General features: G+C 44.3%; 3 protein-coding genes and 2 long non-coding RNA genes across 6 annotated transcripts in view; 3 read left to right on the forward strand and 2 right to left on the reverse strand.

Moving 5' to 3' along the window:
- Positions 1 to 1,957: 1,957 nt before the first annotated feature.
- Positions 1,958 to 9,191, reverse strand: LOC106565097 (uncharacterized). Its single transcript, XM_014131803.3, has 2 exons — positions 6,263 to 9,191; positions 1,958 to 3,119 (listed from the first exon to the last, which is right to left on the reverse strand). The coding sequence occupies exons 1-2, from the start codon at positions 8,222 to 8,224 to the stop codon at positions 2,886 to 2,888; spliced, it is 2,196 nt and encodes a 731-aa protein (XP_013987278.3). The 5' UTR covers positions 8,225 to 9,191; the 3' UTR covers positions 1,958 to 2,885.
- LOC106565098 (uncharacterized) lies at positions 7,597 to 15,045 on the forward strand. The gene is made up of 2 exons (XR_001319609.3): positions 7,597 to 7,788; positions 14,798 to 15,045. It is a non-coding gene; the product is annotated as an uncharacterized LOC106565098 (long non-coding RNA).
- LOC106565096 (phosphatidylinositol 4-phosphate 3-kinase C2 domain-containing subunit beta-like) lies at positions 11,172 to 84,995 on the reverse strand. 2 transcript variants are annotated; one of them, XM_014131802.3, is made up of 32 exons: positions 84,694 to 84,994; positions 64,146 to 65,088; positions 63,754 to 63,854; positions 63,170 to 63,330; positions 62,200 to 62,320; positions 59,639 to 59,750; positions 59,426 to 59,505; positions 58,822 to 58,885; positions 58,420 to 58,566; positions 58,173 to 58,206; positions 52,000 to 52,195; positions 46,488 to 46,610; positions 44,945 to 45,115; positions 44,758 to 44,866; positions 40,959 to 41,101; positions 37,245 to 37,433; positions 31,698 to 31,791; positions 31,462 to 31,556; positions 25,663 to 25,951; positions 23,225 to 23,317; positions 22,979 to 23,108; positions 22,686 to 22,822; positions 22,370 to 22,539; positions 21,776 to 21,932; positions 21,586 to 21,695; positions 20,503 to 20,704; positions 17,381 to 17,505; positions 16,926 to 17,043; positions 16,299 to 16,386; positions 15,411 to 15,517; positions 15,084 to 15,212; positions 11,172 to 14,985 (listed from the first exon to the last, which is right to left on the reverse strand). In XM_014131802.3, the coding sequence occupies exons 2-32, from the start codon at positions 64,992 to 64,994 to the stop codon at positions 14,794 to 14,796; spliced, it is 4,836 nt and encodes a 1,611-aa protein (XP_013987277.1). In that variant the 5' UTR covers positions 64,995 to 65,088; positions 84,694 to 84,994; the 3' UTR covers positions 11,172 to 14,793. The 2 variants fall into 2 exon arrangements, 1 of the variants encoding a protein (XP_013987277.1); XR_006758021.2 differs by lacking the exons at positions 11,172 to 14,985; positions 15,084 to 15,212 and having other exon boundaries at positions 15,412 to 15,517; positions 16,852 to 17,043; positions 84,694 to 84,995.
- Positions 32,174 to 36,914, forward strand: LOC106565099 (uncharacterized). Its single transcript, XR_001319610.3, has 2 exons — positions 32,174 to 32,481; positions 34,806 to 36,914. It is a non-coding gene; the product is annotated as an uncharacterized LOC106565099 (long non-coding RNA).
- Positions 84,996 to 106,596: 21,601 nt separating the features above from the next.
- The window catches only part of nfasca (neurofascin homolog (chicken) a), a 150,978-nt gene continuing 113,395 nt past the window's right edge, over positions 106,597 to 144,179 (forward strand). The window contains exon 1 of the mRNA XM_014131783.3: positions 106,597 to 107,156. The gene's annotated coding sequence lies outside the window, so the exon portion shown is untranslated. The remainder of the gene's footprint in view (positions 107,157 to 144,179) is intronic.

A 144,179-nucleotide genomic window follows, 5' to 3' on the forward strand; every position in this document is an offset into this window, starting at 1 on the left:
AAACTAATGCAATCTGCAATCAACATAATTTGGGCGTATCCTACTCCACATTTTCAGTTTCTACCAATAATAAATGAACATATATATACTTAGTGTATGCTACTTGGTTTGCAAAAAAAGGCTAGTGCAATGAATTTCAATTTATTCATTTACAAATCGGTCATGTTATTACACTGCAAATCACAATTTCTGGTCGTCTTTAGCTGAAAACCATTGCACAGTGACCGTTCTCTCCATTCCATAGACTGGTCGTTTGTCTCTATGGATCGACTGGTGCTATCCTACTGTAATAACAAGCAAGAGTGACCTCTAGTGGTTGAGAATGATGACTTGAGAATATGGCTCCCCCTGTGGGCATAAAAGTAACTACAACAATACCACTGACAATATCGTATCCCACTAAAACGATTGCTATCCATAACATGTAAAGGATCTGCGTAAGGATTTGTTTATCTCCATATATTCAGCCACTAATCTCATACCTCATTTTAAGTGACTCTACAAGGATTGGGTCCAAATCAGCCCTAAAAATATGCTAATCTTTTTATAATCCTTTCCAGGCAGAGTATGCCTGTGATGTTTTGGGGAGACTGTCTCTCAGGCAGCTCTCTGCATGTGTACATGTTCTCACCTTTTATTGCACCTCACATTGCTGACTGGCTCCAGTTGCTAGGGATTGCACTACCACTGACTATATTAAATACTGGGGCCTAGTACTGGTCCGGTGCATGCAACGTTATAGGACATTCAGAAAGAAATGTGCTGCGTAAAACTACAAATCACCTTGCTTAAATAACTACTCGTTATTAGCGGTAGATCAGTCACAACTTACCCACAACGCACCATGGATTTGACACTCTTCGAACACGGCCATCGTGTTTGATGGTGCAGTACCATTTCATCGTCGTCATCTGGCCATCTGGTGTCTCCAGGAAGAATAACGGGTCTACCAGAGCTGCCGGTCCTCCAGTGTCAAACCAAATAAGACCAGCAAATTCTTCTTTAAAATGAGGAGGCGTGGTGCAAGAAAAGAGACAGAAACATTGTTCATAATTGAAGATTTATTCTCACTGAATATTAATTCAAATGTATAAGGACTAGCGTAGAACTACTAACTCATCCTAAAATGTTTTACAAAAATAAATCGATTTCATGTTAACTGTATTGACTAAAAGAACACCAAGTTAAATTAGTTATATTCTTTAGTTCCAAGCATCTTTTATATATATTTTAATTTTCTCCATGATACTGAGAATCCCTTCAGAACAACGTGCATTTCACATCCCTGCTTTCTTTCCAACCTGGTCACACCAGAGATGAACCCTTCAGCCACATAGGAGAAATTAACCCCTCAAAAATGAGTAACACAACACTGGGTCTGTACAGGCATTACGGGATAATAAATAGTGGGGATAGGTCGTCTATAAATGGAGATGTCGTAGAGCGCTTGCTTTCCTCGTCTCCTTTCCTAGATGACCACTGATGGATGCAAGCTCTGGAGAAGGGAAACACGTTATTGAAGGAAACCCATTGGTGCAAACTGTAAATAGATTGAAGCAACATTGTTTTGTTAGAGGAAACCACAGAGCGATGACTTAAGGGAGGTAGACGAGGAGGCCACCAAAGATGCAAGGATCATGCAAATAATTTCACTTCACCCTTAACCCATAAGCATTCACTTCGGCCTTTACTGATCGTTGGCTTGCAGCCAGAGAAAAATGATGTTTTTTTTTATTTTTTATCTTGCCACAAGCAGAGCAATGCTATTGTCCATCCTATGATGGTTAGTGTATTCATACTGTGGGCTGTTATGAGGAAATCTACAGGTGTAAATACAGGAAGAGCCTGTTGAGGGCAGAGGTGGGTTATCTTTGCAGTTAGCTAATAATACATAGGATAGAACTGAAGTCAACGGCTAATGAACGAAACCAGGAAGAACCCACAACACAACACAGGCTTGGTTTCAACACTTTACCATCAATACAGTATAGAGGCTTGCTTTACACGTCAACATACTGTAGGTTTACACCCTCAGCTTATGATCAAATAGAACACTTTCAACACTCGGGTACTCTGCTTGTTACGGCTTACAGGAAGCCTTGAATTATTTAATTTTTTCTTCCGTTATTTCAAACCAGGTTTGTTTTCCAAAAGCTCTTAACAAATACGATTCAGCTCCGGGGAGCTGTGTGACATTTGGCTATGGGTGCTCAGGGGGAATCATACTGAACATGTTAAATACTGAACACGACAGTAGGCAGGGCCTGGGATCAGGTTAACATGAAACAGAACACTACCAGGCAGAGACCCAGAGAGCAGGCGTCAGAGAGAGAAGTACGGCGCAACACCAAAAAGGTTCCGTTAACTCAACGGGATAAAAGAAAAACTAAAAGAAACAGTCTTGGCTGAAGTGTAGAGTTCTGCGCTTCAGTCAGGTTACTGAGCACACAGCCCAGCAGAAGACCTGCTCTGTGGTCGACTGAGTTTCTCCCACTGGAACCAGTAAGCCCTTATACCTTCACATTACCAGCACACCTCCTAGTTAGCAGTCATCATGAATCACATCATAAATTAGGTCATCACTCCACTGAGGTTAAAGAAAAACAGCAAATGATCGGGAAGAGGGCAGTGAAGAGAGAGCAAGTCTTTTATCACATCTTCCCCAACACTCCAGACTGACAGTAAAGGGGGGGGGGGGGGGGGGGGGTGTATGGGGGTTCTCAACCGCTCTGACGTAATCTTTTCTACACACCCAGGTTGAAGATGAGGTTTGGGGGGGGGGGGGGTCAACAGGAAAGGGGATGAAGCATGACTTAGAAGTTCTGATGCATTCTGTTGAAGATGGGACTGGCGCTACAGGGGTCACAGAGAGACAAAACAGATGATCAGAAGTGTTGTAGGACATTAGGGGTGAGGGGAGAGGATTGGTTGTGGTGCTGTAGTCTCTGGTAGACGGCGACGCGGAAGGTAGTGCTGAGGACGTAGCCGATGCCGTCCTCCACATCCTGAACGCGCCGGAGGAAACGAGCGCGGTCTCTGGCTAGCTCCTCCCACGGCCCGGACCGGTCCTCGTCGTCCTCGCTGGCGTAGAACTCCTCCACCGTGTCACAGAAACACACCTGGAGTACGACAGAACATAAAAATCAGCTTAACATACAACTACAACCTGCAGGATACAGAGACATGTGACAACAGAGATCTCAACTTTCAACACGTCACTGAAACTACATTTTTATGCTTAAAATAAAATACGTCGCTTAACACCCGGGGGGATATTTTATTAAAAAGCATCACCAGGTTATATTCCTAAATATTCTGAAAGAACTGCAGGACAACGCATCCAAAACCCAGGACTACAATTATGTCCAAAAGCACTTCCAATAGAAACTGTAAGGCCTAAACCCAAACATTCACACACAAGGACAATCACACTTGCTCCAGCTCTCTGCACATATTTTACTCTCTTTTGTTGTTGTTCAAACTCGCTATACATCTAGCCTGCTACAACAGCAACCATCCGGGCAGAAGCAGAAATTGGAGAGGCGAAGTGAGGGAGAGGCGAAGAGGGGTAAGAAGCCGAATTAGTATCACCATGAAATGGCTGTTTGATGGATGGCCTGTAGCGCATCACAGACACACTAAATCGCCTGCATAAGCAGCAACCCACTGAGTACTGCAGACTGGGGCTGCTAACATCCACTATTCAGAGCTGAGGTTATTAACTAAAGATGAAAGACACTGAAATCTGCTTGGCAGGGGCTGGAGGGTTGCAAAAACGTTGCAGGAGCGAGAAGGTTATGAGCTGACGCTCCACGCCAGAGAAAGGGAGAACAAAATAAAAAAAACAAGGCCGTAAGAGAAATCTCTTTCCCTCCCTCTTGTCTTGCCCAGTTATCACTGTTGCTAAGTAACGTGGCAGTTCTATGCTCATAATAGGGGGATAATGTCAGCACGGGCATGGAGAACGAAGCCCGAGCATTTCAAAGAAATAAGTGGGATTGTGCAGTGATGATTAAGTCTACTCCCATGGTGATCATCTTCCATTCCACTGCCTTGGAAAGGCACGTTTCACAGCTCTCACTGCCATCGGTCTAACAGCTGTCAATTTGCTGTCCTACGGTCTGCTTAAGCCCTATGACTGACTAGTAGCATTAGACTACATTTGATTAGAAATGTCTATAACGAAAAATGTTTTATTTTTATAGCAGTTATAGAGCTCCAGAGGTTCTCTAAACGCACACTGTGTCTCTCGGACGCGTCTCCCTGGAGACGTAAACACGGATGCTCTTTTCCCAGTCTGTATGCTGACTGATTAGACACCAACGTTCTAGATCCTTCACACACACAGAATGACACGGAATTTCCCCCGACAGTGATAGCCACATTGGATATGGCGCTTGAACGATGCGCTATGTCGCTATCAGAGGAAATTTGGATTTGTTTTTATGAATGGAGGGCACAAGCTTTTAGGGCACTAAACTTGACTACTGCACCGACTCAGATGACTGGTTAAAAGAAATGGATAATAAGATGATAGTTGGAGCTGTATTGTTAGATTTCAAAGCAGCCTTTGATATTATATTGTTTTTGAAGAAAGGTTACTTGCTATGGCTTTACGTCACCTGCCATCACATTGTTGGAGAGTTATTTATCCAATAGAACACAGAGTGTTCTTCAATGGAAGCGTCTAACGTCCGATATGTCCAGTGCAGTGTTCCTCATGGCCGTTGCTCGTCTCTATTTTTACAAACGATTTGCCGCTGGTCTTACACGAAGCCAGAACGACTATTTATGTGGCCGATTCCACACTCTACATGTCAGCACCCAAAGCCAGTGAGCTCACTGAAATTCTAAATAAGGAGTTACAGTCAGTATCAGAATGGGTGATTAATAATAAACTGGTCTTAAATACATCTAAAACCAAAAGCATTGTATTTGGTTCAAAACATTCTCTAAGAGCGAAACCGCAACTGGAGCTGTACATAAAGGTTGTGACCATTGAGCAAGTTGAGGAAGCTGAACTCCTAGGTATAACAGTGGATGGTCAATTATCATGGGCAAGTCATATTGCTAAAGCTGATGAGAAGCTATGTCGGTAAAAAAAAAAAAAGTTGTTCTGCATTTCTTACACAAATGTCAACTGTACTAGTTGTTCAGTGTTCAGGCTCCGGTCTTGTCCCATCTTGAGTACTGTCTGGTAATATGGCCAAGTGCAGCCAAGACAGACCTGGCAAAGCTGCAGCTGGCTGAAAACAGAGCAGCACGCCCTGTCCTTAACCGCACATACAGAATTAACAACAACATGCATGCCAGTCTTCCCTGGTTGAGGGTTGATGAGATGAACTGCCTCTCTTCTAGTTACGATAAATATTACTGTGACAGAAATGCAAGATTGTCTGCATAATCAAATAGCATTCAGCTCAGACAACAAGAAATACCCCACAAGACATACCACCTCGGGTCTCTTTAGGTCCAAAACAAATTCAGGGCAACGCAGTTTTATACAGAGCCATGATCGCATGGAACTCCCATCTCCAATTGCGCAAGCAAACAGCAAAATTACTTTTGAAAAACAGATTTTTTTTAAACTAATGGAATGGCAGGGACTGCGAGTGGACATGCACTCACAGACACACTTTATTCTTGAGTGGTATTGTTTGTATAATTTTTTGGTTGCATTGTTTGTATATCATATTTTACATTTGTGTGACATTCCTTTTCTGTCGGTGTATCAGTGTTTTGTTACTCATCATGTTCTGTGTTTTTTTGTGGACCCCAGGAAGAGTAGCTGCTGCTTCTGCGAAAGCCAATGGGGATCCAAATAAACCACGTGACCCCGACTTGACCCAGAAAAACTCAGGGCACATCACCTCACTCACATGGTCAGGAAAAACTCCTGGACCCATCTATGAACGATAAAATGGGGAGTGGCAGAGTGTAACATACTGTTATAATACAGCAAGTACACTACAGGAGATAAAATACTTCCTCTTCACCTACTGATTAACAAATACAGCCGTTTCTGACTGCTGAGCGGGAAGATTCATTGTGTAATGAGTCAGCGGATTTGCACATTATACAACAGTCACAAGAATGCAAGTGACCAAGGTCCACAGATGACAATTTGACTGACAAGAATAGGCCTACCTACAATTCTTTGAAAAACATATAAAAGGAAGAGATGTATAACAGTGTTTGTAACATTATTTAGGCCTATTACGAACTCTCCGCTGGAGAGCGCAGTGTCTGCAGTCATACTGACCCTTTTTACTGTGACACAGCCCACGGTGGTGGCCTCTGGGATGGAGAGGGTCTCTGAGAAGCCACTGTCTAGCCTCTCCTCTGCTGCCTCCTTCCTGTACTGGGGAGACGAGTGGCTCTGTCCCTGTTCATGACGGGGGGACCATGGGGTTGTCTTGCTGCTCCTCTTGCAGCGCGCCCCCGTCCCTGATTTTGCCCGTGTCGGCTCTCTAGTCCTGAGCGGGACCTGGAAGTTGAAAGGGCTGTAGGGGTCTGAGGAGGAGCTGAAGGAGTTCCACAGCCTCAGGCTCTCAGCCTCATCCACCTCACTGCTGCTGGACTCATCCCCAGAGCCAAACTCCTCCGCGGGAGAGGAGAAGGGAGAGGGGGGTTGCTCTGGAGGTGAGGCTTGAAGGGAGCAGGCTGCTGTGGCTGTAGAGGTGGACAGGACCGTTCGAGGGCTGGTGAGGAGGGGGGCGGTAAAGTTTTGGGGGTTATAGGGATCCCTGCTTTGGCACAGTGAGTTCCACAGTCTCTCCGTTTCTGAGTCTGGCCGCTCGGAATCAGACGCATCATCGTCATCTTCATCCAGCGCCTCGGAATCTGAGAATTGTGACGAGCCGTCGCCGTCGAAACCATCGTCATCCTCACTGAGCGAGTCGTCCGATTGGCTGTCATCACTGCAGGGGCTGCCCATGATGTAGGCGATAGCTTTGTTACTGCACCGAGGTGTGGAGGGGGGCGCGGCGGACGCCGTTTCCTCTTCCTCAGAGTCTGTGACGTCCGAGTACTCAACCTCCTCCTCCCCTTCCATCCCTCCTGTGGCGGCCGTCTCACCCACCTCTCTCTCTGGCTCCCTATTACCAGAGCTCCCCTGCGTTGGTGTGTCTGTCTCTTTTCTCTCTGTGATCCCCTGTAGCTCTTCACAGGGAAGCCTCAACATGTACAGTCTGGAGGTAGAGTGTTCTTCTTCCAGACTGGAATAGCCATTATCCTGGTCAGGGGTGAGGACTGACAACTCACTGCAGGCAGTGACAGCTGCAACACTGACAATATGACTACTGATACAGACTGTTTCCCGGTGATCTAAGGGGAGAACATCAAGGCTAGGGAGAGATTCTGTCCGGGTGGCCATTTGAAGGCTTCCATTGTCCGTTGGCTCCTCTTTGTGGCAGAAGGGTCCAGTCCTTTCGCCATCATTGCACTGTACAAACAGTTCTGTTGGCATGGTAACAGCGGCCTTTGTGTCACACTCTGGTTGACGACAATGGACGTTGAGGCTGTGATTGTTTCCCACAGTCCTCTCTTTGCTCGACGACAAATTTGACAGCAACCCTTGAGCACTGTCATCGGTTCCCCAAAGCCCGCCCCACCATTTACTAGCGGTACTACTCTTTGTCCTGGCTGTCACCGCGTCTGATGAAAAACTATCCCTGCCAAGGACGTGCCCTTGCTCGGCGTGTTTCAATTGCTGAGACGACGCTGCGTTCAACAAAACTTTACTGAGAAAACCGGTTGCGAGGTATCCTACCGGAGTTTGCCTTAAATGTAAGTCCATTTCAGCAGCATTTCGAATCCCTAACTCGCTAAGAGAATCTGCTGTCAACCAATTCATACTACTATAACCTGACGCTGGTAGCCCATGCTGGTATTGCAGGTACGGTAGGTGGTGTGCATGGTGCGGAGTTCCGGGCAATATGTCATCCAATTGTCCTAAAAACGCACTTTCTGGCTCTACAAAGTTCTGCTTGAAATCCCAACTGACCCACCCTGACACATTGTCGGCCAGGGCAGGATTCCGAGGGCGCCTTGGTAAATAATTTTGCAGAAATGACAGGGCAGGCCTCGAAACCACGGAGAACATGCCCATCAACGAGCTGTTCTGGTTTGGTTGCCGGAGAGAGGCCACTACATGCCCGGCGGCAGTGGATGGAGGTGTCTGCACCCCAGAGAAGTATTCCCCGCGATTCATGTTCATAAACATTCGTAATACTGGCTTGTGGCAAACAAATTGTCGCTATACAAGATAACTCAATTAGAAGTTTTAACAAAGAACACAAATTGACTGCTTGCTGTTGTGCAGTTTGTCTACGCGTTTTGGTTAACTAACGTTACTGTAGCTAGCTAACTAAGTTAGGTACACGTCCAGGACAATGTTAACACGTTGTTATGAAACAACTAGCTTGAGAGTGCATTACGACCAAACTTAGGTCTGGCAATCAAGGATAGCAAGAACTTGCAACTTGGTAGCTAGTTTTCACAGCTGTTAATAGGCTAGGTAACCAACGACGCTATCTTGATTTGAGATTCTGTTCGTTTCGTTGGCAATTGTTGTTAGCGACAAATTGGATAATGTAGCTAGTAACTTGGTGTGCATTTCAGATCAGTGAACATTCCATTACGGTCCCTTATCCATTACCGAAGGCTAGCAGTAGCATACCGGTTAGCTCTCCTTGGGTTCCTGAATAGCATCGTCCATGTTGTCCGCGACTCTCATATTCTTTCGAGCAGTAAGATTCGTAAAAACAGCGGTCGTGACGGTAGAAACGGAGCAGAGACTTGACGAGTCATAACATAGGGATACATCCAGGTGAAACGATGATATAAAAGCCATTTTGGTCTTGCCTGGAGAAAAAGCTGGTTGAATTCCAGCACGTAACTAGAACTTAAACTAAGTTAGCTACTAACACTAACCAATGGAGGTTTTGCGCCACAATCAGTGATCTGAAAAAGAGACTTCAACGAACGGACTATATATTCACTCGCTACAATGAACCTAATCGAATGCCACCGTAAGACAAATAATAGTCTTAGATATCAACTAAATATATTATTTCGTTGTAAGAATTCAGAGCTATATTTTTCCTCTTTTCTCAATCGTTGTTTCATTTCCTTGTACGGCTTACTCATTTGCCCGCTTTTCACAAGAGGATTTCGTCAGAAACTTTAGGGGGCGTCGTGAAAAAGCCTTTGTAGAACTGTTTAGGGACCGTCGCAGAGTTACCGGCGTCAGTAAACCACATAGGCGATGTTGCTGGTTATATAATGTTGCTGGTATAATGTTGCTGGTTATATAATGTCCTGGTTATATAATGAAGTGAATCCAAGTCCCGATTCCTGCAGTGTATAAAAAAAGGCCCAGTGTGACAGGTGTTGAATTGGTGATACTTCACACAGAATAAAAAAATATTGGGTTTCAAGATAAACTGAATAGTTAGAAATATTGCATCTTAAAAAGAGGAGTTTATGTCATACTTTTGGCATAGGGTATAGTATTTCTGAAATCAACCCATCAATCAGGACTTGGAATCATATATAGACCCCTATAGGCCTACTAGTGTGTTTAGCATCAAGTTAACATTCCACTCTGTTGCCCTCCAGTTACAGAAGGCCTATGGATGGCTACTATACTGACAGCACACAACAGCAATAGCCTATATTTCACGTTTCTGGAGCATGTGATTAATAAGTAATGCAGCAAACCCACGGTGGTCCTGATTGCTGTGAAAAATTGGTGTTTGGTCCCATTTGAAGCCATTAGCGTTCTACTGGTTTATTCTGTGAGAGGTGTCTGCTGCTCTGCTGAACTTTTGATGCAGCAGTGTGTCCTGTAGGAGGCCACCCACCCATGCATGTATGTATGAAGTATGCATTATGTCCCATTTTCTCTGAGTGCTGCCTGTACGGTCTTCTAAGGCATCAAATATTCATGACAAGAACATTTTCAATTCCCCATTTTTAAAAGGAGGGTTGCACATCAGGAGGAAATTCTCAACTCATGTAAGTGCTCTCTTTGTGATCCATCAAAGTTTATTTCTAAAAGCATCTTGTTTCAATCTCTCTCTGTCAGACATGAACGAGTATATATTTTACAGCAAAATTAGTGTCCACTCATCTGAAAGTTGCCAGAGGTAGCATTAAAAATATTGTCCAGACCAAAATCAATATAATACATTGTATTTATATGGCAAGACCACTGCTCGTGCCTAGATTGATATTTAAATAGGAGCGGCAGGTAGCCTAGTGGTTAGAGTGTTGGGCCAGTAAACGAAAGGGTGCTGGATCGAATCCCTGAGCTGACAAGGTAAACATTTGTCATTCTGCCCCTGAACAAGGCAGTTAACCCACTGTAGGCCGTCATTGTAAATAAGAATTTGTTCTTAACTCACTTGCCTAGTTAAATAAACGTATGTGGGTGCCCTGATTTATTTTATCAGTGCCTAGCACAGTGTAACTTGAATCTTTCCCATACAGTATGTCGGGTATGGGGCATTGACTCCTAGCTGTTAAATGTCATACACTCTCATCATACTGTATTTAAGTTTCTGTGTGGTCATCACCATGTGGGCTCTCAGCTTTAGCCAACAGATCTTGTCTGAGCAACACCCCTGCAATGGTGAACCTTGTTTCCCCACATTTACCCAGGGTGATTCACACTTATAATAATCTGATTGCTACACAGATGACTGCCTGGGTGTGGTGGGACACAGAGGTATGCAGACTGACTGGAGTGTAGCCTATCTTCCCTCCCTCCCTCATAGTGAAAAGGATTATAAGGGCATGGCATTGAGCTATACGATTAACAAATAAACCACATGAATCTTTCAGAGAAAGAGAGAAGGGGAGGGTGTATTATGATACAGAAAGGGAATTGATTGATTCAATCTTACCTCTAATAATGGGGTATATCATGGTCGCTCCCCATACCTAAGCCCCAATGCTGTATCTGCAGAAAATGATTTTATCTTCAACAGAAGTTGAGGTTTAATTATGCCATTAATTATCATTAATCCGATCCCCCATAGTTTTGTGACTAGTTGCGTTTTCATGGTAATTAGGCAACTGCTGCAGTCAGTGGATGTTTCATCTTACACAGTGCTTTCATCAGATGAAACACACACAACAGAACAGTGCTCACACAAACACACACGCCTTTTAGATTCAAGTTTATTTTGTTATTATTTAGTGCAAACAATATTACAAAACATGGTCAAAAAATAAGAAAATGCAATACAATTTTAAAATCTAAAGAATAAGAAGTGGGGTAAAACTATATCCTGAATAAAAGAAAGAAATCACATTAATGATATTCTCAGTATTTACAGTACACAAGATCCAGTTCATTTTGAACTTACATTCTGTCCCGTTTTCCCAGCATTCCATAGAGGTCAGAGTTCAGTCCCTTGGCGCTGACCTGGAAGGACTCAGGTCAAACTCTTGCCCAGTCCCAAATTGACCCCTAGCCCCTACCCCTTGGCACTTCACGTAGATCTGAAAGAACTAGAGAGGTACCTTCTGGTAGAATTTTCACTATATTGCTCAGACCTATACATTCTTTTCAGATTTACACTTGGTACTTAGCAGGTAGGTGCTTGGTTTGGGAGTCCCAATTCCTTCCAATTAACCCCTGTCCTGGTCTCCTTCCATTCGTAATCACTGGTCTGTTAGGCAAGAGCAACATTTCTATCATAAAACCTTTAACCAGAGCCCTATACTGCATAGAGATCCATATTTGACTCTACTCTTAGCTAGAGTGTCAAGACCCAGGAAAAAGAGACATAGAGAAGGAAGCCATATGGTATCCCTCCTTCTCCCCAAAGTGGTACAACTGACACAAGGAAAAAATAAAATCACTTTAATATCGGTCATCAGCCTTTTAGCACAAAACAAATACCAACACTCAATATGGAGAAAGTAATCTTTCAATAATTAAAAAATGTCACACTAAGAGCCTATAGCCACATTACAGCCATTCAGGCTGTAGTGAAACACCCCCAGGGAATATTCTTCCTGTTCTAGAAATCAAACAAAATATGTAAATATCCACCAGACACATTCAAAGGGCAGTCAAATATAAAGTGTTGTGTTTTTAGAATGAGAGCAGTGGTTAAACTGGTTGGTTCGGGTTAAGCATACTGGTGCCATGTGATTACTGCACTTCAGCCTCAGATAGGCTAACCTTTAGTCGAAGAGCTCCTCTTGTCATTTCTAATACACACCTGTTCAAACTGCTACCCTTTTTCTAAAACAGTAATGTAGCTACTCTTTCTGAATCCTGAATGAAGAAACATTTTCAGAGATTTTGTAAAAAAAAGATCAATGCTTTTAAAACAGGGCTGGTGAATTGTATGTTATGTCAAAGCCTATGCAACCAAACCAAAACAAATAGTATCTAAATATTTCCTTGCAATGGATGCTGGTATGTTTAATGATCCAAACAAATACGTGTTACATTTCAGCACCTTAGAAAGCCAGCCTTAACCTGTATTCGTCTGTAATTGTATTGTGATCTGAAAACATCGGACACCAAGATGTCCTTATCTTACCGATAGCTGCTCTGTTATAGAAACTTCCTTCACCGATTAACCATATATCACCAGGAATTGTTTTTTCCTGACCAGGAATAAACCTTGTCCTAGTTATTTATATTTTTTACAGGTCAACCCTTCTTGCTCAATTCATGAGTTAACCTTGACATTCCCCTCTCAATAGCAACAACTCTGCCCACAAGCAGATTTTTCCACTGAAAATGGCCATTTTGCATTGCGAAAGGTCACAGTGTCTGCCTGCCAGTGAAACAAGGACAGTGTGTCCAGCTCTTACACAAGAAAATGAGAGTGAGAGATCAATGCCAAAAATGGCAAACTATCAAATCACTGAGTATCTTCCAAGGAAAGACACAAATGAGTTGAGCAATGTACACGTAGTCAAATCTTTGATTTGCTTCATCAGCACTTCTGTCGTTGTTCCGTTTTTTTCCCCTCTTATAGCTACAGTACTGTATAAGACATGAGCAGGATCCTTTTGTGGTTTGAAAAAGCCACGAAAGTCAAATGTAAGTTCAAAATGCATGAGAAATAAAACCAAGTGAAACATTTCCACTGCATACAGTCGAATGGCGTGAGAGTTTAGTGTCTGAAAGAGCATTTCTTTGCTCAGGCAGTTTATCTGTGACGCCAGCAAATCGTTTGATTTTCCCCACGTAGACATACACGTATGTGTTGCGTAGAAGCACTCATGCAACAACAACAACAAAATATTCTAAAGGCATTGATATGAGAAACATTTTTGAACAAACGTTTGAGATTTGAGGATTCTCCCATTAAGACAACTTTGTTATGTCAACGCACAGTACTACATTTAAAATTCAATTAGCGGCCTGTGTCAATTATCGTCAAATGGCAAAATTAAGCTTAGGTAAGGCTTGGATTACAACAGCTAGTCAACAGTGGGAGACACAAACACACACACACTCAAACCAGCGCACACTCCAACAAGTTCTACAGTAGAGTAGCTACTGAATCAGGCTGAGTGGACTAAAGTCACGTGAGTCTTTAATGTGTTAGGGTGGACCCAAACCATAGGCAGGTCCGGTTGGTACTGTACATCTCTACCCCACAACGATACAAAAGCATCTACGCCCTCTCTCTCTCTCTCAAATCAGAAAGACTGGATCCAACATAATTCACATATCACGATCTGCATAAATCTGGGGTACACACAGAAATCAAAATCATATATATACACACACCACACAACCAAACATAGCTCGAAATGGAGCTGCACTAACAGAAGGGTAATGCTTGAAAAATAAATAACTTAAGGTTCTCTTTTAAAAGACACGACTTTGGAGGGGACTACACCCGTTTCAGTCTTTTCGTCTCTCCATTGGCCCTAGATAGAGGGGAAAGATGCGGTCCATGTTTTCACAGAGTAACAATGCCCTCTGCTTCCTCCCACTGGTCCTCTGTGCTGCCTGGTCTTCGGAGGCCATGTTGTTACCAGAGAAAAGTCTTCTGGAAGTCAGAGTCACCGAGAAGAACAGAGTGGTTATCTTCACTTATTGTCACATGCTCCAGTTATCCCTTCTTATGGTGATCAGAGAGTCTTAAAGTAGGTCCATACAGTCCAGTACAGTCCCATGGATACAGTGTCCAGTGACGATTGACCGTCAATTAGATATATTTTTTCATTTAACCTTCATTTAACTAGGCAAGTCAGTTAAGATCAAATTCTTATTTACAATGACGGCCTACCCCGGCCAACGCTGGGCCAACTGCGCGCCGCCCTATGGGTCTCTCAATCATGGCCGGATGTGATACAAGCCTGGATTCAAACCAGGCACCGTAGTGACGCCTCTTGCACTGAGCTGCAGTGCCTTAGACCGCTGCGCCACTCGGGAGCAAATGAGTCAATGAGTCTACAGACACACACAAACACACCTCAAACCTACATAGGACACACCCATCCCACCTGGGATACCGGTCCACACACAGGATACGGGTCCACACACAGGATACGGGTCCACACACAGGATACGGGTCCACATACAGGATACGGGTCCACACACAGGATACGGGTCCACACACAGGATACGGATCCACGCACAGGATACGGGTCCACACACACCCCCACTGGGGGAATAAACCAGCCCGAGAAACTGGACAACTCTGACCATAACAACTGAACAAACTCACGTACACCTGTGTGCACGCACAACCTGATCAGTCGTTCCTCTCTCCCTCTCACCCTCCACCTCCGTCTCTCATTCTCTCAGCGTGTGGAGTCGGTGCTGGGAGTGCCCAGCTGGTGCCAGTCTGCCCAGCACTGCCCGGCTGTCAGGGTCTTCAGGGGGATGAAGGCCTCGCCCAGCAGGGTGTTTTCCCAGAACGCACCCTCCCCCAGCACCCGCAGGTGGATCACCCTCTGCTGCAGGTCCCCGCGAGGGATACGGTCATACACCAGCTACGGGGAAAGAGAAGGGACAAATAAAATGTTCTCTTCTTGACTTCATTGTAAGATGAATGAATTGTTTTATTTTGTACTTAGGAACCTTTCCTCACCATCTCGTTGTAGGTGGGGTTGCAGGTGCGTCGCGCAGCCTTGGTCTTCCTCTTTCCGGTTTTCTGGGGGTCTGGGAGGAGGTACAGCTTGACGTAGGGGTCAGGGTCTGTCCCATCCTGCAAGGGTTGCTGGGCAAGACGGGGGGGTGGTCAGTATATCCACAATAACAGTATACAACTTAAACAGCATTACATTCTCAATCAGTATACTGAGTGTACACACACACACACACACACACACACACACACACACACACACACACACACACACACACACACACACACACACACACACACACACACACACACACACACACTCACACTCACCAGGCCTCGTATGTGCATGACCATGATGAAGAGCTTGTCACTCTTATAGGAGATGGAGAGCTTGACCTCTCCTACCACTTTGCCTGAGACTGGACCCCAACAGATCTCTGGAGGTGGGGGAGAGAGACAGAGACTCAGACAGAGACTCAGACAGAGTATGTGCTTAGAGCTGAAAGAGTATAATGTAGGATCTGAATAAGTCTATAGCCTACAATGTGTGTGTTTATAGTGGCAGGAAGTGTGTGTCCACGTATTGTGTGTGACGGGCCAGGGAGGAGGGAGGGATGGAGCTACAGAGATAGGTGATTCTATTCCTCTGTAAGTGCTGTAGGTTCATTAGAAAGCCAATCAGGCAGAGTGACAGCTAGAGTTCCATTAACCTCTAACCCCTAACCCATGACCCTTAGGTCAACATCAATGTAACCAAACACAGCAACCATAACATCGCACTATACAACTGTGCAATTAGCAATAAGTATGAACTGAAAACTGCTCCCATAGCAAGAAATGCTGCATGGTCTAAGAGACTTGCGTTAGTGTTTGTGTACACCTCTGTGTTTGACATGCTGTGTGATTGCCGACACGTTGTTCAAACAGCGCATGATAAGACCCTAGTCTATGATTGGTTAAAGTTATCACATAGGCTATTATTCCCGTCACTAAGGGAACAGAGCCCCGGGGTCAGCTGATGCTGGCAGTACACTGGACTCAGCTCTGCTTTGTGTGGGCGTTTGTTTTTAGTAAGCGATGAACTTTAACCCTGTGCCTACATGCTGTGCAAATGATCTCATTAAAATAACAGTTCAAATCAATAGCTATCGATCCTGTCAGTGAGTCATCTGATGAATCACACACTGTGTGTGTGTGTGTGCGTGTGTGTCTGTTTACCTGCAGGTTTGCTCTGCAGTGTGTTCACCACTGTTCCAGGTTTCTCGTCTCTTTGCAGAGGATGGAAGAAAGTGTAGATGAGGTCACACTGAGAGATAGAGAGAGAGAGAGAGGTGGGGGGTAGAGAGAAGGATGAGGAAGTGTATATTCAGTTAATGACAGAAAAACAACAATATGCCAAACTCCACGAGGCCTAATTCATTTACAGGTAGCACATTAACATTTTGAAAACGGTAAAAATGAAATGCTAATATTTCGGGGATAGCAATTCTAGCTTGTGTTTTAGTTTGTCAAACTGTTCTATGACGGATACAGTGGACGAAAGTTTGCCAGCACACAGAGGCTGGACAGTTCTGATATGGGCCTGGAGTACCCGCCCTGAGACAGCATGTGTGTCTAAGTCTGTAAAGCTGATATGACGCTGCTTCTAAAAAAGGGAAGGGCTGAATTCTAAGAAACCCCGCAGTCAAACTGAAACCACAGACACACAGACAAAAAAATAATACAGTCATTTTAAGAATCGCAGTAGTTTCATACAGTCATTTACACTCACCACTGTACATGGGATGTCACAGGGTTAGGATGACATTCTAGTGAACACACCAAAGGTCAGAGGTGACTGGTTACCTGGGCGACCTCTGGCGCAGCATGCACCAGATGCCAGACGTATCCGTTCAGCTCATCTTTCCTCCTGTCAGCCATCGCCTCTCCTCGAGACCGCCCAATCAAAAAGCGGCTGGGGAAACTGGGAGGGGCAGCAAAGGACTTTGCCATGGTTTCACTTTACAGTTGCTACATTTAGTTACCGTAGGTAGTTGGTATGGGTACAGATAGAATACCACTGACATCATTTCCTTTCAGTTATTTAGACTCCATTAAGCTCAATTAATCCAGAGCTAAAATGTCGGAATTTGGTCAGATGCGCAGTCTGTCCACGAGAGATTACTACTGAACTATTATCAGAAATATTTGACTATTCCTCTATCGCTACTTACAGTTAACTGTTGATTCAAGAGAAGGGTGACGTTCTCTGTACACGATCAGTGTGTGTGTGTGTGCATAAGTGCATAAGTGCGTGTTACCTGGGTAGTTTGGATGAGGGGAAGATGAGGCGTAGTTTACTGTGTAGTTCATAGAACTCCTCAAAGCTCCTCTGGACCAACACTGACCCCTGCTGGCCTTCCCGCTCCACCTTCACCACAAACGCCTGGGGAGAGGGACACACACACAATGTCTTCACTGACATTCTCAACCAATCCATGACTGGGTCTGTGATACCTACATGTTTCAAGCAGACCACCACAGTCCCTGTGCCCAAGAAAGCGAAGGTATCCTGCCTAAATGACTACCGCCCTGTAGCACTCACATCTGTAGCCATGAAGTGCCAGCAGCATACCACCCTGCATACCGCTGCTGGCTTGCTTCTGAAGCTAAGCAGGGTTGGTCCTGGTCAGTCCCTGGATGGGAGACTAGATTCTGCTGGAAGTGGTGTTGGAAGGCCAGTAGGAGGCACCCTTTCCTCTGGTCTAAATAAATATATCCCAGGACATTGCCCTGTGTAGGTTGCTGTCTTTTGGATGTTAAACGGGTGTCCTGACTCTCTGTGGTCACGAAAGATCCCATGGCACTTATTGTAAGAGTAGGGATGTTAACCTCGGTGTCCTGGCTAAATTCTCAATCTGGTCCTCATACCATCACGGTCACCATCTTACAATAGGCTCATTCATCCCCCTCCTATCCCCTGAAACTATTCCCCAGGTTGTTGATGTAATTGAGAATGTGTTCTCAGTCAACTTACCTGGTTAAATAAATAAATAAAAAGAAGTGCTTTGAAAGGCTGGTAATGGCTTACATCAACACCATCATCCTGGAAACCCTAGACCCCCTCCAATTTGCACACTGCCCCCACAGAGGATGGAATTGCACTCCACACTGCCCTTTCCCACCTGGACAATAGGAACACCTATGTGAGAATGCTGTTCATTGACTACAGCTCAGCATTCAACACCATAGTGCCCACAAAGCTCATCACTAAGGGCCCTGGGACTAAACACCTCCCTCTGCAATTGGATCCTGGACTTCCTGATGGGCCTCCCCCAGCTGGTAAGGGTAGGCAACAACACATCTGCCACGCTGATCCTCAACACGGGGCCCCTCAGGGGTGCGTGCTTAGTCCCCTCCTGTTCACCCACCACTGTGTGGCCAAGCACGACTCCAACACCATAATTAAGTTTTCTGACAACACAACAGTGGTAGGGAGGAGGTCAGAGACCAGGCAGTGTGGTGCCAGGACCACCACTTCTCCCTAAACGTGAGCAAGACAAAGGAGATGATTGTGGACTACAGGAAAAGGAGGGCCGAACACACCCCCATTCACATCGACGGGACTGTAGTGGAGCAGGTTGAGAGTTTCAAGTTACTTGGTGTCTACATCACCAACAAACTATCATGGTCCAAACACACCAAGACAGTCGGGAAGAAGGTACGATAACCCCTTTTCCCCCTCAGGAGACTGAAAAGATTTGGTATGGGTCCCCAGATCCTCAAAAGGTTGTGCAGCATTGAGAGCATCCTGAGTGGTTGCATCACCACCTGGTATGACAATTGCTCGGCATCCGACCATAAGGCACTACAGAGGCTAGTGCGTATGGCCTAGTACATCACTGGGGCCAAGCTTCCTGCCATCCAGGACCTGTATACTAGGTGGTGTCAGAGGAAAGCCCCAAAAATTGTCAAAGACTCCAGTCACCCAAGTCATAGTCCGTTCTCTCTGCTACCACACGGCAATCGGTACCAAAGCGCCAAATCTAGGTCCAAAAGGCTCCTTAACAGCTTCTACCTCCAAGCCATAAGACTGCTGAACAATTAATCAAATGGCCACCAGGACTATTTAAATTGACCCACCACCAACCTTTGTTTTTACACTGTTGCTGCTCGCTGTTTATTATCTATGCATAGTCACTTTGACCCCTACCTACATGTAGAATTTACCTCGACTAACCCGTACCCCCGCACAGTGACTCGGTACCGGTACCACCTGTATATAGCCTTGTTATTGTTATTTTATTGTGTTACTTTTTACCTTAGATAATTTAGTAAACATTTTCTTAACTCCATTTTTGATCTGCGTTGTTGGTTAAGGGCTCGTACGTAAGCATTTCACGGTAAGGTCTACACCGGTTGTATTCGGCACATGTGACAAATAAAATGTGATTGTATTTGATTTGTATGCTACACAGGAGTTACATACTGGAGCAAAGTTGATCTTTTAAACATATATATTTTTTTTTTGGGGGGGGGGGGATAGGATAGAGAGGAAGGACAGAGGAGAGAGTTGCTGAAACAGCGGTGGGCCAGATTCCCGCCCATGCTGCAGCAGTATGTGTTCCGCGGCACTGGCTTAAACCATAGAAAAGTTAATCTCACATGATGTATCCTTTACTGAGGCTATACTGTGGGTTAGGGAGAGGCAGTTTGAATTTTAGATTTTTTGCTGAGCCTATACTATTGGTGTAGGTCCCTCAAACTAAGCTCTGGACCTCGAAGCAAGTTCCACTGCTATTTTTCATTGTTCCCTTCTAGCCAGGGACTGATTAAGACCTGGGACACCAGGTGTGCGCAATTAATTATCAGGTTGAACAGAAAACCAGCAGGCTCCGGACCTCATAGGGTAAGAGTTGAAAACCCCTGGTCTAGGTGCATATGTTTATACATCTTAAAAAGCTTTCATTTGCTGGTTCTGTATGTGTATATGTAGTATAGTGCACGACCAAAATATCCCTTGTGTGGCCTTTGTGTACATGCAACTGTAGACTTACGTATGTTTAATTTACTATGGTCGTAGGTGTACATGACTGTAGACTTACGTATGTTTAATTTACTATGGTCGTAGGTGTACATGACTTTAGACTTACGTATGTTTCATTTACTATGGTCGTAGGTGTACATGACTGTAGACTTACGTATGTTTAATTTACTATGGTCGTAGGTGTACATGCAACTGTAGACTTACGTATGTTTAATTTACTATGGTCGTAGGTGTACATGACTGTAGACTTACGTATGTTTAATTTACTATGGTCGTAGGTGTACATGACTGTAGACTTACGTATGTTTAATTTACTATGGTCGTAGGTGTACATGACTTTAGACTTACGTATGTTTAATTTACTATGGTCGTAGGTGTGTATGACTGTAGACTTACGTATCCTTTGCTGGGGCTGTAGGTTCGTATGTGTCGGCAGACAAAGAGGTTGCGGATGAGTCCGTCAGTCTTGAGGGTGTAAACCCGTGGGGCGAAGGAGAGCACAGGACGCTCCTCGGATGAGGCAAACTTCATCTGAGCCAAGTTATGGATGAAGAAGTTCAACTTAGTGGCAACACTGCCCAGACTGGACTCTATCAACCTAGAGAAAGAGAGACAAAAGAGAAAGACAGAAAGACAGAGAGAGAGGAGATAGAGAAAGGAGAGAGAGAGAGAGAGAGAGAGAGAGAGAGAGCGAGAGAGAGAGAGAGAGGGGGAGAGGGAGATGAGTCAAACAAGAGATAACCATAGCGGACAAATGCAAAAACCAGACAGAGACACACAGTCTATGACTATACGGTCTATAGGTCTACAGTATAGAGTTATATACAGAAGTCATAGTCTCGTGTCAGAAGGCATCACTCCTACGTGACGCTCGTCACCTCAACCAATCTGTCATGTAGAATGTGGAACTCAGCTGTGCTGCAGAACTCGGCGCATTAATCAGGGCAGAACAGATATCACACAAATTTGCTAGAACTCCAATACACTAGCTAGCTTGCAAGATGGTGTACTCAGCATTGAGTGTGTGAACTAGCGTTGTTAGCATCCCTCCCTTTCGTTTCATATGGATTGATTTGATCCTGGTTCAGCCAGCAAGCAGCGAGCAAATTTTCATGCACATTTTGAATTTCATAAATGATTCTACCACCAAAAAACACCTACAGTAAATGCAGAATTAGGTAGTGAAAACTGGAAATGTTAGCTTCAGGTTTATCGTTTTTGGTAAGATGAACTGACTCTTTTGAAGATGAAAGGGGGTTCAGTGGACGGTGTCGCCTTGGTAACATTTTCGACAGCATATTGTAGCTGAACGTCTTTCTAGCTATCCCATGGGTGCTTGCGAGTTATCAGTGCAGGCGGCCGTCGCGCTATCTGACGTCAGACATTGAAACAGAAGTATGTGTGTGTGTGTGTGTGTGTGTGTGTGTGTGTGTGTGTGTGTGTGTGTGTGTGTGTGTGTGTGTGTGTGTGTGTGTGTACCTGGTGAAGTACATGGTGGCGTCAGCCTCAGACTCGTGAGGTCTCAGCGCATCGTAGACGTACTTCAGATCATCCAGGTCGGACAGCTCAGGGATGCCACATGACAACATCTTACACAGGAAACACAGGAAAACGTCAGTGTGTGTGCGCGCATGTGCGTGTGCTTGTGTGTGTATGTGTGTGTACGCACCAGTCCCAGTAGGTTGAGGAAGAGGTGTGCGTGTTTGCGGATGAGGTTGTAGGCCTCACAGCACAGGTCCACAAAGTCATGGAAGCGACTGGAAGGTTTGTCTCCTCCGTTGATGACATAGGCCATGTCAGAGGTGAACACAAACGGAGCACGGTCCCTGACAATCACAATCACACGCACACGCACACACACACACACACACACACACACACACACACACACACACACACACACACACACACACACACACACACACACACACACACACACACACACACAGAGAGAGAGAGAGAAACACTAAGCAATCAGAAGAAGACAGTGTCCGGGATCCTTGGGACGTCCATACCCTAAGCCCTAACATTAACCCCTACCCTTACCTTAACCATTTTAAATGTCAACTTTGATGGGGTGACATCAGAGTTGGGACATCCAATGGATTCTAGATAGCAAGGACCCTTCGGTAAGGCATAGCCAAAAACAAAGACTAAGTGGCTAAAGTTGTGATCCTCTGTCCTAGCGATAGGGGCTACAGCTAGATTTTAAATTGAAGTTGGGCATACATTTCCCAGCGTCCTCTCTGCCTCCCGGGCTCACCGTTTGATGTTGCCAAACATTTGTGCATGTCCCAGGAACTTGCCGAAGTCGATGTGGAACATGTGACCGCTGGTCTTCAGCATGATGTTGTCATTGTGGCGGTCACAGATACCCAAGATGTAGGTGGCCACGCAGCAGCCTGCGCACGAGTAAATGAAGTTCTCCACAGCCTAGCATGACATGGAACAGGGTTAGAGGTTACAGGTCAAAGTGTGTACGACAGAGAGAGAGCGAGAGACAGAGAGAGACAGAAAGAGAGTGTGTGTGCGTGCGTGCATGCATGCGAAAAACTGTGCGTGCGCTTTAGTGACCGTACCTTCTCGTACTCGTCCTCTGTAGGGTTGTGTTTCTGTAGCCAGTCAGCCAGGGGGCGGTCCTTAAAGGAACCAGTCACTCCATGTTCCCCCTGGATCTTCCTCAGAGTCTCCGCCTGGGGAATCATCTCCACCATACCTTACAGAGAGAGAGGGAGAGGGGAAGGAAGAGGTAGAGCGAGGGTGGGATAGAAGGGAGGAGAAAGAGGGGGAGGATAGAGGTAGAGAGGGGAGTGAGTCAGTATTGTAACTCATCCCCAACTCTTATCCCCCCCCTCCCTTCCTTCCTACTCACCTCTGCCTCGTCCAGTAGAGAAGCATCTGAAGATGACCATCCTCATGTCCAGTCCCTCCTGGATCCAGATCTTGTTCATGATGCGGATGATCTGCAAGGTCAGCATGTCCTGGCGCAGGTCATCACCTGACTGGGAAGCAGAGGTCAAAGGGCACAAGACACAGAGGTCACAAATGTCGAAGGTCAACAAGGGTTCAGAAAGGCACAATTAAGTGGTTTGTTGATTCAGTAGTTTAGAGTGTGTGCCTTGAAGATGACGTTGATGTTGTCTCCTCGAGGGTCCAGGTTCTGGAAGGACAGTTTGAGGGGCACGGCATTGGAGTTGAAGTAGGAACACGACTGCAGACAGGAGATGAGAGAAAGGATTAGAGATCAAATACACACACACAGGAGCGTACATACAGACTAAAAACACACACAGGTGCACATACACATACTTAAACACAAAACAAACATACACATACTACGATTGAACACAGAACACCCAGAGGCAGACATACACACAAGCAACCAAAGACACTGTGCATTAGCATTTATGCAAACAAACCATGGGCATGCGTCCCCATTCTCTACAGTATCCTACATTTGACCAGGGAATTATCATTCATAAAAGAGATGATGCTTGGGTCAAGGCCAGGAACACAGGCTTAGGCCAAGACTGGCAAACTTTTAAGCAACTGAGGAATCATTGTGTAACACAAATCAGAAAGGGTAAATCTGATTATTATGTAACCGCTCTCCAATTGTAACGGGAACCCGGCTAAATTCTGGAAAACTGTCAAATCCCTGAAGTTCTTCATCCTCTCTGCCAACATCTTAATTCAAACAGGCTTCATTACGGACAAAAATGCCATCATTGATGCATTTAAATCACAATTTTATTTCAGCGGGCTATCTCTTTGAAAGGAACTTCTAAGCCTATTCACAATGATATTGGTCTGGATGCTGATAGGGTAAACTTGCAGAATGATCAGAGAAATTATAGACAAAGATTTTCTATTAGGCTATATACAGAAAAATAAGTCCTGGATGCTTTGCTAGCAATAGACAACAAGAAATCCACATGGGCCGACTATTTGGATCTTGGTCTGCTTAAGTGTGTAGCGCCCATCATTGTTGGCTCAATAACCCTCATTTTCTATTTAACATTGTTATCAGGAAATATTCCAAAAGTATGGAAATCAGCTCTTGTGCTGCCACTCCATAAGGGCGGGGATAGTAGTGATCTTAATAATTATCGCCCCATTTCAAGGCTTCCTTGTACAGCTAAGATTCTCTAATCCTTGGTAAATGTACAACTTTGCTCTTTTTATCTGAGAAATGTATTTTAATGTAAGCCAATCAGGGTTCAGGCCTGGACATAGCATTATTACAGCAACCATTTTAGTTGTTAATGATCATGTCATTGCTTTAGACACTAAAATGAAATGTGCTGCTTTGCTTGTGGTCCTGTCAAAAGCTTTTGATACTGTTGATCATGCTATTTCATTGAATAAGTTGTCGTCGATAGGCCTGAGCTCTGACGCCTGGTCATGGTTATCTTAGTGTCAGACCTCAGGCATTGTGATTGACGGGGTTTCTTGAATTTCTTGAAGTACATAAAGTTGTTCCGCAGGAGTCAATACTAGGACCTGTTCTTTTCAGTATTTATATAAACGCTATTAATCTGTTAACATTTTTAAATGTAATTTATATGCGGATGATACTATTACATAGGCAATTGCCCCGACTGCTGACCTGGCTGTGACAAGGCTACAGTCCGATTTTGCAGTTGTGCAGGAAGCCCTTACTGATTTAAAACTAAATACATGTTGTTTTCAAGTTCTTGTAAGATTGTCTCGGATGGATTACCTCTTTACTCATCGGATGGTTCTATAATCAAACGAGTCCTTGCATACAAACACCTTGGTATTTGGATAGACAATGATTTATTGTTTAAAAAAACATATCACTGAGCTTGTTAAGAAACTAAGACTTAAAAAGTGGCCTTTTTTTTTTTTTTTACAGAAACAGATCTTGTCTCTCTCTAGTTAGCAGGAAGCTGGTTGTGCAGTCAACCTTTCTACCGATTCTTGATTATGGTGCTACAATTTATCAAAGTGCATGTGCCTCTACGTTTTCATAGCGCCCTTCGTTTTATCACAGACAGTTGTATTACTCATCACTGTATTCTTTACCAAAAGGTTGGCTGGACGTCTTTGAAGTCACCTAGGTCACATCGTCACGCTCTTTTTGTTTACAAAGCCCTGCTCCACAAACTTCGACTTACCTAGCATCACTGTTAAGATTGAAAATGACAAGTTACCAAACCCGTTCACAGGGTTGGTTAACTCTGGAGAATCCTTTGGTGTTTAGAGAGTTAGGTAAATCAGCCTTTCATTTCCTTGCACCTTACGTGTGGATCTACAATACACTTTAAAATGGGAGGAATTGGTGCCTCTAGGGCATTTCAGACAGCTGTTAGGGGACCTTTTAACTGAAGAATGTGTCCGTTTTTGATGATTGTGTTTAGCTTTTCGTGTATAATAATGTGCATTTTATTGTGTATATGAATGTGTAGTTTAATGTGTTTATTGTATTTTGATGTGTATTGCGGTGCATCTGGGAAAGAGACCTCAGTCTCAGCATTGGACTCCCTGTCAAAATAAAGGTTAAATAAAAAATGAAATAAAAAAAACACGTACCTGTATGTTGATGGCTTTGACCAGCATGCCAGGGTTGAGGGGGAGACGGCAGCTGCTACTGACTGAGAAGAACTGCCTGACCTCCTCCAGTCCCTCCCGAAGGATGGCCTGTCTGCTGGAGGGAGAGGCGTCCCGGACACGTTGGGCTACTTTAGCCAGGATGGTGACCAGCCAGCACTGTCTGTCAAACTCCTCTCGGAGACCCCGACCCACACAGCACAGCAGGCCTGCTAACAGGTGCTGGTACCTCCCACTGAACTGACTGTCCTGCAGAGTGTCCTTCAACAACCTGGGAGAGTGAGAGAGAGGTTCAAAACACGTAAAGAAACTGTTTTACAACGATGGCCGTGTTCAAATACTTTAGAAATGTATCCATCCTTCCTTTTTTCCTTGAGGCAAGCACAGATCTAGAAATGATCTGGTGGTAAAAGTAATGTTACCCTATCATTTTCACAAATTCAAACAATTCAGGTCTGTATTCTTAAAGTAATGTAGGAAAGAAGAACGCATTTCTGAAGTACTCCAACAGGGCCAATATCTACCTGGCTATTGGTCATACTTGGTATTAGTAGTTTAATAGGATCCCCATTAGCTGTTGTGATAGCAGCAGCTACTCTTCCTGGGGTCCACACAGAACATGAAACATGACATAGTACAGAATATTAATAGACAAGAACAGCTCAAGGACAGAACTACATACATTTCAAACGTCACACATAGCCTACATATCAGTACATACACACAATATCTAGGTCAAATAGGGGAGAGGCGTTGTGCCGTGAGGTGTTGCTTTACCTGTTTTTTAAACCAGGTTTGCTGTTAACTTGAGCAATCTGAGATGGGAGTTCCATGCAATCATGGCTCTATATAATACTGTATGCTCTCTTGAATTTGTTTTGGATTTGGGGACTGTGAAAAGACCCCTGGTGGCATGTCTGGTGGGGTAAGGGTGTCTGTCAGTGCTGTGTATAAGTTGACATTACAAACAATTTGGAATTTAACACAATGTTTCTTATAAAATCAAAAAAATTATGCAGTCAGTCTCTCCTCTACCTTTAGCCAAGAGAGACTGGCATGCATATTATTAGCCCTCTGATTACAGTAAAGAGTAAGATGTGCAGCTCTGTTCTGGGACAACTGCAGTTTTTTCTAGGTCCTTCTTGCAGCACCTGACCATATAACTGAGCAATAATCAAGATAAGATAAAACTAGAGCTTGTAGGACTTGCTTTGTGGAGTGTGGTGTCACGAAAGCAAAGCATCTCGTTATCACGGACAGACCTCTTCCCATCTTTAAAACCATTGAATCAATATGTTTTGACCATGACAGTTTACCATGATAATATGTTTTAATCCAAGGTAACACCAAATCATTTTGTCTCCTCAACTTGCTCAACAGCCACACATTATTCATGATCAGATTCAGCTGAGGTCTAGAACATAAGGAATGATTTGTACCAAATGCAATGCTCTTAGTTTTAGAGATGGTCAGGACTAGTTTATTACTAGCCACCCATTCTAAAACGGACTGCAACTCTCTGTTACAGTCCATTGTGCAGTACTGTATATTGTGTAAATATATAAAATGGTGTACTTTGTGTTCTGATGCTATTGTGTTAAGTCATTTTTAAGAATCCATTCTGAAAATCCTAATGTATACTGCATAAAGTTTGTTCTGGCATTTCCCAATCTGTCCAGCAGGTGGCGACATGTCTTCAACAGGACAAACATACATACAAAGTGTCAATGATATCGTTGTACATTACTGCATTGTCATGTATGGGCTCCAGTGCAGTACTGTATGATTAAGCGGGTGTTTCTGTGAGCGAATGTGAGTCATGAAATGACTGAAGTCTATGTGAATTAGAGGTGGTTGGATGTACAGTGCCTTCAGGAAGTATTCATACCACTTGACTTATTCCACATTACAGCCTGAATTCAAAATTGATTCTTTATTTCTTTTCTCACACATCTACACAATACCCCATAACGACAAAGTGAATGAATACATGTTTTTGGAAATGTTTGCACAGTTATTGAAAATTAAATATAGAAATATCTCATTTGCATACAGTGCCTTCAGCAAGTATTAACACCCCTTGACTTTTTCCACATTGTTTTACAAACTGGGATTAAAATATATTTTGGGGGATAAATCTCTGATGAGCTTTCCACACCTGGATTGTTCATAAAAATTATTCAAGCTCTGTCAAATTGGTTGTTTATCATTGCTAGACAACCTTTTTCAGGTCGTGCCATATACCTTCAATCAGATTTAAATCAAAACTGTAACTCCACAGCATTCACTGACTTCTTGGTAAGCAACTCCCATGTAGATTTGGCCTTGTGTTTTAGGTTATTGTTCTGCTGAAAGGTGAATTTATCTCCCAGTGTCTGGTGCAAAGCAGACTGAACCAGGTTTTCCTCTAGGGTTTTGCATGTGTTTAGCTCCATTCATTTATTTTTTATCCTGAAATACTCCCCAGTCCATAACAATTACAAGAATACACATAACCTGATGCAGCCACCATTATGCTTGAAAATATGGAGAGTGGTACTCAGTAATTGTCACGCTCTGACCTAGGAGAGCTGTGTTTTCTCTGTTTAGTTAGGTCAGGGTGTGATAGGTGGGTGGGCATTCTATGTTTTGTTTTCTATGTTTTGGCCGGGTATGGTTTCCAATCAGAGGCAGCTGTCTATCATTGTCTCTGATTGCAAACCATACTTAGGCAGCCTGTTTTTCCCTTTGTTTTCGTGGGATCTTATTTTTTGTGCAGCTGTTTGTGAGCAGCCCCAGAACGTCACGTTTGTTTCAGTTTCACCTGTTTATTGTTTTTGTTCAAGTTCACAAATAAAATATGTGGAACTACCAACATGCTGCGCCTTGGCTAATTTATGACGGGGAATTTGAAGACAGCACTCGTGACAGAAGATACCACCAAAAGAAAGCCAAGCAGAGTGCACTCACCAGGAAGACGAGCGGGACCAAGCAGTGTGGTTCAGAGGAATGGACCTGGGAAGAGATCCTGGATGGGGCAGGACCTTCGACAAGGCCGGGAGAGTATTGCCGCCCGCCGGATGAGATAGAGGCAGCGAAGGCGGAACGGCGATACTGGGAAGAAAAGCTAAGAGAGCTACAGGAGACCCGAGAGGCAGCAGCCAAACATTTTTTTTGGGGGGGGGGGGGCACACGGGTAGTTTGGCTAAGACGGGTTTAAGACCTGAGCCAACTCCCCGTGCTTACCGTGGGGAGCGAGTGACTGTACAAGCACCGTGTTATGCGGTGGTGCACACGGTGTCGCCCATGCGCACTCACAGCCCGGTGCGCTCGGTGCAAGCTCCTCACCGTTGTCGTGCTAAGGTTGGCACTCAGCCAGCTTGGAGTATGCCCGCTCAGCATTCCTGCCCTCCAGCGCGCCTCCAGAGCCCAGTACGTCCTGTGCCTGCTCCGCGCACTCTCCCTCCAGTGCGCCACCATAGCCCAGTACGTCCTGTGCCTGCTCCTCGCACTTTTCCTCCAGTACACCTCCATAGCCCAGTACGGCCGGTGCCTGCTTTGAACACTCGGTCCTCAGTGTGTCTCCCCAGTCCGGTGACACCTGTTCCAGCTCCACGAATAAAGCCTCCAGTGATAATCGATGGTCCGAAGCCTGTAGAGATGATCCATGGCACGAAGCCTCTAGTGATGATCCATGGCCTGGAGCCTGTAGGGATGTTCCATGGCACGAAGCCTGTAGAGGTAATCCATGGCCCGGATCCTGTAGAGATGATCCATGGCACGAAGCCTCCAGTGATGATCCATGACGCGGAACCTGTAGAGATGATCCATAGCATGGAGCTTGCAGCAATGGTCCCTAGTCCGGAACCTATAATGACGCTTCACAGTCCAGAGCCTCCGGCGACGCTCCTCAGTCCGGAGCCTCCAGCGACGCTCCTCAGTCCGGAGCCTCCAGCGACGCTCCCCAGTCCGGAGCCTCCAGCGACGCTCCCCAGTCCGGAGCCTCCAGCGACGCTCCCCAGTCCGGAGCCTCCAGCGACGCTCCCCAGTCCGGAGCATCCAGCGACGCTCATCAGTCCGGAGCCTCCAGCGACGCTCATCAGTACGGAGCCTCCAGCGACGCTCATCAGTACGGAGCCTCCAGCGACGTTCCCCAGTCTGGAGCCTTCACCGGCAGTCTGCAGCCCAGATTCTTCAACGGCAGTCTGCAGCCCAGAGTCTTCAACGGCGGTCTGCAGCCCAGAGTCTTCAACGGCAGTCTACAGTCCAGAGTCTTCAGCGGTGGCCTTCAGCCCAGAGTCTTCAGCGGCGGTTGGTGTTCCAGAGCCTCCAGCGATGATCCACGGTCTGGTTCCTCCGGACACACAGAAGCGGGGTGCTACGCCCGGAACCAGAGCCGCCAATTATAGATGCCCACCCGGACCCTCCCCAATAGGTTCAGGTTTGCGGCCGGGAGTCCGCACCTTTGGGGGGGGGGGGGGGGGGGTACTGTCACGCTCTGACCTAGGAGAGCTGTGTTTTCTCTGTTTAGTTAGGTCAGGGTGTGATAGGTGGGTGGGCATTCTATGTTTTGTTTTCTATGTTTTGGCCGGGTATGGTTTCCAATCAGAGGCAGCTGTCTATCGTTGTCTCTGATTGGAAGCCATACTTAGGCAGCCTGTTTTTCCCTGTGTTTTTGTGGGATCTTGTTTTTGTGCAGCTGTGTGTGAGCAGCCCCAGAACGTCACGTTTGTTTCAGTTTCACCTGTTTATTGTTTTTGTTCAAGTTCACAAATAAAATATGTGGAACTACCGGCACACTGCGCCTTGGCTAATTTATGACGGGGAATTTGAAGACAGCACTCGTGACAGTAATGTGTTGTATTGGATTTGCCCCAAACATAACACACTATTCAGGATAAAAAGTTAATCGCTTTGCCAAATATTTTACAATATTATAATATTTGTATTCTGTACAGGCTTCCTTCTTTTTACTCTGTCAATTAGGTTAGTATTGTTGAGTAACTAAAAAGTTGTTGATCTATCCTCAGTTTTCTCCTATCACAGCCATTCAACTCTGAAACTGTTTTAAAGTCACCATAGGCCTCATGGTGAAATCCCTGAGCGGATTCCTTCCTCTCCGGCAACTGAGTTAGGAAGGATGCCTGCATCTTTGTAGTTACTGGGTGTATTGATACACCATCAAAGTGTAATTAATAACTTCACCATACTCAAAGGGATAGTCAATGTCTGCTTATTTTATTTTTACCCATCTACCAATCGGTGCCCTTCTTTGTGAGGCATTGGAAAACCTCCCTGGTGTTTGTGGATGAATCTGTGTTAGCAATTCACTACTCGACTGAGAGACCTTGCAGATAATTGTATGTGTGGGGTACAGAGATGAGGTAGTCATTCAAAAATCATGTTCAACATTATTGTACAAAGAGTGAGTCCATGCAACTTATTAAACACATTTTTACCCCTGAACTTATTTAGGCTTGCCATAACAAAGGGATTGAATACTTATTGACTCAAGCCATTTCAGCTTTTCATTTTTTATTAATTTGAAAAGATTTCTAGAAACAAAGTTCCACTGACATTATGGGGTATTGTGTGTAGGTCAGTGATACACAATCTCAATTGAATCAATTTTAAATTCAGTCTGTAACACAACAAAAATGTGGAAAAAGTCAAGGGGTGTGAATACTTTCTGAAGGCACTGCACGTGTCATGTATACATGTGTATATGTCGGTGAGAGCCTACATCCAATTGTGTGTGACAGAAAAGGCTGAGTATATGGCTGATATCTGGATAGGTCTCACCAGAAAAGGTAGTGTGCGATGCGCATGTCCCCTATGGCTCTCCGTAGCAGGAAACGTACCAACGGGCTATCCAGGTAACACTCATATTTCAGAGCCTGAGAGAAAGCGAGAGAGATGGTTAGAGAAAGATGCAATGGATAGGTGTAAGAAATATTGATATAGCTCCACATACCCCTATGCTAAGGTGTTCGTGAAGTGTTCGTAAGACATTCATAATGCATTTATAAAGGTGTTACCTGCACCAGCTGCGGCAGGAAGTCCAGTAGCTCAGGGTCAGAGATGGAGTCCATCCACTGAACTGCAGTACGCCTCAGCTCCTGATCAGGGAAGCTGACAGACATTTGAATCCATTATGCATTCAATTATTACATTGTTTCAATCCAAAATAACGACATATTTGAGAGGTCAAACAAATGCATGGATTTATCCTTATAAGAACACTTTGAAGATAAATACACAACGCAGAGGATGAGAGTACTAGAATTAACAATCAATAGGGAATTGTCAATGTAAATAGGAGTTGGGTTTCAGTTCAACATCTGTTTAGAATCTGTGGATTGTCACTCCTGAACTCAGAGCTACGTGTGCTACGTTCTGTACATTGAGTCTGGGGCAGGATACTTGTTATTTGGCCATTGGTCCAGTTGTACTGCAAGGACTTCTGATTGGTCAACCCCAGGCTAGGGTGGGGGGGTTATAAGTGGCATCCTGTTTCTTTGTTCGGTGAAAAAAAGCTGAGGACAGGGGAGACTGAACAGCTATCTCCCAGCATAACATATATGATTTGTCCTTCTCAAATAAATCTATTTTCCTCCCCCTGAATTGCTTTGGAGTTTGTATTATTGAAGAATAACATCAATTGCTAACACTTGGTGCCATGACCTGGATGATTTGGTCTGAACAACAACAACCAGAAAAACGTATCAACTGTGTGTTGATCCAGAGTAAAGAGAGAAGGCTGCGCACAACCCACTTTGGGGAGTCAACTCTTTATCTCCTGATTGATGGCAGAATTGCTGGGTGAGTTTAGACCAATATCATTTAAAAATAACCAAATCAGGTTAAAATAGTGCATGCAATGTGTGATATGTATCTGTGATGTATAAGCGTTCAAGTCCATTGTTTTATTACAGAGTTTAGTCCTTTGTTACTCTATTAAAAGGTTGGAGTCCTTACTCTATTAAAAGGTTGGAGTCCTTACTCTATTAAAAGTTTTGAGGCCTCTGTTTTTGTGAAACCTTCTTGTTGCATAGAAGTGAGTTGCTAGTGAAGTAGCAATTTTTACACGTGTGGTTAATGTACGTTTTCAACAAGCTCTTAGTGGTGAACATAAGTTATGGGTAGCCAGGCCCTACAGAAACAATTTGTGTTCTAGAAGAGGTTTGAGTCCTCATAAGGGGTTATATAAATATATATATTTTGGGGATAAATAAATATATAAACATCGAGATATATATTATACAACTTTGGAAGTTAATATTATGACATTGCAGAGAGAAAAGGATAGTTTGAAAGCTCTTGGTGAACAAATAAAGACCTTAAAAGGAGAAATTCCCTATTGCAGCAGGAGACACAGGTGAAAAAAATCAGACGTGACCCTGACCTGTGACTTCTCTGTTGTCCAATCAATCTATCTATCCTCACATTGAGTTGTATAAGGCAGATCAGGTTTCAAGCATCTGGTCTGCACTGCCTGGCATTGAGTCAACAGATTCTGACAGCAGGCGACGAACGATGTCTTAGGCCAACCAGAACACAGGCTGTAAAAGGGAGTAAAGCCAAACCTCTAGAGACAGTAATCACACATAAATCAGCATCTCCAAAACAGTTGGATGAATGGTCAAAAACTTTTAAGCATCCACGAGACGTGGGTATCAGAGTTGTGCAGGTTCTGAGTGAAACCAACAACATTATTCGTTCAGTAGAAGAGAAACCTGGTGTATGTTATTATTGCGGGATTTCTGGTCACTGGCAACGAGAATGTCGGGAAAAGAAAACGTGATTTTATGAGAAGTGGCCAGGAGAAGAAGGGTCCATCTAAGGGAAAATGGAATCAGGACGACAACACTAACGACACAATGTTGTTGCAGAAATGTAAGAAGCTCTCTCCGGCTCAGCAGCAGAGTTTGCTGGATGCTGTGGCGGTAAACTAATAGACTCCCTCTTACGTCCCATCTCAGCTGGTGTACATATGAAATCGGCTGGAATATATGTGAACATGATTGTTAACAACTTTGCAGTAGATTATTTTGTAGATATGGGTGCTGAAGTCACTGTATTGCCCATATCTTATGCAAAACATATATGATATGTCCTCAGTACACAGGCAAGAAGATGAGAGCAACAGGAGTGGGGGGGGGGGGGGGGGGACGAAGAAAGATATGAAACAAACCATTATCAATTTCTATTGGTCCAACGAAGGTTGATGCAGGCTCTACAGTTCAGAACAATACTATTTGGACTACGAAGAAAAATGAGTGTGGAACTTTGGAATCAGTGTGCTTGACAGGTGTTGCACTACCTTGCACAAAACAATATCCCATTAGCAAGGAAGCTATGGACGCTACTAAAGTAGTGATTAAAGATCTATGGGACATGGATATAGTTGAAAAGACACCATGTAATCCAGCTACTCTGATGCTTCCTCCAGATACCACATTACTTGAACACGACTGTTGTGAGTTGGTTTTGGATCAGCTCTCTGATGGGTTTATAGCATCACTCGTTGGAAAACCCTGAGTTTATCTTATACACAGACGTTTCAAGCATTATGGAAGGGGGTGTGAGGAAGGTAGGATGGGTAGGTACTACAACAGACAATGTGATAATACCAGGCACGTTAGATTTGAGAAAAGCAGAAGTACACTATTTGAGTGACACGATGCTTAACTATTGCATACAACTCTTTAATGGGGAATAACTCCCAAGGGGGGACATGATGTAGTGCCAGGACAGTGGGTGATGGTAAAACAAATATGTGACAGAGATATTAGGGCCAAAATGGGAAGGTCCTTATCAAGGTCAGCAGTAAAAGTCCTGGGGAAATCACGATGGATACATGTACCATTGCAAAAATGGTTGTCCATTTTGATGAGCCTGGAGAATAGAACTGATTGATTAGCAATTGGGGGTCAATCTGGGGTGAAGAAGCATAGTAAGATGATCAGAACCTGATAAGCTTCTACGTTGTATACCGCAGTCATCATATTAGGGATATCTAGGTGAAAGGTCCAACTTTTTCCTGAAAATCAGGACATGCTGACTTAGGGAAATCTAGGTGAAATATACATTTCTCTTGGAACCAGGACATGTTACTTTCACTTTTTTTGTTTCCTTCGTTACAGGTTATGAGAATCTACCGTCTGAGGCTGCAGCAATATCTCTTGACTGTACCTGAAACGATACAAGATCACCGGTGAAGTGCAACCAGTGGAACGGAAGAAGAATTCCTCACTACCGGCAGACTGTCAAAACATAACTTCTAATAGTTATCTATGTGGGACTGATACCAGTGTGGAAGAGCTGGTCACTTCTAAAGGACTTGGTGAATGATTACCTTGACAATAGGACGATTAAATATTGTTGTCTTGCAGACAAGTGAAAGACATTTTAAATGATTTTCCTTGTGAGTTTCCTCCTAATACAGGATGTGGGTTGTGTTTCCATTTCTAACACAGCGATGGATGAGGGACACTCGGGCGTCAATACGTTACTAGCTCTCTCTCTACACTATGCCACAGTAGTCAATCAAAGTAATTGTTGGGTTTGTACGTACAAACCATTCACATGAAGGGCAGGTATTCCATTAGGGGCTATTCCTTTAAACCAGAGTGAAATGTTGGGTATATGGAGAGATGTTAACTGGTATAAGACAAATATTGGTACTAATTTGGGTAAGAATGTTGCGTATCAACATGCGAGAGTACCTAGTTCTGCAGACAGGTGCTGGAGGAGGCCTGAGACTCCTGGATGTGTGTCCATTCAACAACTTGTGGATGAGTTGGGGGTGGAGCTGACATCCTGGAGTGATAGGTAACTTCCTTCATTTGAGATTACCAATGACACAAATCAGCGACCGCCTTACCTAGTTCTTACACATGCCCCTGTTGGGTGGTTATGGTTTAATAGGTCACTCTCTCGGAATTTGTCTCAACTGCACCAGGACGCGTTTGTCAAAGCAGGACAGAGTAAGTGTGATCAGACAACAGATCTATCTATCTGTCCGTGACAGTACTAAGGTTGCGGAATGTCTAGTGTCTGTTGAATGGACACTCAGTAATGGCACTGGGACTACTTTCTATGCCAATACCTTTGGTAACACCATCAACAATGGTATGATAGCTCCTGGGACTTACTTTCTCTGTGGATCCTATGCCTATTCCTGGTTACCAAAGTTGTGGCAAGGGTCGGGTTATTAGGGTAGTGTTATTGGGGTCGGGTTATTTGGGATATGTCGTGACATTCGGTGAATTCTCTTTTTTCACAGCGTCATAAACGTGTGATTACAGAAACGGAGAGATTCTTTGCGATTGCTTTTCCATCTTATGGTATTCTTTCGATAGCATGGGAAGTTATTAATACGACTAGCCCTTTGGGAATCCTAGCTAATAGTACAGTTGAGAGTCTTGAGTTAATTACAGCTGAGATGGTTGCCATTCGGACTGTGGCATTGCAAAATCGTTTGGCCCTTGATTATCTTCTGTCCGCACAAGGGGTTGCATGTGCTGTTATTGGTGCTGGAGGCTGTACAAATATCCCTGATCATTCTGAGGAAATAACTGACCTAATCCAAAAGATCAGGACTGAGGGCTCTAAATATCATGATTACAATCCAGATGATTTAGGCTTAGTCATGTGGTTGTCTTCCACATTCGGTACATGGGGAAGTTTTTTGGTGAGCATGATACTTCCAATAGTGGGAGTTGTGGTTATTTCTCTCATCCTCATCCAGGTTATCAAGTGTGCTATTGCCCAATGTTTGTCTGCTAAAATCCGACGTTTACGTGATAGGGAATATCATAAGATTCATCAACCGTGTCCTTTTGGAGATAGGTGTCAGTGGTGTTCACAAGAATGTGGTAGGGATCATAAGGGTCTTCATCATCTCACCAAGCCTCATGATTGTGGTCAATGTGCCTGTGGTAACTGTCCTCGGTGCTGTAATGAACCATGTTCTCTCAGATGTGGTATCACACTTGTTAATACCTCTTTTCTATAACTTTGTGTGAAATCTATTTCTTATTGCAACAGCATTTAAAATATGCCCGTTGTGTTTTATAGGAATGCAAGGTGTTTAATCTGAACGATTTTATGCTTACTGCTAATGTTTATATTCTGTCTATTTTTTCATGCTTTTTATTGTTTTCTAAAAAGACCTAAACCTATTTTTTCTCCCCCTGATTTGCTTCGGAGTTTGTGTTATTGAAGAATAACATAAATTGCTAACATCCTCATTCATATTTGAACTGTAATTCTAAAAGGAGAGTGATGCATGTGATGCCTTGCATGTTGCCCTGCTGAGGTGAGTTCATGGTGTTTATGTTCCAGAACAGGATTCTAAGCCAGTCTGGTCCACTCCCGTCTCTGACCATGTCCCCAAACTGCCAATGTGTCTGTTGTTTACACAGTCCTAACACAACATGACAAGGTCGAATGGCGACCGCAGGCCTTCTGGTGACCGTTGCCTGCTGACTGTTGCCAAGGTGGCTATTTCCCTGGCAAGTGTTGCCCCAGAAACCATTGCCTGGCAACCACACACACGCACGCGCACACAGTCCCCTTACGTGGCATGCAAAAGGCCCAGTGCGTCGTGGTGGTTGAGACATGCCCACTGGCGGAGCAGGGCATAGATGTCTGACAGACATGCCCACTCCCAGCGGGGGGCACTAGCCAGCACCAGGGGCAGAGCACCACTCTCTGACTGGCAGAATGAACGCTTCTCCCACAACAGACGCTTGTCCTCTGGAGTCAACCTGGACAGATAGAGGGGAGAGAGCGAGGAGAAATATAAACACCTTACATGCATACTTAGCTTGAGAGTGAGAGAAAGAGAGGGGGATGTGGAGAGGGGGAGGGGTTAAAGAGGGGAAGAGGGAGTAAAACAATGCATACTTGGAATACTTTCTCACAATGAAAGGAAAAGAAAGAGGGAAAGAGAGTGTGGTGTTGTTTACTGCAGCATTAGATGGCCATTCTCCGCTGTAAAAAAGAAAAAGAAAAGATAGATTACCTTTGTATAAATGTGGCCAACACGTATCAATGATGTCTTTGTTCTGTCTTCATGATAACATTACTCTGTTTCTCCTTGCTTTGGCCACCCTCATTCGAAACGCGGTTACACCAATGAAAAAAACTATCAAGCTGAATTTGAAACAGGCATGAAACAAAGACTAAAAGAGACTGATCGGAGCGGGTGTGTAAGGGAGAGGGGGACAGATGGAGAGAGGGAGTAGAGGAGAGACAAAAGGTAGAGGAAGAACGATAAAGACAGATAAAGTGACTGGGAGAAGGGAGAATAAACAGTAGATGTACCTTGTGGAGAAACCGTGAAAATGTCAACTGACAACTAAAAGGTCAGTGAGTACATTCAATCTCATTACACACACACGCAACACACACGTTAATCCATGTTTGTTTGAATCTCTGCCTAAATCAACACACACAGGTTTCTCTAACTGCTCTAGCAGACACACACAGGGCAGAGGGCTGTTAACGTATGATGAGTTCTCCTTGGTACGGTTGTTTCCATTGGCTGAATATACTGTGTCATTGTTGGGATTGGATGATCCAGCTGGACAACAGTTGTTGCTATTGGATGAGCTCCTCTAATCTACTTCCTGCTTGGAGCCTGATACTGGATGGCACTGAAGCCAGTACACTTGTTTGGAAACACTGCACCTTAAGAGAATGTTCTTTAAATAATAATTTGTCAACGCTGAAATATCCGCTCTTCTTCATCTGCTGGTAGTTGCCATGTAATATTAAACGTATCCTGACCATGAATGGTCATTTGTTGACCATGAATGTGTGCATATTGTATGTTCTAGTCAAAAGCCTCAGTTATTTAGAAGTAAAGAGAGGGGAGGGAGACCTATCTCAAAGTGAACATCAAACAGACAGAGACACAGACACAGACAAAGATAAGAGCACATCTCCCTTCCTTCCATCCAAAGGCACGGTCCAAAGCCCCAGAAAAAAGGGATCCTGCTTGGAAGTAAACAAAACACACTCTGGTCCAAGATAAACACTGTTCTGTTTATCTCTCTCACAACAAACAGGAAACAGATCATAAACTATGACAACCACTAATGGGCTAAACATTATACTGAGATATGCTGAATAGACACACATACAAACAGACAGACACACACCCTTCTATATCCAGGGAGGATTGAGTTAAACGTTGTTGACACACTCCTCAGAGAAGGCCAGTGGAGCTCCCCAAACACTCCTTGTTTCTTTCTACCTCTCTTAGGAATTCAGATCACCGGTCTGATTAATATTCAGTGACCTTTTCATCTCTTTTGTAAATGGTGCACGCACGCAAACACACTCACACGGGACAAAAGAGGAGAGGGGGATGGTGAGACTAGAGGGGGGAGGAGAGGGGGTATAATATCATCTGGGCAGGATTCACCACCAGCTGCTGCTATGACATCACTCATCAACTGGACCCCCTCTTCCCTCCCTCATCAGCCCTCCCCCAATACCATTCCCAGTGCATCCCACTGCCCATACAGTGCTGCTTGAAAGTATGTGGACCCCTGCTGCAATTAGATATTTTTTGTTTTTACATTGAAATCTTCATTTAATCAGAACCAGTCTTTTTGATCTGACATTACAGGTTTATATTTACCAATACCATATGTTGGTGAAAAGGAAATCATGTGTGTAGTAGAAAAATGTAATAAAAAAGTAATTGATGCAGGTGCAAAAATAAGTGAGCCCCAAGTTGCGTTGGTTAAATCAAGTAGGTGAGTAGAATCAGGTGGGTAAATAATTGGGTACCAAATGACCCAATGAAAGGAGCGATCGTTAGTAAAGAGTTTGGGCGGGACTCTGATAAATACAGATCAGAAACCTGGTCAGTTTGGTGTTACCCATCCAGGTGAATGCAAAGCACACCATGCTGAGAGGAAAGGAGATCTCAGAGCACATCAGTCTGGGGAAGGCAATACAATCATCTGAAAAAGATTTTAGCTTTGAGGCAAATCATTTACAAATGGAGAGCACTTAACATGACAGCAACTTGGCCTCGAAGTGGACGCCCTTCCAAAATATCCCAAGTAATAAATCAGGTAAAAGCCAACCCAAACATAACATCTAGAAATGTTTGACCTTTTTGGTCACAATCAACACCGCTATGTTTGGCGAAAACCCAACACTGCCTACCACCAAAAGAACCTTATCCCAACAGTCAAGGATGGTGGTGGGAATGTCAAGGTCTGGGGCTGCTTTTCCTCCTCTGGACCTGGACGACTCCACATCATTAAGGGAACCATGAATTCTGAGGTTATACCAGGAGATTCTTGAACAGAACGTCAGGCCATCAGTCAAGGAGCTAAAGCTGGGCCCGAAAATGGGTCTTCCAACAAGACAACGACCCAAAGCATTCAAGCAAATCTACCAAAGAATGTCTCAGGAGAAAGAAGATTTGTGTTTTGGATTGGCCAAAGTCAAAGTCCTGACCTAAATCCAATCGCGATACTGTGGGCAGGACTTGCAGCGGGGAGTTCATGCCAGACACCTCTCAACCCTCAATCAATTGGCTGAGTTCTGTAAGGAGGAGTGGGGAAAAATCCCTCAAAACAGATGTTAGAGACGGATTACTGGCTATAGGAGATGTTTACTCAAAGTTATCACTGCTAATGGAGGTGCCACAAGCTATTGACTGAAGGGGTTAACACATTTTTGCACTCATCAAATCTGAGTATCTGTAAATAAACCACTTTTGTTAAATAAACAACGAAAATATCATTTTTTTTTGTTTCTGTCATTTACTTGGAATGTCTTAATTACAAATTGGGGTTTAGATAAGGATTTTCTATGTTTATTTTAATATTTTATAGCAAAATAATGACCAGCCCTGTAGGGTTCACATACTTAAAAGCAGCATTGCATCTCCTGTCTGTCTTCCTGCTCTGTCCACTACTAACCTAGCCTGGGTACCATTCTGTTTGAGATATCATTCCACTCCTTGCCATGTTTAGCACGACACGGACGACATGGAGTGGAATGTCAGCAAAACAGGTTCTGGATTTCAGGCTACTACTAACCTATTAACGCCCCTCAATAACGTCTACAGCTGTTGGGTTTGAACACTAGCACAAGAACATACGATACTCTCTAATGCAGTGTAGCAGTGACATTATAATGACGTGGTAATAATGTATGTCAGTCTATCAGGGATGTTCTGTCATTCCATGGAGTGAGTGAGCAGAAAGGTAGCGTGTGAGAGAGAGAGAGCGAGAGACTGACTGACAGTGTAGTAGTCTCACCAGAAGAGTGATTTCTTGTGCAGTACATCCTGCAGTTGTCTCTGGCTGTGCTGGTCCAGTCTGGAGAAGTCATACTGGGGACTGAACTCTGCGGGAGGGGGGGTGCTAAAGCGCACCTCAAACGACGACGTGGGAAAGTCCACCTACAGGAAGAGGTCAGAGGTTAGGCGTCACACTAACAACAACATTAAGATGGTTCATGAAGTGTTGTGAGGAGGGAAATGTACCTCAAATAAATAAACATCGATATGGTTTGATTTAAATCGTTATATCTCTTACAGCTTAATCTAAACAAGATACAGTATCTTCGGAATGTATTCAGACCCCTTGCTTTTTCCACATTTTGTTACGTTACAGCCTTATTCTTTAAAAAAATTTCATCAATCTAGACACAGTACGCCAGGATGACAAAGCAAAAACAGGTTTTTAGAAATGTTTCCTAATTTATTAAAAATAAAAAAACAAATATATCACATTTACATAAGTATTCAGAGAGACTTGTCCCGAAGCCACTCCTGCGTTGTCTTGGCTGTGTGCTTAGGGTCGTTGTCCTCTTGGAAGGGGAACCTTCACCCCAGTCTGAGGTCCTGAGTGCTCTAGTGCAGGTTTTCATGAAGAATCTCTCTATACTTTGCTCTGTTAATCTTTGACTCAATCCTGACTAGTCTCCCAGACCCTGCCGCTGAAAAACATTCCTACAGCATGATGCTGCCATCACCATGCTTCACCGTAGGGATGGTGCCAGGTTTCCTCCAGACGTGACGCTTGGCTGTCAGGCCAAAGAGTTCAACCTTGGTTTCATCAGACTAGTGAATCTTGTTTCTCATGGTCTGAGAGTCTTTATGTGCCTTTTGACAAACTCCATGTGCTTTTTACTGAGGAGTGGCTTCCGTCTGGCCACTTTACCATAAAGGCCTGATTGGTGGAGGGCTGCAGCGATGGTTGTTTTTCTGGAAGGTTCTCCCATCTTCACAGAGAGACTCTAGAGCTCTGTCAGAGTGACCATCGGGTTCTTGGTCACCTCCCTGATTGCTCAGTTTGGCCGGGGCGGCCATTTAAGAATGATGGCGGCCAATGTGTTGTTGGGGACCTTCAACGCTGCAGAACTGTTTTGGTACACTTCCCCAGATCTGTGCCATGACACAATCCTGTCTCAGAGCTCTACAGACAATTCCTTCGACCTTATGGCTTGGTTTTTTGCTCTGACACTGTCAACCGTGGGACCTCAACCGTGGGACATCTCAAGGATGATCAATGGACACAGGATGCATCCAAGCTGAATTTAGTCTCACAGTAAAGGGTCTGAATACTTTTGTAAACAAGGTATTTCTGTTTTTTATTTGTATAAAATGTGCAAACAATTCTAAAAACCTGTCTTCGCTTTGTCATTATGGGGTCTTGTGTGCAGATTACTGAGGATTTTTTTTGTTTATGTCCCTCTCCATCCTCTAGTTCACCAGGCTGCTCGTTATGGCACACACCTGTCACCATCGTTACGCGCATCAGCGCATTATGACACTCACCCGGACTCCATCACCTCCTTGAGTACCTGCCCTATATTTGTCACTCCCTTTGGTTCCTTCACCAGGTGTCATTGTTTCTGTTTCATGTCTGTGTGTTGTTCGTGTTTCTTGTTTTGTATTATGTTTTCATTTATTCATTAAATGAGTCACACCCTGAACTTGCTTCCCGACTCCCAGTTTCATCCATTTTTGAATAATGTTGTAAAGTAACAAAATGTGGAAAAAGTCAAGGGGTCTGAATACTTTCCCAAGGCACCGAGTAGAAATAGACTTCTGACCTGACTGTTACAGAGCAGATGGACAAGGTAATGGGTAGATGAAGAGGAGGAAGAGATTGGGGGAGAGGAGTGGAACAGAATGATGGGAGGAATTCATCCAAGGAAAGTAGGAGAGAGAAAAAAAGAAAAATAAGAAAAGCCAAGAGAGCAACACAAGACTGAAACTCATGGCAGGCCAATGGGGGAAAGAGTTTGAGGAAGAAAGACAGAGGCCTAAACAGAAGAAGAGAGGAATGTTAAAAAAAAAAACTAAGAGAAAAAAGTCAGAGGGTAATGTTAGACGGTGTGCACGTGTGTATGTGTGTGTGCACGTGTGCGTGAGGGGGTTACATTCGGGTTAACGAGAGACAGATGGACGCCAGGCCCCAGATGTGTCTTGTGCGATGTTCGTATGTGTGCGTAAGCATGTGTTCTGCCGTCAGTGATGAAGAACGAAGCCTCAAATGATGTCACCTCGCTAATGAGGAGACTGATTGCAACAACACACACATCTCATTTGAACACAGACCACTGCACTGAGACAAAAAAGCCATTGGGCACCAGAGCCACGGGCCAGTTGGCACTGTGACACACTGGGTTGGCACTGCAGGAGGGACTGAGTTTACACTACAATACTGCTGAGAGGAAACACTGTGTGTGTGTGTGTGCGTGCGTGACAGAGAGAGCGATAGAGAGAAAAGAGGATGTGTGTGTCAAAAGGGAGGGTATAGAGAGTCTAATATGAAGGGCGAGTTTTGTTGGCCAGAGCAGAGCTATCTGACCTACTTTCAGGTCCCTTCTGCAAGCAGCAGCAGCAGCTCGCACGCATGTGTGTGTGTGTGTGTGTGTGTGTGTGTGTGTGTGTGTGTGTGTGTGTGTGTGTGTGTGTGTGCGTGCGTGCATGTGCTTCTGTGTGAGTGTAAACGTCCACATCTGTGTGTATGTGTACTACACAAGACTGGGCGGTATGGCCAAAATACTGCATCGTATCACTATATTGTTCTTATTTTTAACAGTATTTTACGTTTTTGAAAAATACAAGTTCTAAATATGTTTTATGAGTAGTACATGACTCTAGAATGGCAAAAAATAAATTCTAAGTGAATTGAAATGTATTTCTCCATTCTGATGGCTTTGAGGTAGATAGGTACATGCAGGCAGTGATTAGGAGATATGTTTCCCATTTCAGTAATACACATGATCTCAAGAGTTCTGGTTGTGCGGGTTGATGGTCACTAGACTCCATGCTGTATGTTAAAGTTCTATCTGTTTATAGGGATTGTGGTCCAAAGACCAAGGACAGATTGTTGTTGTGTTCTGTGGAACACCGTGATTCTTTAGCGGCTGACAAAATTGTTTTGATTTCCTGATGCTGTGTATATACTGTGACATTTTCTCTGCTTCTGTTCTGGAGGTGTCTCCCTGTTGCAACTTGTATTAAACCAGATTGATTTATTATTGATTATATCTGCGAATGCTCATCTCTTTTGTTCATCTGAAAATCCCCTTAACACCATTCCTGCTCCACAGCTCTAAAACAGGCCATAAAGACATCAAACATTCATATGTTACACACCCAGGAGAACTGGTATTGTACCTGTAGTGTGTGTGTGTGTGTGTGTGTGTGTGTGTGTGTGTGTGTGTGTGTGTGTGTGTGTGTGTGTGTGTGTGTGTGTGTGTGTGTGTGTGTGTGTGTCTTTTATAGATTGCTCTTTGGACCAGGCGCTAAGGTAGATGTTTTATTGCAGCAGATCAGTCAAAAACCTCTCTAAGTCCCCATACAGTACAGTAAGCCGTAACAGGGAACGAGAGAAAGAGAGAGGGATAGGAGAGCAGAGGAAGAGAAAGAAAGAGATTGGGAGTGAAAAAAGTGGATAATAAATAGGGAACTACACCCTGAAAAACAAATTGGCGCAGATAAGAGAAAGGAAGGAAGGACGAGGAGGAGGAGAAATGGTGTGTACGCGTTTCTGTGTGTGTGTGAGCGTGCGTACGTGTGAGAGAGATTAGGCCAGTTACCTGCAGGATGACGCTGTCAGGCTGGCTGAAGTTGGGGGAGCTGGAGCGAGTGTTACTTCCTGGGGTGGAAGGCCACAGACCCAGTAGCTTCCTCCCACACGTCAGGATGCTGGGGGAGACACAGGATGACGGTCATCCCACCGACACGCACGCACAGACATACAGAGCCTCCCGAACTGCTACTCACTGTCTGAAGTTGAAGAGGGGCATGGTGACCCAGCCCAGAGAGTCGATGCTCCGCCGCTGCTTGCTGCCCTTCTCCTCCGCACCTCCAGGGGGTGGCAGAGCGCTGGCATACAGAGTCACCGTCAGCTGGGTCTCCCTTGGCAACTGGTTAATCTGCACTGGGAAACACACCCTGGGGGGGGGGGGGGGGGGGGGGAGATGCAATGGGAGAGGAGGGTAAAGAAGGATATAAGGGGCAGAGAGGAATAGAAAAGGAAAGAGGGTGGGGGGTTGTGAAAGAGAGAGTTGTACTTGAGTCCTTGTGAAATGCAGTATAAAGTAAATTCAAATTTTACTACAAGAGAGTAGTCTCGGAGTGCCATTGAAACTGTTAGTCAACAGTAAATGATCCATCTATTATATTTAGCCCTGTGTCATCCACATGGGACCCGTGTGCTTTCAACATGAAAGAGAAGAACACATTAAGAACTCTGTTGGAATTCTAAAACTTCAAAAGACTAGTTAGCCTGAAAGGAGCTAGCGTCTTGCTAACAAAAAATAGCCGCGTTATAAAACACACACCATTACCAATGGGGGCTCTATTAGCATGCGTCACTAACTAAGAAAACATTTTCAGTTATGCGGCCAGACTGTAGGCTACATTATGGATGGGTGCCTCATAAAAGCCTCTCACGATAAGATGTCCAGCTTAACAGTTTACTTTCAGGACTTTTATACAACCAACAAACCAAGAGCTGTTTGAGGAAGGCTACCTCACAAAGCTGTAGATCGCTGCACTCCCTGTCCAAAGCACTCCGGACAGAATTAAACATGGCTAGGGTTGCAAAATTCCAGGAACTTTCAATAAATTCCCTGGTTTTCCCCAAATCCCGGTTGGAGGATTGTTCAAACAATCCTTTTGTTGTTGGTTGTAACTTTTATTGAAAGTTCCCGGAAATTTGCAACCCTAAACATGGCCTATTCGTGTTTATTCCATCTTATCTTAAGTGGCTCCATCAAGCCGGACACGGTCAAACAATCTTCTCGGGAAGTGTTTTTTTTTAGAGTGAAGGCTTTGCACTGCTGTTGTCACATCTGGAGATTTCAGCACCACTAGGTCTACTCAGGGTTGATAATCCACCAGGACACTAAATCCATCCGGATACCGGAGGATTAAAAATATCCTTACAATAGACGCTAAAAAAAGATCCAAACAACAGTGTCTTCGAAAATAGCCTCAGGGACAATGCATTAAGGACATGAGGTAGAGGTGGAGAGATCAGAAAATAGCCACCGGATGCTGCTGCATAGCTACCTTCACATCTCTTTTAAAGGAGATTAGTTACAACCCACAAATTGTAACTAAGCGCGCAAGCTTATTGAAGCAGATGTAAACCGTTTACAGTATGTTTTTATTTGTGAGTTGTAACTAATCTCCTTTAAAAGATTGGTTGGGTGTCTGTAAGGTCTGTTTTAATAGGCTGTGAGGTTGGTTGAGGTACCTGGCTGTGATTGGTTAAAATGTCTATAAGGCCTGTGGTAACAAGCTGTGTTTGGGTACATACCTCTGGTCCCAGACCACCAGGTGAAACAGGTACTTGCTGACCTGCTGTTTGCTGGTATGCTGTGGGGCACAAAGTTCCGCCCCTCCATGGGTCAGAGAACATGACAGGAAGAAGCCCTCGTAGCTAACAGGAAGAGGAAGAGGAGATCAGCCAATGGGACAACAGAGTAGATGATAGTCATTATGAAACCCCATTGGCCTATGTACAGTGAGGGAAAAAAGTATTTGATCCCCTGCTGATTTTGTACGTTTGCCCACTGACAAAGAAATTATCAGTCTATAATTTTAATGGTAGGTTTATTTGAACAGTGAGAGACAGAATAACAACAAAACAATCCAGAAAAACGCATGTCATTAATGTTATCAATTGATTTGCATTTTAATGAGGGAAATAAGTATTTGACCCCTCTGCAAAACATGACTTAGTACTTGGTGGCAAAACCCTTGTTGGCAATCACAGAGGTCAGACGTTTCTTGTAGTTGGCCACCAGGTTTGCACACATCTCAGGAGGGATTTTGTCCCACTCCTCTTTGCAGATCTTCTCCAAGTCATTAAGGTTTCGAGGCTGACGTTTGGACACTCGAAACTTCAGCTCCCTCCACAGATTTTCTATGGGATTAAGGTCTGGAGACTGGCTAGGCCACTCCAGGACCTTAATGTGCTTCTTCTTGAGCCACTCCTTTGTTGCCTTGGCCTTGTGTTTTGGGTCATTATCATGCTGGAATACCTATCCACGACCCATTTTCAATGCCCTGGCTGAGGGAAGGAGGTTCTCACCCAAGATTTGACGGTACATGGCCCTGTCCATCGTCCCTTTGATGCGGTGAAGTTGTCCTGTCCCCTTAGCAGAAAAACACCCCCAAAGCATAATGTTTCCACCTCCATGTTTGACGGTGGGGATGGTGTTCTTGGGGTCATAGGCAGCATTCCTCCTCCTCCAAACACGGCGAGTTGAGTTGATGCCAAAGAGCTCCATTTTGGTCTCATCTGACCACAACACTTTCACCCAGTTGTCCTCTGAATCATTCAGATGTTCATTGGCAAACTTCAGACGGGCATGTATATGTGCTTTCTTGAGCAGGGGGACCTTGCGGGCGCTGCAGGATTTCAGTCCTTCACGGCATAGTGTGTTACCAATTGTTTTCTTGGTGACTATGGTCCCAGCTGTCTTGAGATCATTGACAAGATCCTCCCATGTAGTTCTGGGCTGATTCCTCGCCGTTGTCATGATCATTGCAACTCCACGAGATGAGATCTTGCATGGAGCCCCAGGCCGAGGGAGATTGACAGTTCTTTTGTGTTTCTTCCATTTGCGAATAATCGCACCAACTGTTGTCACCTTCTCACCAAGCTGCTTGGCGATGGTCTTGTAGCCCATTCCAGCCTTGTGTAGGTCTACAATATTGTCCCTGACATCCTTGGAGAGCTCTTTGGTCTTGACCATGGTGGAGAGTTTGGAATCTGATTGATTGATTGCTTCTGTGGACAGGTGTCTTTTATACAGGTAACAAACTGAGATTAGGAGCACTCCCTTTAAGAGTGTGCTCCTAATCTCAGCTCGTTACCTGTATAAAAGACACCTGGGAGCCAGAAATCTTTCTGATTGAGAGGGGGTCAAACACTTATTTCCCTCATTAAAATGCAAATCAATTCATAACATTTCTGACATGCGTTTTTATGCATTTTTTTTGTTGTTATTCTGTCTCTCACTGTTCAAATAAACCTATCATTAAAATTATAGACTGATCCTTTCTTTGTCAGTGGGCAAACGTACAAAATCAGCAGGGGATCAAATACTTTTTTCCCTCACTGTATGTAAACGCTATAATTACAAGTAACTGAGGACCAAGTTGGAGTCATGTGAAATGATGCATAACAAACAAGACTTTTCTTCATGGGTCTGTGTTCAATTCAATCAGTGTCTTCTGACTGTGGGAAATTAACAGAGTTCTCTTGTGAGTGTGTGTCAGTTGGTGTAATGTATATCAGTGTATGTTAGAGTATACACTGAGTGTACAAAACATTATGAACATTATGCTCTATCCATGACAGACTGACCAGGTGAATCCAGGTGAAAGCTATGATCCCTTATTGATGTCACTTGTTAAATCCACTTCAATCAGTGTAGATGAAGTGGAGGAGACAGGTTAAATAAGGATTTCTAAGCCTTGAGACAATTGAGACATGGATTGTGTGCCATCCAGAAGGTGAAAGGGCAAGACAAAAGATTTAAGTGCCTTTGAACGGGGTATGGTAGTAGGTGCCAGGCGCACCACTTTGTGTCAAGAACTGCAACACTGTTAGGTTTTTCATGCTCAACAGATTCCTGTGTGTATCAAGAATGGTCCACAACCCAAAGGACATCCAGCCAACTTGACACATCTGTGGGAAACAATGGAGTCAACATGGGCCAACATCCCTGTGGAACGCTTTCAACACCTTGTAGAGTCCATGCCCCAATAAATTGAGGCTGTTCTGATGGAAAAAGTGTGTGTGCAACTTAATATTAGGAATGTGTTCTTTATTTTTTGTACACTCAGTGTATATGAGTATATGTGAAATTTATAATATTACATACTAATACTACAGGGATCATCAACTAGATTCAGGTGCGGACCGATTTTTTCTTGAGTGAATGGTTGGACGGCCAGAACAAATAATTACAAATCATTTGTAGACTGCAAATTGACAGCAAGAAGCCCAAACAGATATAATATTTGACTAAAATATAATCATTTCAAACATTGCTTACATTTGTATATGATCACGTGTTTCTCTCTTATGCATGGAAACACTTGGGAACAGATTTCCAAAATAAAAATACCTTGGAGCTGATTTCCTGGTGTTTAAAAAATAAAATAAGTCCAACAGTGAAATGGGGGAAAAAAACAGAGGGGCTCAAATAAAAAATGAATAAAAACTATAAGTTAAAAATAAGTGGTACATGGTTACCAAACTGGCGGTCAGTGGGACGAACTTGGCCCGCAGGCCGCAAGTTGGGGAACCGTGTACCACTTTCTGACTTATAGTTACTATTATTTACAACGCTACTCCTCTTACACCGTTTAAGCTAACTTTAAAACGTGCAGACTGGTCTGATCTTGTGCTTGCATACAACGTTTTGATACTATATATACTTTTTTAACTATTACACTTTTATTAAACTTCATCCACTTTCATGGCATTTCTTCAACATTCTAAAGCTTCCATTGTGACCTGGCGGGTAGGAGTGTTGGGCCAGTAACCGAAAGGTTGCTGGATCGAATCCCAGAGCTGACAAGGTCAAAATCTGTTGTTCTGCCCATGAGCAAGGCAGTTAACCCACTGTTCCCCGGGCACCGATGACATAGATGTTGATTAAGGCAGTGCCCCGCACCTCTCTGATTCAGGGGTTGGGTTAAATGCGGAAGACACATTTCAGTTGAACACATTCAGTTGTACAACTGACTAGGTATCCCCCTTTCCTATTCCATTCACTGTGGACGCAACAATACCATTTGTTTTACACAAATCAGCTACTTTGACCACTTTCCCAATAAGTTAGACCAAACTTTAGAGGGCATGACATATTGGTCTACTTACCTGTATTCAAATCTGGAATCAGGAGATAATTCTCTGTTACCAAAAGTTACAGCTGTTTGTCGGAGTTCAGGCTGACGAAAAGTAGCTAGCTAATGCCAGCTAACAGCTCTCTCATGTCTCATCATTGAGCAGCCCAAACGGAGCCATTGCTATGGATACCAATGCATTTCAATGGTAAACAAAAGAAAGAAAAGTGTTTGAACCTTTCACCGTTTAAGCTATGAACTCTAAACTAAAGTTGAGATGTATTAGACATATTATTATTTAGATGTACTTATATCAATGAATTACCCATCAGACTGAATAGTAATTAAAGGGTAATAACATTGGGTAATAATGCTACCATGTTATTTGTCTTACAGTGAAATAGAGTGCTATTGCTAGTTAAATCCCTATCTGAAAACCTTATCACTGCAGATGATATCAACCTCGTGTGGGAGATTATCAGATACTTTTGGTATCAATGATACATTTTTCCTGCACACACCTTTAGTGTCTTTCTAACACACACACACACACACACACACACACACACACACACACACACACACACACACACACACACACACACACACCACCACCACCACCACCACCACCGCCGGACAAGTGCCTAGCAACCACTTAGGGCTCGGCCCCACCCCTTGGGTCAGAGGTCAGGCAGGGTTCCCAGGCTGTCAATCACCCTTTGTCAAGAACCAATCACGTGCCAGCAACAGTTTCAGGGGAGACAAAGGAGACAGCAAACTGGGGTTCGGCGAGGGGAGTGGGGGTGGAGCAGTGGACCATTCACGTGATTGGAAGGGGGTGAGGGAGTGGCAGGGCCATTCCAATACACAGCAGTGGGGACAGGGGAAAGTGCAGAGACAGTGGTAGAGGCAATACGGCTGTAGGGTGAAGGTGGGGGAATGGTAGGGCAAGTGTATAGAATACATTGGATAGAATGTATGGGAATAGTGAGGTGGCAGTGCATCTGGCCCTGGTTATGGAGTTGTGCCAGGGGAGAAGAGGGGAGAGGAAAGCGCAGTTACTGAGAGAAGACATATGAATGGAGATTCAGGGGGAGGGTTTGGGCTGAGCTGAATACACAGGCCAATATAGAGGGAGCGATGGCATGGGAAAAGGAGGGGAAACGTGGTAGGGGAGGGAAGAGAGGATAGGGAAGTAAAGGGAAGTGAAAATGGGGAGAAGGGTAAAGGGAGGGGAGGAAAAAGGGAATTAATAGTTTTTTTGGGGGGGTGGCAGATGAGGCTGTTTCTCAGGGTTCTCTATGTATGCTGCTATGCTCCATAACACCATGTAATCCTCTTGGATTATACTGGGGAAATCCAGCCTGAACAGCTGGCCCCCAATTGTAATACTTGAGTAAAAGTAAAGATACCTTAATAGAAAATGACTCAAGTAAAAGTGAAAGTCACAGAGTAAAATACTACTTGAGTAAAAGTCTAAAAGTATTTAAATATGCTTAAATATTAAAAGTAAATGTTTTTTTTTTTTTCAATTGCTAAAATATACTTAAATATCAAAAGTAAAAGTATAAATAATTTCAAATTCCTTATATTAAGCAAACGAGATGACACAATTTTATTTTTTATTTACGGACAGCTAGGGGCACACTCCAACACTCAGACATAATTTCCAAATGAAGCATGTGTGTTTACTGAGTCCGCCAGAACAGAGACAGTAGGTATGACCAGGGATGTTCTCTTGATAAGTGCGTGAATTGGACCAATTTCCTGTCCTGCTAAGCATTCAAAATGTAATGAGTACTTTTGGGAATGTATTGAAGTAAAAGTAGTCAAAAATATAAATAGCAAAGTAAAGTACAGATGCCCCCAAAAACTACTTAAGTAGTACTTTAAAGTATTTTTAGTACTTTACACTACTGGTTACGTGCGTATGTGCGTGCCTGAGTGTACAGTATGTGTTTTACCTGGCAGCCCATGTGATGGGGATGCGATGAGCAGCGTAGACGCTGAAAGACAGGACGTTGGTGACCAGGCCTGCTTCCTGTGTGGGTGCTGTGTGCCGGTTGCTCTGCACCGTGGTGTGGAAGTTAGCATTGAACGTGCTACAGTACAGCTCCACCAGATCCAAAATGGCTGCCGTCAGCTTCTCCACCACTTTCTCTACAAGGGGGAAGTAAACCATTTAGATTCACAAAGCCTTCATTTAGCAGACGCTCTCTAAATGCATTCCATTAAAGAGGGCTAAACAACCACTTAACACAAGCTTTAAAAGTAAAACCTTAAATAATAAATGTTAGTAACAATCTGTGTGCAGAACATAGCATGTTTTAAAGATCTCTCCTGATTCACAACAGCTGTCTGTCAGTATTACTCGTTATCTAAGTAGAGTAGAGTCAGAGTAATACACAACACCAAGTCCATGCTCTTAGAGTTTATCGCCATGGTATCACCCTACTGCTAATCCTTGAGAGCTCTTTACTCCTACACTAATCCTATGACCTCTCATACAGTGTGTATTTGACCTCTTAATAGCCTTGTGTTTGTACACTACCAGAGGAGAGTCAAACATTAGTTCAATCATTCATAGGGCTCTGGTCCAATGTAGTGCACTATGTAGAGAATATGGACCCTAGTCAAAAGTAGTCCACTGTGTAGGGAATACGGGCCCTGGTCAAAGGTAGTGCACTGTGTAGGGAATAGGATGATATTTGGGATACAGACATGTCAACACAGCTCAGTTGCATGGGCCCCACTCTTTACATATGTCTCTCCATACATCCAGCGGAGCAGCTCAGCCCTATACGGAAAACAACATCCAACCTTTCGGAAATATTGCCACTTTCTTTATGAGGGCAGACAGACGGATAGAGATGCAGATGGATGGAGGAGGTGGTTAGTGTATCTGTGTATCCTGTATGAAATTAGCCATCCTTCCTGTTTGTCGGAGTATAGCTGGGGGAGGTAGGGGATTTGTCTCAAATGGCACCCTATTCCCTGTATAGTGCATTACCTTTGAACAGAGCACAATGGGCCCTGGTCAGAAGTAGTGCAATATAAAGGAAATGGGGTGCCATTTGGGACCCAGCCAGAGAAATCGGTAAAGAGGGACATCCGTGTCGTACGTCACAGCGAGTCAAGGACACTTCCGCTCTGACATGAGGTAGGGCTACTGTGACAGACCAGTGTGCCTGCTTAGCAGTGTAGCTTCTTCCCCATCTGGGTACACTGTCCGTACAATGGCTCAAACCAGGTTCCTATGCCACGCAAACACACTTGACCGCCCGCTTCACAACGTACTTAATTCGGTGACGTGAGTGGAGACATCTCAAGCTGTTGGGAGAGCTTAAGGTATGATCTTACATGGATGGTTCACCCAAATTACAAAAAGACATATTGGTTTCCTTACCCTATAATCAGTGTATGGACAAGGTATGAGAGCAATCCATGCTTTGGTTTAGTTTCCCTGGCACTGTTTCCACATGCTATCGTTTTAGCATTCGTGGCACAAATCCCATTTAAAAAATATATATATACAGTTGAAGTCGGAAGTTTACATACACTTAGGTTGGAATCATTAAAAATAGTTTTTCAACCACTCCACAAATTTCTTATTAACAAACTATAGTTTTGGCAAGTCAGTTAGGATATGTACTTTGTACTTTGGAGAAATATCCTCTGGTCTGACGAAACAAAAATAGAACTGTTTGGCCATAATGACCATTGTTATGTTTGGAGGAAAAAGGGGGAAGCTTGCAAGCCGAAGAACACCATCCCAACCGTGAAGCACGGGGGTGGCAGCATCATGTTGTGGGGGTGCTTTGCTGCAGGAGGGACTGGTGCACTTCATAAAATAGATGGCATCATGAGGGAAGAAACTTATGTGGATATATTGAAGCAACATTTCAAGACATCAGTCAGGAAGTTAAAGCTTGGTCGCAAATGGACAATGACCCCAAGCATACTTCCAAATTTGTGGCAAAATGGCTTAACTTTTTGAGGAAAGGGGGGCAGTATTGAGTAGCTTGGATGAAAAACATGCCCAAAGTAAAATGCCTGCTACTCAGACACAAAAGCTACAATATGCATATAATTAGTAGATTTGGATAGAAAACACTCTAAAGTTTCTAAAACTGTTTGAATGATGTCTGTGAGTATAACAGAACTCATATGGCAGGCAAAAACCTGAGAAAAATCCAACCAGGAAGTGGGGAAATCTGAGGTTTGTAGTTTTTCAAGTGATTCCCTATCTAATACACAGTGTCTGTGGGGTCATTTTGCACTTCCTAAGGCTTCCACTAGATGTCAACAGTCTTTAGAACCTTGTTTCAGGCTTCTACTGTGAATGGGAAGAGAATAAGAGGTGATTCAGTCGTGTGTCTGGAAAATTGTCACGAGCTCAAACATGCGTGCGGCCGTGAGAGCGAGCTGCCTTTCCTTTCAATTCTAAAGACAATGGAATTGTCCGGTTGGAATATTATTGCAGATTTATGATAAAAACATCCTAAAGATTGATTCTATACGAACTGTAATGAAACTATTTTCACTTTTCGTCTGGACTAAACTCACGCGCTTAGTGAATTTGGAGTGCTGGACTAAACGGGCAAACAAAATGGAGGTATTTGGACATAAATATGAACTTTTTCCAACAAAACGAACATTTATAGTGGAACTGGGATTCCTGGGAGTGCATTCTGATGAAGATCATCAAAGTTAAGTGAATATTTATAATGTTATTTGTGACTTCTGTTGACTCCAAAATGGCGGGTATCTGTATGGCTTGTTTTGATATCTGAGCGCTGTACTCAGATTATTGCAAAGTTTGCTTTCGACGAAAAGCTTTTTTGAAATCTGACACAGCGGTTGCATTAAGGAGAAGTTTATCTATAATTCTGTGCATAACACTTGTATCTTTTGTCAAAGTTTATGACGAGTATTTCTGTAAATTGATGTGCTCATTCACAGGAAGTTTTGTAGGCAAAACATTTCTGAACATTACACGCCAATGTAAAATGGGGTTTTTGGATATACAGTGCCTTGCGAAAGTTTTCGGCCCCCTTGAACTTTTCGACCTTTTGCCACATTTCAGGCTTCAAACATAGAGATATAAAACTGTATTTTTTTGTGAAGAATCAACAACAAGTGGGACACAATTATGAAGTGGAACGAAATTTATTGGATATTTCAAACTTTTTTAACAAATAAAAAAATGAAAAATTGGCCGTGCAAAATTATTCAGCCCCTTTACTTTCAGTGCAGCAAACTCTCTCCAGAAGTTCAGTGAGGATCTCTGAATGATCCAATGTTGACCTAAATGACTAATGATGATAAATAGAATCCACCTGTGTGTCATCAAGTCTCCGTATAAATGCACCTGCTCTGTGATAGTCTCAGAGGTCCGTTTAAAGCGCAGAGAGCATCATGAAGAACAAGGAACACACCAGGCAGGTCCGAGATACTGTTGTGGAGAAGTTTAAAGCCGGATTTGGATACAAAAAGATTTCCCAAGCTTTAAACATCCCAAGGAGCACTGTGCAAGCGATAATATTGAAATGGAAGGAGTATCAGACCACTGCAAATCTACGAAGACCCGGCCGTCCCTCTAAACTTTCAGCTCATACAAGGAGAAGACTGATCAGAGATGCAGCCAAGAGGCCCATGATCACTCTGGATGAACTGCAGAGATCTACAGCTGAGGTGGGAGACTCTGTCCATAGGACAACAATCAGTCGTATACTGCACAAATCTGGCCTTTATGGAAGAGTGGCAAGAAGAAAGCCATTTCTTAAAGATATCCATAAAAAGTGTCATTTAAAGTTTGCCACTAACCACCTGGGAGACACACCAAACATGTGGAAGAAGGTGCTCTGGTCAGATGAAACCAAAATTGAACTTTTTGGCAACAATGCAAAACGTTATGTTTGGCGTAAAAGCAACACAGCTCATCACCCTGAACCGACCATCCCCACTGTCAAACATGGTGGTGACAGCATCATGGTTTGGGCCTGCTTTTCTTCAGCAGGGGCAGGGAAGATGGTTAAAATTGATGGGAAGATGGATGGAGCCAAATACAGGACCATTCTGGAAGAAAACCTGATGGAGTCTGCAAAAGACCTGAGACTGGGACGGAGATTTGTCTTCCAACAAGACAATGATCCAAAACATAAAGCAAAATCTACAATGGAATGGTTCACAAATAAACATATCCAGGTGTTAGAATGGCCAAGTCAAAGTCCAGATGAGAATCTGTGGAAAGAACTGAAAACTGCTGTTCACAAACACTCTCCATCCAATCTCACTGAGCTCGAGCTGTTTTGCAAGGAGGAATGGGCAAAAATTTCAGTCTCTCGATGTGCAAAACTGAAAGAGACATACCCCAAGCGACTTACAGCTGTAATCGCAGCAAAAGGTGGCGCTACAAAGTATTAACTTAAGGGGGCTGAATAATTTTGCACGCCCAATTTTTCTGTTTTTTATTTGTTAAAAAAGTTTGAAATATCCAATAAATTTCGTTCCACTTCATGATTGTCCCACTTGTTGTTGATTCTTCACAAAAAAATACAGTTTTATATCTTTATGTTTGAAGCCTGAAATGTGGCAAAAGGTCGAAAAGTTCAAGGGGGCCGAATACTTTCGCAAGGCACTGTAAATATGAACTTTATCAAGCAAAACATACATGTATTGTGTAACATGAAGTCCTATGAGTGCAAGCTGATGAAGATCATCAAAGGTTAGTGATTCATTTTAGCTGTATTTCTGGTTTTTGTGATGCCTCTCCTTGCTTGGAAAATGGCTGTGTGGTTTTTCTTGTCTAGGTGCTGTCCTAACATAATCTAATGCAATGCTTTCGCATTAACGAAAAGATTATCTTTAAAATGGTGTATAATACTTGTATGTGTGAGAAATTTGAATTATGAGATTTTTGTTGTTTTGAATTTGGCGCCCTGCTATTTCACTGGCTGTTGGTGAGGTGGGACGCTACCGTCCCATATGTCCTAGAGAGGTTAAGGACAACAAAGTCAAGGTATTGGAGTGGCCATCACAAAGCCCTGACCTCAATCCTATAGAACATTTGTGGGCAGAACTGAAAAAGTGTGTGCGAGCAAGGAGGCTTATATACCTGACTCAGTTACACCAGCTCTGTCAGGAGGAATGGGCCAAAATTCACCCAACTTATTGTGGGAAGCTTGTGGAAGGCTACCTGAAACATTTGATCCAAGTTAAACAATTTAAAGGCAATGCTACCAAATAATAATTGAGTGTATGTAAACTTCTGACCCACTGGGAATGTGATGAAAGAAATAAAAGCTGAAATAAATAATTCTCTCTACTATTATTCTGACATTTCACATTCTTAAAATAAACTGGTCATCTTAACTGACCTAAAACAGGGAATTTTTACTAGGATTAAATGTCAGGAATTGTGAAAAACTGAGTTTAAATGTATTTGGTTAAGGTGTATGTAAACTTCAACTGTATATTAAACCAGGCAAGTGAGTTAAGATCAAATTCTTATTTACAATGACAGCCTAGGAACAGTGGGTTAACTGCCATGTTCAGGGGCAGAACGACAGATTTTTACCTTGTCAGCTCGGGGATTTGATCTAGCAACCTTTGGTTGCTGGCCCAACACTCTAACCACTAGGCTACCTGCTGCACCCATTCAAGTCAAAGAATCGATATCAGCATTTTTCGAGCATCATGAGAAATGCTAATATCGGTCCCATGACTTAAAACATTAGCATGCGCAAACAGTGCCAAGGAAACTAAACCGAAGCATGGATTGCAGTCATACATTGTCCATAAACTGCTTACACAGTAAGGAAACCAATGTGTCATTTTATAATTTGGGTGAACTATCCCTTTAATTCTGTCACACTACTGTACAGACCTGTCTATCATTCCATGACCCTATAACCCGGCGATCCTCCTCTCCATCTGTCATCTTTCTCCCATCTACAGTATCATTTCATCTCCTTCTTTCCTCCCTGTCCTTACTTCCTCTTCTCTTTCCCATCCTCTCTCTGTCTTCTTTCTCCTTCCTCTTCCCCTCCGTCTGTCCTGTCTATCATCCCCTACACTACAGTATCTGTCTGTGTGTTATTCTGTGTTGTAGCACAGTAAGACATGAGGAACCTACCTCTGTTCTCTTTGATGGCCAGCAGTGACGGATCCTGTGAAGAGACACACACAGTTACAGAACGCATTCAACAAATTGACTAACCTTGGTTCTGGAGTTACAGGAGTACAGAATACTGTATGGGTAATGAATTTATGCCTGATCTAAGCTCAGTTTTGTTTTTTAACTCTCTGTGTCTAAAAGGTTAAATTAGAGCTGTGTCTAAAGGTGATTTCTATCTGAAATGTGGCAGTGTGTGTGTGTTTACCTTCTGGACTCTAGGCTGCAGACGACAGGGGCATGCTGGGAGCTGGTTGAGGGCGGAAGTGATGTCAGGCGTTTCTACGGCAGCCAGCGAGCTGCAGAGAGCCTTCACTGATTGGACCAACCGTTCCACATGCAACACAAGCTCCACCTTCAGAGGGGAGAGGGAGAACGGAGCGATTTTAACCTCACACATACATTTTCAAAATAAAAGAGCCAAACATGTTTGCTTTCGTTTGTGTGTGTGTGTGTGTGTGTGTGTGTGTGTGTGTGTGTGTGTGTGTGTGTGTGTGTGTGTGTGTGTGTGTGTGTGTGTGTGACAGTGTGTGTGTGTGTACGTGCATGTGCATTTGTGTGTGTGTCTGCATGCGTATGCGTGTTTGTGTGCGCGTGTGTAGTAGGTTACCTCTGATAGTAGAAAGGACTCAGCCTCGTTGTGAAAGGTATCCAGGAGCAAAGTCAAAGCCTCTCTGTTCAAACACAAGTCAATATCAACAACACTAACCAGGTTTCTATCCAACCTTTGTATGAGAGGAAAGTCCATGTCAGAATTTGGAAACCTTCAAATTTATCTGTAAACTTTCCAAATGTCGACAAAACAAAATACGCTAGACGAGGTGGGATCTTTTTGAGTCGGTAAAACATTTATTATGCAACAAATGGCGGTGGAAACCCCTTTTCGGCAAATATTGATAAAATAACCATCACATCGACGAATGCTTGGAGTCACACTATGACATGTGTGGTCCTCCCATGAAAAGTTGTTTTGATGTGCATTGCATCATTACGCACAGCCTTTAATCCGCAACAAGTCAATTTGATGGAAACACATTTCTGGTGGGAAAATGCGCATATTGTTTTTATGCGAATTTTAGAATATTCGCATGAAAATCTGTCACCAATTGGATGGAAACTAGCTACCATCAAGGGTATGAAAGTCCCAGCTTAAGGCCTTTAACTGCTTTCTAATGTAATTCGTGGTGTGAGAGATCTAGGCCCCTCCCCCTCACCTAGTAACGGTCTGTCTGATTGGACGTTCCTGCAGCAGAATGCCGTGGTTCATCGTAGAGGGCGTGTCATCATCATCCTCCTGTCAATCACAACATAACGACACGATGAGTGTGTGCGTACGATTGTCTGTGTGTGTGTGTGTGTGTCGTGTGCATGCGTGTTGTGTGCCGTGTGTGTGTGTGTGTTGTGTGTGTGGGCATGGGTGTGCACACCGTGCGGCCCAGTTCTGTGTTGACAGAGCCTCTCTTGGTGAGGAAGAGACGGATGTCCCAGTCAAACTTCAGACACAGCTGGATATACTCCAACTCTGCCAACGTCTGGGAACTGAGAGGAGAGAGAGAGAGAGATAGCATAAACCCTGCTACTGTCAAAGATGATGGATGAATTAAGGTAGTTCACTCAGGCCATTTACCAATTAAAAAAATTAAATAATCGCAGTTCCTGTCTACTTAAGGGGGTGGCTCTCCCATAGATACCGATGCGAAAGCTGCTGGGTCCAGTCTAATTAGTTCATTTCCATTGAAACAGAAAGAAAGGAAGGCGTGGGCTGTCTCGTTTCCTCTTCCGTCTCTGCTACTGTCAAGCCCTGGGATTGACAAAGCTGTGTAACAAAACATGACCTCAGCACACAGAGGAAGTCCTAACCTATTTTACCAGCTGCAGGTTATCAGGGGAAAACCCACTTCCTGCTGCTGCTCAGCCATGTCCACACAAAAATAAAAAAATTAAAACAAATGGAAAGACAGACATACACACATATGTGCAGCTGCTCTGAGCTGGAGATAAAACACACATGTGCACAGACTCACAAAACATGGTGCCACACACACACACACACACACACACACACACACACACACACACACACACACACACACACACACACACACACACACACACACACACACACACACACACATATGCTCAGATTCACTGGACCGGAATGGAGCTTACTGTAAAACCCATTTAAACACTAGCTGGCTGTTTCTCTCTAGAGGAAGACTTTAGAGAAGAGTGGGAGGGAGTGTGTGTGTGTGTGTCAGGGTGCATGTGGTTCGGGGATGAAAGGTCATGTTGGCCCACAACTGTGTGTGTGTGTGTGTGTGTGTGTGTGTGTGTATAGAATAGTCAGTTTTTACTGGGGAAATCCCCTGAGGTTTAGGTCGGCCCTCAGACATCAGCAGAGCTTGTTAAAAAACGGCCATAATTGAGGCCTTCAGTTATATGAGTGTGTATATCTGAACCACAAACCACACACACACTCCAGCTCTCTCTCAGTTTACCCCCAACTCACTGCCCTTTCTCGATAAAGCCTAAACGCATTCTTATAGCCTGGGCCACACACACACACACACACACACACACACACACACACACACACACACACACACACACACACACACACACACACACACACACACACACACACACACACACACAAACACACACACACACACACGTTTTACTATCCTTGTGGGGACCAAACAATTGATTCACATTCAAAATCATATTTTCTCTAACTCCTAACCATTAACCCTAACCTTAAATCCTAACCTTAAATACTAACCCCAACCCTAAACCTAACCCCTAATTGTAACCCTAACCCTAAACCTAACCCCTAAGCCTAAAATAGCCTTTTTCCTTGTGGGGACCGGCAAAATGTCCCCACAATTTTCCTTTGTTTTACTAACCTTGTGAGGACGTCTGGTCCCCACAAGGATAGTAAAACTAAAAACACACACACATACAAAAACACAAGGTTGAGACATGCATACAGTACACACACAAACACATATGGCTGAGAGTATGAGTGTATAGCCAAGGTCTATGCGATTTTTCCAAGGCAAGGCTCTCCTCAGTTTATCTGAGGGGAATTGCTCTGGCTCTCAGTCTTATAGAACAGCTGTTTGTGTATTCACATGCATGTGTATGTGTGTGTGTGTGTGTGTGTGTGTGTGTGTGTGTGTGTGTGTGTGTGTGTGTGTGTGTGTGTGTGTGTGTGTGTGTGTGTGTGTGTGTGTGTGTACATGTGCTCTCTACCTCCCAGTCCCACCCTCTGGGCCCAACTAACATGGCTGGTGATGTGTTATGATTAGTTGGCTCTCTTCTACTCATTCCACCCTGTGCTTGGCCTGTTCCATGGAGGAGTGGGGGACAGGGGGGCACCATCGCTGCCGCAGCCCAGCCAGGGTGAGCTCTACTGGGCAGAGAGTGGGCAGACTGCCCCCTGGCACCCATCCACAATGGGGTGGGCGTGGAGCCCGGAAAGAGAGGGGGATGGGCAGGGAAGAAGGGAAAGAGAGGGAAGGCGTGGGAGGAGAGAAAGAGGGGAAGCAGCATAGTGTAATGGTGCCAATGGAGTGTGGACTGACAGGGCATGTGTATGTGTGGAGCTCATTCAGCAGTGAAGGAAATTAAAGGGATACGTCGGGATATTGGCAATGAGGCCCTTTATCTACTTCCCCACAGACAGATGAACTCGTGGACACCACTTCTACGTCTCTGTGTCCAGTATGAAGGAAGTTAGAGGTAGTTTCATGGAGCCAATGCTAATAAAATTGGTATCCACAACTTCATCAGACTCTGGGGAAGTTGATAAATGGGCCTCATTGCCAAAATCCCGAAGTATCCCTTTAAAAACACTCAAAAGCCAAATCCCAGCCGCCTCTTCCAGTATTCACACATATTGCCGACAGATGGGCGAGAGGAGTGGAGATACAGAGAGAGGGAGAAGAAGTTGAGGAGAGAAAGGGACGAGAGAAGTGCTCCTTACTTCTCTAGGAACTCAGCTTGACCGCAGACTTTGAGCAGGTAGTGGTCGACATCGATGTGGTCCAGGTCTTCATTAGCATAACACAACGTCTGGTAGATCAACAAGTCTACCGTAGATGACCCTTAGAGAGAGATGTGGGGAACAAAACGTAAATTACAGTACATGACAGTAGCAAAAACAGAGGAAGATAGAGAGAGAGAGGGTAGATGGAAGAGTAAAGCAATAAAGAGACGGGGAGAGAGAGAGAGAGAAGTGGATGTGTGGGTGTGTGTGGGTGGGTGTGTGGGTTCTTTGATTCAACCTCTCTGGACTGAGTCAGACCCAACTATTCTATTGACAGGAAGAGTCACAGGGACAGATGTACTGGAAGAAATGATTCAGACTGACTGACTGCTGTGTTGTTGATTGCTGTAGTTTATCTCAAATTATCTTACAGAATGAATAAGAGGGAAACAACCACTCTGACTCTGTTTACTTGGCCAGTTCGATCTCTCTGAGTGAGAGCAAACATACTCTCTTCCGCCATCATGAGTCATGAGCTGACCTTACTGTACCCACAGCACATAGTCTCACACACACTAAGGGAGACAGGGTGAAGTAGAGAGAGAAACAGAGAGAGATAAAGATGGGCAGAAAGAGAGGAGACCTTCATAGCATGAACAGTGATGTTTCCAAAGCGGTCTCTCCTTCCCCTTCCCTTAAATCTCCCCCTCTTTCTCCCAGACCGAAGAATGAGGCCAGATTAGACAGTTGGTTGGCTGGGATCCGGTCAGTGTAATTCCATTAAGGGAACTCCAACCACATGCTTTCCCTTATCCCCGATCATGGCCAAAACATTCACATTGGAAAACCACAGTGGCCTGGACAGGACTGAGTGAAGCAGACATGACATTCACTGAGGATGTGTGTATGAAAATAGGGGTGAGTGATCTCTGTGCTGATGAAGTGAGAGAGAGTATGTGCATCTTACCATCACAGGTGAAGGTGAGTGGTTCTCTGACGTGGTCGCTGATGACCGTAACTTTGACGCTGACCCCTAACCCCTGTTGCAACTCTTCAGGCCCCACTGAAGGCGACCACACAAACCCAGAGTTCTTAGAGCGGTCGCTGCTTGGATACGCCGACCGCAACCTGAAAACAACACAACCACCACACAGGGATGGTTATTAAAAAGCAATAAATAGCTGACTGTGAATTAACCAGAACAGAACCACAACACACAGTTATGGTTATAACTGCTTATAGTCAGCCTGACCACAATACAACCACAACAAAACCACAGCACAGGAATGGTTCTAAACAGCCTGACTGAGGGCGAGAGGGTCAATTTGGGTCCAATCACAAATCAACCCCTAAACCCTACGCCCAATGCACTTGTAGATATTTGAGAGGATCTGACAGGTGTGAACAATATGGTAATAGCTCCATCTTGCCCTCTGTAGGCTAGGTGGAAGTTTCACCATATGGTTCATACCAATCAAATCCTCTCAGATCTCCACAAGTGCATAGGGCGTTTGGCTTGGGGGTTGATTTGGGTTTGGGCCGTACACTTACACGTCGAGCATGTGACAGAAGGCGGCCACCTCCTCATCTCTTTCCTCTGACACCTGGAAGAGCTCATAGCCAAAACCATTAAGCCTGGGGCCCAGAGACACCTGCCAATCACACACAGACACAGGAACGATCAGTCACAGAACTGACTGTAACAGAGCATTCAGAGTCACGGAACAGAACACAGCTGGACTGGACTGCGTTGGAATAGACTGACTTGACCGGAGTAAGCTGGAGACAAGCCTAGACCTTTCAAGGATCATTTATTTGTGTCTAGGTTTGACTATGGAAACACGGAGTGAGGGTGTGAGGTAACACTAGATGTGAATTAATGCTATGTCATGCAAAGTGACGTAATGAATCTGTCGTGAGCCTGTCATAGGGGGAGTAGTTACCGGGTCGGCCGACACTCTGCGCTGGTTCTTGTTGCTCTTTTGGATAGGTACGTAAGTGCGGGGGGGCACCTGAGGGGGGAGAGTCTTACTCCGAGCCACCGGCTTCCCTGATTGATCCCCGTTGGCCCGCCTACCCCTTGGCGCCAGCCAATCCCCATTGAGCTTGGAGAGGGCGTCGTTGAGGCTCTCGTAGTTGAGCATCTCCCCTGATGACAGTTTGGGCTGGTCTACCTCAGGGGTGAACAGGTTGACATCCCGGGGCGCCACAGTGCGTCGGGGAGGCAGGAAGGGCTCAGTGGAGGGGGGTAGAGGGGTCCTTGGGGGTACAGCAGGAGGAGGGTCATCCGGAGGAGGGGGGAAGCCTTTAAGCAGAGTCAGAGGAGAACCATAGCTAGACCCTGAGTGCCCATAGCTGGAGTTCAGGTAGTCCCCCTTCCCTGAACTCTCCAGGATATAGAGGGGCTCTTTGCTGTAGCTTCCCAGAGGAGGAGTGGCCCTGGATGGGGAGGGCCGTGGGGAGTGGGACCCCCCAGGCTGGAGGTGGTTGAGGAATGGGTCCGAACCAGACAGCCCTCTTAGCAAACTCTCTCCTGGAGGAAGAGGGCTGGGGCAGGGTGGGAGGGGGCGATCGATCTGGCTCTGGCCCTCCCTAGGGGGTAGCGTAGGTAACTTCCCAATCCCCTGGCTGCTGGTCCCCTGGCTGTCCCCCCCCTTGTCCTGTTTAAGTCTTGACAGGGCATCATACTCCATCTGTAGAGCTTCAGCCATTACCAACTCTCTCTGGCTAAGGCCCAGGGAATCCAGTCCCCACGGGCCTTCACCGTCCTTCTGAGTCTGTGCTGCCGACATGGTCCTACAAGGGAAGCTACCACCAACAGAAGAGGAGGAGAGGGACACTGGTGCTAGGGCTTCCAGAGAAGAGACATGGGCCTCAGAATACGCTCTGTGGAGCGAGAGAGAGAGAGGTAATCAGAAAGAGTCAAAAAAAGAGGAAGTAAAGTCAAAGTGAGACAGAGGGATGCATTTCGGTTCTGACATTCAGACCACAGATGCCAAGTGCTCTCAGTTTCAGGTGTATTCTACAAAAGCACAGCTGATTCTTGGGCTGGGAATAGCCAGTGACCTCACAATACGATATGTATTGTGATTCTTACGATTCTATATGTATTGGGATTCGATACTATGATTTTATTGTAATTTGATGTTCCAAACATATTGCTCACTATACACTAAGTGTACAAAACATTATGAACACCTGCTCTTTCCATGACAGACTGACCAGGTGAATCCAGGTGAAAGCTATGATCCCTTATTGATGTCACTTGTTAAATCCACTTCAAAATCAGTGTAGATGAAGGGGAGGAGACAGGTTAAAGAAGGATTTAAGCTTTGAGACAATTGAGACATTCAGAGGGTGAATGGACAAGACAAAATATTGAAGGGCCTTTGACCGGGGTATGGTAGTAGGTGCCAGGCACACCGGTTTGAGTGTGTCAAGAACTGGAATGCTGCTGGGTTTTTCATGCTCAACAGTTTCCCGTGTGTATCAAGAATGGTCCACCACCAAAAGGACATCCAGCCAACTTGACACAACTGTGGGAAGCATTGGAGTCAACATGTGCCAGCATCCCTGTGGAACACTTTCGACACCTTATAGAGTCCACGACAAATTGAGCCGGTTCTGTTTTGTACACTTGCAATTTGATGAATGGAAAGAGACATCTGTTACAAAACACCTACGTGTATTGTAATGACATTCTGCCATTGTCATTAGGCCTACATTTGTAGCCTGAATTGATGCGTCCAAGCGTGCCTTGGTTTCGGCCACTCATCTCCGCGAGCATCTCAGCCACACATCCCCGCCTTGATAAAACGTAAGTGTTCTCCTCAAACCACAATGCAATTTGGAGCGAATACCACCCGGTTTCCAGTCAATTGCAAAATGTTAATGTGGCTGACATGCAGTAATGTTAAATAATAGTGTAACAACCTATAGTTTCTTGGGCATGTTGTACTAATTGTGATAGGCTCGCGTTTTACCGGTACGGCGTACCCCCAGTATTTATTTTGCCGGGACGCCGTACCGGAATGGCTTACTTTCACCCCTGTTATGATCAGTCATGGAAATAAAAGTGTTGAAAACAAGTTGGCTCACTACTTAAAAAGAAGTTGGTGAACAAGCTATAGGATGAAAAATATCGGCATTTTGGTGTAGGTAGAGCCGACTAGGGCTAGCTAACGCTACTTAGCAAAACATGTTTTTTTATTACAAATCGATATTTGGGAGTCAAAGTTTCTATATAATATCGTCCAAAATAATATTGCGATATACAGGGACCAATCAAATCCGCGATGCGTAGAACGTGGCTGGAATCACGCAATCCAGACATTGAAACGGAATTCGGCAATATTCAAAAATGTATTGAATTTATTAGAAAAGGTGTTAATTATGATAAGGCATGAACAATATGCATTAGTGATTTGTATTTTCCTTCAACTTTCTGAAGAGGCATCGGCGCGGGAGTGCCTCTGTCTGCATGTGCATGTTTGTCTACCACTTTGTGTAGCCGTTAGCGATGATGCTAATGACCACTGTCTTCTGCTAGATGGAAAGGCCTCCCCAAAAACCTTCTCAATTAAATGTTAATAACAAAGTAGAGTACGTCAAGCTGGCAGAATGATATGATTATTTGCATCAATCCAGCGGTGATTTGTTTAAGTCACTTCATTGTAAATAAGAATAGAATGTGTCTAAAGACACTTCTACATTAATGTGAATGCTACCATGATTACGGATAATCCTGAATGAATCGTGACAATGATGAGTGAGAAAGTTAGACGCACAAATATTGTACCCCAAAAAATGCTAACCTCCCCTATTATTGTAATGGTGAGAGGTTAGCATGTCTTTGGGGTACAATATTTGTATGTCTAACTTTCTCACTCCAAAATGACACATTATTTATGATACATTTTCTACAAAATAATCTGAAACACAATCAAAACAAACAGCAAATGCATCCAACAAATTTGTAGAGTCACAAGCTTGATGTAGTTATTGCGTGCTATGAATATGGGACCAAACTTTTTACTACTTTAATACACAAGTGAATTTGTCCTAATACTTTTGGTCCCCTACAATGGGGCGACTATTTGTTTGTCTCTTGATGGTGTGCACTTGAATTAAGATGGTATTTACACACCCCCCAAAAAATGCATAGATTTTTCCCAGACCTCAAAAGTGGTCTCCTGTTGTGGTTTAAGCATTGTTGTGGACTTAAAACATCCAATTAAAAAAGTGTGATAAAAAGAAAAAGAAAAACTGGGAAAAATCTGAAACCTGGAGAAAAACGGTGAAAACGGAATTTGGGAAAAAATGAAACGGCCCTAGATATGTAACTGTATCACTGTTTCCCCCATAACTAGCTGATTCCCCCCTTTTCCTCACTTTTTCGTTATTTGGAGGACTGCATAAACTGCTTATTAACCACTATTTATAGAACAAAAGGTCTTATACAGGACAAGTCGCATGTAACAATTGACACATGGTTAACAAACTGTGAATAGGTACTAATGTTTAGTGAAACAGACGTGGCTGGTTCAGACAGGAGACTGCAGCTCAGCAGTATCACAGACCAGATTCCTGACCTCCCATGGACATGTTTAACCCACGGGCATGTTTAACCCATAATATGGCCTCACACACACACACACGCACACGCACACATACACACACAGCATGCATGCAAGCGCACATGTCCCACAGCACACAACAAAAACCTGAGGAAGTGCTCTGCAGACTGTGTGAGGAAGAGAAGATGGGTCCGCATTCTCTAACCCAGTGCTCACCAAACGGTCGATTGTGAAACACTTCTATTAAAAAAAGAAAACAATAATGTTGACGGTAGGGGCACTTGATTCAGCTGCCCTGCGTGCCGGGTAGGCGAAGTGTTCCCATTTTTAACCATGTCATGCGTCTGAAGATACAAACTCCGCCTACCCGACGTGCCCCGAGAGAAAATCAAGTGCACCTATAGGCTACCGCTAGTCAATTGGATTGTTTAGATCATCGTGTCTACAGCTTTCTCGTTGATACTGTGATTTCAAAACGTTTAAAACCATGACTGAAGAGACTGTCAATGAATACAGAAAAGAGCTGCATTGTGAACATGAAATGCAGTTCCCCGCTCGTGCTGCAAACAGCACTGCGGCTTAAATGAAAGCGTAGCAAAGTGTATCGATAGGCTGGCGTTATTATTAGCGCTGTGTGTTTTTTTATATCAAGGAACATTTCACTTTCTCTGGTCATTAGAAGCAACAACATGAATTTGTGCATGAGGCAGAAATAATGAGGTGTGACTCGAGTTTCACCATCAGCTCGAAGACTCTGTCCCCTTCTTAGTCAGTCTTAGCATAGGGGGGAGAGGTGAGGGACTGTCAGACAGTGAGGCAGACCCTCTGATGCTCTCCCTTCGCTGAGACTTCAATTTATGCTCACTTAGCTGTGCCTCACAAGTAACACAACAAATGATGACCTATTACCAGTGTAATCCTAGAACTCAAGTTTGTATTCGAAAATCGAATCAAACAATTCATGAGAGCCCATGAGCTCTTGTTGCGCAACATTTCAATAGGCTATGCAGTTGCGCAAGAAAAAAGAGTGATGGCCTCTACTAAAAATAGAAGGATCAGCTTTCTATAGGCTAGGCCTACTATATTTATTTATCAACTTTCCTAATATTAAGCACATTGCTTATCTTTACAACAGGAGTATGGCCTAGCTGGCTGGCATAAAAATGAACCATGGGAAAGGCGTCCTCCATTCGCTATTTAAGTGCATAGATGAAATGTGTTTTTTCCGGCTGACCCTGTTTCGATAAAGGTGCATGATAATGGTCCATTCTACATCAAAACAAATTTCACACATATTATTTAGTATATGTAAAGACAATATTAAATTAAGAATAGTCTGATGGGTGACAATATTAGCCTATCATTTGTGAACGATGCCCAGCTTAAGAAACAATGCCTTTTTTTACGACTTTTTAGAATCATAGTCACACTATTCATGTACAGTAGCATAACCCATGAGCCTATATGTTTTAATAAGGTTTGTATCACAACTAAAATGGCCAAAAACCTTCAGAGAATTAAGCACATTACAAGGGGTGTAGAGGCTAACTGGCATACATAAGCAGCGCGTGAGTTTCAAGTTTGGGGAAGATCATTTTCACCATAAAAATGCACCTTTATAATAAAAGCATTACATGCATAATTACATTTGCGGTCACTTTTGATAATGGTGTTTTCCACTAACGGAACATTTGCGCATATAGCCTGTCCATTGCTGTGCTTATAATGTGAATAAATAGCCTAATAGTTTGTCAACATTTTAAGCTAAATGTTCTGATCTATTGCGTCAGCCGCATTGCATACATAAAAAGAAATGTTTGATGCTAGTGGTTGTATTCATTTGGGATCTATCGCATCCCACAACTGTCCCAGACTATGTTTGGAATATTTATTTCTCGCACAGAATAGGTCAACCTTTGTACTATGGGGGATAGTAGATTGAAGTAGGCTAGTGCTTTTGCTGTGCATTAGGGCTACTGTTTATTGTTTGCTGACAAAAAGTAAATGTGGACAGTTCTTCCAATATCTTCAATATGCACCTTGGAATTGGATAAGGAGGCGCACAGTTGTGTCCCTGATGTGTGTCTTCACTTGTAGCCTGTGAGAAAGACCCGATCACGTGATGGAGGGCGTAGCACTCAGGGAGAAGCCACAACGGCCACAAAAGGCATGGATTTTGGGGGGACATTGCTTAACGGCCGCACAAAGGGGATGCCGCCGTTAAATTCTGCTTGTCAAATTGTGAATGAGTGACATAAAGTGTGTACAGCCTGCGCAAAAAACAAAGCAGCGCTCATGCCTTTCAGGTGACTTTTTTCAAATCATCATTAGAGTCGCATCATGCAGCCTTACAATACAGTAAAATCAAAACATATAGCCCAACGTTTGTAGAACAATTAAAGTTACATTAATAACTCTAAATTAACCATATAGGAGTACCTATTTCTTTGTTAACCGCTCAACACAGAATATCCGAATGTGCACACTCCCTCAAATCGTTTGGAGAAAATAAGCTTTCTATTTTATTCAGCTTTGTTCAATTGTATTCTTCATACTATAAAATAATGCCACGGAATTTTAAGCGAATCTTGTCTGCTAAATGAACTAAACACTGAACTACACAGCCATTTGGCATAGCCAGATCAGGACCTAACATAAGGACAACACAGAGTATGCTATTCTGTTCTTCTGAAAAAGACTACATTTTCTTCATAACATGCTTCATTAGACCCGTCTATAATAAATAATGGATTTATTGTGAAGGTGTAGACTACAATACATGGATTTATTAGACTTTTTAAAATGTAGATGTTCCAAAGGTCTGCATCAGTGGCGTGTGGGCTATGTGTGGAAACCAGGAGATGCTAAATGTGTTTAAGTTAATTAATGGTCAATTACCGTGAGACCGACCGTTATTTGCTTGACAATCATTGGCTGACAAAATTTTGTGACCGCCACAGCCCTAATTGGGCCTATAGCCTACTGCACAAACCTTATTGCTACAGAGATCTTTTTAATAGGTTACTGTTGCTCTAACTCTATACACCACTTTCTTTCCCCCTCTCACACGGATTCAAACACTTTGTGAAGGTACATATGACAGCTCTCTTCCCTACAAACCTCTCTTCTCTTGTTAAAACCTGTTGGGGCTAGGGGGCAGTATTTTCAAGGCCGGATAAAAAAACGTAACCGATTTAAACTGGTTACTACTCTTGCCCAGAAACGAGAATATGCATATAATTTGGATAGACAACACTCTAAAGTTTCTAAAACTGCTTTAATGGTGTCTGTGAGTATAACATAACTCATATGGCAGGCCAAAACCTGAGAAGATTCCATTAGGAAGTGCCCTGTCTGACAATTTGTTGTCCTTCTGTTGCATCTCTATCAACATTACAGCATCTGTGCTGTTACGTGACACTTTCTAAGGCTTCCATTGGCTCTCTTAAAGCGTTCAGAAAGCGGAATGACGTGTCTCCTGTCTCTGGGCAAAGTACAGCAGCAGAGTTTGTAAGTGGCCTGCCTGGGGACAGTGAGACTGAGATGTGCGTTCACGAGACGTCTCCATTTTTTTCTTTCAGTCTTTGAATGAATACAACGTTGTCCGGTTGGAATATTATCGCTATTTTGCGAGAAAAATTGCATAAAAATTGATTTAAACAGCGTTTGACATGCTTCTAAGTACGGTAATGGAATATTTTGAAATTATTTGTCACGAAATGCGCTTGCGCGTTACCCTTCGGACAGTGACCTGAACGCACGAACAAAACAGAGGTATTTAGATATAACTATGGATTATTTGGAACCAAAACAACATTTGTTGTTGAAGTAGAAGTCCTGGGAGTGCATTCTGACGAAGAACAGCAAAGGTAATCCAATTTTTGTAATAGTAATTCTGAGTTTAGGTTGTCCCAAACTTGGTGGGTGTCAAATTAGCTAGCCTGTGATGGCCGAGCTATGTACTCAGAATATTGCAAAATGTGCTTTCGCCGAAAAGCTATTTTAAAATCTGACATAGCGTTTGCATAAAGGAGTTCTGTATCTATAATTCTTAAAATAATTGTTATGTATTTTGTCAACGTTTATCATGAGTAATTTAGTAAATTCACCGGAAGTTTTCGGTGGGTATGCTAGTTCTGAACATCACATGCTAATGTAAAAATCTGTTTTTTGATATACATATGAATTTGATTGAACAAAACATGCATGTATTGTATAACATAATGTCCTAGGAGTGTCATCTGATGAAGATCATCAAAGGTTAGTGCTGCATTTAGCTGTGGTTTTGGTTTTTGTGACATATATGCTTGCTTTGAAAATGGCTATGTGATTATTTTTGGCAGGGTACTCTCCTGACATAATCTAATGTTTTGCTTTCGCTGTAAAGCCTTTTTGAAATCGGACAAGGTGGTTGGATTAACGAGAGTCTTATCTTTCAAATGGTGTAAAATAGTCATATGGTTGAGAAATTGAAGTTATAGCATTTTTGAGGTATTTGTATTTCGCGCCACGTGATTCCACTGGCTGTTGACTAGGGTGGGACGCAAACGTCCCACTGGCCCAGAGAGGTTAAAGACTCTAGCCACCAAAGCCATAGGCTGTTCTCGCTGCAAGCAGTACCAATGCATCAAGTCTGACACCAACAGGCTGAACAGCTTCTATCCCCAAGCCACAAGACTGCTAAATAGCTTTTTGCACTCTCTACACAATCACGCACACTGACTCTCCAACATACAATAACACCCACATACATTTATACTGATTCTACACACACGCGCTCATACACACACTCACAGACAATAATTTACGCTGCTGCTACTCTGTTTATCATATATCCTGATGCCTTAACCCTAAACAGTGCATTAGGAAACTATTCAGACCCCTTTACTTTTTACACATTTTGTTACGTTACAGCCTTATTCTAAAATGTTTTAAATAGTTTTTCCCCTCATCAATCTACACACAATACCCCATGATGACAAAGCAAAAACAGGTTTTTAGAAATGTTTGCAAATGTATTCAAAATAAAAAAAACTGAAATATTCCATTTACATACGTATTCAGACCCTTTACTCAGTACTTAGTTGAAGCACCTTTGGCAGTGATCACATCCTCGAGTCTTCTTGGGTATGATGCTACAAGCTTGGCACACCTGTATTTGGGGAGTTTCTCCCATTTTTCTCTGCAGATCCTCTCAAGCTCTGTCAGGTTGGATGGGGAGCGTAGCCGCAAAGCTATTTTCAGGTCTCTCCAGAGATGTTTGATCGGTTTCAAGTCCGGGCTCTGGCTGGGCCACTCAAGGTCATTTAGAGACTTGTCCCGAAGCCACTCCTAAGTTGTCTTGGCTGTATGCTTAGGGCTGTTGTCCTGTTCGAAGGTGAAGCTTTGCCCCAGTCTGAGGTCCTGAGCGCTCTGGAGCAGGTTTTCATCAAGGATCTCTCTGTACTTTGCCCCATTAATCTTTCCCTCGATCCTGACTAGTCTCCCAGTCTCTGAAACTGAACCCCCCCCCATGATGCTGCCACCACCATGCTTCACCGTAGGGGTGGTGCCAGGTTTCCTCCAGACATGATGCTTGGCATTCAGGCCAAAGAGTTCAATCCTGAATTCATCAGACCAGTGAAATCTTGTTTCTCATGGTCTGAGTTCTTTAGGTGCCTTTCGGCAAACTCAAAGAGGGCTGTCGTGCGCCTTTTACTGAGGAGTAGCTTCTGTCTGGCCACTCTACAACAAAGGCCTGATTGGTGGACTGCTGCAGAGATGGTTGTCCTTCTGGAAGGTTCTCCCTATTCCACAGAGGAACTCTGGCGCTCTGGAGCTCTGTCAGAGTGACTATTGGGTTGTTGGTCACCTTGACCAAGGCCCTTCTCCCCCGATTGCTCAGTTTGGCCAGCTTTAGGAAGAGTCTCGGTGGTTTGGTACCCTTCTCCAGATCTGTGCCTCTACACAATCCTGTCTCTGACAATTCCTTTGACTTCATGGCTTGGTTTATGCACTTACATGCACTGTCAACTGTGGGACCTTATATAGGCAGGTGTGTGCCTTTCCAAATCATGTCCAATCAATTGAATTTACCACAGGTGAAATCTAGTCAAGTTGTAGAAACATCTCAAGGATGACAAAAGGAAACAGCATGCACCTGAGCTCAATTTCGAATCTCATAGCAAAGGGTCTGAATACTTATGTAAATAAGGTATTTCTGTTTTTAATTGTTTATACATTTACTAACATTTCAAAAAACATGTTTTCACTTTGTAATTATGGGGTATTGTGTGTAGATTGATCAGAGAAAAAAAGTATTTAATCCATTTTAGAAAAAGGCTGTAACGTAATTTTTTGTTGTTGAAAAAGTCAAGTGGTCTGAATACTTTTTGAATACACTGAACATATCTACCTCTATCACTCCAGTATCCCTGCACATTGTAAATATGGTATCGGAACTGACCTTGTAAATAGCTTAGGGCTGTCCCCAACCACAACAAAAAATATTGGTTAACCTAGTCGTCTTTCTTTCGACCAATTGATTGGTCGAAATTTTAAAACGTGTATTTTTCCCTATATAGACACACCCTATGTATTTTAATAAAATCAACTATATGTAGGCTACTGAGCTTGTCTGATGCTTTAAGCACACTGTGATTAAATAATTAAGACACGCAAATGACTCAAGGGAGCCATAGATCAAGATAACCTATCCAGAAAAAAATAACAGTTCCTGACCCTCTTCCTCCCGCTGCTACGGGCCCTCACAGATTATGCTGTTACGCTCCTGTTGATACGCTTCTAATAGGCTACACTAGGGGTCTGTAACCTTTTCTATTTGGAGTGAAAATGACAATTTCTACCGATATGCATGCGAATTATGATTTTTATAAGCACATTTTCGTGCAACAGTTTCATTTAATTTACAATATTTGTATCTCAAAATCATTATCATGTGGTTAATCATAATTCTAAAAGTAACTTCTATTGCCATTGCAAATTATGTAAAAATAGCCTACATAAAGCCAACAAATAAAAACATTGCAGCCTGCAGGTAGAAAATATCCTAATAAAAATAAATATCATATAAATCAAAATTGGCTATGCATGCCCTGTCTACAAGGAACTTGCAACATTGTATAAAATATTCTGGGCCCTCAGAGTTTCCTGCTCCAGTGAGCTCCGGCCAGACATAGCTGTAGGCTATTTGCGCAAGGGATAAGAAGTAATCACGTCGACCTATTTTAATGGCATTTCCACCAGATCAGAACATGACATTTTTTCCCCCCTTTTATGCTGAGTGGTTATCGAAAGGGAGAGAGCTGGAAAGATTTTTAAAATAGGCTACGTTTGCGTGCAGGCCAGGTAGCCTAGGCCTACTTCTATGTATAATCAGGTGCGCGTCCTTACTCAACATTGACAGGAGCTCTACAAACGACAATGAATAAATGGAAAACTCCTAAATGGACTGAAATAAACAAGAAATTGCTCCTCACAAGTGTAGCCTAAGTTGTGCGATGCACAAACAACGTGTCCACTCTGACAATGAGAATGGTAGAAGACTGTCATAATAATAATATATTGAAAGCATTAATGGAAATTACCGTAACCAAACAAACATTGTAGATTAGAAATTATGGGAATTAACGGTAAATGTACTACTGGTGTGCCATCCCCGCGGCCTCGGCAATGGATTAGTCTGCTGAGATAGATGTGACTCCGATCGGTGCCTCATGTGCCATAATATATATATATAAAATATTATATACAGTTGAAGTCAGAAGTTTACATACACTTATTTATTATTTATTAAGTCATTATATATTATTTTTCAACCACTCCACAAATCTCTTGTTAACAAACCTTGTGCATGACACAAGTAAGTTTTCCAACAATTGTTTACAGACAGATTATTTCACTTATAATTCACAATTCCAGTGGGTCAGAAGTTTACATACACTAAATTGACTGTGCCTTAAACAGCTTGGTAAATTCCAGAAAATTATGTCATGGCTTTAGAAGCTTCTGATAGGCTAATTGACATAATTTTAAGTCAATTGGAGGTGTACCTGTGGATGCATTTCAAGGCCTACCTTCAAATTCAGTGCCTCTTTGCTTGACATCATGGGAAAATCAAAAGAAATCAGCCAAGACCTCAGAAAAAGAATTGTAGACCTCCACAAGTCTGGTTCATCCACGGGAGCAATTTCCAAATGCCTGAAAGGTACCTCGTTCATCTGTACAAACATTTGTAAGAAATATAAACAGCATGGGACCACGCAGCCGTCATACTGCTCAGGAAAGAGACGCATTCTGTCTCCTAGAGATGAACGTACTTTGGTGCAAAAAGTGCAAATCAATCCAAGAAAAACAGCAAAGGACCTTGTGAAGATGATGGAGGAAACAGGTACCAAAGTATCTATATCCACAGTAAAACGAGTCCTAAATCGACATAACCTGAAAGGCCGCTCAGCAAACAAGAAGCCACTGCTCCAAAACCGCTATAAAAAAGCCAGACTACGGTTTGCAACTGCACATGGGGACAAAGATCGTACTTTTTGGAAAAATGTCCTCCAGTCTGATGAAACAAAAATAGAACTGTTTGGCCATAATGACATCATTATGTTTGGAGAAAAAAGGGAGAGGCTTGCAAACCGAAGAACATCATCCCAACCGTGAAGCACGGGGGTGGCAGCATCATGTTGTGGGTGTGCTTTGCTGCAGGAGGGACTGGTGCACTTCACAAAATAGATGGAATCATGAGGTCGAAAAATTATGTGGATATATTGAAGCAACACCTCAAGACATCAGTCAGGATGTTAAAGCTTGGTCGCAAATGGGTCTTCCAAATGGACAATGACCCCAAGCATACTTCCAAAGTTGTAGCAAAATGGCTTAAGGACAACAAAGTCATGGTATTGGAGTGGCCATCACAAAGCCCTGACCTCATTCCTATCGAACATTTGTGGGCAGAACTGAAAAAGCGTGTGCGAGCAAGGAGGCCTACAAACCTGACTCAGTTACACCAGCTCTGTCAGGAGGAATGGGCCAAAATTCACCCAACTTATTGTGGGAAGCTTGTGGATGGCTAAATGGGGTCAGCCCTAATATAGCTTCATACTTTCTCATGTTCTCATTTAAAATTGTATTGTGTGTTTCTGTTTTACCTTATATTATTTTTAGTGCTACATTGATATTGATTACTGCATTGCTGGGTTTGGAGCATGCAAGAAAGGCATTTTACCGTACTTGTGCACGTGGCATTAAAACTTTCAACTTTCTCTCTGTGACAGAGGCCAGCGCTGTGTGGGAAACACTCAGATGTCTGTCTGTGTTGTCTGTTGGGTCTCAGCCATATGAGACAAAAGGGCAGAGCTTTAATTCTGGTTTCCTCTGCCTCTGTTACGGCCTCACAGCAGAGGATGGAGGCACGTGACCTCTCCTGACCCCGGTTACCATGGAGACTAGGCCAGCCACTCCCACAGAGACCCAGAGTTTGACCTCCCGCCCAGAACACTCTCCTTCAGGAAGTTCTCAAAGGGTGTGTTTGCATGAATGTGTGTGTGCTTGCGTGCGTGAGTGCGTGCATGTTGTGCATGACTGCATCCTAAAGAAAGAGAAGGAAACCAGATAGAAAGAGAGAAAGAGAGGGATCAGGGAGGGAGGCAGCTCCCTATCTGTTTAGTTGGAGCCTTGTGGTGCAGCTTGTGTTTCCTGAGAAATGGGAGGAAGATTATGACATAAACCCAAACGCAGCCAGACAGTCAAGACCAGGGCCCACGGAGACAATACGCTGACTCAGTTCAGAATAACTAACCTCTATGGGCCATTTGACAAGCAGATACTGAACAATACAGTGTTTCAATAAATGTGCATACACACAAGAGAGAAAAAGAGAGGATACGGGGGAGGTATGGAGAAAAATATTCCGACTCCAATACATTTCCAATATCCACCCTATTAGCATGCAGCTTCCATTTGAACACTCTGCTCCATTCTATGATTCTGGGTTGGTGGTGAGATGTGTCAGGAATACATTAGAACGATACACTGAGTGTACAAATTATTAGGAACACCTGCTCTTTCCATGACAGACTGACCAGGTGAATCCAGGTGAAAGTTATGATACCTTATTGATGTCACTTGTTAAATCCACTTCAAATCAGTGTAGATGAAGGGGAGGAAACTGGTTAAAGAAGGATTTTTAAGCCTTGAGACAATTGAGACAAGGATTGCGTATGTGTGCCATTCAGAGGGTGAATGGGCAAGACAACATATTTAAGTGCCTTTGACCGGGGTATGGTAGTAGGTGCCAGGAGCACTGGTTTGAGTGTGTCAAGAACTGGAACTGCTGGGTTTTTCCCACTCAACAGTTTCCTGTGTGTATCAAGAATGGCCCACCATCCAAAGAACATCCAGCCAACTTGACACAACTGTGGGAAGTATTGGAGTCAACGTTTTCGACACCTTGTAGATTCCATACTCTTGACGAATTGAGGCTGCTCAGAGGGAAAAAGGGGAAGGGGGGTGCAACTCAATATTAGGAAGGTTTTCTTAATGTTTTGTACACTCAGTGTAGATCACCATTACTGTAATGAATGAGACCGCTAAGGCGTGAGTGTGTCCTTTAATAAATTAGCCAACCAAGACCCAGATCTGTATATAAACACAGGCTCAGCTCCAGACCTCAGCAGATGGAGAGTCATACACACACACACGGCTTTGTTTTGGTGAAATTTCTGGACATTTTGGAGTGTAGAAATGCTTCACACACACACACGCCGAGTGGTCCGAAAGGACAGCTGTAATGTCTCCCCCTCCAAGAAGATATTACAGTGGGGGGAAAAAGTATTTGATCCCCTGCTGATTTTGTACCTTTGCTCACTTACAAAGAAATGATCAGTCTATAATTTTAATAGTAGGTTTATTTGAACAGTGAGAGACAGAATAACAACAACAAAATCCAGAAAAACACATGTCAAAAATGTTATATAATGATTTGCATTTTAATGAGGGAAATAAGTATTTGACCCCTCTGCAAAACATGACTTAGTACTTGGTGGCAAAACCCTTGTTGGCAATCACAGAGGTCAGACGTTTCTTGTAGTTGGCCACCAGGTTTGCACACATCTCAGGAGGGATTTTGTCCCACTCCTCTTTGCAGATCTTCTCCAAGTCATTAAGGTTTTGAGGCTGGCGTTTGGCAACTCGAACCTTCAGCTCCCTCCACAGATTTTCTATGGGATTAAGGTCTGGAGACTGGCTAGGCCACTCCAGGACCTTAATGTGCTTCTTCTTGAGCCACTCCTTTGTTGCCTTAGCCATGTGTTTTGGGTCATTGTCATGCTGGAATACCCATCCACGACCCATTTTCAATGCCCTGGCTGAGGGAAGGAGGTTCTCACCCAAGATTTGACGGTACATGGCCCCGTCCATCGTCCCTTTGATGCGGTGAAGTTGTCCTGTCCCCTTAGCAGAAAAACACCCCCAAAGCATAATGTTTCCACCTCCATGTTTGACGGTGGAGATGGTGTTCTTGGGGTCACAGGCAGCATTCCTCCTCCTCCAAACACGGCGAGTTGAGTTGATGTCAAAGAGCTCCATTTTGGTCTCATCTGACCACAACACTTTCACCAGTTGTCCTCTGAGTCATTCAGATGTTCATTGGCAGACTTCAGACAGGCCTGTATATGTATTCTTGAGCAGGGGGACCTTGCAGGATTTCAGTCCTTCATGGCGTAGTGTGTTACCAATTGTTTTCTTGGTGACTATGGTCCCAGCTGCCTTGAGATCATTGACAAGATCCTCCCGTGTAGTTCTGGGCTGATTCCTCACCGTTCTCATGATCATTGCAACTCCACGAGGTGAGATCTTGCATGGAGCCCCAGGCCGAGGGAGATTGACAGGTCTTTTGTGTTTCTTCCATTTGCGAATAATCACAACAAATGTTGTCACCTTCTCACCAAGCTGCTTGGCGATGGCCTTGTAGCCCATTCCAGCCTTGTGTAGGTCTACAATCTTGTCCCTGACATCCTTGGAGAGCTCTTTGGTCTTGGCCATGGTGGAGAGTTTGGAATCTGATTGATTGATTGCTTCTGTGGACAGGTGTCTTTTATACAGGTAACAAGCTGCGGTTAGGAGCACTCCCTTTAAGAGTGTGCTCCTAATCTAAGCTCGTTACCTGTATAAAAGACGCCTGGGAGCCAGAAATCTTTCTGATTGAGAGGGGGTCAAATACTTATTTCCCTCATTAAAATGCAAATCAATTTATAACATTTTTGACATGCGTTTTTCTGGATATTTTCGTTGTTATTCTGTCTCTCACTGTTCAAATAAACCTACCATCAAAATGATAGACTGATACTTTCTTTGTCAGTGGGCAAACGTACAAAATCAGCAGGGGATCAAATACTTTTTCCCCCCACTGTATATTATTTTTCCACTAGACCACTTCAATCCATTCTTGCTTACACTGTCCATGCATTGACTGTCCTTCAATCTCAGCAAGTGTCAGTCATTTGGGTCCCAGGGTGAGGAGACAGCAGGACCTGGCCTGTAGCCCGGGGCGGAGCAGACCAGAGTGGGATCAATGAGAGGGTGGGGGTGGAGATGGATCCTCTATACAGGGGGCAGACTGCATGGCCTGTAGCCCAGGGAGGAGCAACCCAGAGTGGGGCTGAGGAGATGGGACGGAAGGGGTGGAGATGGAGGCGGGCCACTTTGTTTGGAGAGGGATGAAGAGGGGGTGGTTAGGGAAAGGGGGACCAAGGCCAGATCCAACCCCCTGGAATCTGTCCCCATAGGGATGTAATCTCATTCAATTCGAGGGGGGTGTCCCAGATTGGAAGAACAAAGGACGCGTGTGTCACGTGAGGAGGGTCAGACAGACACGTTCACACGGCTTGGCAGGCCAGAGACAAAGGGGCTGCTGTCATCGCCACATGGCCCCCACCAATCCCCCGACCAACCCAGACACGGACACCATAACACACAAACTAGGCTGCTGTGTGCCACCATAGTTGCAACCTTTTCTGCTGCTGCCAGCTGATGCCATGCAGGGCTGGTCCAGAGTTGTGACGCTGCAATGATCCGTCACACTTTTACCAGCACCACACCTGCTTCCTCCTCCTCTCCCACCAGAATGAATCTCATGGCAGCTTTCTCACTCTATTCCATGCACATGCATACCCACAGATGTGAGTGTGTGCATCTGCATGTATCCATACAGTGGATTGGATACAGTCAATGTCAATATGAACTCATTCAGGCAGAGAATTAGTCCGCACTTCTCTATACACTGTATTCAGGTCCACAGTAGGAGTAACCATGGCAACGCTTCACATTGGTCAGCATTAGTCCAGGCAGGGTAACTACTATTACTTATAGCCTATCTGATTTTACAAACAAATAAAACAACAGGAGAGCCTCAATGCTAAGACAAGTAGTAGTTTGTTACAGCGTAATTACATACAGCAGGCTGCTCCATTGGTCAATCCTCTGGTATAAAGCCTATGTGGTGTACAGTGTGGTTGACTGACATTATCACTCATGGCAGATCACTTAGGCTACAGCCCCTCCCACTAAACAAAGGTTAGGACCTAAGATTAGCAAAAAGTTGCTGTAATGTAGTCAGGCCAGTTAGTCTTGTTGTGTAGGGTAGACTACTAAACCACTACAGTGCTGCGCTATATGGCCTAATATAGGACCTTATATACTGAGTGTATGAAACATTAGGAACACCTTCCTAATATTGAGTTGCACCCCCATTTGCCCTCAGAACAGCCTCAATTCGTCGGGGCATGGACTCTGCAAGGTGTCGAAAGCGTTCCACAGGGAAGCTGCCCCATGTTGACTAATGCTTCCCACAGTTGTGTCAAGTTGGCTGGATCTCCTTTGGGTGGTGGACCATTCTTGATACACACAGGAATCTGTTGAGCGTGAAAACACCAACAGCGTTGCAGTTCTTGACACACTCGGTGTGCCTGGCACCTACTACCATACCCCGTTCAAAGGCCCTTAAATCTTTTGTCTTGCCCACTCACCCTCTGAAAGGCACACATACCCAATCCATGCCTTTATTTTTTTATTTAACTAGGCAAGTCAGTTAAGAACAAATTCTTATTTACAATGACGGCCTACCCCGGTCAAACCCTAACGACGCTGGGCCAATTGTGTGTCGCCATATGGGACTCCCAATAACAGCCGGTTGTGATACAGCCTGGAATCAAACCAGGGTCTGTAGTGAAGCCTCTAGCACTGAGATGCAGCGCCTTAGACCGCTGTGCCACTCGGCAGCCCAAATGTCTCAAGGATTAAAAATCCTTCTTTAACCTGTTTCCTCTCCTTCAATTTAGAAACTGAAGCAATACTTTAGAACCACTTAAATATACTCAATTTGAAGGTTGTGCAGGACTATGGTAGATTGGTTCCTTAACCTATAATTCCAGACTGTTAGAGTATTCATCTGGTCAATATGTCAGTGCATTATGTCTGTTGTTTGTAACAGTGTGTGAAAATGTGATTGTATTATATATTGTATTTTAATGTTTAAGGACTCTTGGAAGATTTGTCCAAATGGGGATAAAAAAAAAAGAGATGCTAATAAAATAAATCCCCTTCGTCTTCACTGATTGAAGTGTATTTAACATCAATAAGGGATCATAGCTTTCACATGGTCTGTCTATGTCAAGGAAAGTGTAGGTGTTCCTAATGTTTTATGTACACTCAGTGTATATATAAGGCTGCACGACAGAAAGCCAACAGAGGATAGGAGAGGGATTATTTATGGAGTGGGAGGTGTGGATATTTTCTGAATTCTCATAAGCAACTTTATTAGTGGCAGTTACCCTACCTGACATGACAGGGCTCACCTCTGCCAGAACTAACCTCTGCCAGTACAGCTACTGTATAATAAGTGTAAAGCTATAAGCAATCATAGAGATGATCAGCGTCACTTCCTCTGCCCTGAGCAGAACAATGGGACAGTTGATCCCAGAATGGAATTAGAGGGTGCCAAAGTCTACTTGTAACAATTTCCACAGAACATTTTACAAAGACACATTTACTCGAAGTACAGTCCAAATGCAGTTTGGTAACAGAATGACGGCACAAACAACACAAATCATCATTCTATAACCACACTTGTTCTTCAAGTAAATGTGTTTTTGTAAAATCTTTGGGGAAATTGTTCAAATAAATCCTTGTGGATAGAGTTGTATGCTTTGGTTAACTTTACAAATCATTGGTTTCGGTTTGGCACACATTTTAAAGTGAAAAAAAAATTGGAGTCTCAGCATCACTCAAAGTGGAATTGGCCCTAATGCAGGGTCTGGTCTGTTCAGCAGACTGAGGAATATGGATTCAACATTATGCCACGTTAGACCAGGGCCTGCATTTATCAAACGTAGGAGTGATAGGACATTTAAAAAGCATCTGAGATGCTTGAAAAAAAAAACAGACTTTGATTATAAGGTGACCTGTCTCTTTAAGGATAGGACTGGTGTTGGGAGAACTGATCCTATGTCAGTTGTTACAGGGCTGGGAGTTACAGCAGCTGCAGTTTGAGAGAGAGAGAGAGAGAGAGAGAGAGAGAGAGAGAGAGAGAGAGAAAAGAGAAGAGAGAGAGATGAGAAAGAGAAGAGGGAGAGAGAGAAGAGATAGAGAGAGAGATGAGAAAGAGAAGAGGGAGAGAGAAGAGGGAGAGAGAGAAGAGACAGAGAGAGATGAGAAAGAGAAGAGGGAGAGAGAAGAGGAAGAGAGAGAAGAGATAGAGAGCGAGAGAGTGTTCTGGGTTGGGGCATCTGGATCCCATATTCCAAAGGTCACATGGATATAAAGGATAACACCAGCCTCCATAAAGTTTATTACAAATACATCTGCAGTGTATGGTCATATTGCATAGCCTCACGGGATCAGGCGGCACATGAGGCTGAGACAAGCATAGCCGGCCAGACTATGTTTTCATTAGTACAGACAGAACATTGGAAAGGTGTGTGGTGATGTGTGAGGATAAATTGACAACCTTTCGTTCTCTTTTCTTCTCTGTAAATTACAAAATACTTAAGACAACTTGGCAAATTGTCTGCAAATTGTTCATAATTAAGCCACGTTTTTACAATTGCTTATTACATGCCAACGGTATAACGTGCACTAGCTTGTCACAAATGTGCCATGCCGTGTATTCATTCTGCCTACTCGGTTGCAAAAAGTTTCTCGAACGGAAGCTAATAGAACGAAACGGGGAGGGACATACCTGAATTTGTCCAATAGAAACTCTCGATTTAGTTACAAAACATTTCCAACTGTTTGGCGGAATGAATACACCCCTGCTCAGTCAAAACTCCAATAGCCCTACTATACATTTTTACCATTAGCCCAGCAACCTAGGACACCAGCAGCTGCTTATTATCACTGTTTGTTGGCTATTTTATGACATGGCCGGATGCATACCACTACGTACAAAATTGACAGCTTTGACTTCAAAACAATGCCACAGCAGATGGCTTGCTGGTGCAACCACTGCGTGGTTTATTACACTGTAGCGCCCATCTAACTTGTCACACTGACTATTGTAGCCATAGCATATGGCTGAGGTTTGCAACATTGTAACACCACCTTAAGGTTGGCCTACACTCTGAATAATTGTTTTTCTATTGCTCACAAACTAGGCCTAGGGGATTCATTATAATTTCTCTCATAACTAGAATTGTATAAAATAGTCGTAGCAATAGCCTACTGTGCTTCGTCGGCCACTAAACAGCGTCACTGATCAAGCAGCAATATAGCGCAGTCGATATTTTACTGCAAGTAGACACGAGCTACGAACTTCACTGCTCACGAAACACACCATGCAACAAAACACACATATGTAATCTGATTTGTAGGCTAAGGTATGTGGACATTGATTGTTAATTCCAGGTGGAAAATCCCTTACCTGCTCTAGATCTATGGCCTCCAACGGGCTGGTGCCATAATATTCTAAATATTCTGCTTTCAGTCTGCTCAAATAATGATTCCAAAATATATCAAACAATTCCTCGGCAGTGGTATCCGGCGTCTGATATTGTCGATATATCTGTCATTAATCAAATCGAAAGGGCGCCCGCGTCCCTAATTGTTGAATAATACAGCCAGTAGCTCTCGCCACTAAAACCCGCTTATTTTGTAAGCGAGGTGCTGAGGTTTTAGGTTTTGATGATCGCCTGCGCATCGCCCTCTCATCAGTGTGTGTGGGGCTGGAGGGGAGCGTGAGAATTACTTGTAGGAACGTGACCTCTGGCGGACAGCTTATGTAAGTAACAGCGCCCTCTTTTCTTGTTGCTATGTTGCCTGACTTTCCTTGTCTTTCCTCAGACGTAAATGATCCACAGTGACTGCTGCTGAGCAAACCTAGAGATCCCACTAGCCCAGTTAGAAACCCCCAGAGCTGTGAAAATCTGCAACCAGACAAACTAACATTCCTAAATACTATTCCGTAGTAAATAAAGTATAAAGGACCCCAAGGGCGTCTTGCACCCAGTATTTTAGAGGGGGCATGAAATACATGTGGATGGATGGGGTGGTCCGTAGGGGGGCTGATCCCCACTCCTGAAGTTGGAGAATTTTGCATCTTTCAAACACCTGAAACAAACACCTGTTTTATCCTGCAATCTAGAGCCTGCATAGGTTATATCAGCATACCTCTTTACTTGTTCAATTGTCATTTTAATTAATGATGCACATTGGTTCTTTAAGAACTTTTATACTGGTATATAGGTCTGGGACGTTCTACCTGTCCCAGACCTGCTGTCCCAGACCTGCTGGAACCCTGACCTATTCACCGGACATGCTACCTGTCACAGAACTGCTGTTTTCAACTCTCTAGAGACAGCAGGAGTGGTTGAGATACTCTTGTGTTACTGACTTGTTGCACCCTCGACAACTACTATGATTATTATTATTTGACCATGCTGGTCATTTATGAACATTTGAACATCTAGGCCATGTGCTGTTATAATCTCCACCCGGCACAGCCAGAAGAGGACTGGCCACCCCTCATAGCCTGGTTCCTCTCTAGGTTTCTTCCTAGGTTTTGGCCTTTCTAGGGAGTTTTTCCTAGCCACCGTGCTTCTACACCTGCATTGCTTGCTGTTTGGGGTTTTAGGCTGGGTTTCTGTACAGCACTTTGAGATATCAGCTAATGTAAGAAGGGCTATATAAATAAATTTGATTTGATTTGATCAAGAAGGAACTCTAGAGTTTCTAGCTTCCTGCCTAGGATATCTTTGCTCAGTTGTGCAGCTTTGAAGGAACCACTTACTAGGGAGAGGGGTCCAGTCAGTGTGCCACCTCCACAAAATACAGTTGACAGATAAAACCGGGGCTTAAAAACAAATTGTATTAATTTATTTAAAATCTGAAGAGGAAAAAAGGACAAATCTGAGGGGGCACTTGACCTTGTGCCCCTTATGGGCATGACACCTCTGAGGGAACATCTCATGTCATTATTACCTTGCACCAGGTAGGTGCATTATTACCTTGCACAATGTCAATGAAGGCATTTTCATAAGACTTAGGCCAAGCAATGTTGATTCTGTTTTTAAAATTTTAAAAAGTGATCAGTAGTCTGATAATACCGATAAGAATAATAACGAATAAGGAAGGAGATTGAAACAATGTGGCAAAATGCTGGTGTTATAGACAGGATGCAATTGGAAGTTGCATGACATGACCCAGTCACCATCTGTTATGAGTAGGTGTTAAAATTTAGAATAGGAAACACAATATAGTAGGAACTGAATTGATTTCTGTATATGTCTGTGTTCTGTTTTAGAAAACTAGGTCATATTCTATGTGAGCACATTCATCTTGATGTCATTCTTTCCTTAAAAATTAAATGAGGTTATCTGTTATAGAAAAAAAATATACAGAAAGACACAGCTCCCTTCTTCACTCACACACACACACACACACACACACACACACACACACACACACACACACACACACACACACACACACACACACACACACACACACACACACACACACACACACACACACACACACACACACAGCTGGCAGTGCAGTAGAGTTGTCAGCCAGTGCTGATAAGAAGTGACCATAGATGAAAGCTGGATTTGACATCTGTTTTAAACAGGAGGAAAGCAGCACCACTATGTGGTCATGTTTGGTAGTACATGTTTTGCCCTTCCTTATGACTCTTTATCACTAGGGGTCCTGATGTTGGCGTGGCATGTATGCAGCTGTGGTTAAGCAAGTCTGATGTTGTCTGATTCTGACATCACATCAAATCAGGCAATAAAAGCTTGGTTATTATGGATTTTGGCAAGAAATATGTTACTCTAAAAAGGGCTTATTTGTTGTCTCCTTGTCAATACATTATGTGGTGTCTTTATTTTTCTAATGAGCAATGCATCTATACAACATAAAAGAACGGTAGAAAAGTCAGCTGACTACTGCCTATATGTATGACATCATCATTGGTTGGCCAATTCATCCCAGCATTTACACCTTATGGACCAGTAGGTGGCAGAAGAGGATAGTTCCTCCATCCCTCATGCACAAAGGCAGGGAGCTGTGTCTTCTCTGTGCAGTTAGGTCTCCTGACCTGCTGTATCCATGGCGACCTTGGCTGCTGATTGACTAGTTGATAGCAATAACACAGCCCCAAATGCAACAGAAAATGACTGTTATCCTGAGACTTTTTGGCTGTACCGCAGGCTACGTATTGTAACATCCTCAGAGAACGTTGAAACAATCGAGGAAACAAACTATTGTGGGGGCGATATATAGGTATTGATTGAAGCTCAATGTTAAATTCAAATCTCCCTACCATCATATCTATGCCAATATGACACTTTTTTTGGATATCTTTTTTTGTTGTTGTACTTTTTATGCCTTTTTCTCCCCAATAGGCCCAAGCCTATACTATGCTATCTACTGTTATAACGGCGTTATCGAATGCCGTTTTAAAACAAGCCCTAGACTTTTATTTTGAAAATGAAACCGAAAGCTGCAAAGCAGCTCTAATGTTGCCAGCAGCATACCACCCTGCATCCCACTGCTGGCTTGCTTCTGAAGCTAAGCAGGGTTGGTCCTGGTTAGTCCCTGCGAGGGAGACTAGATTCTGCTGGAAATGGTGTTGGAAGGCCAGTAGGAGGCACCTTTCCTATGGTCTAAATATCCCAATGCCCCAGGACATTGCCCTGTGTAGGTTGCTGTCTTTCGTATGGGACGTTAAACGGGTGTCTTGACTTTCTGTGGTCACTAAAGATCCCATGGCACTTATTGTAAGTGTAGGGATGTTAACCTCGGTGTCCTGGCTAAATTCTCAATCTGGCCCTCATACCATCATGGTCACCATCTTACAATAGGCTCATTCATCCCCCTCCTATCCCCTGAAACTATTCCCCAGGTTGTTGATGTAATTGAGAATGTGTTCTCAGTCAACTTACCTGGTAAAATTTTTAAAAAAAACATGTGGGCTAGAGCTGCTTGATTGACTAGCTAACTTCGACTTGCTACTTTTGGTTCATGTCCTTTGCAAATGCCACATTCCTGACGACAAAAATGTGTACGTATAAAAATATCTCTAACCGAGTAAAGTGAGAATTGAATTTGTAAATATTAATTCATACTCATAACATATGTTTATAGATCTAATTTAACATTGACATTTCATGTTTCACGCATGGCTTTTCTAACGATCCTAACAATTTACGTATGGGTTTTCTTACAATCCTAATGATATGTACATTCAACCTTTTGGCAGCTATCTGGTTCCATACCAGTGGCGTGTATTCATGGGGGCCAAGGAAAGCCAGGCTTCCCCAAGAAATGTACCATGTAATTAACAGAAACAACTTGAATTGTTGCATCTCGTTGTGTTGTTGTCCGCCGGTGGCTAGCTAGCTAGCTGGCTAAAGTTGGCCCTTTCCTAAATTAGCCATGGATGGAGATAGGGATTTGGATTTGTGTTTTACTTAATTCCCTGTACTGACCAGTGATTATAACAGTGATTCTGATTCAACCATTAATTCATACATTGTTGTGCCCCTGGCCTGAGAGTATGGAGGTTCAATATGTAGCTAGATGTAGAAGGCTAATGTTAACTAGCTAACATTGCCCATGAATGGAAGTTAGGCTAGTGAGCAAGTATTTTAGCCGGAGTATGATCCCCACCGCAGTTGCAACATCTTCCATTCACAGGTTCTTCAATACCATACTTCTCCTGTCTACAAACATTTGACACGTGACCATATCCTTTTCAATTCCCACTCTACAATGGTTTGGACACAAATGCTCTTACCGCATACATCACATATCCAAGCTTCACATATTCAGATAGAGTCTCCTCAAACAACAATAATATCGATAGGCTTTTCTCTTTCCTTCCATCTACCATACGGATCAGGTGACACGTACTAACCACTCCTGGGATTTTCTGATTAAGGTACTCATCATCTATATCCAGCGAGACTCCAGCTATAACTCTTTTGGCAGGCGCCCTGCTCCGAAGATCAATACATGTTACGTCTGACGTGGACAATTTTGCCAGTTCCAGTGCATGCTTCTTCATCGACACAATTAACCAAAACAAGGCTGCTTCTATTCACCTTGATTGAATCCACCTTTCTCACGGTTTTCTTTACAGTTCTCGATATTACAAATGGATTTCCCAAATTAAACTCCTTGTCCAAAAAATTCAGTCCAACAAGAAATACATTATTGGACCGGTCCTTGTCTTCTACTACAAATTTTGCTCGTTTTGTTCCTTTCTTTGATTTCATTATTTTCCATTAATTGTCACACACTTCACTTGCCGCACTTTCAGATTCAAGCACAGTCGCCATTTCATCCCACCCGCCAGTTAACGTTTGCTAGGTAACGTTAGCCAATGTAAAACTGTAACTTTAGCTAACATACATGACGAGTATATGCACCACACCATTAAATCAAATCAAATTGTATTAGTCATATGCGACAAATACAACAGGTGTAGACCTTACAGTGAAACGTTTACTTACAAGCCCTTAACCAACAATGCAGTTAAAAAAAGAAATATAACAAATAATTTCCGGTACAGAGTCAATGTGCGGGGGCACCGGTTAGTCGAGGTAATTGAGGTAATATTGACATGTAGGTAGAGATAAAGTGACTATGCATGGATAATAAAAAGTGAGTAGGGACAGTGTAAAAATGGGGGGTTGGGACAATGCAAATAGTCCGGGTAGCCATTTGATTAGCATGGGGGTAGAAGCTGTTAAGAAGCCTTTTTGACCTAGACTTGGCGATCCGGTACCGCTTGACGTGCTGTAGCATAGAAAACAGTCTATGACTAGGGTGGCTGGAGTCCTTGGCAATTTTTTGGGCCTTCCTCTGACACCGCCTGGTATAGAGGTCCTGGATGAAAGGAAGCTTGGTCCCAGTGTTGTACTGGGCCGTACACACTACCCTCTGTAGTGCCTTGCGGTCGGAGGCCAAGCAGTTGCGATACCAGGCGGTGATGCAACCAGTCAGAATGCTCTCGATGGTGCAGCTGTATAACTTTTTAAGGATCTGAGGACCCACGCCAAATTTTTTCAGTCTCCTGAGGGGGAATATGCATTATTGTGCCCTCTTCACGACTCTCTTGGTGTGTTTGGACCATGACAGTTTGCTGGTGATGTGGACACCAAGAAACTTGAAGCTCTCAACCTGCTCCACTACAGCCCCGTCAATGAGAATGGGGGTGTGCTCGGTCCTCCTTTGTCTGTAGTCCACAATCATCTCCTTTGTCTTGATCACGTTGAGGGAGATGTTGTTATCCTGGCACCACACGGCCTGGTCTCTGACCTCCTCCCTATAAGCTGTCTCATCATTGTCAGTGATCAGGCTTACCACTGTTGTGGCGTCGGCAAACTTAATGATGGCTTTGGAGTCGTGCTTGGTCATGCAGTCATGGGTGAACAGGGAGTACAGGAGGGGACTGAGCACACACCCCTGATGGGCCCGCATGTTGAGGATCAGCGTTGCAGATGTGTTGTTACCTACCCTTACCATCTAGGGGCGGCCCGTCAGAAAGTCCAGGATCCAGTTGCAGAGGGAGGTGTTTAGTCCCAGGGTCCTTAGCTTAGTGATTAGCACTATGGTATTGAACACTGAGCTGTAGTCAATGAATAGCATTCTCACGTAGGTGTTCCTTTTGTCCAGGTGGGAAAGGGCAGTGTGGAGTGCAATAGGCATTGCATCATCTGTGGATCTGTTGGGGTAGATATGCAAATTGGAGTGGGTCTAGCGTTTCTGGGATAATGGTGTTGATTTGAGCCATGACCAGCCTTTCAAACACTTCATGGCTACAGACGTGAGTGCTACGTGTCAGTAGTCATTTCGGCAGGTTACCTTGGTGTTTTTGGGCACAGGGACTATGGTGATCTGCTTGAAACATGTTGGTATTACAGATTCGGCCAGGGAGAGGTTGAAAATGTCAGTGAAGACACTTGCCAATTGGTCAGTGCATGCTTGGACTACACGTCCTGGTAATCCGTCTGGCCCTGCGGCCTTGTAAATGTTGACTTGTTTAAAGGTCTTACTCACATCGGCTACGGAGAGTGTGATCACACAGTCGTCCTGATACATCCAACAAGCGTCGGAGCCGGTGTAGTACGATTCAATCTTAGTCCTGTATTGACGCTTTGCCTGTTTGATGGTAGTCGGAGGGCATAATGGGATTTCTTATAAGCGTCCGGGTTAGAGTCCCGCTTCTTGAAAGCAGCACCTCTACCCTTTAGCTCAGTGCGGATGTTGCCTGTAATCCATGGCTTCTGGTTGGGGTATGTACGTATGGTCACTGTGGGGATGACGTCGTCGATGCACTTATTGATGAAGCCAGTGACTGATGTGGTGTACTCCTCAATGCCATCGGAAGAATCCCGGAACATATTCCAGTCTGTGCTAGCAAAACAGTCCTGTAGTTTAGCATCTGTGTCTTCTGACCACTTCCTTAATGAGCGAGTCACTGGTACTTCCTGCTTTAGTTTTTGCTTGTAAGCAGGAATCAGGAGGATAGAGTTATGGTCAGATTTGCCAAATGGAGGGCGAGGGAGAGCTTAGTACGTGTCTCTGTGTGTGGAGTAAAGGTGGACTAGAGTTGTTTTTCCTCTGGTTGCACATTTTACATGCTGGTAGAAATGAGGTAAAATGGATTTAAGTTTCCCTGCATTAAAGTCCCCTGCCACTAGGAGTGCCAAATCAAATCAAATCACATTTATTTATATAGCCCTTCTTACATCAGCTGATATCACAAAGTGCTGTACAGAAACCCAGCCTAAAACCCCAAACAGCAAGCAATGCAGGTGTAGAAGCACGGTGGCTAGGAAAAACTCCATAGAAAGGCCAAAACCTAGGAAGAAACCTAGAGAGGAACCAGGCTATGAGGGGTGGCCAGTCCTCTTCTGGCTGTGCCGGGTGGAGATTATAACAGCACATGGCCTAGATGTTCAAATGTTCATAAATGACCAGTATTGTCAAATAATAATAATCATAGTAGTTGTCGAGGGTGCAACAAGTCAGTAACACAAGAGTAAGTGTCAGTTGGCTTTTTCATAGCCGATCTTTGAGAGTATCTCTACCGATCCTGCTGTCTCTAGAGAGTTGAAAACAGCAGGTCTGGGACAGGTAGCACGTCCGGTGAATAGGTCAGGGTTCCAGCAGGTCTGGGACAACAGGTCTGGGACAGGTAGCACGTCCGGTGAACAGGTCAGGGTTCCATAGCTGCAGGCAGAACAGTTGGAACTGGAGCAGCAGCACGGCCAGGTGAACTGGGGACAGCAAGGAGTCATCAAGCCAGGTAGTCCTGAGGCAAGTCCTAGGGCTCAGGTCCTCCGGGAGAGAGAAAGAAAGAAAGAGAAAGAGAGAATTAGAGAGAGCATATTTAAATTCACACAGGACACCGGAAAAGACAAGAGAAATACTCCAGATGTGACAGACTGACCCTAGCCCCCCGACACATAAACTACTGCAGCATAAATACTGGAGGCTGAGACAGAGGGTTCAGGAGACACTGTGGCCCCATCCGATGAAACCCCCGGACAGGGCCAAACAGGTAGGATATAACCCCACCCACTTTGACAAAGCACAGCCTCCACACCACTGGAGGGATATCTCCAACCACCAACATACCATCCTGGGACAAGGCCGAGTATAGCCCACAAAGATCTCCGCCACGGCACAGCCCAAGGGGGGGCGCCAACCCAGACAGGAAGACCACGTCAGTGACTCAACCCACTCAAGTGACGCACCCCTCCCAGGGACGGCATGGAAGAACACCAGTAAGCCAGTGACTCAGCCCCCGTAATAGGGGTAGAGGCAGAGAATCCCAGTGGAAAGAGGGGAAACCGGCCAGGCAGAGACAGCAAGGGCGGTTCGTTGCTCCAGCTTTTGCGTTCACCTTCACACCCCTGGGCCAGACTACACTTAATCATAGGACCTACTGAAGAGATATGTCTTCAGTAAAGACTTAAAGGTTGAGACTGAGTCTGCGTCTCTCACATGGGTAGGCAGACTATTCCATAAAAATTGAGCTCTATAGGAGAAAGCCCTGCCTCCAGCTGTTTGCTTAGAAATTCTAGGAACAATTAGGAGGCCCGCGTCTTGTGACCATAGCGTAGGTGTAGGTATGTACGGCAGGACCAAATCGGAAAGATAGGTAGGAGCAAGCCCATGTAATGCTTTGTAGGTTAGCAGTAAAACCTTGAAATCAGCCCTTGCCTTAAGGAAGCCAGTGTAGGGAGGCTAGCACTGGAGTAATATGATCAAATTTTTGGTTCTAGTCAGGATTCTAGCAGCCATATTTAGCACTAACTGAAGTTTATTTAGAGCTTTATCCGGGTAGCCGGAAAGTAGAGCATTGCAGTAGTCCAACCTAGAAGTAACAAAGTGTAATGTCTTGTCTGTGGTGTGGCGGAAAGAAGCGCAGGAAGCAGCGAACACTGTGTGGTAATTTTAATCAAGAACCACCCGTACAAAATAAGAGGTCTCCCAACAACAGGGAAAAATACAATGGACAAGCACAGTCAACAAACGCAGTTGACATACAGAAAAACAATCCCGCACAATAGGGTGCGGGCCAGCTGAACTAAATAGCCCTCTTAATTACCTAACTCAGGGCAGGTGAGAAAACATAAAAAAAAGGGAAAAACAAAAAGGGAATCGGTGGTAGCTAATAGGCCGGTGACGACGACCGCCGAGCGCCACCCGAGCAGGAGGGGGCGCCACCGTCGGTAGGAATCGTGACAGTACCCCCCTCCTGACGCGCGGCCCCTGCAGCGCGCCGACACCGGCCTCGAGGCCGACCCGGAGGACGAGGCGCAGGGCGATCCGGACGGAGGCGGTGGAACTCCTTCAACATGGATGGGTCCAAGACGTCCTCCGCCGGCACCCAGCACCTCTCCTCCGGACCGTACCCCTCCCAGTCCACAAGGTACTGCAGGCCCCCCGCCCGGCGTCTCGAGTCCAGAATGGCCCTTACGCTGTACGCCGGGGACCCCCCGATGTCCAGGGGGGGTGGAGGGACCTCCGGCACCTCATCTTCTTGTAGGGGACCAGCCACCACCGGCCTGAGGAGAGACACATGAAACGAGGGGTTAATACGGTAATAGGAAGGGAGTTGCAACCGATAACACACCTCGTTTATCCTCCTCAGGACTTTGAAGGGCCCCACACACTGCGGCCCCAGCTTCCGGCAGGGCACGCGGAGAGACAGGTTCCGGGTCGAGAGCCAGACCCTGTCACCCGGTGCGAACACCGGCGCCTCACTGCGGTGGCGGTCAGCACTCCTTTTCTGCCTAGCACTGGCCTCCTTCAGTGAGTCCTGTACTGCTTTCCAGGTCTCCTTGGAGTGCTGAACCCAGTCCTCCACCGCAGGAGCCTCGGTCTGGCTCTGGTGCCATGGGGCCAGGACCGGCTGGTACCCTAGCACACACTGGAAGGGTGACATGTTAGTAGAGGAGTGGCGAAGTGAGTTCTGGGCTAACTCTGCCCAAGGAATATACCTCGCCCACTCCCCTGGCCGGTCCCGGCAATACGACCTCAGGAACCTGCCCACCTCCTGGTTCACCCTCTCCGCCTGCCCATTGCTCTCGGGGTGATAACCGGAGGTTAAACTGACCGAGACCCCCAGCCGCTCCATAAACGCCTTCCAGACCCTGGATGTGAACTGGGAACCCCGATCAGAGACAATATCCTCCGGCACCCCGTAGTGCCGGAAGACGTGGGTAAATAGGGCCTCCGCAGTCTGCAGGGCCGTAGGGAGACCGGGCAAGGGGAGGAGACGGCAGGACTTAGAAAACCGATCCACAACCACCAGAATCGCAGTGTTCCCCTGAGAGGGGGGAAGATCTGTCAGGAAGTCGATAGACAGGTGCGACCATGGCCGTTGCGGAACGGGGAGGGGCTGTAACTTCCCTCTCGGTAAATGCCTAGGAGCCTTACTCTGGGCACAGACCGAACAGGAAGAGACATATGACCTCACGTCCTTAGCCAAGGTGGGCCACCAATACTTCCCCCTTAGACTCCGCCCTGTCCTCTCTACACCAGGATGACCCGCCGCAGGTAGCGTGTGCGCCCACCGAATCAACCGATCGCGAACATCGAGCGGCACATACATGCGCCCCACGGGCACCTGCGCAGGCGCAGGATCCAACACCAGTGCCCGCTCGATGTCCGCGTCCACCTCCCACACCACTGGTGCCACCAGCCTAGACGCTGGAATGATGGGAGTTGGATCGATGGGGCGGTCATCCGTGTCATACAGACGGGACAGCGCGTCGGCTTTAGTATTAAGGGAACCCGGTCTATATGAGATGGTAAACCTAAACCGGGCGAAGAACATGGCCCACCTTGCCTGACGTGGATTCAGTCTCCTCGCTGCCCGGATGTACTCCAGGTTTCGGTGGTCGGTCCAGATGAGAAAGGGGTGCTTAGCCCCCTCAAGCCAGTGTCGCCACACCCTCAAGGCTTTGACTACCGCTAGCAACTCCCTGTCCCCCACATCGTAGTTACGCTCCGCCGAACTGAGCTTCCCTGAGAAGAAAGCGCAGGGGCGGAGTTTCGGTGGCGCACCCGAGTGCTGTGATAGCACGGCACCCACCCCAGCCTCGGATGCGTCCACCTCTACTACGAACGCTAAAGATGGGTCCGGGTGCGCCAACACGGGCGCGTCGGTGAACAGGGTCTTCAACTTCTTGAAGGCTCCGTCCGCCTCCGTCGACCATCTCAAACGCGCCGGCCCCCCCTTCAGCAGTGAGGTAATGGGAGCCGCTACCTGGCCAAACCCCCGGATAAACCTCCGGTAGTAGTTGGCAAAGCCCAAGAACCGCTGCACCTCCTTCACCGTGGTTGGAGTCGGCCAATTACGCACGGCCTTAACGCGGTCACACTCCATCACCACCCCCGTGGTGGAAATGCGATAACCCAGAAAGGAGACGGCTCGTTTGAAAAACTCACACTTCTCAGCCTTAACGTATAGGTCATGCTCCAGCAGTCTACCAAGCACCCTGCGCACAAGGGACACATGCGCGGAGCGGGTGGCGGAATATATCAGAATGTCATCGATATAGACAATCACGCCCTGCCCGTGCAGGTCCCTGAGAATCTCGTCAACAAAGGATTGAAAGACGGCTGGAGCATTTTTCAACCCATACGGCATGACGAGGTACTCATAATGGCCTGATGTGGTACTAAAGGCGGTTTTCCACTCGTCTCCCTTCTTGATACGCACCAGGTTATACGTGCTCCTGAGATCCAATTTTGTGAAGAACTGTGCTCCGTGAAATGATTCCACCGCCGTAGCGATAAGAGGTAGTGGGTAACTAAACCCCACCGTGATCGCGTTTAGACCTCTATAATCAATGCACGGACGCAGACCTCCCTCCTTTTTCTTCACAAAAAAGAAACTCGAGGAAGCGGGTGAGATGGAGGGCCGAATGTACCCCTGTCCCAAGGATTCCGTGACGTATGTCTCCATAGCCGCCGTCTCCTCTTGTGACAAGGGGTACACGTGACTCCTGGGAAGCGCAGCGTTAACCTGGAGATCTATCGCACAATCCCCTTGTCGATGAGGTGGTAATTTAGTCGCTCTCTTTTTACAAAAAGCGATCGCCAAATCGGCGTATTCAGGGGGAATGCGCACGGTGGACACCTGGTCTGGACTCTCCACCGACGTGGCACCTATGGAAACTCCTAGACATTTCCCTGAACACTCCTCCGACCACCCCTGGAGAACCCCCTGTTTCCATGAAATGAGGGGATTGTGACCAGCCAGCCAGGGGACCCCCAGCACCAATGGAAACGCAGGTGAATCAATAAGGAAAAAGTTAATGCTTTCCCTATGATTCCCCAGCGTTACCATGTCCAGCGGCACCGTAGACTCCCTGACTAGCCCTGACCCTAATGGTCGGCTATCTAAGGAGTGCACGGGGAAGGGGGAATCTATCGGCACCCGTGGAATGCCCAGCTTAATGGCAAGTCCACGGTCCATAAAGTTCCCAGCTGCGCCTGAATCGACTAGCGCCCTATGCTGGGAAGAGGGAAAAAATTTAGAAAATGAAACAGGCAAAAACACATGACCAACAGGGGGTTCTGGGCGAATCTGGTGCTGACTCACCTGAGGTGACCGAGAAGTGTTCTGCCTGCCTTCTCGACTCCCAGACTGGCTCCTCCAGCACCGGTCGGCCGTGTGTCCTCTCCGACCACAGCTGGTGCAGGAGGAGCCACCTCCTCCGGTGCCCCTTGGCACGGCCCCCCCTACCTCCATAGGGGTAGGGGCGGGGGTGCACGGGGGTGGAACGGGCAGGACCCTCTCCGAACGCCCGCGGGCAGCCAGCAAATTGTCCAACCGTATGGACATGTCAATGAGTTCGTCCAGGGATAGATTGGTGTCCCTACAGGCCAGCTCCCTGCGGACGTCCGCCCGGAGACTACACCGGTAGTGGTCTATGAGGGCCCTGTCATTCCACCCCGCTCCAGCAGCCAAGGTCCTAAACTCCAGCGCGAAGTCTTGAGCGCTCCTCGTCTCCTGCCTGAGGTGGAACAGCCGTTCACCCGCCGCTTTACCTTCGGGGGGGTGGTCGAAAACAGCCCGAAAGCGGCGGGTGAACTCTGGGTAGTGGTCCCTCGCCGAGTCTGGAGCGTTCCAGACCGCATTAGCCCACTCCAGAGCTCGGCCCGTCAGGCAGGAAACGAGGGCACTTACGCTCTCCTCTCCTGTAGGAGCAGGTCTGACGGTGGCCAGGTACAACTCTAGCTGGAGAAGAAACCCCTTGCACCCAGCCGCCGTCCCATCGTACTCCCTCGGGAGTGCCAGGCGAAGCGCGCCAGAGCCAGACGTCGTAGGAGGAGGAGATGGTTGTATCGGGGGGGGTGTAGGTGGAGAGAGGATACCACTCCTCTCCCATCGTTCCATCCTCTCCATCATCTGGTCCATGGCGGATCCGATGCGATGCAGGACCGATGTATTGTGCTGGACACGTTCCTCCATTGAGGGTAGTGGAGTGCCCGCTGCTCCCGCTGATTCCATGCTCCTTCTGGTGGTGCGGGATTCTGTAATGTCTTGTCTGTGGTGTGGCGGAAAGAAGCGCAGGAAGCAGCGAACACTGTGTGGTAATTTTAATCAAGAACCACCCGTACAAAATAAGAGGTCTCCCAACAACAGGGAAAAATACAATGGACAAGCACAGTCAACAAACGCAGTTGACATACAGAAAAACAATCCCGCACAATAGGGTGCGGGCCAGCTGAACTAAATAGCCCTCTTAATTACCTAACTCAGGGCAGGTGAGAAAACATAAAAAAAAGGGAAAAACAAAAAGGGAATCGGTGGTAGCTAATAGGCCGGTGACGACGACCGCCGAGCGCCACCCGAGCAGGAGGGGGCGCCACCGTCGGTAGGAATCGTGACACAAAGGCATGTATTAATTTTTCTGTGTCATTTTTGGACTGAAAGTTTCTGATTTTTGCAATGTTACGTAGATGGAAAAAAGCTGTCCTTGAAACAGTCTTGATATGTTCTTCAAAAGAGAGATCAGGGTCCAGAGTAACACCGAGGTCCTCTGGATGAGCATTATCCTATTTGCTTATGGCCCTATACAGCTCGTTGAGTGTTGTCTTAGTGCCAGCATCGGTTTGTGGTGCTAAATAGACAGCAACAAAAAATATAGATTAAAACTCTCTTGGTAAATAGTGTGGTCTACAGCTTATCATGAGAAACTCTACCTCAGGTAAGCAAAACCTTGAGACTTCCTTAATATTATTTATTATTTATAGATTTTGTGCACCAGCTGTTATTTACAAATAGACACAGACCGCCAATGGACCGAAAACACCGCCTGCTGTATGTTATCCATGTCGTTTAGCCACTCGGTGAAACATAAGTTATTACAGTTTTTAATATCCTGTTGGTAGGATATCCTTGATTGGAGCTCATCCATTTTGTTACGGAATGATTGCACGCTGGCTAATAGGACTGATGGTAGAGGGGCTTTACTCTCTCGCCTTCGAATTCTCAGAAGGCAGCCCGACCTCCGCCACCTTTTTCTCTGTCTTTTCTTCACTCAAATGATGAGGAGAAAGCAGTATATCCTTCGCAAACACTGCAGTTAGCTATGCTACATTTCCTTAGCTAAGAACAACCAAGACCACAACGCAAACCATAGCCAAGAAAACAAATAGCTTTGTTAAGAAACAGTAAGCTAGTTATGAACCACATATAATCAATGGTTGAACCCCAAACACATATGTAAACAGATCCTCAGTTCAGTTGTGCACTGCAAGTGTGCAAATGCATGGTAGCATCATACAATTTACCAGACTGAAAGCATCGCTGTTTCAAACATGTAGAATTCATTCCAGCAGCAGCATATGCTTCCTCTCCTGCCTTGTCAATATAATCCACATTTGTGCTGACTGATTAACACGGTGTCAATTTACCTTTCAGTGTGTTCCCAGTGTGTTCCCAGAAAATCTTAAATTGCCATCCAGAAGTAAAAAGTAGTCAAATAGTGCTGCACACGGTATAACAACATCAGAATCATTGAGAGGGGTTGATTAATCTCAACTGGGTTCCCGTGTAGGCGTTTTGAATTCGATTTGGAACCTGGCTGCCTCCCAGGTGTGAGCCGGGTGCCCTGCTCTGTCCGACGATGAAGTCGGCTCAAAACTTAGTGTAGTAATGAGCAGGATTCTGTGTTTTCACATGCAAAAGTGATTGCTTTCGATAAAAAAGCTCTTTATCTGATTTCCCTCTCCACTTTTGCCCGATGACATGACGGGTTGCCCAGATTAATCGAACCCCCTCTCTGCTCGCTGAAATTGTGTGCCATGCTGTGTGCAGTCAAAAGAAAATGGCGTGCTTGCTAACTTGTTAAGCTGTGTGATAAAAATGAGTCTGTTTTCAACAAATCAAACGTTTTAGACTATTGTATTTTAACCAGACTAGATAAATAAACGTTAAATCAGTACTGAGTGATGTTAGTAATGTTAGTGATGGCTGTTTAACAGTCTGATGGCCTTGAGATAGAAGTTGTTTTTCAGTCTCTCGGTCCCCGCTTTGATGAACCTGTACTGACCTCGCCTTCTGGATGATAGTTGGGTGAACAGGCAGTGGCTCGGGTAGTTGTTGTCCTTGATGATCTTTTTGGCCTTCCTGTGACATCGGGTGGTGTAGTTGTCCTGGAGGGCAGGTAGTTTGCCCCCGGGTGTTGCGTTGTGCAGACCTCACTACCCTCTGGAGAGTCTTGCGGTTATGGGCGGAGCAGTTGCTGTACCAGGTGGTGATGCAGCCCGACAGGATGCTCTCGATTGTGCATCTGTAAAAGTTTGTGAGTGTTTTTGGTGACAAGCCGAATTTCATCAGCCTCCTGAGGTTGAAGAGGCGCTGCTGCACCTTCTTCACCACGCTGTCTGTGTGGGAGGACCATTTCAGTTTGTCCGTGATATGTACGCCGAGGAACTTAAAACTTTCCACCCTCTCCACTACTGTCCCGTCGATGTGGATAGGGGGCTGCTCCCTCTGCTGTTTCCTGAAGTCCATGATCATCTCCTTTGTTTTGTTGACATTGAGTGTGAGGTTATTTTCCTGACACCACACTCCGAGGGCCCTAACCTGCTCCCTGTAGGCCGTCTCGTCGTTGTTGGTAATCAAGCCTACCACTGTAGTGTCGTCTTGATGATTGAGTTGGAGGCGTGCATGGCCATGCAGTCGTGGGTGAACAGGGAGTACAGGAGAGGGCTGAGAACGCACCCTTGTGGGGCCCCAGTGTTGAGGATCAGCGGGGTGGAGATGTTGTTACCTACCCTCACCACCTGGGGGCAGCCCGTCAGGAAGTCCAGGACCCAGTTGCACAGGGCGGGGTCGAGACCCAGGGTCTTGAGCTTAATGACGAGTTTGGAGGGTACTATGGTGTTAAATTCTGAGCTGTAGTCGATGAACAGCATTCATACATAGGTATTCCTCTTGTCCAGATGGGTTAGGGCAGTGTGCAGTGTGATTGCGAATGCGTCGTTTGTGGACCAGACATCTGGTCTGCGCATGCTCTGAGGACGTGGCTGGGGATGCCGTCTGGGCCTGCAGCCTTGCGAGGGTTAACACGTTTAAATGTTTTACTCACGTTGGCTGCAGTGAAGGAGAGCCTGCAAGTTTTGGTAGCGGGCCGTGTCAGTGGTACTGTATTGTCCTCAAAGCGAGCAAAGAAGTTGTTTAGTCTGTCTGGGAGCAAGACATCGTGGTCCGCGACAGGGCTGGTTTTTCTTTTGTAGTCCGTGATTGACTGTAGACCCTGCCACATACTTCACGAGTCTGAGCTGTTGAATTGCGACTCTACTTTGTCTCTATACTGATGCTTAGCTTGTTTGATTGCCTTGCGGAGGGAATAGCTACACTGTTTGTATTGGGTCATTTTTCCATTCATCTTGCCCTGATTAAAAGCAGTGATTCGCACTTTCAGTTTTGTGCGAATGCTGCCATCAATCCACGGTTTCTGGTTGGGTACAACAACATCACCGATGCACTTGCTAATAAACTCGCTCACCGAATTAGTCTATTCATCAATGTTGGTGTTCAATGCTATGCGGAACATATCCCAGTTCACGTGATCGAAGCAATCTTGAAGCGTGGAATCCGATTGTTTGGATCAGCGTTGAACAGACCTGAGTGCGGGTGCTTCCTGTTTTAGTTTCTGTCTATAGGCTGGGAGCAACAAAATGGAGTCGTGGTCAGCTTTTCCAAAAGGAGGGCGGGGGAGGGCCTTATATGCGTTGCGGAAGTTAGAATAACAATGATCCAGGGTTTTGCCAGCCCAGGTTGCGCAATCGATATGCTGATAGAATTTAGGGAGCCTTGTTTTCAGATTAGCCTTGTTAAAATCCCCAGCTACTATAAATGCAGCCTCAGGATATGTGGTTTCCAGTTTACATAGATTCTAATTTTCAACTGCAGGATATGTGGTTTCCAGTTTACATAGATTCGAACTTTCAGGGCCGTCAATGTGTCTGTTTGGGGGGAAATATACGCGACTGTGATTATGATCGAAGAGAATTCTCTTGGTAGATAATGCGGTCGGCATTTGATCGTGAGGACTTCTAAGTCAGGTGAACAAAAGGACTTGAGTTCCTGTATGTTGTTATGATCACACCACGTCTCGTTAATCATAAGGCATACACCCCCACCCTTTTTCTTACCAGAGAGATGCTTGTTTCTGTCAGCGCGATGCGTGAAGAAACCAGGTGGCTGTACCGACTCCGATAGTGTGTCTCGAGTGAGCCATGTTTCCGTGAAACAAAGAATGTTAGTCTCTGATGTCTCTCTGGAAGGAAACCCTTGCTCGGACTTCGTCTACCTTGTTGTCAAGAGACTGGACATTGGCGAGTAGTATGATCAGGTGCGATGTGCGATGTGGCCGTCTATGGAGCCTGACCAGAAGACCGCTCCGTCTGCCCCTTCTGCGGCGCCGTTGTTTTGGGTCCGCGGGCTGGGATCCGATCTATTGTCCTGGGTGGTGGGCCAAACAGAGGATCCGCTTCGGGAAAGTCGTATTCCTGTTCGTAATGTTGGTGAGTTGACGTTGCTCTTATATCCAATAGTTCCTCCCGACTGTATGTAATAAAACCTAAGATTTCCTGGGGTAACAATGTAAGAAATAACACATTAAAAAAAATACTGCATAGTTTCCTAGGAACGCGAAGCGAGGAGGCCATCTCTGTCGGCGCCGGAATGTGGGAATGTATGTTATTTTAGTGGAGTTGGACAGGTGTGGCAGAATTACTAAGAACATTCGTAGCTGAAGGATTTAGAGCACCTATCCAATGTCCGATTTGTAAATACAGTATGTGTGTAGACTGAAGGCAGAGGCCCTAACACTAGACCACCACAGGGCCACTACTTTGTTGTCTCTGATGAGGGAAGCAACAGTCCTTAGATTCTGGGCCCATACTCATAAAACATCTCAGAGTAGGAGTGATCATCTAGGATCAGATGTAACATTTGGTTCATAATGAACAAGATCACTTCGACAAGGGGGACCTGATCCTAGATCAGCAAGCAGCCAGTGATGTCCAGATGATCTCTTTAAGGATGCTCATACAGGAAGAGATGAGGAGATAATGAGACGAGGAGATAATTTCCTCTATTATTTGACATACCCTAACCCTAACCTTAACCCCTACTCAACCCTAACCACATATCCCTTACCTTAACCATTTAAAATGTAAACTTCAATGGGGTAACGTCAGAGTTGGGACATCCCAAGGATCCCAGAGAGCAAGGCCCTTTGACATTTCCAGAGGATGTTAAAGTATACTGATTTTGAAACATGTCAAAAGGATTTACAACATTAAAGGGGTTGAATGCCATAACCAGATGGATTCAATTGATCTGCAGATGGATTCTACCTGTGGGTGTCCATTCTGCCATCTACCATTTTGGTTTCAGAATAACATTTGTGCATGTGCCGTAGTCTCTGTTTTTAGCATATTTAGCACATTTATATAATATTTTTATATTTAGTATGTAGAGCATCACCACTGTGTCAGCATTATGGTCGCTCAGCATGTAAACTGTCCTTCAGCAGTACTAACCATTTGAAAGCAGAGGTACTGTAAGAACTTCCAACGAGCGGTAAAATGGGAACCAAAAGGAGCAAAATCTTATTAAACAGGAAACTTGTACAGTAGATTATGGATATTATTATGTGTCATCTTAGTCCCTTAAAAATGCATCTGAAAGACAGCACCGAAGTGTGTATAGCAAAGCCTATGGTAACATCTTCATTTAGATGAGCTCCTTATCAACATGTTCAGTTCATGTTCTCTTCAGAAACAGTCTTACATGGTCAGTAAAGAAGATTACAATAAGACCCCCCCCCCCCCCACACACACACACACACATTTGTAAATATTTATATTTGGGGGGGTTTAGGATTTAGCAGTTTAAGTCGAGACGCAGTATAAAGTGAGATAGAGAGACCTCAGACTGTAGTTACTGTACAGATGTTGGGGAAACCAGTGAGTAAAAGTAGGTTAACCGGTTAATGAAAAATTCTGATCCAACAAGACTCCTCTCTAACAGCTTTTACTTTCACCCTCAATGTAGCTCGATGTAGCTCCCCCCTCTGCCTCTCTCTCATTACCAGTTCAACACCAACATGAAGCTCAAATGAACGTTGAGATGAATTGAATGTCAGAACAGACTCGTTCTTCTGTTCCTCCCTTTTTTCATTCATCCGGATTTCTCCACATTGGTGGGTTTTCCTAACTGGGGTGTTAGAAGAGAGAGAGAGAGAGAGAGAGCGAGGAGAGAGAGAGAGAGAGAGAGAGAGAAACTGACAGAGACAGGAGAAAGCGAGCAAGAGAAAAGAGAGGGAGAGAAAGAGCAAGAAACAGAGAGAGAGAGAGAGAGAGAGAGAGAGAGTGCTACCCATGCTTTGTAAGGGGTATCAAATTAATGACATGCCAAAGGCCTCCAGTAGTGAAAGCTTTTAGGGCTTAAAGCTCCACCAGGAAGCCCCACCACAGCCTCCCACAGCCCCCCCCCCCCCCATGGTTGCCACCATAATCAAGGGAGGCAGATTTGGAACCCTTGAAAGATGGGGGGAGGATGGAGGGATGAAAGAGATGGGTAATTCTCTGTCTGGCCCCTGCCACCAATTACACGGCATGTCAATGTCGGTTAGTGTAAAAATCTTTTTATAAATGTATTCTGTATTTGTGTGCTGGAGGTGGTTCAGTGAACTAGATGTGTGTGATAAGTACAAGCCATTCCTGAGACATGAAGAATTGTGTTACCTACCAGAGCTAACAGCTTGGCTAATGTGGTCCTGAGCTGAACAAGTGACCCAAGTTTGATACTAGTCATATCTGAGTGTCTCTCTCTCTCTCTCTCTCTCTCTCTTTCTCTCTCACTCACTCTTTCTAACTTGTTTTCTCTCCCTCTCTCACACACAGGGACACACAAACACACAAACCCACACAAAGATGTGCCAGTGTGTGGCTGATATATGGATTCCTCTGGCCGTCAAAGACCACACTGTCTCTGTGACAGAAGAGCTTTGTGGGAGATAGAATGGGCTTGGGCCAATGAGGGAACAGATATGGCTGAATGGACTAATCCACAGCTCCTTGTCTGTAACAAATACATATACTGTAGCATGCGTAGGTCATTGCAGGTCTGTGGAGATCTTCACAATTGCTATAATAATCTGTGCAGAATCGCGAGCAGCATTGATCAATTGTACCATTTACTTGTAATGTAATCTCTATTGCAGTCCAGGTCATTTGGTTATGCTAGATGAACAGTGGCGATTTTAGCATGGAAGTCTTGATGGGGCAAACCCCCAATTTTCTTTACTTGCATGCCAGCAAAGCCACTACACAACACTAAACAATACATTAATTCCACTATAACGGCGACAAGCGGTGCCCACAAACTGTTAGAGCCTACATAAAGCTGTCCCAACAGCAGAGCTTTCTTTCCAGAACAATGGAGGGAATCCTTACCACTGCTACACCTGGCTATCAGCAGAGCCTTGTCTGGCAGTGAAACAGTTCATTCAGCCTCGTTTACTGCCTTTTAAAAAAACATAGCTGATATGACTGACCATATCTCTCTGGCATATTACATCATTTATGCAGCAGCATATAAGACATTTTTGGACTCAACTTGTTGTGCGCGATGGTCCTTTGTTGGCAAATTTTGTCATCAAAGAAAGAGAAAGATTTACAATTCCGAGTTGGATGACCGCTCAAAACGTATTTTACCAGTCTGTGCGCGTTTATTCCAACTTCCCAGTTGCAATGCCTGCGGTTAACCACTGTCACCGATTCCTTCCAAATAACTCATTGTTGAATTTGCGATTTCCAACTGGCCGATGAGCACCGACACGTTTTATCTATAATTTATCTTCATTATTTCTCTTGATATGACAAGGATTAAAAAGGATTTGCCAGTAGATTGTCTACTTGATTGATTGATGATGACTGCTAGCTAAGACTTTGAAAGTAAGATGTTGACATCAAAGCTAGATATAATGTGATTTGACATAATTTTATCTGTGGCCAATGACCTTAAGCCTTCTTGGAAGGGCACTTCTAATCTAAGTCTATGGCAGGACCCAAAGGGCTCACGTTCTTGATGACTACCCTTACTAACGATGGGTGACGTAGTGTCCCCACGAGTGACAGAACACTGAGCCAATCACAGTGCAATGCTGAGCCAATCACAGTGCAATGCTGAGCCAATCACGGCGAAATGCTCCTATTTTCTGCTGGCCTGCCCCACCACCACAGCTTTATTAACTCAATTAAGTATATGTATCTGGCTTTGTTTTTCCATTGGAATTTAGTTGTGCTGTTCGATGGCTGAAAGCATAGTGATAACACATTGGAAATTCAACTAACTTTTGGCTGTCTTTTTGAGTGGGTGAATATAGGTTGTAATCTCATTGATCAACGTCTCAGCCAAATATTACCTAATTATTCACTGTAACCTCCACCTCTCCTTCAACAAATAACACCGCACCAGCAGGTTTCTATTGTTTACCTCCCTTCCCCCCTCAACCCGCATTAACACCTTTCCAGTGGTACCCGGGGTGCGCGCCTTGCACTCCTCCCGATAGCAGCGTGCTACAGTCGAAGATGCGATTGAGGCTTAACGGATAGGGAGAGAGGAGGAACAGGGAGAGAGACTGAATAAGAAACGGAGAGAGCGAGAGAGGTAGGAGAGAATCCACGAGAGACCTGTACCGCATTACACGAAAGGAGAGAGCACAGACACACACTCTCTCATACACAGCATACGCTACTGCAGAGCTGACACACATCGCGGAGAGAAGGAGAAGAAACAGCGATATCTCTACTGTCACGGCACAGGTAAGCAACAGCAGCGCTATATTCATCTAACAGGCTTCTAATAATAGCACACTTGCGCATCGGGTGGTGTCATATTGACTAGCGGGTTTATGAAGAGTTGGAGATGGGGAGATGAAATTATGATGTGAAGGGATGCTGCGTCTTCCGTAAAGACGGTAGAGGTTGTCGGTAAAGCCCTGGCCTCGTCGTTAATCTGCAGTCGTTCCTGGCCGGGAATTGGGCCGAGCCGAGCCCAATGCTCTGCGCGTCGCTGAAAGATGCTGCGGTGGGTGATTTTTTTTTGCTGCTCTGCGCAAATTATAAACAGGGCCAGAATCTATGAAAAGTACAGTCGTTTATTCCACAGACCCATCACATTTACGTATTTGTAGGTAGTTGTGATGTTTGACATAATATCGAGCTGTAGAGGAGACAAACGAGCTATTGAATGGTTGTTAGCAGGGTTGTTTTGTTAGGCCAGGGGCTGCGGGCAGAGATGGCTGGTACTGTAAATGATCCTAGAGAGAGGGAGGATGATACTAGCGCTCCTTGAAGTGAGAGTGAGTGACTGGTCATGCAGAGATAATTCAGGGGATCGGTTTGTTTATCTGAATCAGGTCATGTCACCAAACGAGACATTGGTGCCTTGGCGTTCATGGGAGTGTATTTTGTTGAGCGTTCTGATTCATCCATCCGCAAGGCCTCTGTGTAAGGACACACGTTTAATTAGCTAGGCCTATTCACTGCTTATATATTTCGGTGGAAATCAACATGTATAGCCTTGTGCTTTACCTTAGTTTCATTTACCTGCTAAGTGGAGGAAACTAATAACTTATCTCTTGCCTTGTCTTGGGACTGTGTGGGTTTTTTGTGCACCTGCATATAGGGAGGACAGTGTGTAGTGTAGGCCCAACATGCTTTGGGTAGAAATTGCACTAAGGCACAAATCTAGGATCCGTTTATCCACCTCCAATCCTAAACATAATTAAGGGGGGAATGCATAACTGACCTGTGATGAGATTCCAGGGCAAACGTCCTCTTTACACTGCAGGGCCAAATACATATGATGAGCTATCATGTCATCACATGTGTGACATTGGGACATATTATTTCACCTAGACAGGGCTGTATTAGCTGTAGCTGTGTTTACCCTGTGTGTGTGTGTGTGTGTGTGTGTGTGTGTGTGTGTGTGTGTGTGTGTGTGTGTGTGTGTGTGTGTGTGTGTGTGTGTGTGTGTGTGTGTGTGTGTGTGTGTGTGTGTGTGTGTGCAACTGTGTATATGTGTGTGTGTATCAGTACCTGGGCTGTGGCCTGTGGTTGATGGCGTTACATAAGGGCTGTAGAGGGGAACATCTGTCCCTCTTCTCTCCCTCCCAGCAGGCCGTCTCTGGGACAGCTTAACACAGCAGCAGCACTGGACAGATGTCAGCTGGAACTATAACAAAGACCCCCCTCACACACTGACTGACTGACTGACTGACTGACTGACTGACTGACTCACTGACTGACTCACTGACTCACTGACTGACTGACTCACTGACTGACTGACTCACTGACTGACAGACTCACTGACTGACTGACGGACGGACGGACGGACCAACTGAGCTCAGATGATTTGGAGAGGGAAAAATTCCTGTTAAATAGAAATACTAGAAGAGCATGGCTGTGGATCACAATGGAGTTGGCAACATTAATAGACGGACAGACAGACGGACATACAGTCTTAAAAAACGATAGTCTCTTTCCTTATCTAATAATAGAATTACAACATTTTCCTTTGTTCTATTAAGGAAGGAAGTTGGTCTTAATTGGTAGCCAGGATCTAGGAATGGAGGGAAAGAAGGAACGAAGGATCCTTGTCTGAATTGCTCTGAACAAACAAATTAATTAGACACAATTTGATTTCAATATTTTATCTGTAGAATAGAGAAAATTCTGTCCCCACTGACTTTATTTGACCCCATATATACACTCAGCTTGCACTAATGACCTCACAGATCAGGGTTTGGATGCAGAAGCAAAGAAACATAGACCTATTAGCATATTAATTGCTACTGATCGACGCTGATCAATAAAAGGCCACTCTGAAATATGCAGCTTTGTCTCATGTTTTGGGGTAGCGTGCAATTGGCAGGAGTGTCCACCAGAGCTGTTACCAGAGAATTTAATGTCCATTTCTCTACCATAAGCCGCCTCCGACTTTGTTTTAGAGAATTTGTCAGTACGTCCCACCTGCCTCACAACCACAGACCACATGTATGGTGTCACGTGGGCGAGCGGTTTGCTGATGTCAACATTGTGGACAGAGTGCCCCATGGTGGCCGTGGAGTTATGGTATAGGCAGGCATTAGCTATGGACAACAAACACAATTGCATTTTATCTATGGCAATATGAATGCACAGAGATACCGTGACGAGATCATGAGGCCCATTGTCGTGCCATTCATCCGCTGCCATCACCTCATGTTTCAGCATAACAATGCACGGCCCCATGTCGCAAGGATCTATACACAATTCCAGAAAGCTGAAAATAGCCCAGTTCTTTCATGGCCTGCATACTCACCAGACATGTCACCCATTGAGCATATTTGGTATGCTCTGGATCAACTTGTTTGACAGCATTCTCCAGTTCCTGCCAATATCCAGAAACTTCGCACAGCGGAGTGGGAAAACATTCCACAGGCCACAATAAACAGCCTGATCAACTCTATGCGAAGGAGATGTGTCGCGCTGCATGAGATTAATGGTGGTCACACCAGATACTGACTGGTTTTCTGATCCACACCTCTACCTTTTTTTAAGGTATCTGTGATCATCAGATGCATACCTGTATTCCCAGTCATGTGAAATCCAAAGATTAGAGCCTAATGAATTTATTTCAGTTGACTTATTTCCTTATATGAACTGTAATTTAGTAAAATCTTTGAAATTGTTATATGTTGCGTAAATGTTTTTGTTCAGCATACATTAAACTGTTTCCATTTCTAATCTACTGCTCTAGGAGATGCATATCTACAGTAGATCCATCACAATAAGCATGCACCACACATACACACACACACACACACAAAAATACAATGCCTCGTCATAAAGGGAAACCGGAAACCTGGAGTCGGATGTCGTCAAGCTTTAAATACATGTAAGCAAAAGCTCCACCTGTTTGTCAAGAGGGCAAGGGGGAGTTATTAACATTGCTAACACCTATCCAATCTATTCACATCTACACAAGTGCCTATCGAGAAGGGACTAGGAGTCCATTTGGTATTGGGCAACAGTACCAGACTGAGTCTAGTGGTGTATTTTAATAATATCTTAGCTTACACATGAAAAGCTTTTTAACTTTCAAACCCACACACTTGCTTGGACTTTGATTTGTTATGCTACTTATTACCTATTTGTGGTTAGAATTGTTTGATTGAGATTTTCTAGTACTATTCCCCTCCAGGAGGATCTGTGGTTGTTTTTGAATACCTGAAGCTCTCCTGATACTTCTTTCTCTTCATGAGTCTAGTGGTTGATGGAGGTCTTGTGTTCTAGTGGTGGATTGTGATTTCTCTCTGTGTTGCAGTACATATGTTTCACCACCAGGTGCTGATATTCCATGTAAAACTCTGTTGTTACTCCACTGATGTGGCAGGTAGCAGAACAGACCTCCAGTGTCTCAATGCTGAATGGCTTTTGGATGTTAATGGCGGACATCTGAACTGGATCAAGTCAAACATTACAGGTTTGCTCCAATGGACCCTGCTCCCCAGGGTAGTTTGTAAACACATCCTAGATGTTTCCCCACCATTACCTCACAGGCCCTTTGTTTGATTCCAGTCTGAGTCAAACCCAGAAACTGTGTTGGCTGAGTTTAGCGCTTACACAAGCAGGTGCATCTATCCCAGAAACATACCCAGTATGTATGTATTTCTTTGTTTGTATGTGTGTGTGTGTATGTGTGTGTGGCACGTCCACACACACACACACACACACACACACACACACACACACACACACACACACACACACACACACACACACACACACACACACACACACATATATACACACACGCCTGTCCACCCGACCATCCCATCCTAGTTCCTCACGCTGTGTTTGGGCCATATGGCCTCTTTCCCAGTGATCCCTGTCTCTGGCATGTTGTCAGCTGATTGGAGCAATGGATGGCGGTCAGTCCTGGGGTAGACCCGTGGAGGTGCGCAGCGATAGTTCAATTAAATCTGCATTAGAGAAGCCTGCTGTCCTCTCAGTGGCTCACCTGGCATTGGACTGAGCCAGACAGCTAGAAGAACGGCAGGTTTTAATTCAGACCTGGCACTCAAGTCTCATTCTGTAGGTCAGGAAGATACAGTCTGATCCATACACTGTGCTTTGTTTAAAGCTAGAATGCACACGAACGCACACACACACGCACACACGCACACACGCACAGCAAAATGCATCCTTTCATAGGTTGAGTCATCCCATCATGAGAAACTTGTCTTTCTCTTCCCTCCCTCCTCCATCCTTCTTTTCCCTCCCTCCCTCCCTCCCTCCCTCCCTCCCTCCCTCCCTCCCTCCCTCCCTCCCTCCCTCCCTCCCTCCCTCCCTCCCTCCCTCCCTCCCTCCCTCCCTCCCTCCCTCCCTCCCCCCTCCCTTCTCCCCCCATGCCCTCTCACGTTTCCCATCCAGAGGTCTTTGTTTCCAGTTTCTATTTTTAACACAAAATAGCAACTTCTTCCTGAGGGAAGGGCTGAGCAGAAAGGGAGAGGTGTGGGAACGGAGCGAGAGAGAGGAGACAGAGAGAAGTGCATCTGGGCGGGGTCACTTTTAAGCGCATCGTCTGGCTGTGAGCCAGGATGGATGGAGAGAGTGAGGGAGGGATGGAGGGAGGAGAATTTCCTGTAGACTCTGACCCAGGGAGGAGCTGCCTGTAGGGTGGTAGGAACACTGGCTCAGCTCCAGGATTCACTCAGGCCTCCACTGAGACATCAGTCTGGAGGCACAGAGAGAGAGAGAGAGAAAGAGAGAGCGAGAGCCCTTACATCGAGCAGACAGGATGACTAAGGGTTATTCTGGGTAAAATGTGCATCTCTGATATGATCAATACAATGTACATTATGTCTTAAGGTTACTCTATGTTTTGGGTTCATGCTCTGTCTGTCTGTCTGTCTGTCTGTCTGTCTGTCTGTCTGTCTGTCTGTCTGTCTGTCTGTCTGTCTGTCTGTCTGTCTGTCTGTCTGTCTGTCTGTCTGTCTGTCTGTCTGTCTGTCTGTCTGTCTGTCTGTCTGTCTGTCTGTCTGTCTGTCTGTCTGTCTGTCTGTCTGTCTGTCTGTCTGTCTGTCTGTCTGTCTGTCTGTCTGTCTGTCTGTCTGTCTGTCTGTGTGTGTGTGTGTGTGTGTGTGTGTGAAAAGGAAAACATGTGGTACGGTCTTAAAGGCAGGCAGAAGGATGAGGTCCAAAATAGTGATGGTGGTAGAGGTAAATAATAATGTCTGCGAAAAATAAACAAAACAAAACGTTGAACATAACCAATTAACTGGTTGTAACCTCGTTGAACCTCTCTCTGGGCAAAATCATTGCCTAAGAACTTGCTCCAAGAACTGCCAACAAACACAAGACAAACACAAAGCAAGCACTCGAAAAAACAGCGCAAATAAATTAATTTCACTGAAGCTACAAAGACAACAGGATGACTTGCTAGCCACATGGGTAGTACAGATTAGCATTTATACAACATTAAAATCTCTGGAAAAGTTTAGGCAAGTCATGATTCTAGAAGGGATCTGGCCATCTCTCCATCTGCCTGTTTGTTTCTCTCTCCTTTGATCAGTAGCGTGTGTATGTTTTCTTTTCATAGAGACACAAAGAGACCTAGACTAAACAAAGTGTCCATTGACAGGGTTTGAAGTGTAGCATCAAAGCTAGCAGGGAAAGAGGACTACACTTGCTAGAAAAATACTATTCTAGAGGACTCATTTTTATGTTGTCTCGTTTGTTCTGAAAGTCCCTCAAACCCTCAATGACAGTAGAAATCTTTTGTTTTCGTTGGTCTAAAGAAGTGAATGGTTTCTGGTGCACTCTGATGTGTGCACTAATAATAACACACAGGGCAGAGCAGGGTGCACACACACACACACACACACACACATACACTCTCAGTTAAGTACACAGTTAAGCACAGCTACACACACAGTGGAAGGCAGCTACACACATAGTTACACACACAACGCTGACTTCACCATCTGTGGCACTGTATCTACATCCAGCTACCAGGTGCATCTCTCCCTTCCCCTGTGTGTGTGTGTGTGTGTGTGTGTGTGTGTGTGTGTGTGTGTGTGTGTGTGTGTGTGTGTGTGTGTGTGTGTGTGTGTGTGTGTGTGTGTGTGTGTGCACTCTTCTGCTTCACACCCGCACGTAGCACTGTAACATTAGGACATACAGATGCATCAAGGACAAATCCGACAGGGGACTTTTCAGCTTCCATAATGACAAAAGCAGAGCAGGAAAACTCAAACTAAATGTTTTCAGAAAAGTTACTAATATATCTTTCTTTTAGACACTGTGTTTACCCTATGGTGGCAATACCTATTCTATTCTATTATATTATATTCTTAAACCACATATAACTAAGCACACACCACTAAATGATAGCGTTCTATTCTATGTTCTTCTATTCTTCTATCCTATTTAGACATGTTAGGAGCTGCATATTTTGTATGTGTGTGTGTGTGTGTGTGTGGTGTGTGTGTGTGTGTGTGTGTCTGTGTGTGCTGGTTAGTTTTATTAGGGCACATCTGTAGGTAGCATCTGGCGTTCTTCAAAGAGGAAATGAGCCTTTAGTAAATCCTCTAATCATTACTAGTCTGTCTGTAGGCCCTTGGCTAACGCTCCTCACCACAGAGATGTATGACCCCTTGGTGAGTGCAGGAAATCGGCTATTGTAGCTGCTGGTACTCCAATATATTCACTTTATTTTTATTTGACGATAGAAAATATTTGGAAAACGATGAAAATGAATGTTTTTTTATGGTGCTCTTACCCTAAAAGCACTGTTTATTAGGTATTGATTTCCATGTCAAATCAATCAATCAATGACATAAAGACCTGCTTTTTGTGTAAGGTAGTTTTGGTATATAGACATTGACCACATTCCTTACACTTTGTTGATGTTCATTCATCTCATCAGATCTAAAATATTATTACATTTTATGACAAAACATTTTTTGTCTAGATAAAGCATTTGCATGAGAGTGATTGATCATTCAATTTCATTTATTTAGCGAGGTTGTCCACTTAGTAACACTTGCCACTGTTTTCAAGGTAGTTCTGGGTTTATCAGACACCTACAGTCCTAAACCTACCTTCCTTCCCACCCTGTCTAGCAGCTGTTGACATATAAGCCTATCGCAGTGTTCCCACTACTGATGACTGCTAGAGAGGACAGGTGAGGAGCAGACCCCACAACAGACTTTTGTTTTCAGTCTGAATGTCTCAAACCTGCCAACAAAGGAGACCCTCTCTCTGTCTGAATTTCTCATTAACCACATATGGTTTTCTCCAGTCATGTGTGTGTATGTGTGCGTGTGTGTACACGTACGTGTGTGGTTGTGTGTCCTGTTAGCCCCTGGCTAGCTGTCTGTAGCTTATTGATTACGTTAACCCATCAGTGGATCAATGAGAGTGTGACTGGGGGTGTCACCTGATATGATTGGCTTTATCACCTTGGTGTTAGGAGATGAACGGGGTATTTTGACCCCTTAAACGACCCTTGCCCACTCCTAGGGTTACAGAGAGAGGTGAAGAGAGCTGTGTGTGTACTGTATGGGTGAGGGGTTAGAGGAACATGACCCAAAACCTAAAAGGGTCATGATGGCACCTGTCATGGTTGTTGAGTGATAGAGTTGAGGGAAAAAGAGAGGGACTTAATTCGATTCAATTCCTCCCTTTGTGTTCTTATTCCACTACAACACCCCCAGTGTTGTCGTCTATAATTACTACCGTCGTTATTTTAAACCCCTCCTGTTCAGGCAGGTGTGTGTCTGTGGGCCATATAGCACTGCAGTGTTAATGATGGCTGATGGGATAGGGTCAAGGGTCACAGTCCTCCATTAGGGAGGAGTGTGTGTGTGTGTGGTCTCCAGGTGGTTGTTTTAGCTACAGTATATAAAGCAGTTCTAATTAATTACAGTGTAAGTCTAATTGTAACTGATGACGATGGTCTGTTTTCCTGTAGTGACATAAGGGCCATTGCTGTAGACAGAATGGCCATGCAAAGTCTTTAAAGATGCAGTTAGATTCTAGTGGAGTGTACAGTACACACACTATCAACTGTCATGTCATGCATGCTCTGATTGTCAGCACTACTGTGTCATTTTACCCAGTGTGTGTCTTTGCCGTGACCCTCTGCACAGTAGACCTGAAATACACGTACAATAACACCTAAAAAAATATATACAAATGACGAACTTTCTTTTCATGTAGATAAACTTAACCTAATAGCGGGCGTGTTTACGATTGATTATAAGCAATTGCTTTGTTAACTTAGTCTGTCTGTTGAACTGTCTACATCTCCTCCTCTTTTCAACTGTCGTTTGATGCTCCAGCAGCTAATCCGCTGGATTTGCGGGGGTGAAGAAGCGCTAGCCTATAGGCTATCACACGTCAGTAAAAACATTGTTTGATGTATGGACTTTATTTTCTGCAATGCACATTTTCATTGCTCGCTAGCAAATAAATAAATCGATCTTCTTTTAAAAAAAAGGTTGGATGTGTCTGACTATTCATGAATTATTCAACAGCAATCGACAATGTTGTTCTGGTTCTGAGGCCTATGATGCACTAATGTTCTGTCAAATGCACCAATCCAATCCAACCTGGCATGGTGTAATTTGATATGGAATCTCTTCTTAATTTGTAGACTAATCAAAGCTGATAACTAGGCCATGGACATGTTGCGTGTATTTGTTTCTATTTTAATGATTGTCAATTTCATTTTCATACTATAGCATAGCTGTCTCTCTCCCTTTCATACTGTCCTTGTCAATTCATCATCTTATAGCCTACTTTCGGAAAGCCTAAGGTAGGCCTAGGTTTTTTATACATTTTAAGGAATGGAGAACTATTTTCTCTTGTGTCTGACTTACGCTGGTGGCTTTGATTGATAGGTGCTTTTACGGGGGTGTGACGCGTGTGAGTTCGCTGATTCTTCTCTATATGCCTAATATGACCATTCAGAAGCTTTCCTAAAGTAGCCTGTCTGGACTCTTTAATAATAATCAAATGCTCCTGTCATGATTTACTCTTGTAAAAGCCCTATTTTCAGTAGCTTAGGATATATTGTTTCTCTCATTACGGCATCCTCTCTTTGAAGAACATATGCTAATGCCACTGCCATTGAATGACCGCAGCAGCAGGGTTTGTGATGTTTTGGGAAAAGTGGGAGAAAAACCCATTGGACTCCATGTGAATGGTTATGTGCTTTGAAATAGGTATCACGTTTCAGGTAAGACCCAAATGCAGACCTTGTTGAAGTAACCATGTTTATTACAGCAACAGGGGCAGGCAAACGACAGGCCATGGCAGCCAGGGGTCAATAATCCAGAGTAGTGGGGCAAAGGTACAGGACGGCAGGCAGGCAGGCTCAAGGTCAGGTCAGGCAGAGGTCGGTAATCCAGAGTAGTGGGGCAAAGGTACGGGACATCGGGCAGGCTCAGGGTCAGGGCGGGCAGAAAAGGTAAAAACTGGGAAAACAGGAACAATCAATAGACAGGAACAGAGGGTAAACCGCTGGCAGGCTTGATGAAACAAAACGAACTGGCAACAGACAAACAGAGAACAAGCACAAGGACAGGTGAAACAAATCAGGGCGTGACAATAGGATCAGTATAAAAACAATTTTAGATGCAGAAAAGCCAACAGACAAGGTAGGAATATGTATTTATTAATAATAATAATAATGTTGGCATGCGTTAATGTTGTGTCAATACGAAAAGGTGACAGATCCTCTCCAACCTGGCATTTCTTAATTTGTAGATTCATATTTATGATGTAATAACCTGAATAATAATAATGAAATTCCATGATAAAAATGAAGTGTAATGGCCTGTTTCAAAAATGTTTTATTAAGAAGCATATCCATGTAAACATGTGTACAAACATAATTATGACCTCCCCTTTTTACATAGGTCCTTATAGACCTAAGACAACAGTAACAGGGCTCCCGAGTGGCACATCGGTCTAAGGCACTGCATCTCAGTGCTAGAGGCATCACTACGGACACCCTGGTTCAAATCCAGGCTGTATCACAACCGGCCGTGATTGGCAGTCCCATAGGGCGGCGCACAATTGGCCCAGTGTCTTCCGGGTTTGGATGACACTGTAAACAATAAGTTGTTCTTAACTGACTTGCCTAGTTAAATAAAGGTAAAAAGAAATAAAATAACATACTGTACATTTAAACAAAATGGACACCATCAAATCAAATCAGATTTATTTATATAGCCCTTCGTACATCAGCTGATATCTCAAAGTGCTGTACAGAAACCCAGCCTAAACCCAAGCAATGCATGTGAAAGAAGCACGGTGGCTAGGAAAAACTCCCTAGGAAAAACTCCCTAGAAAGGCCAAAAACCTAGGAAGAAACCTAGAGAGGAACCAGGCTATGAGGGGTGGCCAGTCCTCTTCTGGCTGTGCAGGGTGGATATTATAACAGAACATGGTCAAGATGTTAAAATGTTCATACATGACCAGCATGGTCAAATAATAATAATCATAGTAGTTGTCGAGGGTGCAACAAGCACGTCCGGTGAACAGGTCAGGGTTCCATAGCCGCAGGCAGAACAGTTGAAACTGGAGCAGCAGCACGGCCAGGTGGACTGGGGACTGCAAGGAGTCATCATACCAGGTAGTCCTGAGGCATGGTCCTAGGGCTCAGGTCCTCCGAGAGAAAGACAGAGAGAAAGAGAGAATTAGAGAGAGCATATTTAAATTCACACAGGACACCGGATAAGACAAGAGAAATACTCCAGATGTAACAGACTGACCCTAGCCCCCCGACACATAAACTACTGCAGCATAAATACTGGAGGCTGAGACAGGAGGGATCAGAAGACACTGTGGCCCCATCCGATGATACCCCCGGACAGGGCCAAACAGACCAACAAAAATATGAAAAATAAATTAAAAGGAAAAACCAGTAATCAGGTGTAATGCATTAGTGAAATTGCACGTTTATTTTGATAGCCTATGCGTTAAATTGTGTCAATACAAAAATGTGACATTCCTCTCCAATCGGACATTTGTTAATTTGTATACTATACTACAATTTAGAGGTAATAACCACCACTGGTTATGCCGGTGACCGTGTACATTGGCCTGGCCAATTACCTTAACCTCAAATTCCAAGACTATCACAGCCCTAATGTGTGTGTGTGTGTGTGTGTGTGTGTGTGTGTGTGTGTGTGTGTGTGTGTGTGTGTGTGTGTGTGTGTGTGTGTGTGTGTGTGTGTGTGTGTGTGTGTGTGTGTGTGTGTGTGTGTAACCACCACTCTCCAGCTGACAGGGATAAGCGCGACAGGCTCATGTCCAACAATGAGAGAAGTTAAACAGGAATGAGAGTGCAAGAGAGACTGCAGTCTGTCACCATACACACACAGCCTGCACTAGTGTCTCCCTCCTCTCTCTCCCCCACTCCCGCTGTCTCCCTCTCGTCTCCTCTCCCCCCTTTTCTCTCTCTCTCTCCCTCCCTCACACACTCTCGATCTTTAGAGTCTGTCACCATCTACAGTCCCCAACCTTTCCCTCCTTCCCTCTCTATCCCCCTCCCCACTTCTCCCGCTCTCCTCTCTTCTCCCGGCAGATGGACAGTGGTGGCGGGCTGACAGGGGTGAGGAGGTGTGAGGGTGTCTCTGTGGGGATTGAGGGGGGGTGAGGGATGCTGGGGTCTTTTGATAATTTAACCGGCCCTCTGCTGCCCTCAGGGGACGTACTATTGTCTCCATTGTTCTCCTGAAAGTGGGCCAAGAAAGAGAGAAATTAAGAGGAGTATGAGAAAAAGATGGGGGGATTGATTGGTAAGAAAGAAAGAGAATGAGGAACAGTGAACACGGGGATGAATCAATGAGAGAAAGATGGAGCAAGTGATTGTAAGTGATGTTCGATTTATTTTACTGGTGGAAGTGTTTTGTGTGATGGTACATTATAGTGACCATATTGTGATTTGTGCTCAATGGACCATAGAGGGTCAACTGTACTGTAAATGTCAATGCTTTCTTTCATCCAAAATATCTTCCCTCAGTTCTCTCTCTCTCTCTCCTCTGAGGTATCTGTTCAGACAGCTATGTCTCTTCTTCTCTTCCCTTCAATTCAAAGGGGCTTTATTGGCATGGGAAACATGTTTTTACATTGCCAAAGCAAGTTAAATAAACAAAACAGAATTTAACAGGAAATATTGCACTCAAAGGTTGAAAAGAGATAGACATTTCAAGTGTTATATTGTCATCTATGTACAGCAATGTGCAAATAGTTTTAGTACGAATAGTAGGGGAAGATAAATAAACAGATAAATATGGGTGGTATTTACAGTGTTGTTTGTGCTCCACTGGTTGCCCTTTTCTCATGGCAAATTGGCGTTGTACACAAAGTATATTCATGTCACGTTGGTATAAAGGGTCGGGAGACAGGCGCAGGAAAGCATAATCTTTTTTTTAATTCATTAACCAAATTACAGCGTGCTGTGTACAGGCACGGGGACGAAGACCAAACACGTATACAAAACACAGGGTAGAAAGCCAAACAAAAGAGCGACGAGTACATTGAATAAATACACAATCGCACAATGATTATCACACGGGACGAGACCCATAATCATCTGCACAATATACATGGCACGAAAGCCAAAACAACATAGCACAGGTACTCACACGAATCAACGGACATTGTAACAATAATCGTTCTAAAAGTAATCAATGGCAAACAAAGGGCACACTTATGCAATTACTAATCAATGGGAATAAGGGCCAGGTGTCAGTAATGAAAGTTCCGGAGGCATCCGTGACAATTCTATTGGGTGTTTGTTCCATTTTGTGAATTATTGGTTGGTGAGTGGACCCCAGACCTCACAACCATAGAAGGAAATGGGTTCTTTAACTGATTGAAGTATTTTTTTTGCCAGATCCTAATTGGTATGTTGAGTTTTATGCTCCTTTTGATGGCGTAGAAGACCCTTCTTGCCTTATCTCTTAGATCGTTCAAAGCCTTGTGGAAGTTACCTGTGGTGTTGATGTTTGCCCCCAGAACAGTTTCAATTCATCAGGGTATGGATTACAAGGTGTCGAAAGCCTTCCACCCCTTACAAAAAAGATTGCCGTTTTGAAACTGCAGTAAAAGTACAGTAACTGCAGTCGACTGTGGTATTTTGGATGAAGTAATTGCAGAATAACTGCAAAATTACTGCAGTAAAAAAAACGTATTCTGGACACAGAATTTGCCGCATAGTGCAGTTATACTGCACTCTGACTGAAATATATTTTCTTAAGCAACAGGGATGTTTCCCACAGTTGTATCAAGATGGCTGGATGTCCTTTGGTCCACCACCCATTCTTAATACACAAAGGAAACTGTTGAGTGTGAAAAACAATTCTGACAAAAACTGGTGCACCTAGCACCTACTACCATACTCCGTTCAAATGCACTTCAATCTTTTGTATTGCCAATTCACGCTTTGAATGGCACACATACACAATCCGTGTCTCAATTGTCTCAAGGCTTAAAAATGATTTAACCGGTCTCCTCCCCTTCATCTACACTGATTGAAGTGGATTTAACAAGTGACATCAATAAGGGATCATAGCTGTCACCTGGATTTACCTGGTCATCCTATGTCATAGAAAGAGCAGGTGTTCTTAATGTTTTCTATACTCAGTGTATTTGTTGAAGAGTGTGGGGCTCAAGCTGCATCCCTGTCTCACCCCACGGCCCAGAGGAAAGAAAATGTGTTTATTGGGTTTATTTTAACTGCACACTTGTTGTTTGTGTACATTGATTTGATAATGTCATATGTTTACCCCCCCCCCCCCAAAAAAAAACTGCTTTCCATACATTTTTAGAGCATACCCTCATGCCAAATTGAGTCGAAAGCTTTTCTGAAATCAACAATGCATGATAAGACTTTGCTTTTGTATTGTTTGTTTGTCAATAAGGGTGTGCAGGGTGTATACCACAGGAGGTTGGTCACACCTTAATTGGGCAAGATGGGCTCGTGGTAATGGCTGGAGTGGAATAAGTGGAAAGGTCTCAAATACATCAAGAACATTGTTTCCATGTGTTTGATGCCATTCCATTCGCTCCATTATAGCCATTATTATGAGCCGTCATCCCCTCAACAGCTTCCACTGGTTTATATGTGGTCTGTCGTACAATATTTTGGTAAGAAGCCAATTTGCTCAGGACATTGTTTTCACTGAGGAAATGTTGGAGTCTGCTGTTGATCTTTCTGAGATGACTGTTGATGAAAATTCCATGGTAATTATTGGGTGAATTTTGTCTCCACTTTTGTGGATTGGGGTGAAGGATGGGTGTATAACACAAATGTCTAGCAACCCAAAGGTTGAGCGTTCTAATCTTATCATGGACACCTTTTGCACTTTAGCTAATTACCAACTTTGGCAACTACTTACACATTTTTAGCTACTTTGCAACTACTTAGTACGTTAGCTAACCTTATTCCTTTAACATAACTCCTAACATTAACCTTAACCCTAACCCCTAGCCTAGCATACATTAGGGCTGGGCGATAGGACGATATATATCGTGTGACGATAGAAAAACATCTATCGTTTCATATTATGCTCTATTGTTTATTTTGTTGCAAATTACGATCTTTACGGCAAGATTTTTAGTCAATTGGACATGTGCCTGTGGAAGGAAATTCCCAACACAAACAAATATGGAGGAGAGTGAACGTGACACAGAGCACAGAAACATGGATCTCAACCTAAAAGAGGGGTGGGGCTTGGACGTGGTTTGGGTATGAAAAGTCTGACACGGACCAGAAAACCTTCCTCTGCATAATATGCCGCAGGCCGGTCCCGACAACAGGCTCAAACACCACTAACCTCTTTAACCACCTACGCAAGAATCATGTGAAACAGTACGGAGAGAGTCTATGGATGAGACCCCAAAAATTTGTTGAGTGCTCAAAACAAACCCCCGACTCAGACGTTGCAAGAGGCTTTTTCCCGCGGCATACCATATGGCAAAGAATCACGAAGATGGAAGGAGATAACAGCTGCCGTTACAACTTACATCTGCAAAGACATGGCCCCAATTTACACGGTCGAGAAACTGAGGTTTCGTGACTTGGTGCTAACACTCGACCCAAGGTACCAAATGCAAATTGATATGTGACATGTATTAATGCCAAAATAACATGCAAAACAGGCAAGCCCCCCCCCCCCAAAAAAAATAAAAAGTATTTATTTTTAGGCCTATATTTCTTTTGTTTGCAACTATAGTTGAAGTGTTTTCTATTTACCTTTTTTTTGTTTTAGTTTGTTACATGCTTAATTGAAAATTTGTACAAAGGTTCTAAATAAAAGGAGAAATAATCAAATATGAGTAAGTACCTTTTATTTGTTGAGTATAATTAAAAAATGTAATAAGAAATAGGCCTTTACATGTGGTAATTTTTTATAAACTATTTATTCATTGAATTTACAGAAGATATGCTATATCGGGATATGTATCGTTATCTGGATATGAAATGACCTATATCGGGATATGAGATCTTGGCCATATCGCCCAGCCCTACCATAGATACTGTACAATACTAAATGGTTGTCTTAGATTTATGTACGGTATAGTACAAAATGCTATGAGATCAGGTTGCAGCCCAGCCAGCTAGCAGTTTGCAGTCAAAAGAAAGGGAAATTCTTGCTAACTTGGTTAACTACTTCGTTAAATTAGTCTGTTTTTAACAAATCAACTGTTTTAGACTATTATATTTTCACCAAGCAAAAGAACTGATTGAATAAACAAAATAATTTTGGAATGAACACTTCCAGACATTTAAATAGTCAGTCGAAGTCAATATTTTAAGAACAGGTTTCATAGTGTAATGGTAAGAGGTCATGCTTGTTGATCAGAACATTGTGGGTTCGCCTCCTGGAGGAAATATTTTGACCATTCTTTCGTTAAACCTCTTAGATGTAAAGTCCCCTGTTTAGGGGACATGCTTGGTTCTGGTTTCCAGTTCTAACCGACATTTTCACATGTAAATGGATCTGTGGACACCGTACGCTCCTTCTTCTGTCTTATTGGCATTTTAATCCACGTGTGCAGATCAACAGTGCCAAACTAACAAATCTGCCATGTGTTGGACATTTTTCAACTCTGCTGTGCAAACCTGTGGAAGCTAGCCTAAATAAGGATTATTCCACAATAGTGGAAATTCCACAGTAGTGGAATTTGCTTTTCGCCTTCAAAATAGAAGTGCCCCATTGAAAGTGATTCAAACTGATATAAATAGTGGAATCATGCCATATTTGGAGTAGGTATTGCTAAATAAGGTCGGGATGTTGAACAGCCCTTAGCCGTGGTAGATTGAACATATACTACACCCCCTCGGGCCTTATTGCCTAACACCTACTGACCAAAAAAGGATGTTATTCTGATTTTTACATTTTTACATCATTCTGAAATAAAGGTTAAAGGAAATACAGGCATGCACCACATGACTACAAGACAAATCAGCTTAATCAAACCTGATGGTCTTGTAAGTATAAAAGCAAAGCATAATGGGATAATGTCTTACTGTGGTGTGTGACGAATCCAATATTTTACCTTTTATGCGGTACAAATCACATTATTGTGGAAGCATCTCTAAGAGTATTAATTAGGCTGTTTGAGAAGGTTTCAATCCTAAGCAACCTGCCTATACATACAGTGGTTCCTCCTTTAACCTCTTACATCTAGACGTTCCGCTAGCGGAACACCTGCTCCAATATCCAATGATGGGCGTGGCGCGAAATACAAATTCCTCTAAAATCCGAAAACTTCAATTTTTCAAACATATGACTATTTTACAGCATTTTAAAGACAAGACTCTCGTTAATCTAACCACACTGTCCGATTTCAAAAAGGCTTTACAACGAAAGAAAAACATTAGATTATGTCAGCAGAGTACCCAGCCAGAAATAATCAGACACCCATTTTTCAAGCTAGCATATAATGTCACAAAAAACAAAACCACAGCTAAATGCAGCACTAACCTTTGATGATCTTCATCAGATGACAACCCTAGGACATTATGTTATACAATGCATGCATGTTTTGTTCAATCAAGTTCATATTTATATCAAAAACCAGCTTTTTTACATTAGCATGTGACGTTCAGAACTAGCATACCCCCCGCAAACATCCGGTGAATTTACTAAATTACTCACGATAAACGTTCACAAAAAACATAACAATTATTTTAAGAATTATAGATACAGAACTCCTCTATGCACTCGATATGTCCGATTTTAAAATAGCTTTTCGGTGAAAGCACATTTTGCAATATTCTCAGTAGATAGCCCAGCCATCACGGCTAGCCATTTAGACACCGGCCAAGTTTAGCCCTGATCAAACTCCGATTTACTATTACAAAAGTTTCATTACCTTTGTTGTCTTCGTCAGAATGCACTCCCAGGACTGCTACTTCAATAACAAATGTTGGTTTGGTCCAAAATAATCCATCGTTATATCCAAATTGCGGCGTTTTGTTCGTGCGTTCCAAGACACTATCCGAAATGGTAAATCAGGGTTACGAGCATGGCGCAATTCGTGACAAAAGATTTCTAAATATTCCATTACCGTACTTCGAAGCATGTCAACCGCTGTTTAAAATCCATTTTTATGCCATTTTTCTCGTAAAAAAGCGATAATATTCCAACCGGGAATCTCCGTTTAGCTAAACAGAGGAAAGAAAACAAAGCTTTCAGTCGACGCGGGCACGAGCCTGAGTCTCACAGTACTGTAACCAGCCACTATCCAAACGCGCTACTTTGTTTCAGCCAGAGCCTGCAAAGCCACGATTCAGCATTTTGCCGCCTTCTGAGAGTCCATATGAGCCGTAGAAAGTGTCACGTAAGAGCAGAGATCCCCTGTAATAGATAGAGATAATCAACAAGGCCAAGAAATGGTCAGACAGGGTACTTCCTGTACAGAATCTTCTCAGGTTTTGGCCTGCCAAATGAGTTCTGTTATACTCACAGACACCATTCAAACAGTTTTAGAAACTTTGGAGTGTTTTCTATCCAAAGCTAATAATTATATGCATATTCTAGTTTCTGGGCAGGAGTACTAATCAGATTAAATCGGGTACGTTTTTTATCCGTCTGTGAAAATACTGCCCCCTAGCCATAACAGGTTAATATCTCAATGTTCAAAATGTCGAATCCAACAGTGGTAACTTTGATATACACACACACCCATGAGTAGTTGAGTATACATGAACACACTCACATGTCATATGCAGACACACAGATGTATAGTATACACAAATGCACATACTGTAGGCGAGTACACAAACACCCAAACATGATATCCACCAAGCCATCCCCCCCTCCCGAAGGCCATTTATCTAAACACATGTTTTTAGTCCATCTCCTCACCACCCTGTCTTTTTGGGTTCACATGTCACTTCCTCTAGATTTGAGTTACTTCTATGTTGCGCAGCATCTACATCCTCCCCCATAATAGTCACTCTGATCCCCCTACTGTGTTACTGGATGAAGAGAGTGGGATGAAGAGAGAGGGATGAAGATAGAGAGAGGTATGAATAGCTGAAGAAGTGAATAAAGGAAAGGCTAGTCAGATATGAGAAGTTATCTGTCCCTTCCTGTTGTCCAGACAACCAATTATCTACCGCACCACGTTATCTCAAACAGCGTAATTAGGCCAACGCGGCCCAGTGGCTAATATCATTGGACAGGCACTGGCCAGGGTCAGGATGAACGGCCAATCACTGCAAAGGCCATGCGGTGAGGGAGGATGGGTGTCGTGAATTCCCAGTGTTGGGTGACTGTACAATAATTGGACTGTACTGCTCTTTATGGCTGCTCACACACACAGAACCTCACACACACGCACACACACACACACACACACACACACACACACACACACACACACACACACACACACACACACACACACACACACACACCCCCCCCACATGGCTTGTCATTGTGATTGATGTGTCATTGTGAATGCTCATAATGGTGCTATGAAGTGTCTCAGATTGGGTTGACCCAATCACACGAAGGCATGGTGAAGTTCAAGGCTGTTACCCTGAAGGTCAATGATTCTGTATGAGAGGTGGAGTAATGTTATGTAATGGGTGGTCAGGCATTTAAGACTCTTATATCCTCATTCAATGTAAACTGGCCTTGACGGCTGTGTGTATTTGTGTGTGTGTGTGTTGAGGGTTACTGTGATTGTCTGGTTTTAATGTCCTTGAGTTTCTCCACTGTGATATGAACCCTGACATTTAGAATGGACCTTCTAAGCTCCATGAAGTTCTAACACACACACACACACACACACACACACACACACACACACACACACAAGAGAGGTCATGTTGACAGGTTTATGTAGGTGATGAATACGTACCTTTGGCTCTATAATAAACTCTCTCTTATAATGACATTTGTAGGGAGGGATTCGTAATTCACTACACATCATGGTTTTACGTATAGATGGGCAAGGTGCAATCAAGCGTGCAAGGGAAACAAACATTTGTTAACATTTTAACTGCTTCCAATTGAGTGGGGGTGTGTGCAGTTGTAACAGTACTCTTTCTTTTTGTTTAACTGTGTAAAGACTAATTGAAAGGTTCATTGAGTACACAGACCTTTGAACACTAAGTTATACATGCAGCACCCTTCACGTTAGAATGTTCCTGCCTAAGAAATTGTTTGCCTTAAGAATATATTGGAACAGTTTTCATTCAGATGAAAGGGACCAGGAGAGCAGGGTGGCTAACACTGGTCATGGAGAGCTACAGGAAGGGCAGGCTTTTGTTCTAACACAGCAGTAACACACCTGATTCCACTAATCCTCCATCTAGGATTAGTTTAGTCAGGTGTATTAATACTGTAGGTGTGTGTGTGTGTGTGTGTGTGTGTGTGTGTGTGTGTGTGTGTGTGTGTGTGTGTGTTAGGAACATAATCCTGTCTGGTCTGGTCATCTCTGACCTCTGGGGTTTTAGCGTGTGTGTGTTTACCTTCTGGTTGAGTAGAGTTGTCTGCCTATATATAGTCCAGGCCCAGGGTCTCCTGCAGTGTACTGATGCATATAGGTCACCCCACAACCTCACCTCACACACACCACACATACACACACACCAATCTCCTAACCTTGAACATACAGGTCAATGCCCAGACAAACAATGAGGCATGAAATTACTAGAGTCTCTATTACCATCACTCTCTCTGTCTCTCTGTCATCTCTCGCTGTTCTCTCTTTCTGTTCATCTCTGTATTTCTATGAACCTCTCTCTCTTTCTCCCCATATCCAGTTCTCTCTTCTATACCTGTTTTCATAATTTCTTATGTTTCTTGTCGCTTTATTCTTATCTTTCTTTCTCTCACACACGTGTACAAATGTAGGATCTTAATTTGATCACCCTCTTGTGAAATGTCCCGCACAGCAGGAAATGCTAACTTGTTGTGTATTCAAGGTTTGAAAAGGCTGCAAAGTTTGTACATTTCCACTTTAAAATGTCAGACTTAATTTACCCTAACAAAAACTCCCTTATTTTCCTGCTGTGAGAAACTGGTCAAATTAAGATCTGACTCCTGTACACACACAACTGTTTTCCTTCCCTTCTTTCTTCCAATCCTTTCCCCACTCTTCCATCCTCCATTCCCCTCTCCCTTCCCCCATCCATATATCATGTCATTTTGGAGCTTGGGGCTTTGGTGTGTGTTTTTCTGTGTGTGTGTGTCTCTGTGTGTGGGTGCATCAGTGTATGTGTGCATGAGTGTATGTGTGCATGTGTAAGTGCGTGTGTGTGTTTGTAGTAGGGATGACCCCATTTAGTTGACTGGTCGATTGTTTTGTCGATAGGCTGTTGGTCATACATTTTTTAGTCGAGCAGTGGCAAATATATATTTTTATTATGGCAGACGAGACACCTGTCTGAGTGGACTAATCCATCACGGAGGCCTTGGGGATGGCACACCCATATCAGCAGTATTACATTTACCGTTATTTACCATCATTTCTAATCTACAATGTTTATTTGCTTACGATCATTTCTGTTAATGCGTTCAATATATTATTATTACAATCTTACCGTTGTCATTGTAGGAGTGGACACGTTGTTTGCGGAGCACACAAGCTAAGCTACACTGGTGAAAAAAGTTTTGGTTTATTTAATTCCATTTACAAGTTGTCAATTTATTAATTGTATTTTTTTTTAAGAGCGCTCCTGTCAATCTTAAGTAAGGACACGCACCTTATTATTCATAGAAGTAGGCCTCGGCTACATGGCCTGCGCGCAAATGTAGGCCTATACATGTGCCCATTTGGGAATCTGATACTATATCTGATTGTCTTAACTCAACATCACTGTAATTTTTTCTTTGCCTCATACAGCAAGTAAACAAAGTCTGTTTTTACATCCTTTAAGAATGACAATAGTTCCTCAATGTGGCTTATTTGAAAAATCTTTCCAACTTTCTCCCTTTGGATTAGCAATGTCATGCTCTGATCCGGTGGAAACGTCATAAAATAGGCCTACCTGATTACTTATCCCTTGCGCGAATAGCCTACATCTGTGTCTGTCTGTCAGGAGCTCACTGACGCTGGAAACACTGAGGGCCCAGAATATTTTATACAATGTTGCAAGTTTGCTAGTGTAGCGGGTCTGTTATGTACCACAGGAGAACCAAAAAATGAAGAGAATCACCACGGCGGTCTTTTAGGCTTTTATGTTGATCTGCAACAGTATTGTGAAAAGACAAGAGAGGAACACATCAGTCTCCAATGTACCATCTGACAAGTTGTTCTTTCTCTCTCAGTGGTTTCTCGGACACACAATCACACTCATACATAAAGCCATAATGTATACTATAAAATAATAACCAGTCCTTAATACAAAGAATGTATAATCTTAATTCTTAGACAATTGTCACGCCCTGACCTAAGAGAGCTGTTTTTCTCTGTTTAGTTAGGTCAGGGTGTGATATGGGGTGGGCACTCTATGTGTTGTGTTTCTATGTTTTGGCCGGGTATGGTTTCCAATCAGAGGCAGCTGTCTATCGTTGTCTCTGATTGGGAGCCATACTTAGGCAGCCTTTTCCCAATTGGTTTTTGTGGGTAGGTGTTTTCTGTTTCGTGTATGTAACCTGACAGAACTGTTGGCTGTCATTTTGTTTCTTTGTCAAAGTGTTTTGTTTTCATTAAATATAATTATGAGCACTCAACACGCTGCGCCTTGGTCCCCTCTATACGACGCCCGTTACAACAATAGAACCATACCTGCAATAATATTGTGAAAAGACAGGACAGGAACACATCAGTCTCCAATGCACCATCTGACAAGTTGTTCCACACAGGAGCATGAAGAAAGGTAAAACACATATCCTGTCTCACATCCCCAATACATTGCTAGGTGCTTTCAGTGTTGACAGTACCAAAATACAATTCATGACCAAAAACACTGCAACACAAACAAGTTACAACGTGAAATCGCCTCTATCCCATTCAGACCGTAGAGGACCAAACTACATCTCCCATAATGCAACGCCAGCACCAGTCGGCAGCTCAGCTAACCGTCTGCATCACAGAAAGGCATGCTAGCTAGCAACAGCAGCACTCTGTAAACTATATTTACATTTACATTTTACATTTACATTTAAGTCATTTAGCAGACGCTCTTATCCAGAGCGACTTACAAAATGGTGCATTCACCTTATGATATCCAGTGGAACAACCACTTTACAATAGTGCATCTAAATATTTTAAGGGGGGGGGGGGGGGGGGGTTAGAAGGATTACTTTATCCTATCCTAGGTATTCCTTAAAGAGGTGGGGTTTCAGGTGTCTCCGGAAGGTGGTGATTGACTCCGCTGTCCTGGCGTCGTGAGGGAGCTTGTTCCACCATTGGGGTGCCAGAGCAGCGAACAGTTTTGACTGGGCTGAGCGGGAACTGTGCTTCCTCAGAGGTAGGGGGGCCAGCAGGCCAGTGGTGGATGAACGCAGTGCCCTTGTTTGGGTGTAGGGCCTGATCAGAGCCTGAAGGTATGGAGGTGCCGTTCCCTTCACAGCTCCTTAGACAATCACCATGGTCTTGTAGCGGATGCGAGCTTCAACTGGAAGCCAGTGGAGAGAGCGGAGGAGCGGGGTGACGTGAGAGAACTTGGGAAGGTTGAACACCAGACGGGCTGCGGCGTTCTGGATGAGTTGTAGGGGTTTAATGGCACAGGCAGGGAGCCCAGCCAACAGTGAGTTGCAGTAATCCAGGCGGGAGATGACAAGTGCCTGGATTAGGACCTGCGCCGCTTCCTGTGTGAGGCAGGGTCGTACTCTGCGAATGTTGTGGAGCATGAACCTACAGGATCGGGTCACCGCCTTGATGTTAGTGGAGAACGACAGGGTGTTGTCCAGGATCACGCCAAGGTTCTTAGCACTCTGGGAGGAGGACACAAGGGAGTTGTCAACCGTGATGGCGAGATCATGGAACGGGCAGTCCTTACCCGGGAGGAAGAGCAGCTCCGTCTTGCCGAGGTTCAGCTTGAGCTGGTGATCCGTCATCCACACTGATATGTCTGACAGACATGCAGAGATGCGATTCGCCGCCTGGTTATCAGAAGGGGGAAAGGAGAAGATTAATTGTGTGTCGTCTGCATAGCAATGATAGGAGAGACCATGTGAGGATATGACAGAGCCAAGTGACTTGGTGTATAGCGAGAATAGGAGAGGGCCTAGAACAGAGCCCTGGGGGACACCAGTGGTGAGAGCGCATGGTGCGGAGACAGATTCTCGCCACGCCACCTGGTAGGAGCGACCTGTCAGGTAGGACGCAATCCAAGCGTGGGCCGCGCCGGAGATGCCCAACTCGGAGAGGGTGGAGAGGAGGATCTGATGGTTCACAGTATCAAAGGCAGCAGATAGGTCTAGAAGTATGAGAGCAGAGGAGAGAGAGTTAGCTTTAGCAGTGCGGAGAGCCTCCGTGACACAGAGAAGAGCAGTCTCAGTTGAATGCCCAGTCTTGAAACCTGACTGATTAGGATCAAGAAGGTCATTCTGAGAGAGATAGCAGGAGAGCTGGCCAAGGACGGCACGTTCAAGAGTTTTGGAGAGAAAAGAAAGAAGGGATACTGGTCTGTAGTTGTTGACATCGGAGGGATCGAGTGTAGGTTTTTTCAGAAGGGGTGCAACTCTCGCTCTCTTGAAGACGGAAGGGACGTAGCCAGCGGTCAAGGATGAGTTGATGAGCGAGGTGAGGAAGGGGAGAAGGTCTCCGGAAATGGTCTGGAGAAGAGAGGAGGGGATAGGGTCAAGTGGGCAGGTTGTTGGGCGGCCGGCCGTCACAAGACGCGAGATTTCATCTGGAGAGAGAGTGGAGAAAGAGGTCAAAGCACAGGGTAGGGCAGTGTGAGCAGGACCAGCGGTGTCGTTTGACTTAGCAAACGAGGATCGGATATCGTCAACCTTCTTTTCAAAATGGTTGACGAAGTCATCCGCAGAGAGGGAGGAGGGGGGGGGGAGGGGGAGGAGGATTCAGGAGGGAGGAGAAGGTAGCAAAGAGCTTCCTAGGGTTAGAGGCAGATGCTTGGAATTTAGAGTGGTAGAAAGTGGCTTTAGCAGCAGAGACAGAAGAGGAGAATGTAGAGAGGAGTGAGTGAAAGGATGCCAGGTCCGCAGGGAGGCGAGTTTTCCTCCATTTCCGCTTCGCTGCCCGGAGCCCTGTTCTGTGAGCTCGTAGTGAGTCGTCGAGCCACGGAGCAGGAGGGGAGGACCGAGCCGGCCTGGAGGATGGGGGACAGAGAAAATCAAAGGATGCAGAAAGGGAGGAGAGGAGGGTTGAGGAGGCAGAATCAGGAGATAGGTTGGAGAAGGTTTGAGCAGAGGGAAGAGATGATAGGATGGAAGAGGAGAGAGTAGCGGGAGAGAGAGAGCGAAGGTTGGGACGGCGCAATACCATCCGAGTAGGGGCAGAGTGAGAAGTGTTGGATGAGAGCAAGAGGGAAAAGGATACAAGGTAGTGGTCGGAGATTTGGAGGGGAGTTGCAATGAGATTAGTGGAAGAACAGCATCTAGTAAAGATGAGGTCAAGCGTATTGCCTGCCTTGTGAGTAGGGGGGGAAGGTGAGAGGGTGAGGTCAAAAGAGGAGAGGAGTGGAAAGAAGGAGGCAGAGAGGAATGAGTCAAAGGTAGACGTGGGGAGGTTAAAGTCACCCAGAACTGTGAGAGGTGAGCCATCCTCAGGAAAGGAACTTGTCAAGCTCATTGATGAACTCTCTAAGGGAACCTAGAGGGCGATAAATGATAAGGATGTTAAGCTTGAAAGGGCTGGTAACTGTGACAGCATGGAATTCAAATGAGGAGATAGACAGATGGGTCATGGGAGAAAGAGAGAATGTCCACTTGGGAGAGATGAGGATTCCAGTGCCACCACCATATATTAATAACAACAATAAAACTGAAAGTTACGTGTTTCAATAGTCTCACACTCCCTTATAACAATGTCTACAGCATTAACCTTGGGATGTTTTATTTATTTCACGTTATGGACTTCTACAAAGGAGTAATCTGCAACACATACCTTTCTCTCTCAGTGTTTTCTCGGACTGAGGAGAACGGGAGCTACGGGTAGTACCAGGGTGTTAGTAGGTGACGCAAGCACCCAGATGAAATAAAATACATTTAATGAAACAAAACCCAAAGATGTTAACATCATTCAGCTACTGTAGCTGCCTACCTAACATCTACAGGCACCACCAGTAGCGCAACAATTAAAAATAGAGACCAAAAGTAAAGTTCCTGGCGATCATAGCGATCTGACTCCCCCCTTCTGTCTGAATTTGGAATATTCCTGTTCGCGGGCTTTGGCCACTGACCCTCAACCTGGTTGTTCTGTTCTGCATTGTGTACTATTCTAATAATTTGAAGTTTGATGGAAAAACCATTTTAACTCTAATACACTCACCCCTTCTTAATTTCAGCAAACTTTAAGACATAAGGTAAGAGTTCTTCTTCCACAGGGGTAACCTTGACCAAGAGTCGTCCAGAAGGACAGCAAAGAGACTTTGCCAGGTAGAAATATGCCCATATACATACAACCTATGACCCCCTAATAAAGTATTTCTCATTTCCTTAACTTCTTGGGGCTATGTGGGACGCTAGCGTGCCACCCATGGTGCACCCTATCAACAGCAGGTGCATTTCAAGAGCGGCAAATTTGAAACCAAATAAATGTCAAAATTCAAATTTTTCAAACATACAACTATCTTACACCCTTTGAAAGATACACATCTCCTTAATCTAACCACGTTGTCCGATTTCAAAAAGGTTTTACGGCGAAAGCATAAAGTTAGATTATGTTAGGAGAGTACATTGACAATAGCTGTGTGTAATGTTTTGTCAATTCAAAGACAGGCGTCACCAAAACCATAAAACCAGCTAAAATGATGCACTAACCTTTAACAATCTCCATCAGATGACACTCCTAGGACATTATGTTAGACAATAAATGCATTTTTAGTTCTATCAAGTTCATATTTATATCCAAAAACAGCGGTTTACTATGGCGTTGATGTTCAGGAAATCGTTTCCCTCCAATAACCGGCAGTCAAGTCAGCACCACAAATTAAATAATTAAAATTAGAAAACATTGGTAAAATATTATATTGTCATTTAAAGAATTATAGATTTACATCTCTTGAACGCAATCAACTTGCCAGATTTAAAAATAACCTTACTGGGAAATCACACTTTGCAATAATCTGAGCACTGCGCCCAGAAAAATACGCTTTGCTATACAGACAAACGGCCATGTTGGAGAGATCTAAAATCGAAAATACTATGTAAATAATCCATTACCTTTGATTCTCTTCATCAGATGTCACTTCCAGGAATCCCAGGTCCATAACGAATGTAGTTTTGTTCAAAAAAGCTCATCATTTATGTCCAAAAAGCTCCGTGTTGTTAGCACATGATCTAAGCCAGCCGGACTTCTCGTCATGAACGAGGGGAAAAAATATATTTACGTTCGTTCAAACATGTCAAACGTTGTATAGCATAAATCATTAGGGCCTTTTTTAACCAGAACATGAATAATATTCAAGGTGGACGAATGCATTCTCTTTTATAACGTATTGGAACGAGGGTACCCAACATGAACTCGCGCGCCAGAGTCTAATCGGCCATCACCGTTCCAAGGCTCTTGTTCGGTCAGATCTCACAGTAAAAGACTCAAAACACTTTGTAAAGGCTGGTGACATCTAGTGGAAGCAATAGGAAGTGCCAAAACATGAATCAACCCCTGTGTGTTTCAATGGCATAGGCTTAAAGGTAATTCAACACATCAGGTATCCACTTCCTGTCAGAAAATGTCTCAGGGTTTTGCCTGCCAAATTAGTTCTGTTATACTCACAGACACCATTCAAACAGTTTTAGAAACTTTAGGGTGTTTTCTATCCATATATAATAAGTATATGCATATTCTAGTTACTGGGTAGGATTAGTAACCAGATTAAATCGGGTACGTTTTTTTATCCAGCCGTGAAAATACTGCCCCCTAGCCCCAACAGGTTAATCTATCCTCTGGCTTCTGTTTCACTGGGGTACTGTCACTTCAACAAAAGTTGATAAGGCTTGAATCAGGGCAGCTAGATGCTCTCTTTTGTCCGGCTCAGCAATCACTTGACTCATTGACTCTAAAAGTCTTCTGACAGGCTTCACAACTCTTCCAGTTCGAGTTCTCAAAGTGCCTTCACTGGGTCTCAGGACTGTATCAGTGAACTCAGACGTCTGGCTGTTTCTGCGCTATACCTCTCTCTGGTTACTCATTCTCTTCTTAGTAGATCTTATGCATACAGAGCTGCTGACTGATGAACTTCTACTGCTGATGCCATCTAGACTGCTCACTGACGTTGCTTTTCTACTTGTGTCATCTTCAGAAGGATCACTTGAATCATCACCAGGCATCCTTGAGGAGCTTCCTGTGCTTGAGTTAGCTGCTTGTCCGGAGATCATGTCCTTCCCTGGGCTTTGAGGATCAGCTTCTCTCATGTTCACTCCATCTTCCAGTCCCAAAGATTTTTGAGCTTCAGCTTCCGTGGGCCCCTCAGGGTTCTGGTCCTCGAGAATCCAGACAGCAGTCCTTCGATCCTCTGAATCCTCATCCACATCGAATACCGGTCTTTCGTCACAACTGTCTGCGTTTATGTCCTGCTCTGAAGCAGTAGGAAGTTCACTGGCAGTATGAAGTTTCGATGACCTACCTTACTCTTCTTGGTAGTAGGATCTTCGACTCTGTAGATGTGCACAGACGGGTCTTTCCATGTGATCACATAGACCGTTGAATCCCACAAGTCGGCAAGTTTACCTTTTCCTCTTTCCTTTCGGTTTGCCAAGAGAACTCGGTCCCCAATCTCCAGGGCAGTACCTTTCACTCTCTTGTTATACTGCCTTGCTTGCTTTTTCTGAGCTTCAGTGGTGTTGGCCTGAGCGATCCTGACAGCCTCTCGCAGGTCCTTTTGGAACGAGTCAACATACTCGTCATGAGTCAACACGTCTTCGTTTTTCAAGGTACTTCCAAACATGATGTCCACTGGCAGCCGTGGAATTCGGCCGAACATCAAGAAGAATGGTGCGAATCCTGTCATTTCGTGTGTGGTACAGTTGTACGAGAAGGTGAGCATCTGTATCATCTTGGGCCATCTTTCTTTTGCTCTCGCTGGCAACGATCGGACCATGTTACTGAGCGTGCGGTTGAATCTTTCCGTCTGACCGTTGCCCATAGGATGATATGGAGTGGTATGGGACTTTTTGACTCCCAACACTTGTAGCAATTCTGCGATTAAGTGACTCTCAAAGTTTGCTCCTTTGTCAGAGTGTATCCGCTGGGGAAACCCATAGACACAGAAGAATTGGTTCCATAACTTCTGGGCAACGACCTTTGCTGCCTGGTTCGGGCAAGGAAACGCATGTGCCAGCTTCGTAAAATGATCTGTGATGACGAGTACATCAACGCCCTCTCCATCCCTTCCTTCTGCTGACCAGAAGTCTATGCACACCAGTTCCAACGCTGTGCTGGTCTGTTTCGATTCCAACAGTGCCCTAGCCTCTGGCTCCATTGTCTTGCCAACCACACAGCGCTTACAGTAGGAGACATACTTCTTCACTTCCCTTCCATTTCAGTCCAGAAGAACCTTTGACGTACCAAATGGAGTGTTCAAGTCTGGTCTTGGTGGCCGGCTTCATCATGGGTTCCCCTCAGAACGATGGCTTTAAGCGAGTCTGGCACCACCAGCCGGTGCCTCTTCTTGACAACTCTGTCCTTAGATCTTCAGTAGAGGATCTCATCCTTGATTTCGAAGTTATTCCAATGCTTCAGCATTCTCAACACTTGGGCAGTCTCATGAGCCCTCTCTCTCCACAAAGGTCTCCTCCTCCTCTCAACAAAGTACGCCACTCGGGCCAGCACCTGATCCGCCTTCTGTTTTCTCCATATCACATCAGAAGAAAGGACTGGAAGAGTAGCCGCTCCCCCTTCATGCTGAAGGATGCTGGCAGAATACTGGGCAAATTGGAATTTGCGCACTGGCACACTCGCATCCCACTCCAGACAGCATTCCAAAACTGCTTTCACTCCTTCAGAAGAGACTTGAGCCAGGATCTCACCACCTTGGATATTGACTGACAGTTTGAATGCGTCCTGGATGGGCTCAGAAGTCACATACTCCGGGAACTCACTTGCCTTCATAGCTCCAACGAACGGCTGTTGACTAAGCAGGTCTGCTGGGACATTCTGGGGCCCGGGGATGCACTTCAAGTCAAAGTTGAAGGGGGCCAGTTTAGAGACCCACCGCTGCTCACAGGCGTCTAGCTTTGGTTTCGTCATTATATATGTCAAGGGATTGTTATCTGTTAGGACTGTGAATCTATTCCCCTTCAGCCAATGGGTGAACTTATTACACACAGCCCACTTAAGAGCGAAGAACTCTAATCTGTGTGCTGGGTAACGGGACTGGGACCTTGACAGAGTCTTGCTTGCAAAAGCTACTGGTCTGGGCCTACTCTCACCCTCAAATGTCTGGCTAAGTACTGCACCTAAGCCATCCATTGATGCATCTGTTGATAGGAGAAACGGTCTGCTAAAGCCAGCACGGCTGTTTGGGAGACAGCAACTTTTAGCTTCTCCAGCGCCTCCCCACATTGAGAAGTCCAGTCTTCAGGTTTCAGACGTTTTAAGGCCACGCCATGAGGTTTTCCTTTTTCCCCTTTCCGCTTACTTTTCAGTCCTGCAATCAGACGAAACAGTGGTTTGGCTAAACCTGAGAAACTCACAATGAAATGGGAATAATAGTTTGCCATACCAAGATATTATCTGACCTTGGTGGGTGAAGGTGTTTTCCCATCATTTTCCATCAGGTCAGCTGCTGTGATGTCATTGATTGCAGACACTTTTCCTGGGTCAGTTGCAATGCCCTCTGCTGTGACGATATGGCCTAAAAACTTGACAGATTTTCTGAGGAGGTAACATTTTTTTTGCGCTAGCTTCAGGTTGTGTCCCTTAAGGCGGGAGAACACCATTTCAAGACGGTCCAGGACTTCCTGCTCACTTCTCCCGAAAACCAGGAGATCATCCAAGTAGCACACGAGGGACAAGTAGTTCTGGTCGCCGAAGATCGAGGTCATCATTCTGGTGAATGTTGCTGGGCTGTTACATAACCCCTGAGCCATTCTGTTGTACTCAAATAAATCTGTGGGTGTTGTGCACGCTGTGTAGCCTCGGTCATCTGAATGTATGGGGATGTTGTAGAATCCCGAAGTCATATCCATAGTACTGAAGAAGCAGTTCCCTCCCAAAGCAGCGAGAGCATCGGCTTGATGGGGCAATGGGTATGCATCTTTCTCTGTCCTCTGGTTCAACCATCTGAAATCAGTGCAAATTCTCAACTCTCCTGACGGCTTCCAAACCAGGACAAGGGGGGAGGCCCACTCACTACTGGACTTTCAGATGATGCCCCGCTCCTCCATTTCCTCCAACGTCTGCCTCCAACTTTTGTAGATACTCCTTTACCCTTTTTCCACTAACTGAACATTCTTCCCCAGCTTGGGTGACATTCTAAAGAGCAGACTTCAGAATGTGTACTATTCTAATAATTTGAAGTTTGATGGAATAACCATTTTAACTCTACTACACTAGTACCAGCTTCAGCCTGACCGAGTTAATATTTAAGTAAATATCCTATAAATCACATTGGCTATGCATGGCCTGTCTGCAAGGAACTTGAAACATTGTATGAACTATTAATATATTTTCTAATAAATAGGATATTTTCTACCTATGGGCTGCAATGCTTTTATTTGTTGTCTTTATGTAGGCTATTTTTTATTTATTGGCAACAGACGTTACTTTTAGATTTGTATCATTTTCATTTAGATAGAATGTTGAGATATGAAGACTTTATTCTAAATTAAATGAAACTGTTCCACGAAGATTTGGATTTGAAAATTCATAACTGGCACGCACATCAGTTGAAATGGTACAATAACTTGGCACTCCAAATGGAAAAGGTTGCCTACCGCTGGTGTAGCCTATTACCTACAACTTCAGGAATCTGCCAAGGCCAGCAGCAGTGGGAGGAGGAGGTTCGGGTTGGGAACAGTTTTTCTTGTTCTGGTTACCCTATATTGATCTCTGGCTCTCTCTTTAGTAATTTGTTTGTCTTCATTTTTAATCGCAGTGCTTAAAGAGTCAAGAAAACTCAGTAGCCTACATACAGTGGGGGAAAAAAGTATTTGATCCCCTGCTGATTTTTTACGTTTGCCCACTTACAAAGAAATTATCAGTCTATAATTTTAATGGTAGGTTTATTTGAACAGTGAGAGACAGAATAACAACCAAAACATCCAGAAAAACGCATGTCAAAAATGTTATAAAATGATATGCATTTTAATGACGGAAATAAGTATTTGACCCCTCTGCAAAACATGACTTAGTACTTGGTGGCAAAACCCTTGTTGGCAATCACAGAGGTCAGACGTTTCTTGTAGTTGGCCACCAGGTTTGCACACATCTCAGGAGGGATTTTGTCCCACTCCTCTTTGCAGATCTTCTCCAAGTCATTAAGGTTTCGAGGCTGACGTTTGGCAACTTGAACCTTCAGCTCCCTCCACAGATTTTCTATGGGATTAAGGTCTGGAGACTGGCTAGGCCACTCCAGGACCTTAATGTGCTTCTTTTTGAGCCACTCCTTTGTTGCCTTGGCCGTGTGTTTTGGGTCATTGTCATGCTGGAATACCCATCCACGACCCATTTTCAATGCCCGGGCTGAGGGAAGGAGGTTCTCACCCAAGATTTGACGGTACATGGCCCCGTCCATCGTCCCTTTGATGCGGTGAAGTTGTCCTGTCCCCTTAGCAGAAAAATACCCCCAAAACATAATGTTTCCACCTCCATGTTTGAGGGTGGAGATGGGGTTCTTGGGGTCATAGGCAGCATTCCTCCTCCTCCAAACATGGCGAGCTGAGATGATGCCAAAGAGCTCTATTTTGGTCTCATCTGACCACAACACTTTCACCAGTTGTCCTCTGAATCATTCAGATGTTCATTGGAAAACTTCAGATGGGCATGTATATGTATTTTTGAGCAGGGGGACCTTGCGAGCACTGCAGTATTTCAGTCCTTCATGGCGTAGTGTGTTACCAATTGTTTTCTTGGTGACTATGGTCCCAGCTGCCTTGAGATCATTGACAAGATCCTCCCGTGTAGCTCTGGGCTGATTCCTCACCGTTCTCATGATCATTGCAACTCCACGAGGTGAGATCTTGCATGGAGCCCCAGGCCGAGGGAGATTGACAGTTCTTTTGTGTTTCTTCCATTTGCGAATAATCGCACCAAATGTTGTCACCTTCTCACCAAGCTGCTTGGCGATGGTCTTGTAGCCCATTCCAGCCTTGTGTAGGTCTACAATCTTGTCCCTGACATCCTTGGTGAGCTCTTTGGTCTTGGCCATGGTGGAGAGTTTGGAATCTGATTGATTGATTGCTTCTGTGGACAGGTGTCTTTTATACAGGTAACAAGCTGTGGTTAGGAGCACTCCCTTTAAGAGTGTGCTCCTAATCTCAGCTCGTTACCTGTATAAAAGACACCTGGGAGCCAGAAATCTTTCTGATTGAGAGGGGGTCAAATACGTATTTCCCTCATTAAAATGCAAATCAATTTCTAACATTTTTGACATGTGTTTTTCTGGATATTTTTGATGTTATTCTGTCTCTCACTGTTCAAATAAACCTACCATTAAAATTATAGATGGCTCATTCTTTTGTCAGTGGGCAAACGTACAAAATCAGCAGGGGATCAAATACTTTTCCCCCCCACTGTATAGTTGATTTTATTCAAACATCAGGTGTGTCAATATATGGACAAATACACGTTTTAAAGTTTCGAGCAATCGATTGGTTGAAAGAACAGACAAATCTCAGTCGACCAAGATTTTGTTTGGTCGGGGACAGCCCTAGTTTGGAGTGAGGCGTGTGTAATTAGTGATGCTAACTGGACACTGCCTCGGGGCAGACTGAAAGACTGCTTCTCAGACCAACAATAATCCCTTTGTAATACGTCCGGTTGGAGGGAGTGTTCACAGCATATATTATAGATCCATGGAGAGGGACCTTTCTGTCCCACCTTTCTTTCTCTAAATCTCTCTCAACCTTTCTCTCTCACCATACAGTACCCATCGCAACCAATCTCTCTCCCCGGAATGGATAGGTTAGTTAACTCATAATAATTGAGGGGTCTAGAGGGAAGAGTTAATTGTAAGAAGGGTGTTGTTTTGTCAAGGCAGATAAGCACCATTGGTGCTGCTGCTGCTGGTGGGGTGGGTGGGTGGGTGTGAGTGAGAGAGAGAGAGAGAGAGAGAGAGAGAGATTGTGTGTGTTCCATTCTGGGTAATTGGCTTTTAGATGTGTGAAACTCATCCAGGCACTAGTGTTTTTTTCACAGAATAATATGCCTGCAGGTCCTTCTCAGCAGAGAGAGAGAAGAGAGAGAGTGAGGCCAAACCACACGACTAACAATATTGGACACTTTATGGAACACAAAGCCTTCCCCATCGCATCCTGTAATATCCAAGGCCTGAGGTCATCTGCCTTTGGCCTAAAGAGCAGGAACCTGGACTTCACCAAAGAAGTCAGAAATGGCATCATACAAGAAACATGGTATAGAGGAGATGGACCCACTGGTTACCCTCTAGGTTACAGAGAGCTGGTAGTCCCATCCACCAAACTACCAGGTGTGAAACAGGAAAGGGACTCAGGGGTTTTGCTAATTTGGTATAGAGCAGACCTAATTCAGTCTATTAAATTAATCAAAACAGGAACATTTTACATTTGGCTAGAAATGTAAAAGGAAATGATCTCAACAGAGAAAAATGTCCTCCTGTGTGCTACCTATATCTCCCCACTAGTATCCCCATACTTTAATGAAGACAGTGTTAGCAATTGATGTTAGTCTTCAATAACACAGATTCCAAAGCAAATCAGGAGGAGAAAAATAGGTTTATTCAAAGAGAACAAATCATATGCTGGGAAGTAGATGGTCGATGTTCATTCTTCCCTGTCCTCAATTTGCTACACAGAACAAAGCGTCAGGATGTAATTTATAACCCCCAACCCTAGCCTGTGGTTGACCAATTAGAATTCCTAGCAGTAAAATTGTGCCAATGGCCAAATAACTAGAATCCTGTTTCAGACTCAATGTATAGACCATTCAGACCAATGAAATCTTGCCACACGTAGCTATGAGTCCAGGACTGAAACCCCTACACAGATTCTAAACAGATGTTGAACTGAAAAACAACTATTTCCATTAATCGTTAACTCCCTATTGACCTCTAGTCGTCTGCATTGTGTACTATCTTAAAATATTCTTACAACAGCTTCTCTATCCTGGAGGGGGAAATCAATCATTTCCAGACCAGGGGACATGTACTAGTCTGTGGCGACCTAAATGCCAGAACTGGACAAGAACCTGACACCCTCCACACACAGGGGGACAAACACCTACCTGGAGGTGACAGCATTCCCTCCCCCATATGCCCCCCCTAGGCACAACTACGACAACATAACCAAAATAAACGGATCACAACTACTGCAGCTCTGTCGCACGCTGTGTATGTACATAGTCAATGGTAGGCTTCGAGGGGACTCCTATGGTAGGTACACTTATAGCTCATCTCTTGGCAATAGAACTGTAGACTACTTTATCACTGAGCTCAACCCAGAGTCTGTCAGAGTGTTCACAGTCCGCCCACTGACACCCCTATCAGATCACAGCAAAATCACAGTCTACTTGAACAGAGCAATACTCCATCATGAGGCATCAAAGCCAAAGGAACTGAATAATATTAAGGAATACTATAGAGGGAAGGAAAGTAGTGTGGAAACCTACCAAAAAACAACTATGCAACAACAAGTTCAATCCCTTTTAGACAACTTCCCTGACAAAACATTGGACTATAATAGTGAAGGATGGAAACTCGGCAGTAGAAAACCTAAAGTGTATTTGACTTCTCAGCTTCCCTTTCAAAACGAAACATTTCAAACAGAAAACCGAAGAAAATTAACAGCAATGACAAATGGTTTGATGAAGAATGCAAAAACCTAAGAATTGTTTTTAGAAACCTATCCAACCAAAAACATAGAGACCCAGAAAACCTGAGCCTACGCCTTCACTGTGGTGAATCACTAAAACAATACAGAAATACACTACGGAAAAAGAAGGAACAGCACGTCAGAAATCAGCTCAATGTAATTGAAGAATCCATAGATGTAACGGCCGTCGTCGGAAGAAGACCAAGGTGCAGCGGAGTTAGTGTTCATCATGAGAATTTAATACAAACAACGTGAACACTATACAAAAAACAAGAAAACTGACAGCCAAACAGTCCTGTCAGGTGCAAAACACTAACAGAAACAATTACCCACAAAACCCAAAGGAAAAACATGCTCCTTATGTGTGACTCCCAATCAGCAACAACGAGCTTCAGCTGTGCCTGATTGGGAGCCACACATGGCCCAAAACAAAGAAATACAAAACATAGAGAAATGAACATAGAACGCCCACCCAATGTAACACCCTGGCCTAACCAAAATAAAGAACAAAAAACCCCTCTCTATGGCCAGGGTGTTACAATAGACTCTAACCACTTCTGGGAAAATTGGAAAACACTAAACAAACAACATGAAGAGTTATCTATTCAAAATGGAGATGTATGGATAAACCACTTCTCCAATCCTTTTGGCCCTATAACAAAGAACAAACAGCATAAACATATACATGATTGAATACACATCTTAGAATCAAACTTTAAAGACTACCAGAACCCACTGGATTCTCCAATTACATTGAATGAACTACAGGACAAAATACAAACCCTCCAACCCAAAAAGGACTGTGGTGTTGATGGTATCCTCAGTGAAATGATCGAATATACAGAACACAAGTTCTATAGTTAAACTCTTTAACATCATCTTTGGCTTTGGCATCTTCCCCAATATTTGGAACCAAGGACTGATCATCCCAATCCACAAAAGTGGAGACAAATTTGACCCCAATAATTACCGTGGAATATGCGTCAACATCAACCTTGGGAAAATCCTCTGCATTACCATTAACAGCAGACTCGTCCATTTCCTCAGTGAAAACAATGTACTGAACAAATGTCAAATTGGCTTTTTACCAAATTACCATACGACAGACCATGTATTCACCCTGCTTACCCTAACTGACAAACAAACAAACCAAAACAAAGGCAAAGTCTTCTGCTGC

This window comes from Salmo salar, chromosome 12 (genome assembly GCF_965601325.2).
Source record: "Salmo salar chromosome 12, fSalSal1, whole genome shotgun sequence".
NCBI lineage: Eukaryota > Metazoa > Chordata > Actinopteri > Salmoniformes > Salmonidae > Salmo > Salmo salar.

Excerpts from the sequence above, each read along its gene's own strand:
- LOC106565096 (XM_014131802.3), bottom strand. The coding sequence starts at position 64,994 with ATGTCGGCAGCACAGACTCAGAAGGACGGTGAAGGCCCGTGGGGACTG. Across the intron at positions 59,506-59,638 it reads ACACAGAACTGGGCCGCACG|GAGGATGATGATGACACGCC; the intron begins GTGTGCACACCC and ends TGTGATTGACAG. Across the intron at positions 52,196-58,172 it reads GGCCATCAAAGAGAACAGAG|AGAAAGTGGTGGAGAAGCTG; the intron begins GTAGGTTCCTCA and ends TCCCCCTTGTAG.
- LOC106565097 (XM_014131803.3), bottom strand. The coding sequence starts at position 8,224 with ATGTTTATGAACATGAATCGCGGGGAATACTTCTCTGGGGTGCAGACA. Across the intron at positions 3,120-6,262 it reads GCTGTGTCACAGTAAAAAGG|GTGTGTTTCTGTGACACGGT; the intron begins GTCAGTATGACT and ends GTCGTACTCCAG.